Source organism: Siphateles boraxobius, unplaced genomic scaffold (genome assembly GCF_051911475.1).
Source record: "Siphateles boraxobius isolate OS27281-9 unplaced genomic scaffold, OSU_SipBor_1 54, whole genome shotgun sequence".
NCBI lineage: Eukaryota > Metazoa > Chordata > Actinopteri > Cypriniformes > Leuciscidae > Siphateles > Siphateles boraxobius.
The window spans coordinates 1,362,926-1,507,104 of record NW_027509180.1 but is presented as its reverse complement, the minus strand read 5'-3'; the positions used below and the strand labels follow the sequence as shown (position 1 = coordinate 1,507,104).

The 144,179-nt window shown below is 40.9% G+C and overlaps 4 protein-coding genes, 1 long non-coding RNA gene and 1 pseudogene across 15 annotated transcripts in view; 1 reads left to right on the top strand and 5 right to left on the bottom strand.

Moving 5' to 3' along the window:
- LOC143714402 (uncharacterized) overlaps positions 1-23,511 on the bottom strand; it is a 122,387-nt gene extending 98,876 nt beyond the window's left edge. Inside the window, exons 1-4 of one of the 10 annotated variants that reach the window (XM_077205519.1) lie at positions 23,230-23,511; positions 22,913-22,954; positions 20,475-20,586; positions 16,901-17,009 (exon numbers count right to left, since the gene is read on the bottom strand). Coding sequence is in view for 2 of the 10 variants with exons in the window: in XM_077205516.1 (XP_077061631.1) it covers positions 16,901-16,952 (52 nt within the window). In the remaining 8 variants the exon portion in view is untranslated. Of the gene's footprint in view, positions 1-16,900; positions 17,034-20,474; positions 21,446-22,912; positions 23,144-23,229 lie in introns of those variants that run through there. The other 9 variants (XM_077205514.1, XM_077205521.1, XM_077205513.1 and 6 more) reach the window with 9 other exon arrangements.
- Positions 23,512-24,382: 871 nt separating this feature from the next.
- On the top strand, positions 24,383-28,151 carry LOC143714356 (uncharacterized; annotated as a pseudogene). The gene is made up of 5 exons (XR_013195474.1): positions 24,383-24,389; positions 24,856-24,984; positions 25,166-25,193; positions 26,436-27,448; positions 27,873-28,151. The product of XR_013195474.1 is annotated as an uncharacterized LOC143714356 (transcript).
- Positions 28,152-38,682: 10,531 nt separating this feature from the next.
- LOC143714494 (uncharacterized) lies at positions 38,683-39,269 on the bottom strand. Its single transcript, XR_013195505.1, has 3 exons — positions 39,192-39,269; positions 38,975-39,043; positions 38,683-38,804 (listed from the first exon to the last, which is right to left on the bottom strand). It is a non-coding gene; the product is annotated as an uncharacterized LOC143714494 (long non-coding RNA).
- Positions 39,270-42,288: 3,019 nt separating this feature from the next.
- LOC143714457 (uncharacterized) lies at positions 42,289-49,476 on the bottom strand. Its single transcript, XM_077205675.1, has 3 exons — positions 49,415-49,476; positions 44,401-44,467; positions 42,289-44,310 (listed from the first exon to the last, which is right to left on the bottom strand). The coding sequence occupies exons 1-3, from the start codon at positions 49,420-49,422 to the stop codon at positions 43,255-43,257; spliced, it is 1,131 nt and encodes a 376-aa protein (XP_077061790.1). The 5' UTR covers positions 49,423-49,476; the 3' UTR covers positions 42,289-43,254.
- A 10,125-nt stretch (positions 49,477-59,601) lies between these two features.
- Positions 59,602-115,038, bottom strand: LOC143714503 (uncharacterized; the record flags this gene model as incomplete). Its single annotated transcript, XM_077205720.1, has 8 exons — positions 59,602-59,688; positions 60,106-60,156; positions 60,285-60,328; positions 85,377-85,418; positions 85,534-85,825; positions 86,440-86,447; positions 87,785-88,093; positions 114,807-115,038. Coding segments are annotated over 8 exons (1,065 nt in total), but the record flags the coding sequence as incomplete, so codon positions are not given.
- LOC143714355 (butyrophilin subfamily 1 member A1-like) lies at positions 90,640-96,866 on the bottom strand. Its single transcript, XM_077205473.1, has 3 exons — positions 96,803-96,866; positions 91,063-91,407; positions 90,640-90,989 (listed from the first exon to the last, which is right to left on the bottom strand). Exons 1-3 carry the CDS (start codon positions 96,852-96,854, stop codon positions 90,640-90,642), a joined length of 747 nt encoding a protein of 248 aa, XP_077061588.1. The 5' UTR covers positions 96,855-96,866.
- Positions 115,039-144,179: the final 29,141 nt, after the last annotated feature.

Here is a 144,179-nt window from a genome sequence, read left to right as displayed (position 1 = left end):
TGGTTATACTCTAGATCTAATATTATCACATGGAATCAATGTTGATGCTGTTGAAATTCTGCAGCAGAGCGACGACATCTCAGATCATTATCTAGTCTCGTGTACACTTAACTTAGCCAAGGCTGCAAAGCCGACTCCGTGTTATAAATATGTTAGACCTATCACTTCTGCCACTAAAGATTGCTTTATTAATAATCTTCCTGATCAGTTTCATCATCTCAGCATCCCAGATAGTTTAGAAGAACTTGATATTGCAACAGAAACTTTTAACTCTCTCTTTTCCAGCACTTTAGACACAGTTGCTCCGTTGCGCTTAAAGAAGATTAAGGAAAATAGTCCAACGCCGTGGTACAACGAGCACACACACACACACACACACACACACACACACACACACACACACACACACACACACACACACACACACACACACACACACACACACACACACACACACACACACACACACACACACACACACACACACACACACACACACACACACACACACACACAGGCCCTTAAGAGAGCAGCCAGAAAAATGGAGCGCAACTGGAAGAAAACAAAACTAGAGGTATTTCAGATTTCATGGAAGGAGAGCTCGATTGCTTACAGAGAGGCTTTAAAAACTGCTAGATCTGCTTATTTTTCAACCCTATTAGAAGAAAATAAACAAAACCCTAGGTATTTATTCTAAACAGTTGCTAAACTAACGAAAAATAAGATAACTAAAGAGAAAATTATAACTATGCAACCGTCTACTACAGCATCGCATCAGACAGTGCATTGTAGTCTCACTGATGAAACATTTGATTCATTCATTGCCATAGGAGTATGGAAGCTTATGTGTAGCAATATTCAATTTGAAATGTAATATGCAAAATGATAATGCAATATGTAAAATGGCAATGCATTTCTGTATTTAAAATAACATTTTCCATTACATTTGTGCAACGTTTGGTGCAAAATGAATATGATAATTCAATTATATAATTTACATTTGCCATTTCATACATATGTTTAAATATGTAAATTGAATACATATTTTAATGCTTTATAAGTTGAAAAATTAAAATTAAAATGTATTAAAGAAATTATTAGATCTGTTTAAAATGTTCAAGCAAAAACTGTAGCAAAATGATCATTTAAATGTTATTTTTCTTAATTGGATTTACATTCACAGTTAAGACACTTGCGATTGCATTTTCATTAAATGCCCCGCAATGAATGTAGCAAAATTCAATGTGCAAATTGAAAATGCATTCCGAGCCGATCACGCCCCTGCCCCGCCCCCTCCCTCCCGCTCTTGTCAATCACTGCGTGAAGTTGGCCCCGCCCCCAACCAACGCAAAACATCGGCGAAATAGGCTCAATCGTTTTTACTTCATTTGTGCTATTACTTCGCTTTATTGTTTGTGCTGCTTCGATATTTTAGATATTTAAAGAATATTTATAGGTCATTCTGAGGTCACCCAGCCCCCCACATCCTCCAAATAAAATAGTCTCGTTTGTTCGTTTGTGCCAGTTAAAGTTTTGTTTGTGCGGCTTCGGTTTTTAAAATATTAGACCAATCATAGACGATGGCATCAAAACCCGTCAGATTCCGTGATGACCCTATATATTTATAAATATCTAATCAATATGCTTTATAAAATAGAAAAGGGAGATGGTTAAACATCACATGAGTCACTTTATTGAACATTACAGTCAGTGAAGAAATAAAGAGGGTTAAATTTTTTGGTAGCTATGAATTTGACCCATCATATGCTGTGATCTCAGAGTAGGTGCATTTGTAAAGAAAACCTGTAGGATCTCCAACATTACTGGGTAATTATAGTTAATAGTAATAAGAATAAAGTTAAGCATATGTGTATCAGACAATGAGAATATTTAATACAAAACGAAACAATCATTAACAGAGTCCTGCATCAGACAACAACAGCGCAGCATAGTGTTGACATCAAACGGGTGATAAGGCAGAACTTTCTCCCAGACGGTCCAACAAAGCACTGGTTCTATCACCTGCAGAAGCCTAATAATCCTCGGAAACACTGTAATTTCTCTGTTCACGCTTCCCTTCATCTGCCAGTAAATTTACGCTCATATCGGCTCTGCCGCCGCCATGTTTCCTTCCAACACCTCAAAATGTTGCCGAGCCCCGCCTTGATGCAGTGATTGACAAGAGCGAGCGGGAGGGAGGGGGCGGGGCAGGGGCGTGATCGACTCGGAATGCATTTTCAATTTGCACATTGAATTTTGCTACATTCATTGCGGGACATTTAATGAAAATGCAATCGCAAGTGTCTTAACTGTGAGTGTAACATATTTTAACTTATAAATCGTTAAAATATGTATTCAATTTACATATTAAAACATATGTATGAAATGGCAAATGTAAATCATAATATTGAATTATCATATTCATTTGCACCAAACGTTGCACAAATGTAATGGAAAATGTAAATTTAAATACAGAAATGCATTGTCATTTTACATATTGCGTTGTCATTTTACATATTTCATTATCATTTTGCATATTACATTTCAAATTGAATATTGCTACACATAAGCTTCCATATTGGAGAGGAATAATTTTCTAAACTCGTTAATTCATCTAAATCGACAACATGTATGTTAGACCCCATACCAACTAAACTATTGAAAGAGATGCTTCCAGAGGTCATAGATCCTCTTCTCAATATCATTAATTCATCTTTGTCATTAGGATACGTACCAAAAACTTTTAAGCTGACTATGATTAAACCGCTTGTTAAAAAAACGCAAATTAGTCAACTATAGGCCGATCTCAAATCGACCTTTTCTGTCAAATATAAGAGGCAGTATCCTCACAACTGTGTTCCTTTTTAGAAAGAAATGATATCTGCGAGGATTTCCAGTCAGGATTTAGTCCGCACAATAGCACTGAGACAGCTCTCATTAGAGTCACAAATGATTTGCTCTTATCATCCGATCGTGGTTGTATCTCTCTATTAGTGTTACTTGATCTTTGTGCTGCATTTGACACTATCGACCACAACATTCTTTTAAATAGACTCGAAAATTATGTTGGCATTAGTGGAATTGCACTAGCATGGTTTAAATCATATGTATCTAACCGCTATCAGTTTGTAGCTGTAAAAGAAGAGATTTCTTATTGAACACAAGTTCAGTATGCACTGTAAAAAAATGTTTGTTGACTTATCTCATTATTTTGTGTTATCTTTTTGCATGGGTTTTTTTTAGTTTAACTAACTTATTTCGAAAAAAGTGTACCTGACAAATTTGGAAAGGTTTACCTGACAAATTATAAAATTATAAAGTACAATGAACTGATTTAATTTAGTTAAGTAAACTTTGAATCTAAGTTTGGCCAACTAAAGTTACGTTTTCTAAACTACATCCAATAAGTTCGGCCAACTAAAGTGGTGTTTTGAAAATCTAATTTTTAAACCATTATGGTGATCAGTATTTGCTTTAGTTGGGCTCGTGACCCTTAAACTGTTAACATTAGATTTTGTTTTGCAGTTTTATCTGAGTTATAACTGACAGATGATCAAAAAGAAAAGGTGATTATGATGGTGTTGGTTATGTTTCAACAATCATCACCTGAGAGTGTTTTAGTAATTCTATAGCAAACGATTTTCAGCATTTTCAATATAGTCCAAAATATATATTTTTAAAGTTTTTCTGATCAAAACACTCTGAAAAATGATTTTATTTTGACACACTGACATCAATAATCAGCCTGTGAATCTCAACAATGGTGACAATTATAAAGCATGTTGCAGTGCATTCTGGGTGCCACCAATCGGAAGTCATTCATGACTCCCATCATGCATTGCGGTATGAATAAATTATGATCTGAAATGTCTTAGTAATATCCTTTTCCTAATTGAATATTCTGTTTGTCACCATTGTTGAGATTCATACACTAATTCTTTATGTCTGTGCCTAAAAATTTAAGATTTTTTTTTTTTTATCAGAACAACTTTAAGAGAAATCCTTTGGATTATTGGACATCTTGTACTGTAGAATCACTGTGATGTTGTAATCAACACTATACATTTAAAGTCAGAGATTAGGCTCTAAATTAGTTTTGTGATGCAAGTCAAGTGATGATTATGTCAAAACATATAATTTGTGAGAAGGTAAAAATTTAAAATAACCACAGAATCGAAAATAGCCCTAGCTTGAGATAAATACTAAACTGAAACAACAGGAGAACTGGACATTAAGAAAAAATCTGCCTTGCACGCTCTTGTCGACTCCACAGACTGACCGTTTGTCCTGGCCTCGTCCTGAATCTCCTCGAGTTTACAGGTGCTGGTCATATAATTAGAATATCATCAAAAAGTTTATTTATTTCAGTTATTCCATTCAAAAAGTGAAATTTGGATATTATATTCATTCATTACACATAGACTGATATATTTCAAATGTTATTTCATTTAATTGTGATGATTAAAACTGACAACTAATGAAAATCCCAAATTCAGTATCTCCGAAAATTAGAATATTACTCAAGACCAATACAAAAAACTTTTTGTAGAAATGTTGTTTAGGACTTTTAGGAAATGTTTTAGAAATGTTGGCCAACTGAAAAGTATGAGCATGTACAGCACTCAATACTTAGTTGGGACTCCTTTTGCCTGAATTACTGCAGCAATGTGGCGTGGCATGGAGTCGATCAGTCTGTGGCACTGCTCAGGTGTTATGAGAGCCCAGGTTGCTCTGATAGTGGCCTTCAGCTCTTCTGCATTGTTGGGTCTGGCGTATCGCATCTTCCTCTTCACAATACCCCATATATTTTCTATTGGGTAAAGGTCAGGCGAGTTTACTGGCCAATTAAGAACAGGGATACCATGGTCCTTAAACCAGGTACTGGTTAGGGCTGGGCGATATATTGCACGATATTGTTATGCGCATCTCGTCAGTAAAGCTGGTTCCTTGATTAGAAGTAAATCACCTTCACCTGCTTTCAGATGGAGCGGCATTTACTACAAAGAGCCGTAGTTAACTGACAAGCTGAGCCATATCGCATCAATATCGCGGACGTATCGCCAGCGATAATTCATGCGATATGGCTCAGCTTGTCAGTTAACTACGGCTCTTTGTACACAGCAAAAACTCCAGTGTTAAATTAACACTCCTGGGAGTGTATATGAGTCCACACTCAAGAGTGTTAAAGTTAATGAGATAATTAAGTGATTAATTGAGTGATGATTGAGCATTATTGAAGACACCTGATGTTAACAAGCAGAATCACTGAAGGAGAAAAACTAAAGCAAACACTGATCGCCATAACGGTGGCTTACAATTTGTGATTTTCTCCTTCAGTGATTCTGCTTGTTAACATCAGGTGTCTTCAATAATGCTCAATCATCACTAAATTAATCACTTAATTATCTCATTAACTTTAACACTCTTGAGTGTTGATTTAACACTAGAGTTTGTGCTGTGTAGTAAATGCCGCTCCATCTGAAAGCAGGTGATGGTGATTTACTACTAATCAAGGAATCGGCTTTACTGACGAGATGCGCATAACAATATCGTGCGATATATCGCCCAGCCCTAGTACTGGTAGCTTTGGCACTGTGTGCAGGTGCCAAGTCCTGTTTGAAAAATGAAATCTGCATCTCCATAAAGTTGGTCAGCAGCAGGAAGCATGAAGTGCTCTAAAACTTCCTGGTAGACGGCTGCGTTGACCTTGGACCTAAGAAAACACAGTGGACCAACACCAGCAGATGACATGGCACCCCAAACCATCAAGGACTGTGGAAACTTTACACTGGACTTCAAGCAACGTGGATTCTGTGCCTCTCCTCTCTTCCTCCAGACTCTGGGACTTTGATTTCCAAAGGAAATGCAAAATTTACTTTCATCAGAGAACATAACTTTGGACCACTCAGCAGCAGTCCAGTCCTTTTTGTCTTTAGACGCTTCTGACGCTGTGTCTTGTTCAAGAGTGGCTTGACACAAGGAATGCGACAGCTGAAACCCATGTCTTGCATACGTCTGTGCGTGGTGGTTCTTGAAGCACTGACTCCAGCTGCAGTCACTCTTTGTGAATCTCCCCCACGTTTTTGAATGGGTTTTGTTTCACAATCCTCTCCAGGGTGCGGTTATCCCTATTGCTTGTACACTTTTTTCTACCACATATTTTCCTTCCCTTCGCCTATCTATTAATGTACTTGGACACAGAGCTCTGTGAACAGCCAGCCTCTTTAGCAATGACCTTTTGTGTCTTGCCCTCCTTGTGCAAGATGTCAATGGTCATCTTTTGGACAGCTGTCAAGTCAGCAGTCTTCCACATGATTGTGCAGCCTACAGAACTAGAGTGAGAGACCATTTAAAGGTCTTTGCAGGTGTTTTGAGTTAATTAGCTGATTAGAGTGTGGCACCAGGTGTCTTCAATTTTGAACCTTTTCACAATATTCTAATTTTCTGAGATACTGATTTATTTTTATTTTTATTAGTTGTCAGTTATAATCATCAAAACTAAAAGGAATGACACACTTGAAATATATCAGTCTGTGTGTAATGAATGAATATAATATCCAAATTTCACTTTTTGAATGGAATTACTGAAATAAATCAACTTTTTGATGATATTCTAATTATATGACCAGCACCTGTATATCTGTTTACAGTTACGGTCTCGGCCCAGCAATTAACACAACACCCTCGAATAATCCGAAAATGTGAGAAATCGAAACTAGCTGTTGGCCCAGTGACTCACTTAAGTGCTATGCAATTTAAACTGCAATAATATTCAGACGCGGTAGCGCGCTCTTGTCGACTTCACGGACTGACTGTTTGTCCTGGCCTTGTCCTGAATTTCCTCGAGTTTATCTGTTTACAGTTGCTGTCTCTGCCCAGCAATTAACACATCACCCTCGAATAATCCTAAAATGTGAGAAATCGAAACTAGCTGTTGGCCCAGTGACTCACTTAAGTGCTATGCAATTTAAACTGCAATAATATTCAAATGCGGTTGCGCACTCTTGTCGACTTCACAGACTGACTGTTTGCCCTGGCTTTGTCCTGAATCTCCTCGAGTTTATCTGTTTACAGTTGCTGTCTTGGCCCAGCAATTAACACAGCACCCTCGAATAATCCAAAAATGTGAGAAATCAAAACTAGCTGTTGGCCAGTGACTCACTTAAGTGCCATGCAAATTAAACTGCAATAATATTCAGACGCAGCTGTTATAAAAACTAGGAACGCGTCTAATTAAAATTCAGATTTGTGAGAAGGTAAAAATTTACAATAACCACAGAATCGAAAATAGCCCTAGCTTGAGATAAATACTAAACTGAAACAACAGGAGAACTGGATATTAAGAAAAAATCTACTTGCGCGCTCTTGTCGACTCCACAGACTGACCGTTATGTCCTGTTAAATGTTAAATCTTAAAACAGTTTAAGGGTCACCAGACCAACTAAAGCAAACACTAATCACCATAATGGTGGCTTAAAAAATTAGATTTTCTCCTTTGGTGATTCTGCTTTTTAACATCAGGTGTCTTCAATAATGGTCAATCATCACTCAATGAATCACTTATTTAGCTCTTTAACTTTAACACTCCAACTTTAACACTCCAAACAAGCCATATAAACTCCCAGGAGAGTTCATTTAACACTGGAGTTTTTGCTGTGAATAATTCTGAAAAAAATGCTTTTACTAATGTTCATTTGCACTTATGAATTTAATGTATGATTTATTATTATACTATTTGTTAACACAAGACTATAAAACGCTTATTACGAACTAAAAACTCGCAACAATCACTTTCACAATATAAAATGTCACACTTACTCTGTATCAGTCTATTTCTTCTGAAGACATGTGTAATGATATTTTTTGTTGTGTAATTTAATGAATATGCGCTCATAATTTACGTTTGAAGCGGTTTTGAAGCTTGAAGTTTAGGTTTTAAGACCATACAATCTACCAGACAGCAAGATAGCCCAGTGGGCACCTTGAAATCTATTTAACATCAATATGACATCAAACAATGTCAAAATGACGTCACAAAATAGGTCAAAAATATAAGTCATATTGACATCAAAGTGTCGATGTCAATTTGATGTCAAGATTTTGACCTCTGCTGGTGTCATTTTGATGTTATTTTGATGTCATGCTTTGTTGGCATTTTAATGCTATTTTGATAACCATTATTGAAGACACCTGATGTTAACAAGCAGACTCACCAAAGGAGAAAATAAAATTTTTAAGCCACCATTTTGGTGATCAGTGTTTGCTTTAGTTGGGCTCTTGACCCCTAAACTATAAATAATTCAATTTTGTTTGGCTGATGTAAATGTCACTACCAGATGAACACTGAGAAAAGGTGATCAGGTGGTGTTGGTTATGTTTTGATATAAGCATCACTTGACCTAAATCACTGAAATCATATAGAGTGTCTTCACCTTGTTAGTTACAGCAACACTTTGATTCTATAGCAAACAATTATAATTTTTTCAATATGATCCAAAATGTTTCTTAAAAGCTGTTCTGATCAGAAGACTTTGAAAAAATTATTTATTTAGACACACTTACATCAATAATCAGCCTGTGAATCTCAATAAGAAGTTGCAGTGCATTCTGGGTCCCACCAATCAAAACTCATTCATGGCACCCATCATGCATTGCGGTATGAATAAATTATGATTTGATTTGTTTTAGTAATTTCCTTTTCCTAATTGAATATTTTGTTTGTCACCATTTTTGAGATTCATATACTGATTCTAGATGTCTGTGTGTGCCTAAAATACTTTTTTTTTTATCAGAACAACTTTTAGGAAATATTTTCAGGATTAAATAAATTCAGGATCATATGCTGTAGAATACTGTAATGCTGTTACCAATATAAATCTAAGTCAGAGATTAGGCTCTAAATGAGTTCAGTGATTCAGGTCAAATGATGATTATGTAAAAACATAACCAACCCCATCAGATCATCTTTACTCTTTGTTCATCTGGCTGTTCACCACTCAGTTTCAGCAGCCAAACAAAATCTAAAGTTAAAAACTTTAGGGTCAAGAGCTCAAGTAAAACACACACTGATCACCAAATGGTGACTTAAAATTGTGATTTTCTCCTTCAGTGATTCTGCTTGTTAACATCAGGTGTCTTCAATATTGGTCAATCATCACTCTTGACATCAAATTGACATTGACACTTTGACGTTAATACGACTTTCATTTTTTACCTATTTCATGACGTCATTTTGACATAAAGTTTGATGTCATATTGATGTTAAATTGACATCATATGGCCACTGGGAAGGATCTGCGCCTGGACACGATGACAACGCAGTCCTGAAGTGTCACTAGTCTCTCCCTTGTGAAGGTCTCCTTCCCTCTACCTCTCTACTGATAAAACGTTGTCGGGATAATTCAGATTCATGTGGCTACGCGGAAGCGATAAAAAATTCTCAGAGCCACCAGGCACTGTTTTTTGCAAATTAGCGTCTGGATCACATTAAATAATTTTCTGTTAGAATAGTATCGTGTTAGCGGCCCCTAAGTTAATAACTAACGATCGTTGCGACGGAAGTGAATCAATCAAAAATAACTTTATCTGGACAATAACTTTATTCTAGAGCTGCTGCACTGAAAAAGTGAAACATCAGTGCAATTCATTAAAATTATATATTTATATTTTTTAACATTAGTTTTTCTCTGGCTGCTTAAACTGTGTTTTTGATACACATTTGTTATGGCAATAAATGCAAGAGTAAATATCAAATGATGTTGGTCATTTATTGATGATGTTATAGTCATCATATGGTGACCTGATTCACTGATATTACAGTCAAATCTCTGAATAAATTTGCTGAGATTTCATTATACATAGATGGACTTGTTTTATACAAAGTCTGTTATTAATGTCATAAACTTGACCTTTGAAATATCGTGGCATCAGTATTATAACAATCTAAAATTTTAAAAAAATGTTATTAAAAAAAATAGTTTTGAGCTGTTTTTTTTAGGAGTACAGAGACATCAATAATCAACATATGAATCTCAACAATGGTGACAATCAACAAAGCCTTTTTGTGACTTTATAGTAGTTCAGAGTTGATCAGATTTTTTTTCATTGTCACCATTGTTGCGATTCATACGCTGATTTTTGATGTCTGTATGATCCTGTCAAAACATTTTCTGTATTTCTGTACTTTCTGTACTTCATAAAATCTGAGTTTCACAGCACTGCAGGATCTTCTACAGCAGTATTGGCATGCAAAATTAACAACTAGTATTTAACGATTTAATCAGATATTAATAAAGCTAGCAACTACATGAATATTATCACTACTAAGTGACCAAGATCTTCGGATTTGTAGTTTCCTACAATAACAAACATGTATCAGAGACACACAGGTAAAGCAGCCAGGGAAAAAGTGATGTTAAAACCTAAAGGGTCAAGAGCCCAACCAAAGCAAACACTGATCTCCATCATGGTGACATCAAACTTTATTATTTTTTAGTAAAAAATTCAGGAAATATATGTAAAATAACTGTGTTTCTGTTAAAATTCTCTTAATGAAGATTTCTGTTATAGGCTTTTGCACTTATTTAAATTAGGATATGTTACATTCATTTTATGGTTTTTGTATGGCAACCATTGCTAACAGTCATTGACCATTTTTCAAAGATTGTATTTTTTTACAGTGTAGGTTGTATCAAAGCAAAAAAAAAAAATTGCACACGTTCTTTGTAACAAATGATATTATTACTTTAGGTTAAGGTAAAACGTTGTGTTGGAAAAAATTAAAATTTTGGTTTGACATTAAATCAAAATTTAGGGTTTTAACTAAATAATAAATACATTTTTAGACAATCTAAAAGAATTAGTTGTAACAAATTGCATATTATTTTTTTAAGTTAATCCAAAGTATAATTTTTTTCAGTGTGTAAAGCCAAAATAATCTCTGTTAGGGACTGTTCATTTTTTTGTTTAAGGGGCTACCGGAGGTTTTTTGAGATCTATAGTCAAAATAGACTTGACCCTCCCTTAGCCAGCAATAAATATTTCTATGACCCTCCAAAATGATTGTGAACAAAGGCATGACCCTCCCCGATAATTTATTGATTACTAATGTACTGGTCAGTGTTGTGTCTGAACGCGTTCATTGAACGATAGTTCATGAACTCGTTCATATTTTGGGCGAACGTGAACTGAACGTACTGTATTACTGCCTGATGAACGTTACTGTGCTTAATGTCACAGACACCAGAGTGAATGAGTTCAAAGTCATGTTGAAAATGACAAGCAAAGCATTAGAGTTCCCTTTCGAGGGAACTCTACACTGCGTCGAGAATCGACTCTTTGGGGACGCTCCCTTAGCGTGTGCCTCTGAAGTATGAATGAAACTATTCCAATCCTGATTGGTGTTGCGTCATGACGTAACATCTGACGGCATAACCGGATGCATAAAAGCGACGCCGGCACACACACACACTAGCTTTTCGCTCTTCAGCAAGCGCTCTATGTTGAAAACTGTCTGTCTTATTTGGTGTTGTTTGTCACAGAAAGTTTGATTAAATGGCCAGCGAACAATTTAAAGCTTGTGTGCACCCTTGCCCTCGTTTTATCACGGGTGGGGACACACATGCTTTATGTGTGAATTGTTTGGGAGCGCAGCATGCACGAGCAGCTCTCGAGGGGGCTGCTTGTGTAGACTGTGAAGCACTTCCCATTAGAGTGCTGCGCTCCCGGCTGGCGTGCTTTGATAAGCACGGTCAGGCTCGCGTTCCCCATGGTTCTGGTCCCGCGTCTGTTGAGGCGGCGCGGCGATTGAGATCGTGGGGTTCGCAGCGGGATCTTATAGATGAAATTGAGACTGCTGAGGCACCTTCTCATTCTTCATCTGAGGATCTCGTGGCCCCTGAGAGTGGTGCAGTAGCCCGCATCGCGGCTTCTCCTGCCCATGATCAGGTCCCAATGCTTGAGCTCTCTGCTTCCGAGGAAGTGGATGTGCTCAGTATAGAAGCGGATGACCGTGATCTAGGCGCGCCAGTTCACGGCCAAGGTTATGAGGAGCTGGTAGAGGTTGTGACTCGTGCTGTGGCCAGACTCAACATTAGCTGGCCAAATGATGAGCAGGGAACGCAAGTGAGAAGCAAGCTTGATGAGCGTTTCCTGCAGCACAGATCACAACCTCAGCGCCGGGGTTTGCCGTTTTTCCCCGATCTCCACAAAGAGATCTCGAGATCGTGGGATAAACCGCACTCATCCCGTGTCTCCAATCCCAGTGTGGTGGATTACAGCAATATAGTGGGGGCACGGGATTTGGGTTATGGGAAGATGCCTAAAGAGGAGGAGGCTCTAGCGGGTTATCTTTCCCCTGAGTCTGCATCTTCCCTAAAAACCCCGGCGCTGCCTAGTAAGCACTGCAGAGATACATCTGCAATAATAGGCAGGGCTTACATGGCGGCAGGTCGGGCTGGTTCATGTCTGCACTCTATGGCACTCTTGCAGGCATACCAGGCCGACCTCCTGAAAGATTTAGATGAGGGGGAGGGGCCAACTCCTGAGGATATTGAGGAGTTGAGAAGAGCCACAGATCTGTCTCTCCGGGCCACAAAAGAGACGGCCCGCGCCATTGGCCGCTCTATGGCAGCTATGGTGGCCACGGAGAGACATCTGTGGCTAAATCTATCTGGTATGAAGGAAAAAGATAGATCCTTTCTGCTGGATGCGCCGCTTTCGCCTTCTGGCCTGTTCGGTGACGCCGTTACATCGGTCGTCGACAGGTTTCAGGAGGCGAAGAAACAATCTGCGGCGTTCCAGCAGTACCTCCCCCGTAAGGCGAAGTCTAAATCTAGTAGGGTGGGGCCAAGAGATCAGCCCCAGCCATCAGCCAGCTCCTCACACCGAGCAGAGCAAAGAGAGAGCATTTCCTCTAGAGCCCCTCCTCCTGGAGCTTGGCAACAGAGGAAACACTCTCAGAAATCGAAGTCCTCCAGCCAGAAAGGCGACCTGAGGGACGTCATTCAGGCTAGGAGGGCTTCGGGAAAGAGGTCCTAACCGAAGTGGTAGGACCTCTGAGGGCTGTCCCCTCCGCTGTAGAGCAACCGAGGTTGTTCTCGCAGCGGAGCCCTCTAGGAAACGATGTAGGTTGCCCGCCGTCAACGACGCTTCGGGCCGCATCTCTTTCCAGCGAAAATATTATAACAAAGAAAGAGCATCAATTGTGGTCACAAAAACCGTCGAAAAACTGCTCGAAAAACACCAGAGGCCAGTCTCGAGAGGCTGGTACCCTTAGTAGATTTTGTAAAGGCATGGTATCATCTTCCCAACATATCTGTATGGGTCCTGCATATAATAAAATCAGGGTACAGACTGCAGTTCGCGCGCTGCCCCCCCAGGTTTTCGGGGGTGGTGCAGACTACAGTGGTTCCAGAGCAGGCTCAGGTGATGGAACAAGAAGTACAGACTCTGCTGCTAAAGGAAGCCATAGAACGTGTTCATCCTTTAGACAGGGAGTCCGGGTTTTACAGCCGGTACTTTATAGTTCCAAAGAAGGATGGGGGGTTAAGGCCAATTTTAGATCTCAGGGTTTTGAACCGGTCTCTGAGGAGGTTCAGGTTCAAAATGCTAACCATTCCTGCAATCGTGAGTCAGATCAGATCCGAGGACTGGTTTGTCACGATAGATCTAAAGGACGCTTATTTTCACATCTCCATCCTTCCATGTCACAGGAGATACCTGAGGTTCGCTTTCGGGGGCGAAGCTTACCAATATCGGGTTCTTCCGTTCGGCCTAGCACTCTCTCCCCGCACATTCACCAAATGTATGGATGTAGCCCTTGCTCCACTGAGACTTCAAGGCATCCATATATTGAATTATCTCGACGACTGGCTCATTCTGGCCCAGTCTCGGGAGGTGGCAGTTCGGCATCGAGATGTCGTCCTTGGCCACATTCAGAAATTGGGGTTAAGACTCAATACAAAGAAGAGTGTGCTAGAACCATCCCAGTGCACGATGTTTTTGGGAGTCGTGTGGAACTCGATTACGATGCAGGCACGAATGTCTCCCGCACGTATCGAGTCGATTCTGACGATGGTATCCAGGTTAAAGCTAGGCCAGGCCATCACTGTAAAGCAATTTCAAAGAATGCTGAGCCTCATGGCAGCGGCATCCAACATCATTCCTTTGGCCTTTCTACACATGAGGCCCCTTCAGTGGTGGTTAAAAACCAAGGGGTTTTCTCCCAAGGGGAATCTATTTCGTATAATCAGAGTAACGCGCAGATGCCTTCATTCTCTACAAATATGGAAGAAACCTTGGTTCCTATCCCAAGGGCCAGTGTTGGGAGTGTCAGGTCGCCGGAAAACCGTTTCGACAGACGCCTCCCTCACTGGCTGGGGCGCGGTCATGGACGGCCGCTTTGCCAGGGGTCTGTGGCAGGACCATCATCATTCGTGGCATATAAACTGCCTAGAGATGATGGCTGTGTTCAGGGCTTTGAGGAGCTTCCTCCCAGACATCAAAGGTTGCCATGTCTTAGTACGATCAGACAATACGTCTGTGGTAGCCTATCTGAACCGACAAGGGGGACTCAGATCGCGCCCTCTGTGCAGACTGGCGCATCAGATTATTCTTTGGTCCCAGGGGAAAATACTGTCTATCAGAGCAATGTATATTCCGGGGGTTCAGAATCAGGGAGCAGACATCCTGTCGAGGCAGGGGCTGAGGCCCGGGGAATGGAGACTTCACCCAGAGGTGGTGAAGCTAATATGGGAGAGGTTTGGACCGATGGAAGTGGATCTTTGGTTCTCCCTCTCGCATCCAGTTCCACTGGGGTTGGATGCCATGGTACAGGCCTGGCCGAGGCTTCGCCTGTACGCATTTCCCCCGATCGCTCTGCTTCCGGCAGTCCTGGAGAGGGTCCGTCAAGAGGGCATCAGTCTACTTCTGGTTGCCCCATTGTGGCCGACCCGAGTATGGTTTTCAGACATAATATCACTCCTGATAGCTCCGCCATGGCAGATTCCTCTGAGGAGGGATCTGTTGTCTCAAGCGGAGGGCACAGTCTTCCACCCTCACCCAGAGCTGTGGAAGCTGTGGGTCTGGCCTCTGAGGGGGTTCAGTACCTAGATGCTGGTCTATCAGCTGGAGTGGTTGAAACCATACTTAGCTCTAGGGCTCCGTCTACTAGGAGATTATATGGCCTCAAGTGGAATGTATTTTCCACTTGGTGTAGAGAACAGGAGTTAGATCCAGTTAACTGCCCAGTGGCTTCAGTTCTGGAGTTTCTTCAAAATCGTTTCTCTGCGGGTCTCTCCCCTTCCACACTTAAGGTGTACGTGGCTGCCATTGCGGCTTTCCATGCGCCATTGAGTGATGAGCCTCTGGGGAGGCACCAGTTGGTCATTCGTTTTCTCCGTGGTACTCGGAGGATGAGACCGGCAACCAGGTCCAGGGTTCCTGCCTGGGACCTGGCAATAGTTCTTGAAGGGTTATCCCTAGCCCCCTTCGAACCTTTGCAGTCGGCTTCGCCTAAGGACTTAACGCTAAAATTGGTATTTCTCTTGGCTATTACCTCACTTAAGAGGGTGGGAGATCTCCAAGCCCTGGCAGTGACACCAGCTTGCTTGGAGTTTGCCCCAGGCAGAGTAAAAGCTTTTTTGCACCCGAGTCCGGGCTATGTGCCTAAAGTTCCATCTAATGCGGCTCGGTCTACAGTCCTTCAGGCATTCCATCTTCCGCCTCATGTGTCGGCAGAAGAAGAGAAGCTTCATTTGCTCTGCCCCGTCAGAGCTTTGAGCATGTACCTTGAGAGGTCCTCTTCTTGGAGAAGGTCGGACCAATTATTAGTATGTTTTGGGTCACCTAAGAAGGGGCTCCCGGCATCCAAGCAGACTATTAGTAATTGGATTGTTCAGGCTATTACTGAGGCTTACAAGGTGCGCGACTTGCCTTCACCTTTAGCCGTGAGGGCCCATTCAACTAGAGGCATAGCTTCCTCTAGGGCCTTTCTTTCGGGAGTACCTCTACAGGAGATCTGTGAGGCAGCCGGTTGGGCTACTCCACATACTTTTATTAGGTTCTACAGTCTCAACCTTCCTTGTACGCCTGGTGCACACGTGCTCAGTCCTTGCTGAGTGCCTAAACAGTTTCACTCCGGGACAGGCCTATTTCGGTGCGTGGCCTAGTGGGCACTCGTTCCCCAAAGAGTCGATTCTCGACGCAGTGTAGAGTTCCCTCGAAAGGGAACGTCTCGGGTTATGACTATAACCCTTGTTCCCTGAGAAGGGAACGAGACACTGCGTCGACCTGCCACGCCCCTCGAGGCCTTAGAGCGTCTTGCTTCATCGCTAGGCTAGTGTGTGTGTGTGCCGCGTCGCTTTTATGCATCCGGTTATGCCGTCACATGTTACGTCATGACGCAACACCAATCAGGATTGGAATAGTTTCATTCATACTTCAGAGGCGCACGCTAAGGGAGCGTCCCCAAAGAGTCGATTCTCGACGCAGTGTCTCGTTCCCTTCTCAGGGAACAAGGGTTATAGTCATAACCCGAGACGTTTCATCTATGCTCTTAATATTCACTAATTATAACACATGCATTGATTTTACACACTATTGAAGGAGGACACATGATCATGTTTTTTCTTCACTATCAAGTACAAATAAAACATTTTATAAAGAAAATAAATTAAACATTTTGTAAAGAAATCCATATGTAGGCACAAACTCATTTCAAGCATTTTAGCAGAAGCCTCTACCAGCAAAAATGATTTTTAAGATCATGAACAACATACATTTAGTCAAATGTGTCTGAAACTTTAACTGATACTGTAAGTTTGCAGATATTTTAAATGGGACATAATTAACGATGTGTCTTGCCAGAATTAACTTGAAGAGAGAAAAACAATGCACATACCGTTGGATATAAGTGGAATCACAGTCACAGAAATGAACATAAGCAGGTCCATGTTCAGCTGAAGTTATGATCATATCTCTGGATCGTCAAAGTGAAATCTGTAAGTGATCTGGCACATGAAGACAGTGTGTGTTTAAACTTGTATGGCTTTCTTCCTTGTGTTTGACAAAGAAATAAAAAACGGCAGCTCATCCGGATAAACCGGTTCTGATTAAATGGAAAAAAATCACAAAGAGAGTGAAAATAAAAAATAGGGTTAGGCATCTGTAAAAAGCCCCTGTAAGGGAGTATAATCTGAAACTGCAAGTTTTTTTAAAAGATCAAGAAATGAGCAGAAGTTTTACCTTAAATTAAAAGTGTGTTATATTTGTTAGTTTAATGAGATAATGTTACATTATTCTGCTCACTGGATGCTTATTTGAAAGGTGCTGTTCTGTCTGCAAAGACGACTCGTAGCCTATTGAGCTTTACTTTACATTTTATTGTTCTTGTCAACTTCTTTCACATCACTGATGTACGTCAAAACATTCAAGTGTCAAACTTCCGGTTCCAAGCCCTTAAAGTAATTGCCATTCATTCTATCTTATTAATATAACAAACACATTACTTAAACAAAACATACAATTACTAGTCTACACTGTAAAATCGAATTAGTTGGACTTATATGATTTGATGCTCAAGAAACATTTATGATTATTATCAGTGTTGAAAACAGTTGTGTACCATTTTTATTTCAGGATTATTTGATGAATAGAAAGTTGAAAAGAACAGCATTTATCTGAAATATAATCTTTTGTAACATTAAACACTACCACTCAAAACTTTGGGGTCAGTCAGAATTTGTATTTTATTTTGAAGGGAAATAAATCAAATTAAAGCTGCAAGCAGCATTTAGTGGTGTTCAAGCAGTTACGATTTCTAACCACACAAGCATCAAAAGACATTAAGTTTTATGCAAGCATTTAACCACTGACATCATAGATGGAAAAGACCATGTTTTAGCATGATTTACCATGATATACCACATTTTAGTGTGATTTTTCATGATTTACCATGTTCCAGTATGATTTACCATGAATCTAGCATGATTTACCATAGTTTACCATGATATACCAAGTTCTAGTATGATTCACCATGATTTACCTGTTCTAGTATGGTTTACCACAATTGAACACACTCTAGTATGATTTAATGTGATTCGTGCATGATATACCATAGTTCACCATGATTTATCTTAGTTTACCTTGATTTACCATGTTGTAGGATGATTTACCATGATATGCCACATTTTATAATGATTTATGATGGTTTTGAACATTATGATATGAATATTATATGATCGTAGATGGAAAAGACCATTTACAGCCAATACAGGCAATTTACCATAGGAAATACATGGTTTTGAAGCTTTTTGACAGTTATATCGCCACCTATGGTCCGATCTCCATGAAACTTTGCATGCTTCTTCACCATGTTATGACACATATGCTCATCAATTTTTGTGATTTTTTGACTTTTCGTTTAGGATTTATAGGCTTTTGACCGTATTTTGCCCTGCCCCTTTTCTAAATGACCCTGTTACAGCCACCCAAATGCAAAATTTCTACTTTTTTTCGATAATTATTGATCTAGAGAGTCAAGAGAATAGGCCTAGACTGGTTTGGTTCCGATCGGGCAAAAAAAAACAGGGACTAGTTCGCAAAAGTAGGACAAAATTCGACATAACATTTTTTTGTGGCCTACCAACAATTGTGGCCTACCATCTGGCCGAGTTTCAAGTCTCTAGGCCTTACGGTTTGGGCTGCACGATGCGTTTTAGGGGAATTAAAAAAAAAAAAAATCCTTACAATTACAATAGGTTTTCGGCACTAAAGTGCTTGAACACCTAATAAATCAATACTTTTATTCATCAAGGAGGAATTAAATTGATCAAAAGTGACAGTAAAAACATTTATAATGTTACAAAAGATTCTATTTCAGATAAATGCTGTTGTTTTTAACTTTCTGTTCATCAAAGAATCCTAAAACATTGATAATAATCATAAATGTTTCTTGAGCATCAAATCATCATATTATACTGATTTCTGAAGGATCATGTGACACTGAAGACTGGATGAATGATGCTGAAAATTCAGCTTTGATCACAGGAATAAATTAAACTTTACTATATATTCAGATAGAAAACAGCTGATTTACATAAAAATAATATTTCACGATATTACTGGGTTGTATTTTTAATCAAATAAATGCAGCCTTGGTGAGCAGAAGAGACTTCTTTTAAAGTGCAGTGAATGCTTTTCTCTTTTTCTTTTGTTGTTTGATTAATATTAAGGGCACAGACGGCATTAGGTTTATTACGCACTGTCCCTTTAAGACCGAATGCACGGATCCAATGCACTGATGCACATCTGATATTCTCACAACTGTTTACGTTCTGTAAAGACATAACCGACTGTGTTTACGTGAGTACTCTACAAAACTTACATTTAGACATTATGCTGTGTGTATTTGTTCATTCAGAAGCGAAAGAGAGCTCAATTCAGTGTGTGTGTGTGTGTGTGTGTGCGTTCACAGAAAAACATACCGAATAAAGCTCTCTTTCGCGTCGTAACTCTTATTCAGATATATCCATATGTCTGCTCTTCTCTTTCTCCCAGACGTTCCCACTAAACACTGGACGTCGGATAGACGTGCAATTCATGTCTATATTGGGTCCGTCGGTCCATGACCAATTCTGGACATCTATTCGATGCCCAAACCATAACCCAACTTGGACGTCATTTTGACATTCAACATTTGACCTGAACTGGGTAATTTTTTTGGACGTTATTTGGACGTCTATTACAGGTGCAGTAAATGTACATGATTAATATGTAATATATATTTTGTTTTGTTTACATAGTTGTTTTGTATGGTTTCGCGGGCTATGTGACGTCAGAGCATGTAACTGGGAGTACATCGATCTAGAACGAGTTCACGGGTGGGAAGTTACAGGTTTGACTGCCGTTCCAGTTCACTTTCACGGGTGTAAGGTTGGAAAAACATGGGTTACAGGTTGCCTGGAACGCGGCATAAGTTCGTTCAGCCTAGTGAAATCTATGTCCATGTGTACGTGTTAGGTAGTTTAACGTTGGCGTTATTGTGTTAAACTTCACAAACCTGCTGTGGTTACAGCCGCGAATGGTCAAGGGGGTTAGCCGTAACGGCAGTCGGCAGTATTTTTCGTTTTGCTTGCTGCTCTTGGTTTATGTTCAGTTTCGATGGGTTTTTTTGCTGTCCACGAGAGAACATGGCAATTTGAACAATTTGGGACTTTAAACTGCACGTATAGCAATTCCATATTGCAAATTAGCAGCATGGCATGGAGTTCTGACTGACTTGTTGCTAACTAGCTAGCGTCTGTATACGGGGACATATAAAACATGTAAAAATATGTATCGGGGTCATACAAACTCAAAGCGAGTAATGTGCTTGTATGCTCTAGGATATCTTAGTTTGTAACATTGCAACTCTTAAAGGATTAACGTTAACGTTAGTTCACTTTCAAATAAAAATTTCCTGATAATTTACTCACCCACCGCTATGTCATCCAAGATGTCCATGTCTTTCTCCAGTCGAAAAGAAATTAAGGGTTTTTGAGGAAAACATTCCAGGATTTTTCTCCATATAATGGATTTCAATGGCAACTATTCAAATGTTCAAAGAAGGTTCAAATGTCAGTCTCAATGCAGCTTCAAAGTCTAACGTTACACGATCCCAGTCGAGAAATAAGGGTCTTATCCAGCGAAACGTTCGGTTTAAAGTATAAATTATTTACAGTAAATTATCAGGATTTTTTTTTAAAGTGAATTAATCATTTAACTGTTGTGTGATGGAGAATGAAAACGTTAAGGTGTTTAACACATTGTTTTTGTCTCTCAGGTGCTCTAAGGAGTGAGGTGTCCTTCCCTGTTAAGAGATAAAGCACCTAAACAAGGTACATGTGATCTCATCCTCTCTTCTTTTGTACAGGCCCGTCTAATAAACAGTAGAACTAAACTAATTTGGACATTTTGGATTTATTAATTCTCTTGTAATAAATCTGTTCAGTTTCATCATTTGATAACTTCTGAAACAGATTTTTGTTGTGGTGCAGATGCAGTGACTGAGACTGGGAGACGGGCCTTCCCATTGCCTTGGGCTGGTAAGTATTTTTATCAATTGGCAGTGGAGAAGACTCTTTTAATAGTACCACCTTCTCTCTTCCTGCACTGTTCTCTCTGTCCACAGAAACTGCTTTTCAGTTATAGCCGTGGCTTGGTTTCTATCATATCAGATGATTAAATTTCTATGGACTTTAGTTTCTTTCTCCAACACTGCTGTACTTCTAACAAACACTGAAGCTGATTACAGAAAACAATTGTGAGCTAGATAACCTTGCTATTCTTATTGGAGCATTGTAATCCTCAACAAATGTGTGTTCAGTGTTCCAGAAAAAGGTCCTGAGCCTACAGGTCGACATCCGCCATGGCCTGAAGGAAACACAGCCTGCCTCTTCCGCTGTCCCTATAGAGAGGATTGACACCATGGAGGACTGAGTTACAGGAGCAACACCTCTCTGATGCACAGGCCTTTGATACCCTGGTAGGTTTTACAAGTCTGGAAGTAATGGATAGCCTAGAATAAATAATACAGTGCACTCGCACACTGTTAGATTCCTCTGGGGAGTGTCAGTCAACTTTATTATGGACTTATTTCAACAGGACTTATTTCTCTTGCAAATTTCAAGAATTGGTGGGTAGAACACCAAGGACTGTGTCCACAAAGTGTTGGACCGGTATCTACAACATGTTTTGCATGTTCTCATTTGCCTTCTTTCTCAGCACGCCAGAATAGGTGACATTTAAAGGAAAACACAAGTTCATAAGCAAATGCATTGTGAGATAGACCAGCTGTGCTTGACAAGGAGATAAGCGGAGGGATAAAAGGAGGACAACCCTAGGGGACACAGATCAACTAGTCTAAAGGGTTTAGTGCATGTGGAATGTTGTTCCTACATATATCCTTCACTTTCATTTATTGAAATTTATTTTTCTTTAGGCTCTTCACCAACATACTGAACACCACATGTGCACCACATATCTTGCAATTTTGATATATATATATATATATATATATATATATATATATATATATATATATATATATATAGCAATATATATTCTCATTAAATCTATTACATTTTGTTTCGTATCCAGTGGTTTTATTCTGCCAAAATATTTTTTTTCCTGACAAGTTAATATTTGAGCATAGAGTTTCATTCTAAGTCATTTTATGAGGGAGACTTTATTTAGTGACGTCAGAAGGGCCTAACTTACACTTGTCTGTATATATTTAATGAACCCGGTCTGTTCCTAAATCGTTTAAAGATAGACAGGTAGTGGGCGCTACATATCCAACTAAAAGAATGCCATATGAAACATGTAATCTGATTTTGCCTTGATTACAATGGACAAAACTTTTCTGTAAATCGTAAATGTGTTATTCAACCATAAATGGAGGAAATAGTGTAAGCATTAGATTTCATGCTGACTGATAGTGGCATCTGGTGGCCGAGGTTAGAAAGTCTCAGGAAGGATCGAAGATTTTAATTATCCACCCTACTTTTTCTTCCGTATTGTTCTGTATTTGACTGCAGGACTTGTTCTACTGGTTTTCTGTGTTAATGCGTCATCGTGAACGTTGTGAATTTGCATTTCCTTCAATACAATTTGTGCTTTTGGTGTAAAATGATAATTCGTCTCAGATTAGTTTCTCCGTTTGATAGTAACATTTGGTGTGAAAGAACTTAAAGACTAAAACGCAATTATAAGAATATAACATGTCAATGAAGACAAACTTTTCATTAAAAAGAAAGAAATGTAGCACAAAAAAACCTCCAAACAACACCCCTGAAATAATCTCAAATAATCATGGAATAAAATCAATTTGGCAACAAGATATTGAGTCATTGAGTCCGTAAGATATTCTCACCTGTAGATGCAGAAATTCCCAGTGATGTTCCTGATTCACTCACTCCACAGCAAATAAAATAATACAAGAGCATGAAATATACAAATCAGTTCAAGTTCCAGGAGTTCTGGACTGTAGAAATATAAACGTCCATCAGAGCAGCAGAAGCGAGAACTATGTGTTATATCCTTGTGTGTGTGTGTGTGCCTGATTTGTTTACCACTTCTCTTGTTCACTTTCACTTTCTTAGGTGCATGTGATTGGTTCAGTATTTTTTTTTATCATAACAGAAGACACACAGAATGACAACAATATATTACATGCAAGGTATTACATACCTTTTAAAAAGATTCCCAGTCTTTATATCATAAATCAGAAAATGTTTTAAAAGAGCCGTATGTAAGAATGTGGCCAAAACTGGTACTGCAATCACTTTCAAATTACTGTAGAGCGGTGTATCCCCTCTCCCTCCTCCCTGACTCGAGGTTGCCAGATAGGCTGCAGGATACAGCAGGAACGTAGGCTGCTACAAGAAGCTTTTTCTGTTAATTATGTTTATGCTTCAAATGAGAGATGTTTTGCAAAGTAATTATATAACGCAAAAATTTACTAATGGCGATTAGCCAAATATAATCGTAAAGATTGTATTACATTTACATTTAGCTGACGCTTTTATCCAAAGCGACTTACAATTGCTATATATGTCAGAGGTTGCTCGCTTCTGGAGCAACTAGGGGTTAAGTGTCTTGCTCAGGGACACATTGGTGTCTCACAGTGGATTCTAACCCAGGTCTCTCACAACAAAGGCATGTGTCTTATCCACTGCGCCATCACCACCCCTTTTGTATGTGACACTACATTGTTAGAACACTAGCTGTTAGTCTAACTTGTAACATTGCAGATATGCTCAGTGAATATAAACCCAACAGATCACTCAGATCACTAGTGATCTCTGAGTTTATATAAATAAACTTGCCTTGCCTAAATACACAAATCAGGTCATCAGAATCTAGACGGTCAAATAAACTTTTAGATGAAAAAAAGAATAAAGTTTTAGTGCACAAAAACTAACGTAAATAAAATAAATAATATAGAATAAGTTATTCTTGTAGGTTTTTTTTATTCCTGCATGCTTGTAGGTTTAAAATTCTACATATGGAGCATTTATTGTTCAAAAAAAATATTTTAACAATATATATCTTTGTCAGTATTATTGCGCTCCTATTCTCGCGCTCATTCATGGAAATCTGTCAAGTTTAGTGGAGATTCACTCCTGACAGCAAAATGGAAATATTTGCATGAGTTTCTAACATTTCTAGATGAAGAATATGTAAGTTATGCACTGAGGAAAGCTCTACATCCCAAAAACACATTAAACAGGGCCAGTATATCTATCTGTCAGTCAGCACGTGTCTGTCGGGTACTTTCCAGTATCATGCGCTTCAATATTTAAATAGGCCAGGCTTAAAAAGTCCTCTTCAAAAAGTTAGCATGCAGAGTGGGACTGAAAAAATGCAGTGTCACATGTTCCACATCAACACTGAAGCCCTGACTATTAATCGGCCTAATTTACAGCTCATTCGGCCGATGCAGATTCATTCAAAAATCGACCCGATTAATCGGTCGACCTCAAGGCACTTTTTCATGAGCTAAAACATATTTTTAACCGAGTGAAAGTTAAATTATAGCAATGCATATTTCGAGCTAAAAATGTAGTTATAATTTGGGGGGAACATTCGTAACTTTTTTTTACACTATTTTACCCTATCTTTTGAAAGAAAGAAAAAGAAAAGAAAAAATCTGCTACACTCCTAAGCGTTTTTTTTTCCTACTAAATGGTGTAACTTAATGTGAATTAAAAAGAGAGCTTGTGTCGTTTCAGTGTGAGGTGGGCTGTAGCACTACAGACACCAGCATTAGTTAATATTAGTTATTACATGATGTATGTATTGTTAATCACATAGATGTTATAGAAAAGTTATTAAGGACAGTGAACTTCTTTCTAAAGATCCCACGCCGTCGCAGAAACTCTGAGTGCAGTGAAGCCAGCTTTACTTCATTTCACAGTCTTGATCCCCCTCCTTCTTTCAAACGTGAGTTTGTCAATTACATTATGAAGTTTTCATTATTTTTGTTCAGCAACATCATAAATATCAAATAATATAACATATAATATATATTAAAAAAATTATACTGTTATTTATTTTTATCAAGTATTAATATTGTTATTTATTTAATATTATCATTGTTGAAAATGCTTATTATCAAATACAGGTGATGGAAATAAACCGGTGGGGAATCGGTAAGTTTTTCTTCCTTAATCTCTGTTAGCCAGCTAAATAACATCATCTTTTTGTCAACCTTAGGCCCTGTTTACACGAGAACGCTCGCGGGTGAAAACGTAAAAATATTTACTTTATTTTGATAGTCCACTTTAGACATTCTAGTAACTATAAGTAACTTTGCATCTACATGTCAACTAACTGTCATTATAGTACTAGTAGACTGTCTGCTTAATATCTGCTAACACTTTATTTTGTTGGTCCCCCAAAAGATATTCTACTGAGTATAAGTAACTTAACAACTACAAGTCAACTTGTTCTCCTAACCCGAACGCTAACACCTAACCCTAACCTACCAGTCTACTGACAGTCTACTACAGTCTACTAATACTCTAATGACAGTTAGTTGACATGTAGTTGAAAAGTTACTTATAGTTAGTAGAATGTCCAAAGTGACTATCGAAATAAAGTGTAACCAAATATTTTATTAGATGTGTCTTTCGTTTACACGGTGACGGCGTTTTTGTTGTTTAAAAACACAAAAAAGTGAAACCACCCTCCAGAGTGGAAATCTTAAAAACGCTCAACCGTCGCGTTCCCGTCTAAAGGGTAAAAACGCGAATCAAAAAAAGAGTATTTTTGCTGTTCGCTTCGCCATGTTTTGATTTCGCGCTACTAGGGAGAGAAGTAGACGGAAGGTTGTACGCAGGCGCGCGGACTTGGTGTTGTTGTGTGGCAGTGCTTCACATCGCCACCTAGCCGCCTGGAGTGCATACTACATCGAATTTCACACACTTTTGCGTCACTATATGCACACACAGATTCCCCCCCATAACGCACGTCTAAACGCAGAATAAAAAGTGATAAGATATTGATTGATGAGGGGTATTGATGGCGCAGTGGATAAGACACATGCCTTTGGTGTGAGAGACCCGGGTTCGAATCCACTGTGAGACACCAATGTGTCCCTGAGCAAGACACTTAACCCCTAGTTGCTCCAGAGGCGTGCGACCTCTGACATATACAGCAATTGTAAGTCGCTTTGGATAAAAGCGTCAGCTAAATGAATAAATGTGATAACGCAACGCCACTTTTGCGTTTTCTCTTCAGATCGTTTCCGTGTAAACATAGCCTTAATGTCAACTTGCAACAACAGTACAGGATAAATGAATGTAAAATGAAGCTGTCCTATTCTGTCAATTCAACTCTCACTCCTCCAAAAGGCCCAAACCGATCCCCAAATGAACTCTCTCTCTTTGTAGATCACGTCATGATGCCACCCTCATTAATCCAGGTCCCCCAAGACTTTTCCAACTGAACACAGAAAGAAAACATATTGATGGGACTGATAGAAAGGTCAGACGATGGACATATGGACGAAGAGACAGAAACAAACAGAACAAAGTCATTCTGCTGGTGGGAGAAACCGGCTCTGGGAAAACCACCATGATCAACACCATTATCAACTACATACTGGGAGTGAAGTTTGAGGATCAGGAGTTTTATCAAATCACAGAAGAAGAAACACGAGAAGATCAATCCCAATCCCTGACATCTGAGATCACAGTTTATGAGGTGTTTGTTGAAGAAAACCCAACATCTCTGACCATCATTGACACTCCAGGATACGGAGACACTGAAGGATTCGATAGAGAAAGAGATATTTCTGATGATCTGGGCAGGTTATTTTCAGATGAGGATTTTCACGATATTGATGCCGTGTGTTTTGTGATGAAGGCGTCTCAGAATCGACTCTCTGGAAAAGAGCGTTACATATTTCAGTCAGTTCTGTCTCTGTTTGGCAAAGATATAGAGAACAATATAGTGTTCATCATAACACACTCAGATGGAGGACCTCCAACAGATGCTCTTCATGCCATTAACACAGCACAGATCCGCTACAGAAGACATGAAGACAATGAACCTGTTCACTTCTTATTCAACAAACAGCAGGAAGAAAAAAGAGCACGTTCACAAATCATCATGGGAAATGGGAGAGAAAAGCACGGAAAAGTTTTTGAAACTCCTGCTAGAAAACAACAGAGAACAAACTCTGATGACAGTAGAGGTTCAGAAACCGCGAAAACAACTTGAAGCTCGTATCTTTAATCTAATAGACAGTATCACTGAGAAAGAGTTAAAAATCAAAGCTATAAGACAGAATATTGAGAATTCTAAGAACTGTGAGTTTAGTGTGCAGAAAATTGTCAAAGAAAAAGTCTCAATTCACACTTTGCAGTCACGTGACTACCATGGATACCTGTGGCCACAAACTGTGACCAGCCAGGGGAATTGCAGCCTTGCAAATTTCCAATACTACAATCAGTTATATAGTGAGGCTATTTTGTTTCCATAGCAAAACGTTTAATGACACTAACAACACTAAAAACAATACAATAGTGTCTTTAGTTCACGAACAGCACAACCCTGCCATTTGTGAAAATCAAAAGCAGCTTCAAAAACTTGTTTAAAAAGAAATATTCTTCTAATTTTTTACTGTCATTAATGTAGGTCCACAAGAGAAATATTAAGCCAGTAAATTAAGATAGTCGCTATACCGTTATATCCATCGTCGTCTCTGAGAGAACGAGGCATTAATGCAGCGACAGATGCTGAAAGCTCAGTCTGTTTCTACTTTCACTTTCAGGGAATGAGCGCGTTTACATGCACGTTCTTAACCCGATTATGCTGAATAATAGTGCATCCAATCGCACAACAACTATCTGGCATGTCGTTTACACAAGGGTGTAACTTTGAACCTAATAACAAAAGACTGGTATTTCACTCCTGAACATCTGGATTGTTTCATTCCCAGACTGGAGGAGGAGAAGGGAAAAGATGAAAGGGTGCGGGACCTGGAGGATGTGAGGAAATCTTTAGAAAATAGGGTTAACACTGTGCAGAATTGGAAAGAGCAGGCGCAACACTATCAGTGTGATCGGCGAAACCCTAGCCAGAGCTTCAGACTGACTGACTGACATGCAACACAACCAATCACTGCTTGTTTTGTTCCGCGACATGTTTCGGAGAGTGACAATATGTGACCCTGGACCACAAAACTGTCACAAGGGTAATTTTTTTTTTAAATTGAGATGTATACATCATATTTAAGCTGGACAAATAAGCTTTCCATTGATGTATGGTTTGTTAGGATAAGACAATAGTTGGCCGAGATACAACTATTTGAAAATCTGGAATCTGAGGGTGAAAGACAATCGAAAATCACCTTTAAAGTTGTGCATTTATGTTCATGATTTTGCTGCATTCACTCACAAAAATAAATGTTTTATATATTTATGGTAGGAAATTTACAAAATATCTTCATGGAACAATAATTAAAATAATTACTTAATATGCTAATGATTTTTGGCATAAAAGAAAAATCGATAATTTTGACCCATAAAAATGTATTGTTGGCTATCGCCACAAATAAACCCGTGCGACTCGTGACTGGTTTGGTGATCCAGGGTCACATATAATGTCGATGTCCCCACAATAACAGACCTGTGTGCATCTAATAAATTATTCATTCAAAGAACATTGTGCAAGTTTACTCCAACTTTACATAGTTTTGCAAATCCAGTCAAAATGAATAAGTATTTTAACAGATCAATGAATAATTCTAGACAGGTAGAGGTGTCAAGTCCAGGTTCAGAAAGTAAAATTCCTCCACAGTATTTTGTTCCAATCACCTGGATTTGCTAATTAGCACAGTTCTTCAGCCAGGAGATAGAACTAATTAGTGAAATCAGCTGGCTGAGTTAATGGGTGGAATAAACATATGGCAGGACTTTTACTTTCTGACCCCTGGAATTGACACCTCTGTAGACAGGCCTACCTTTTTATTCAAGCTGTTTTGATTTTTAGAATGCACATTAGCTTTGTTTTCATTAACTGGCTAAAATTTACAACAGTGCATAAAATGTGGTCTGAGTTTCACAAACCAATATTATAAAGCTGCAGACTCGGAGCCTGCATCTACAGTCCCCCACCGAGAGTCCCGCATTCAGACCCCTCGCTTTTCGAACACAGCGCCTCCTGCTGCTCGAAAGATCGTATAACACCCGCACACAGAGTACAGCGCACGCTTATCCAAATGCAATTAAAAACAATAGGATGCAATATTACGGTCTCCAAATAAATGATCCAATAAATATTTGCGTTCCCTGCTTAATGCATGTGCCAAAAAAAGTCATTGCGATGGAAGGGATACAATTACAGATTGAACTATCTTCTGAAAAATAGTATGTGATATTATATTGCTACAATGTTTTTTTTATATATTTTTTATTCAAATTCCAATTTTTCTTTCAGTTCAACCTATAACGGTCTAATTAACATTACCATGCTAACATTACAAAATCTGTTTTTTGATATTTTGAATGCGAAGCAAAACAAATCAGAATAGACAAAACACCAAAAATAAACAATTCTGAACTTTATTTAATGATCACCTAAACATCATCTTGCTGTAAAGAAAAAAGGAAGAAAAAACTGTGTTCGTGACTTTACTTTTCGTCTTCAATTGCATTAAAAAAACTAATTTATAAGTCGCTTTGCATAATCATAAAATGATATGTTGCTGGGTTCGGCAGGGGCGACTCCATCGATGTATGGTGTACCCCGGAATAGCCTACAACAGTATAGGCCCGATAGCACATGTCTTATGATGTTTCAAAAAGAAAGAAAGAAAAAAGAAAAAAGATGTTTGCAAAGGTTACCTTCATGTTGCACTGCTCTGTTGAAGTGTCCCTTGAGATGTTTTTGAACTTTGGACAACTTTGTGGGTTTGATATGGGGGGGGGGGGGGGGGGGGGGGCACAAAATGGGCAGTGAAAATCACTGCAGCATTTATGACATATCTACAAAAAGTCCAAGGTTAAAGGCTAACGTTAGCTATCAAAATATTTTCGGGGGGAAGAGGGCGAAAAAACATACATTAACGGCTCAAATATTGTTACATACTATCTTTACAAATATTAAATGGACTATTCATATGTTGTATCGATGAGCTAAATTAGTTTTATTAAAAAATAAATCAAACGAGTAGGGTACTACGATTCGCCAAATAAAATTGAAGATAGCCTACTCACGTTTTGGCTTAAGTTCTTCACATGTTCTTCACATGTTTATCCGATACAATTTGATAGGAGGCGCTGTCTCGAAAAAGGAGGGGTCTGAGAATGCGGGACTCTGGGTGCAGGGGGACTGTAGATGCAGGTCTCCGAGTCTGCAGCTTCATTCTACTCTCACAAACACTAAACGCAGACAGACTGACTGTAAATGTAAATCCAGTGTCTGGGTCATTCTTCATTTGTGGTGGCAAGTGGTGTCCCTCTACTTTACAACAGTTGAAATGAACTTTAAATACCAATAAATTATAAAATGTTTTCATTTTTGTATTCTGTAGGATAAACACAATTTGTGCACTATTAATAAATAATTTTTAGTTTTAAAATACATATTTAATTGAGTTTGAGAGATTGCATTTATAACAAAATATGTATGTTCCCACCCTATCTCAGAGAGATATCATGGAATTTAATTACAACAATATAACATTTTTAACAAAAAAAAAATGGTTATATTATAAATATAGTTTTTATTTAACATGTACAATTTTATTAAATTGTTTTAAAAAATACATATTTTGCAATATTCACGAAAAAAGTAGTGTTCCCCAAATTCATGTCTGTGGTGTTACATCAATGGATGTCGCCCCTTTAAGAAAAGGGGGAAATCTGTTTGGACTACTTCCTGTGTGTAAAGGTCATTGCAGGTGCTGGTTGATCTGAGGGGTGCATGGTGAGTATATTCTTTCTTATTCATTTTCTTAAAGTTAGCTAAATTCCTGACAATTTCATGTGTCGCACTTTGTTAGTGTCTGTGGTGTTATGTTGATAACTTGCAGATTTTACATATTTTAATCAAAAATTTGATAAATGCATACTTATTAATATTTCTAGAATGTCCTCTGATCTTGAAATCATCATGATGGCAGCCTCCATTTTAGAAAAGTCTGGATTTAGGCTAATTTGTCTGTGGTGTTACTGTCTGTGGTGTTACTGTCTTTCCTGGTAACACCACAGACTCTATAGTAACTCCACAGACAATATACCAATAATGTTGTATTTTTAATACAACACACAGGACATCCGTAATCATATAATTACTTGTAATCCTACTCATGATTAATTTCATTATTTTGCTCAATAAACTTTTAATTGTTAAACCTTTTATGCAATATGTCTGTGGTGTTATATTACGTCTGTGGTGTTACTTCAAAACGTATCCGACATTTCTTTCCTACAGAGCCATTTAATCTTATAATTTAATGTTTTTAGACTGTAAAATGGTTTTAATATTTTAGAAGAAAGACTATAAATGTAGCACAGACCATTTTTCCTGCCTTTTTTATGTATATACAATTTAAAAAATAAAAAAAAAAACTTTTCTTTGGCAAAAATAGGGGAAGATGAACAATTAAACATTTATTTCAAAAAATTATATTTAAATTATCAATGAAACTGAGTCCTTAAAGTAATTTATTTATTTATTAATTATTACCTAAAGTTGCATATGCCTGTTTATTTAGAATTAATCAAAATGTTACTTAAAATATTGGTAACACCATAGACATAAGTGGTTGTTTCACTAGTGTTTGATTCAAATTATTTAAAAGTCTAAATGTTATTAAGCTTCAATTTTAATTGATATAGAATATTAAACTAATTTTAAATGCATAGCAATACATTTTATTAAAAGAAAACAAACAAGCATTTTTACAATTTCTGCCTCTCATTTGCCACCCCAATTGAAGAATGACCCGTCTGTCAGAAGGTGGCGCTTGTGAACATCAGAAATACAGCTGTTTCCTGGAGCCGAAGCAGCGCTGAGCTTAGAAACACTTCACGGAGGATGAACAGAAAATGCCATCAAAACTTCTCTCAAGGCAGTCAGTTCCCTTCAGAGACACATTCATAGAATTCATTCATACTTTAATTCATATAATTTCCCCAGCACTTGTAAAATTTGTAAAAATCTCTCTCACTTCTCTCCGCCGTTTTTCAAACAAAGCAAACCTACGCTGCATGCCTGTGTCTGCATGAGACCAGGGCTGGACTGGCCATCGGGCTTACTGGGCATTTTCCCGGTGGGCCGACGTGCTTTTTGGGCCATTACAGATCATTTTAATGTTTTTGTCTAAACGGCCCATAATACTCGTACATCGGCGGCCCGATTTTTGTGCCGGTGTAATGCATTGGACAAAAAAAGTCAGCGTAGGTTGTTTTTTTTTTTAACAGACCGGCCCATGAAACACGTAGATCAGCGGCCCATTGGTTATTTTCTTGATTGGCACTGGGCTGGTCCAATCACATCTTTAAACTCCTCCCCCTTTGGGCTCTGAGCGAGCGTGCAGTGTCAGTGTGTATCTGTCAAAATAGTCAGAGATGGAGAAGAAACGAATGTAGGAATGTGCAGAGAAATAGCCTGAAAAAAAGAAACGGGCCCTTCAAGTGTCTGATGAGGATATTGAGGAGGATCAGGAGAGAATGAGTGAGTGTAGAGAACTGTGGTAAGCACAACTATAGGCTACTTTCAGAACATTGAGGCGATGAGTGTAGGAACCCATTACCCAGTTACGCATTATTTACACATCTGCATATTTGACCATTATGCATTTTACTAGAATTGTAATGAGACGCGTTTGTAAACCATGTTTTCCGCCAAAATAAAAGATCATGTGTTTATCTCTTTCAAGCATAGAAATTAGTACAAAACTAATTATGAAAGTTGTTTTTACTTTTCAGTGCATTTGTTTTACAATATATGGCTATTACTGTCATGGAATTAATATTATAACTATTATTATGTAGTAGTGTAATGCAGACATTATATCACAGCTAAAAGAGTGTTGAGTTTTTCTTTGTTCAATTTGCACACTGATTATGGGTTGGAGCTCTTAATTTTTAACTCTCAAAGTGCACCAGATTGATGAATTTAACATTAAAAAGCACAATTTCTTCTTACGAGGGGCTCCCCCAAACACCCCTAAAACACTGGTATTGCTATGCCAATGCAGCTTCTAGCTTGTTTTAGGATTCATCATTGTGGAGTAGTTCAGATTGTATTTTACAATTAGTAGTTATTTCATCTATTAACTCTTACTCATTCCTACTCACTCATTAGGCTACATGCCATGGCATTAGTGGTTTTAATAGGAGTTAGTATACATATTCAGGGACGTGAAAAGCCCGGGCCGATTTTTAGTCCCAGTCCAGCCCTGCATGAGATTGATGCTTTCTTTGCATCATTGAATCAAATTCAGTTTTACTGATGATTAAAATATTAAACTGTAATATTAACCGCTGGAGATTGCATCGCGGTTTATCGTCAAACTGGTTATTGTTTTATCCCAAGCCCTCACACTAGAGTGAGCTTGACGACCCCTCGTAAATCTTCAGCGACCCCTAGTGCTACACTGCAAACAATTATACTGTAAATAACTGTAATCTACTGGCAGCTGCGGTTTACAGTAATGAACTGTAATAATGTACTGCTCGTGTGTAAAAGTATTTAGCAAACAGCTTATCACTGCATCAGTGTGATGGCTAAGGCCACACTTAATAAATATTTCATTTGAATGGTTCTAGTTTTCTCTTTTTATTGTATTTTTGCATGATAAATTAATATTCTTTTGCTTTAAGGGATTCATGTTTCTTTTTTCTAACTAATTTATACATTTCTATGCTTTTATTTTGTTTGTTTAATATTATTTACCCAGAACAGTGCTATGTTGTCTCTTTATGTACTAGAGTGCACCCTAGTGAGGGAATGAAACCACAACAAAGATATGGGTTTGACAATTTATTACATTTAATTTGAATTTGTGTGTCTTACTCGTGGTTCCTCCGGGATCACGACTGCAACATGGAACAACGGCTTGGCATTAAAAGGGCAAAGCATTTCCTGGTGTCCTTTATATTGTCTGTTGGGAATTGTGGAATTGTGGGAAATGTAGTTCCCTTTCGTTGTCACTCCGAGTTACGTCGGATGACGACGAATGGGGTTTCGCTTAGAAAGCCTATCAACTTCGAGTATTACAAAACGAGCCAATGGCAAGGAAATGCCATGGGTCTGCGGAATTTGCATGGCGTAACTCCGCCCCACCTCGTGGGTATAAAAGGAGGACGCCGGCAGCAAGCAGATATGTTTTTGCTTCGGAGCCAAGTGTATTCTTCTCTCCACAAGCCATCTCTGAATTGTCAGCTTTACAAACGAGTATCTCGAGTGTTGGTGTGACGGCGATCTACGGCGAGAGCGTGCTTCCTGCTGATCTGTTGCAGTGGTCTGCCAGTCGGTGCGTTTCTCCCCGGGTGCTTCAACACTTGAGTTTTCTCTCACTAAAAGAGCTTACACGTGGCACGTCTTTTTAAAGATGTCTCGCCCGTGTACTTCTGGTTGCGGCAGATTGGTATCGGACTCTGATGGGCACGAGCGTTGCATAGTATGTTTGGGCATTGATCATGCTAGAGCAGCGCTCGTGGATGACTCATGTTCTCTCTGTGGGAACATGACCATCGCGTCATTACGGTCGAGACTCCGTGAACTCGCAAGAGTGAGAGTCCCCTCATCCACCCCCCGTCCTGCGGCTGGTGGCCAGGGTGACCTGAGGGTTACGGTCTGGAACAAGGCGCCGACTATGTGTCCGCGACCCCAGCCCCCCTCTTCAATGACGGTGCCCGCTAGTGAACTGCTGATTCCCGCGGGTCTACCCTCTGGTGGCCCGCGTGCTTCAGTTGAAGCTACAGAGGAAGATGCCATGTCTGTTGCAGCATCACTAGGCGGGTTTGACTCTTCTGGAAGTGAGGGCTCGTCACAGCTGCCACCTTCCGGTGTGCATACGGCTGTGCTCGAGTCTGATCCGGAGATGACGGCCATGCTTTCCCGGGCAGCCGCGAGCATCAGACTTGAGTGGAGGCCTCCACCCTGTCCTGAGCGCTCGCGGCTGGACGATTGGTTTTTGGGTAAGGCCGCCGACCCTCGTCCTCGGCAAACCCCAATACCTTTCTTCCCGGATGTGCATGATGAGATCTCGAAGTCCTGGAAGACCCCCCTGTCTTCTCGGGACCGCTCGCTGGTCTCATCCGCCTTTCCTCCCCTCGATGAGGCAGCTGCCCGTGGGTACACTGGGCTTCCCCCGGTTGAACGCTCTGTTGCCATGCAACTATGTCCTCAGAGTGCTTCTTCTCGGGGCGAGCCTAAGCACCCATCCAAAGCCTGTAGATTTTAGTCGACCCTGGTGGCGAAGTCTTACAGAGCGGCGGGACAGGCGGCTGCTTCACTGCATGCTATGGCCACTCTGCAGGTCTACCAGGCCCAGATGCTCAGAGACATGCACGAGGGTAGTCAGAAACAATCCCCTCTTCCCTGAGCTCACAGAGTTCTCGGGCGACACAGAGCGCCGCCCACAAGCCGTGCTCTCCTCGCCCCCCTCTGTCCCAGAGGCGGTTGACACGGCGTGCCGTCCACGGACCGCTTCGCCCCTGTCCCCCTCTGTCGCCAGACCCCTGGCAGAGCAGGCCCCCGCGGGACGACCAGCTTGGTCCTCCCCTGGCCCCCTCTGCCAGGGCGCGGTTGCTAACTGTGCCCCCTCTCCGGGCCGCTATGCCGTCCACATCTGGGCCAGTTACTCCGCTTCGCTGCCCCTCCGGGGGGACGCCTGTGGCTCGCATGATCCCGTTGGTTCAGTTCCTGGGAGCCTGGCTAGAGCTTCCCCGTCTGTCCCACTGGATCGCGCGTACCGTCAGGCTCGGCTATGCGATTCAGTTCGCACGGCCTCCTCCCCGCTTCAGGGGAGTCCGCTCCACTTTGGTCGGTGGCAATGCCCTATCATGAGAGCAGAGATTGCCACCCTGCTGGTGAAGGGTGCAATCGAGACTGTCCCTCCAGCCGAGATGAGGTCTGGCTTCTACAGCCCCTACTTCATTGTCCCCAAGAAAACCGGGGGGTTACGGCCAATCCTGGACTTGCGCGTGCTGAACCGCTCCCTTCACAGGATGCCGTTCAAGATGCTCACCGCCAAACGCGTTTTCGAATGCATACGGCCCCAGGATTGGTTTGCAGCGATCGACCTGAAGGACGCCTACTTTCATGTCTCCATTCTTCCTCGACACAGACCGTTCCTCCGGTTTGCTTTCGAGGGGCAGGCATACCAGTATGCGGTTCTCCCTTTCGGGCTAGCCCTGTCTCCTCGCATCTTCACGAAGGTCGTCGAGGCGGCCCTTGTTCCCCTTCGAGAACAAGGGGTTCGCATCCTGAGTTATATCGACGACTGGCTGATCCTAGCTCACTCTCGAGATCAGGTTTGCGAACACAGGGACCTAGTGCTTCGGCACCTAGCCCGTCTGGGCCTTCGGGTCAACTGGGAGAAGAGCAAACTTTGCCCCGTGCAGAGGATCTCTTTTCTCGGTATGGACATCGACTCGGTCGCCATGTCCGCGCAGCTTACGAGCGAGCGCGCGCAGTCACTGCTGACTTGCCTAAGACAATTCGAGGGCAAGAGTGCGGTTCCACTGAAACTTTTTCAGAGGCTCCTGGGGCATATGGCATCTGCAGCCGCGGTCACGCCGCTCGGATTGCTTCATATGAGACCGCTTCAGCTTTGGCTTCGCAACCGAGTCCCGAGGTGGGCATGGCAACACGGCACGTTCCGAGTACCAGTTACTCCGACCTGCCGTCAGTTCTTCACCCCGTGGGCGAACCTCGGTTTTCTCAGGGCCGGTGTCCCCCTGGCACGAGCTTCCCGGCATGTTGTTGTCTCAACAGATGCCTCCACCACGGGCTGGGGCGCCATGTGCAATGGACATGCTGCTGCGGGCTCCTGGACAGCGGCTGCGGCTGCCGTGAACGCCCAGGCTAGTAAGCAGGACCACCGATGATGGTGGATTATAAACAGTTATGGAACATTCACTAATAGGGACGAAACATCAACAATATGCTTGAGTTGGAGCATGAAAAATCGTACAAACCCACAGCAGCGACACTCGAATCTGCTGTGGTACGGCAAGAGAAGAGGAACAAAATAGTATGTCTGCAGTACCATAAACAGCCACAGGAGGGAAGCCTTTGAACACTGAATACAACCAAATGCCTTATTTCATGGAATTCACACATCAAAACTCTTTAAATTAAAGCAGCAGTAGGGAGTTTTGAGAAAATGGTGACTTAGCCTGAACATTTGAACAAGCACAACTTACAGGTCCAACCCCCTTGCTCTCTGCTGCGCTACAGCCCTCCCTCCACAGCTCCTCCCTCCACAGCTCCTCCCCCACAGCTCCTCCCTCCACAGCTCCTCCCTCCGCATCTCCTCCCTCAACAGCTCCTCCCTCCACAGCTCCTCCCTCCACAGCTCCTCCCTCCACAGCTCCTCCCTCCACAGCCCTCCCTCCACAGCCCTCCCTCCACAGCTCCTCCCTCCACATCTCCTCCCTCAACAGCTCCTCCCTCCACAGCTCCTCCCTCCACAGCTCCTCCCTCCACATCTCCTCCCTCCACAGATCCTCCCTCCACAGACCTCCCTTCAAATTTACCTACGGGTATAAATAAAGTAAACAACAGCTCCTCCCTCCACAGCCCTCCCTCCACATCTCCTCCCTCCACAGCTCCTCCCTTCACAGCTCCTCCCCCACAGCTCCTCCCTCCACAGCCCTCCCTCCACATCTCCTCCCTCAACAGCTCCTCCCTCCACAGCTCCTCCCTCCACATCTCCTCCCTCCACAGCTCCTCCCTCCACAGCTCCTCCCTCCACAGCCCTCCCTCCACAGCTCCTCCCTCCACATCTCCTCCCTCCACAGCTCCTCCCCCACAGCTCCTCCCTCCACAGCCCTCCCTCCACATCTCCTCCCTCCACATCTCCTCCCTCCACAGCTCCTCCCTCCACAGCTCCTCCCTCCACAGCTCCTCCCCCACAGCTCCTCCCTCCACAGCTCCTCCCTCCACAGCTCCTCCCTCCACAGCTCCTCCCCCACAGCTCCTCCCCCACAGCTCCTCCCCCACAGCTCCTCCCTCCACAGCTCCTCCCTCCACAGCTCCTCCCCCCACAGCTCCTCCCCCACAACTCCTCCCCCACAGCTCCTCCCCCACAGCTCCTCCCTCCACAGCTCCTCCCTCCACAGCTCCTCCCCCCACAGCTCCTCCCCCACAGCGGAGCCTGCCGTGAACGCGCAGGCTAGTTAGCAGGACCACCGATGACGGCGGATTATAAACAGTTATGGAACATTCACTAATAGGGACGAAACATCAACAATATGCTTTACATTGACTATGGGCTTCCCATACTTTGACTACAAACTTGGTCCTCAAATCATTATGTATTTTGCAATACATGTAACTTTATAACGTTGCACTCTTTCTATAAGTTATAAATAGCTAGTAAGATAACGTTAAAGGATTACTTCACTTTTAAAAAAAAACTTTTGCTGATAATTTACTCACCCCCATGTCATCCAAGATGTCCATCATTAATGTTTATTTGTGAAGGTCTTGTTGTTGTTCACAGAGGCGTAAAGTTCATCCTGCGGTTCTTCTCTTCCTCTGACGGCAGCGTAAGTCACTGTATCATTATGATCCTGAAAGAACAGCACAGATTCTGTCCATCATTGTTTGAACCGCAGCGATTATTATTATTATTATTATTATTATTATTATTATTATTATTAGAGCATGAGCTTCATTTATCTGAGCGTCAGTGATGATGGACAGTGATGAAGAATAAGGGAATGCGCTGGTATCGACTCACATTGAGCGATTTTACTGGCTTTGTACTGGAAGAAGTGACCTCAGAATAAGTCACATCATCTGTCTGCTCCTAAACATCAATGCAAACATGCAGAGAGTCAAGTTTAACACACAGAACACACATATCTCTCACTATAATATGTAGAATAACACAAACGCTTTTAAATCACATGATTGAACAGACAGTGACTGTAATGTTTGATGATTTAGTGACTCACATCGGCTCTTGGATCAGGAGGAATGGACATGTTGATCGTCTCATACGTCCCTTCATGTTCATTCTCATCTTTGACCTTGTAATGCGTGTAATTGAGACAACTGTCTATTTCTGCTATTTTTGGCCATTAGTGGTGACACCCGATGTTAATAAGCAGGAGGAATCATTGAAGGAAAGAGAAACAATAAGAACGAAAAAAAGAGAAACACAAGAACTACTGACTTCGAGCCTTTACACATTATTGCACTTATTATTTCTAGTGTGACTTTATTTCTGTCATACATCTACAAAAGTTATTGAGATTCAACAGAAGTTTAGACGGTAATGTTTTATGGAATTTTTCATTTCAAGCCACCATTTTGGTGGTCAGTGTTTGCTTTAGTTGGGCTCTGGACCCTTTTCATTATTTATTGTTAGTTTTTTCTCTGGCTGCTGTGTGCTGCAGTCTGTTTATAAAGCACATTTGTTATTGCTCGAGAAAACCTTCTAACAATATGATGTGATGATGACATTATCATCATTTAGTGACCTGATTCACTGATGTCATTCAGAATCTAAATCTTTGACTATATGATTGATGTTGTGGTTTAGTATTGGTGATTGTAGCCCTGAGATTCTACAGTTTGAGATCCAACAGCAATATGAACAACTTTGAAAAATCTTTGTGCACTGGAACTCTTGTGCTTGGACACACAGACATCAAGAATCAGCATATGAATCACAACAATGGTGACAATAAACAAACTAGTGATACACAGATCAACTCTGAACATCACAAAACAAGCTATTAAAGTCATAACAAAACAATAGCAAAAAAAAAAACATGCAAACAGGAAAAACAATGAAAATTACAGGACAATTCAGCTGTATTATTTATTCATACTGCAATGCATGATGGGAGCCATGGATGCATTTTGATTGGTGGCTCCCATCATGCACTGCAACATGAATCTTTTGTGTGATTGTCACCATTGTTGAGATTCATATGTAGATTCTTGATATCTGTGTGGGATTTTAAAACCTTCAGATTATTAAAGCACTGCTGGAATTAGCTACTGTAATAAATATGAATAGAACCTTTGTATAATCAGTTTATAATGTTGGTTGAGTGAATCAGGGCACTACAGGATTGTTTTTTCATAATTTAAACATAACCATCATGACCTGGGCTGTGTTTCCCAAAAGCATTTGAAGCCTAACTTGATCGCAGAACGATTGCAACAAAAGGTCTGTACGATCAAATTAGGCTTACGATGCTTTCGGTAAATACAGCCCATGTCATGGCTTCTCTTGCAGTAACACATGTGCTTTATAAACACACAGTTGGAGCAGCCAGAGAAAAACTAATGTTAAAAAGCAAAGAGACCAGAGCCCAACTAAAGCAAACACTGATCACCATAATGGCGACATGAAACGAAACATTCCATAAAGCATTACCATCTAAACTTCTGTTCAATATAAATAAGAATGTGTGTAGATGTATGACAGAAATACACTGGTAATAATAAGTACAATAATGTGTAATGGCTCGAAGTCAGTATTTCTTGTGTTTCTCTTTCTTGTTTCAATGATTCTTCTTATTAAAATTAGGTGTCACCACTAATGGCCAATCATCACTTAATTAATCACTTAATTATCTCATTAACTTCAACACTGCTTCAGTGTTCATTTTTAACACCCTGTTGTTGGACCTATACTATGTACACCGAGAGTGTACATATGTACACTGGGGATTTTGCTGTGTTCATTTGTGTCTGTATTTAGGTTCCTTCTGTTCAGTTACTCCTGGTCGGTTCTTGTTAATGTTTCGGTGTTTCGTGAGTGATAACCTTCTGCCCATCTTCCTGTCTGTACCTGTTTGGATTATTAGTAAATGTTTGAATTGGAGCCTTTTGACTCTGACTCTGATTCCTCTTCTTCAACCCGCACCACACCTGTGACAGCCCTCTTCTTGAAAGGGCAATTTTAACATGCTGTAATTTTGAGTTAAAACGTCATATTCACACTCTGGGGACATCAGAGACATATTTTACATATTGTAAAAGGGGGCATAATAGGTGCCATTTAAGATTTTCAAATACAACTTAAATGACCTAGTGGTGCAACAACTAAATTATTATTATAAAATTGCTATACAAAACTAAATACAAAACACACACATACACATTCATTTAAAACATTTACAAGCTATGATAAAAAATAAAAAAAAAACACTCCCTAATAGTTTTATTAAATGCAGAGATTAAAATAAATTATTATAAAACATTCAACATTTAAAACATTAAAAAAATAAAGTTTATTCCCATTATTCCTCTGGCAAAGCAGCGCACACGCTTCATTAAGATCATGACTGACTGTGATTGTACAGGCGATCGCCTCGTTCAGATAATGTTGCACAATTACAAAGTTAAATGACACACACAGTATCATGTAAGTCTAAATAAACTGTTTTGAAGATTGACGTTTATTGTAAGGTTCAAATAAGTTTAATTTCTTGTCTAAACTGCATCCGGGCATTATTTTCTGACAGTCACGCGGGGAGACTGGGCGGGGGGGGGTTTATATGACGTCCACTTGTGAAAGCAGACAAGATGGCTGGTTAGCGTTTACATTACACTGAGATCCGATCACAATGCGTCCTCGACTCCCTCCGAACCGGGACACGCTGATCGGATAACATTCCCTTCAGAAGCGCGTTTACACTTGTCTTTTCAATGTATAGTGGACAACATCCGGATACAGGTCGCATGACAGGAGCTTCCAGTACAGACATTCATGGTCAAATATCTGCTTCAAAAATACAAAACTGGTGTGCACATCCCAAACACCCAGATTGGGCTCAGGCGCAGGACAACAAAGTAGCCTAGCAAACGGAAAAAAGAGGCGTGAAAGTTGACTTTACTCTACATTGGTATTGTGCCCGATGAAGACCTGATGGTGAAACATTGTGCTGTTAATACATTCATTTGGAGCAGCTATTTTCAGTGTGCATCAGCCTAATCCGTTGAATTACATCATGAACTAAAATTGGGGTCAGATTAAACTGTGAGAGTTTGTGTTTGTGAAGTGTTTTGAAAGAGGAGACAACAACAGATATAGAAGGTGTACATGAAAGTTTATTAAGCGATATTCACAAGGAACTTAAAAAACACAAAAAATTCAAGAAAACTGTCGTGGAAATTCTTTTATCAACACCTTATACAACAGTTGAAGAACAAATGAAGATCTCAAAAGTTATAAGTGTTAGTATTTATTTCTTGTAAGAAAGGCAGTTCACACACAGACAGAGTCTGACATGAGAAGGGCAAAGTCTTCTCTTTTCACAGAGTTTATATACCCAAAAGATCACCCCTCCTCTGAAGATCTTTGGACTTAGGCCCCTGCACGTGGACAGTTTTCAGTTCCCCTATTCTCTAACACCCCTTATCTATACATCTCCACAGTCAGCACATATGTCACTTTAAGAAACACCTAACCAAACATGTCTCGCTCTTGATGCACTCTAAGTTATCTATTGCTAAGAAAAACTAATCATTCTGTCCCCTTGCACTGTCCCTTTGACCTCTTTGCAAAGAAGACACTATTGAACTATTTGCAAAGAATATTAATGCATCCTGCAACTTCCTCAACACATCTATGTTTTGTAAAACACACAAGCAGATATAAGTTTCAAAAGATACATTCAAAAGAAATTACCATTACAAAACGAAGTCTGTTAAAAGCGTGGAGTCCGTTGCACCATACCATAAAACAGTCCAAAGAATCCTGGTGTATTGCTTGTCCCAAAGTGAATGTGAGTAATGTCCACTGGTGTGCTGTATATACCAAGTCCACAGAAGTGATAATCCAAAGTGTTGGAAAGAAAAGTCGATGAAAGAAAAGTCCACGAAGGAAAGTCCACAGTCCAGTTTGCTGGTGATCACCTGGTCGTATAGTGAGCAACGACCTCCTGTCTTGTTCCTGTTTCCTGTCATGTGATCATTTAAAGACATGCACGCATACACAAGATAAGAGGAACAAAATGGACTAAAATGACTAAGACAACATGTAAACCTATTAAAACTCTAATACACATAAAACTTCACGCTTCTTTTCCCCCGATCTATCATTTTCAAGGCACAAGTGTGAAGGAGTTTTTCTTCTCTTTCTCTAACCTTTACTGGGACCGAATTATTCTGATTCAGATTTTTACATGATCCCCCTGTTAACATGGGATGATTGTCTTTAAACTCTTGCCATGATTTAAAGGTCTCCATCATGAGGATGTTAAGGTAAAATACTTTAGGATACCTGATAACTTCTGAGAATAAAACAGCACACAGTGCAGTGGCGTCTCCAGAGACCTGTATAGAAAGATCAACTTTGCCATGATTACCCTTAATGTAATTCCAGAGTGTCTCAGAACATTTTTTTTTGAAATCTGGTGATGTTTGCATTGTTGTATAAGAAAGATCTCTGTTATTAACATGTATCTCTTTGTCACCTTCTTTGATTGGACAGCAGTACAGATCGTCTTGTCGCATCTGTACCGTGAATTTACCAACTAAGAAGTAGATATCCTGACTATCTGGGTTTTTATACCAAGTATCAATGAGAAAATAAATTAGTGCAGCATAGTGATTCAAACCTGCTATTCTGATCGGTGCTCCTGCTATGATGTTAATGTCTGAGTATTGAATTTGTCTAGGCCTACGATCGGAATCAGAATCGGAATCAAAATCAGAATCGGAATCAGAATCAGAATCATTTTCAGAATCGGAATCAAAATCATAATCATAATCATTTTCAGAATCGGAATCATAATCATAATCATTTTCAGAATCGGAATCATAATCATAATCATTTTCATAATCATTTTCAGAATTAGAATCAAAGTTACAATTAAAATTAAAATAATAATTAAAATAAAAATAAAAATTGAAAAACAAATGCAACATAAAATCAGAATCCGAGTCCAAATTGATGCGCTCTTCACAGGGTTGGTTGAGTGTTGCAGAGAGGTCGTGTTCACCCTCTACATCAAAAATCTTGATTGTGTCGTTCACAAACTGTTTCTCTGAGAGCTTCTCTAGATCGCAGCTGATACAGAGTACCGGCTTGTCATTCCCCTGGGAATTAGACTATAAACATAAAAAACAAGAGTTACACATAGAATACACTGATATTATTTATTTAATAAAACAAACAATTGTATGACAGATGTAACTTACGGTGTTCCCTCTCTCCTCCAAACACGAGCCGGCTTCAGGCTCCTGAGCAGAGTTCTGGTTGCTGTCACTAAAATGTAAAAAGTAAAAAATAAAATAAAAATACACTGTTCAAATATACAGTAATAATTAACCTGATCAAAATCTGAAAACCGTAACCTTAATCTTAGCAGTTTTCATAGATATAAACACTAGATGTCGCCTTGGGGTTCTAAACATGCGTCAAAACCGCCGCCATCTTGGAACAGGGGTCTTGTCATAGGAAGTAGCTGGGTAACGCTGAATTCATGGATGATGCCGGACTTTTGTGCTGCGTATGGATGTTTACATGAACGAAATCTAAAAACCAGACAGCAAGGGATTACATTTCACAAGATTGTGATTTTTTTTTAATTTTTTTAAATTTCTCTGGACTCTATAATAAATACATGTCTGACCGTTGGAACGAACCAAAAAAAACTAGAAAATCGCATTCATGACGATTTATGGTGATTTTATTTCCGTTAGCCCTTTTCCTACATTGACACTGATGAGCGGTTCCCCCGTTTCAAGATGGCGGCTCTATTGACGCATTCGTTCCAATGAACTGCCGTAGCCAAGGCGACATCTAGTGTATATATCTATGGACAGTTTTAAAGTTTGTGTTTTTTTTGGTACAGAAAAGTACAGGGGCCAGTTGCAGAAACCTCTAAGACTAGCCTTACAAGTTAGACATCAAATTTGTTTATTTTAGACCTTTCATAGTTTTTTTATATCAGTTACATAAAAACGTAGATTGGCCTAATTTTATACCGGAAAGTAAGACTGACTGCCCCTGACTAACTGCTAGTGGGTCATACTAGAACTTAAGACACTGTCTTAACGTAATGGCTGTGTTTATGCAACCGGCCCCAGAAGTGGGGAGAGTGCAAATTCAGCACTGTTGAAAATGCTGTTTGATTTTTGATAAAGTAGGGTGTACAGTGGTTTAGTATTTTTGTATTATTTGAAATGGTATGCCTGCTTTTTCTTGTTTGATTGTGATTTGGGTTTGGTCAGTACTGGACCTGATGAGCTATATGGCTTCTACAACGGGTTGACATTTTGATTGGTTTATTTTATTATTATATAATAACAAAGGAAACAATCAAAATATAATATATTCAAATATAATAATAATAATAATATATATATATATACATTTACTCGTTTCTATATCTTTAATTCGTTCAGATCACCATATTATAGTGATTTCTGAAGGATCATGTGACACTGAAGACTGGAGTAATGATGCTGAAAATTCAGCTTTGATCACAGGAATAAATTACACTTTACTATATATTCACATAGAAAACAGATGATTTACACTGGAATAATAGTTCACCGTATTACTGTTTTTACTGCATTTTTAATCATCATAAGAATGTGTACACTCTTTTCCACAATTGGAGCTCTATTCCATAAAACGACAGATGTCAAGCTGCTGAAAGGACAGAAAGGCACAACAGTCCACATTCTGAACTACCAGAGGTTCACACACTTTTCTGGCTAAAGTACCCCCTTTTCATGCTTTTTCAAGGCAAGTACCCCCTAACCAGACAACAAGATTTTGCTTTAAAATACAGTGCAATGACAGGGAGCCAGAGTCTGGAGAAAGACCATTTGAGTTCAACAATGAGAATAACAGTGAGACAGATATTTATTTCTTATGAACAGTTCTGTATGTGGCTTTACACAACTCCAGTTTTATGTAGGCCTACATCTCTTAAGTATTAGGCATAACAGTAAAAGGTAAATCAGTGTTTTTCAGTTAAATCAATAACAGTTCGCTGTGATACTCTCTTTTATTTTCAATGTGTTTCAGCTGTTTCAGTGTGTTTTAACTAACAGTTCAGTATTCATGTGTCTATATGCACATAATACGCACTTTATGGAATATTTTCTTTGAGTAGTCTGACACGCACGTGGGCGTGGCCATAGCTCCTCTGGTGAACTAAGCTGTGAGAAAACTTCAGGAAACTGGCAGTGTTTTTGAGGCTCTGGTTGGTTTTCTTTTTAGCACGAAAAGCAGAACATTCGTCATCAATTTATAGTCGAAAAGATTTCGCGCCGCGTACAGTCTCTAAATTACGACTAAACTAATAAAAACATAAGCTATCAACTACTACTAAACTAAATCTACTTGTATTGCCTTTATATTTTATTGACTTTACAAGTTGTATCGGACGCCGTAAGAATGAAATATATAACAAGAGTTATCATAGCGATCTCTATTCTATAAAGCGCTCAATAGGTTACTGATAATCTGGTGAAATAAACGCTTATTAACCGTCTGTTCTGATCTTTTTGTCAAGCCCTTGTAATAAAGTTATTCTCCTTCTGGGCACAGTATGCAATAGGCTATTGCTCTTCTTGCTCTCCTCTCTCATCTCCATCTCCTTCTCTCATTCTTCTTCTCTCTCTCTTTATCTTTAGGTTACCTGTAAATCACCCCTTCCCGAAGCTGAGCTTTGATTGATACAGTCTTTGCAAACTGATTATTTATTTCGGTCGTTTAAAACTTCTATCGTAAAACAGCTGTTTAGTTTAGTTCCACTTGCTAATCTCTTGAAGCGTCGCGTTGGGGCTCGCGCTTCTGTTAACATAAATCCCGCTTGCTTTAATCGGTCATCTCAAACATTTTGCCATTGCAGACGAGCGGTGTTGAGTAGCTACTGAAGCAGCTCAGATTATGAGGTCGGTTATCGTCGCGATATGCGAATCATTGCAGCACCAAATTAGAGTATTAGGCAATTATTTCACAAAGTTCATTATACACTCAGAAGAATGACCGAGGTCCGGACCTCGGAGACCACAATGCTGGGTACGGCCCTGAGGCTATTTGGCCGCTTGAGTTTCTAGAGATGTTTTATTATTCTGGCCTTTTCAGCGCCGCCTTTGCGCCTATTATCCATGTTTTGCATCTCTTATTCTTTGTTCGCACATCTCTAACAACTGACTTTTTTTGTGGGGCTGCGAGAAAATTATAATAAAAAATAGTGGTGCTACGCTGAGACTGGAGCATTCAACCCAGTGCCATGACAACACCGGCCCTCCTGGCCAATAAAACAGACCGGCCCACCTGGAATTCTCCCGGTGCTCCCGATTAGCCAATCCGGGCCTGCCCTAATATTTTCTTGTTTGATTGTGACTTGCCCATACAGAAATGTAATATATGTCAATATAAGTAAATTACATATATAATGTCAGTGCCCATGTATGTCTGCTGCCTATATGAGAATATATGCAAAATTCATATATAAAACACATAGACATATATGAAACATATATTTCAAAATATAGCAAAAATGGCCGTTTTCATGTAATATTTCCCCAAATATATGTAGGCTATGTCACATATTTATACTTAATGTTGTCCATATATGCGAGAAACCAATACTATACTGTAATATATGCAGATATATGGTAGGGGAGAGCCAGGACGGTTGAAACACTTTTCAGATAAACATCGTTTTCTAAGATAAGGTTACAGATAGATTTTTTTTTTGTGTGTGTGATCAACAACTCACATATGTGTTCTCTTAGTATCATGTGTTATTCGGTAGAAACATAGAATGATTTAAGTAAAAATTTACTTTGAACGGGAGTTGGGTTTTGTTTCAATCGTCCCTCCACAGCGGGACGATTTAAACACAGGGGTGGGACGGATGAAACATAACAGTAACGGTAACTATTCATCTAATTCTTGTTTTTATGAACAATACCTGACAAGTAACTTATGTACATATTGTTACAAATATATTTTGTCATTTATTTTCATTTTAAGGTTCATATTAACATTTTTGTTCTGTCGCCCAATAAACAATCGGCGATAAGCCTTTGCGCATTTTGCGTAATCTTTCTAACAGGCTATTTTGAAGAAGACAGACAAATCCGTTTACAATTAATTCTTACATTTATTCCTTGAGTCATATTGAGTGATTCAGTCATATTGAGTGTTTTCCAATGACCAGGTTTAACCTGCACGAGTCGCTGTTTCAACTGTCCCGACAGCGCCTCCAGCCATTTAAACCTGTTTTGTCCGTAAACTAAAAAACTCTGATATTATACACTTAAGGGTGTGATGCAGTACTGATACACCTGCCGTATTATTATTACAATGGCACATGAAACAATAAATACAACTTGCCAGTCAAAAAAAGTACCGCACAAAAGATTTCACTAACCACACTCAAAAACAGCTTTCCGGCTCTAACTTTAAAACGGCAAGACGTAAAGAAGAAATGTTTTCGCGGGTCTGATAGGCATTGCGTGCTGTACGTGCTGACGAAATTTGACGTACATAACGTGAGTGGTTTTCAAGGAAATCTCAATGTTTCATCCGTCCCGCGTTTCAATCGTCCCGGCTCTCCCCCTATCATATATGGATGAACTCAATATTTTCTTCACATGTTTGGACAAATAAATGTTCATATATGTTGCAGGCATATATTGTGTTCTCAGATAAGTCAAATATATGTATAGATATATGTCATGCTATTTAAAATATAAGTACATATATGGCCATATATTACATTTTTGTATGGGTGGTTATGACAGCTATTGTCTCGTGTTGATAGTGCTTCTCCCAGCAAACATTTGGGCGTGTAATGGCCATTGAAAAGACGTCCCTCCGACTCGTTGGAATAGTTGAATAAATATTTGGAAAATAAAAGTTGAACATGCGTCTTTGACGTCATCTGTTCGGCGTTACATATGTTTACCGATTTATGCCGTCCTATTCTGGCCAGGAACACGACGCTGCCGTCGGACCCATGTTTGTTGGATCGCTTTTCCAACGGGTTCAGTATTATGTTTACATTCTATAGCCTTATTCTATTTCATTTTCTACTTCTTCTATTTGTACTCGTTTGTATAGCTATTCTATTTATGTGTTCCTTTCTTCTTATAATAGTTTGAAATAAAGATTTATCATTCATTCATTCATTCATTAATTCATTCATTCATACATACAAGAAAATAGTTTTGTATGACCTACCTGTTCATGTTGTTCTTCCTTGCGTGTGAAGTCTCCGTTGTGTGAAAGTGTCTTTTATTCAGGTGTCTGTTTTTTTTTTTTTTTTTTTACGTGTTGTGCACGTCATGCAGAGGCTCATGGAACATTCTAGTTTAAACCCTAGTTAAAATGTGGTCATTGTGGACATATTTTCAACATAATTTATGGTCTCATTTAGATATAATTTGGTAACACTTTATAATAATAATTAATAATAATCATATAAAGTTAAATGCAGTTTATAAATACATCTATAAATGCTTTATTCTAGATTTATTTCCATACTTTATTCTGATCAATGTATCATTTCTAAATGAAGTATAGCATTTTTAAACCAGTTATTTAGGAGTTGTTAGTGGTTCATAAGATCACTTAGAAAAGTGTAAGTACATTATTAATATTAAAATGTTTAAGTGTACCTTCATACATCCTATTATATTCAACGGTTCAACCAAAGACTGGACTGGTTCGTGGTAGACTTGGCTTTAATAAGCAGATATTTTACTCTCTCTTGCTCTTTATTCAGCTTATTTACGCACACTCTCTCTTTATTCCTGAGGGTTAATACTATGTGTTACAACTTTAATGAGAGTGTATGCAGGTTCCCTAATTGTGAGTTTATTGATGCTTGCAGTTATTGTGGAGATGGGCATCTTAAGTCCTTGTGTCCCCTAAGGGTGCATGTATCGAAAAAGAAAAAATAAAGTCTTATGCCTGTAAATGTTCCTGAACTTGACAGAGCTTTAAGGAATCATCCAAATCACTGTTTTGTAAAGGATTTGTTAATAAACTCGTTTGACCAGTTCCAGGATTAGCTGGTTTGACACTCCTTCACATGAATGATTCAGTCAGCTCTTAAGAAACCTGAAGTAGTAGACAGTCTTCTGGCTAAAGAAGTCTAAAAAGGATACATGATCAGACTCTTTGAGCTCTTAACGCTTTATTATATCTTTTGTCTTTTTGGCTGCTGTGACAGCGTGTGTCTCAAACACGTTTTCAGTAGTAAAGGAAGCTAAAATGAACTGAGATCAGGTGATGATCCTGTTGATGGTTTTAAGATCAAGCATACACTGGGAATATTTCTTAAGTGACAATGACCACATCTACAATCTTCTCTCCAAACGCTTGTGCTGCGAACTCCTCCAACCTGTGATCAATCCTATTAATACATTCATTACAATACAGAGTACATGATTGTTTTACAGCTTGAAGTTTCTCAGTTATAATGTTGTCTGTTGAATGTCCAGCAGATGGCGCCAAATCTCCATTCAAACTGACGACGTTTGATGTTCCGCTAAAAAAAATTTAGACGCTTTCATTCATACATACGAGGCTTTATTAATCTGATCACAGCAGGGCTCGAGACTAACGGCGTCCTGGGGACGATAGAAAATGTGTTTAGGACGAACAGAAATATTCTCCACGTCTACAGGACGAAAGACATTTTTGTTTGCGTGTTTATTTATTACTAGCCTATTAGGCTAACTTACTTAGAAAATGCCAAAATTAACCGACCAAGCGCTGACTACAACGGAGCGCGTCTTCTCATGCTGTTACACTGGAGACTTGTTCCGCCGTACATCTATCAAATGGCTTAATGACATCGCAAATATGTTGCGCTGATTAAACAACGGTAAGGTAAAAACAGATTGAGCACCAAGAAGGCGGCCCTGCATCTAAAAACTAGACGAAAATGTTAGATGTTGACGCTTTGGGAAGCGATCCAGTCAGAACTGCTGTCCTGCGTTTGTGGTAGATGCGCACATTTGTACTGTAACGTGCTGATCTACCCAGCGGCACACGGGTTGACATGCGCTGCATGTCTCATAAAACGTAAAAAAAACGTAAAGGTCTGGGAGAATGAGTAGAGCAGACATATATATCTGAATAAGAGTGACGACGCAAAAAAAGAGCTCTATTCGGTATGGTTTTCTGTGCGCACACAGCCGACCCGAAGCGTGCAGCCATGCACATAGACAGCGCGCAAGGACTGAATTGAGCTCTCTTGTGTGTCTGAATGGACAAATACACACAACATCATGTCTAAATGTCCGCTTTGGAGAGTATTCATGTAAACTATGTTGGTTAAGTCTTAAACAGTTGTGAGTCTATCGGATGTGCATCGGTGCAATTGGATCCGCATGTCATGGATGTCTTAAAGTGACAGTGGGTAATAAACCTAATGCGGTCTGTGTCCTTAATATTGATCAAGCAACAAAAGAAAAAGAGAAAAGCATTCACTGCTCGTTAATAGCTTTAATAAGGATTCATTATATTTAATTCATACAAATATGTCTGCTGCTTGAACGAATAAAGAACGATGTATGCAAGTCGTTATAAAGAATGCATATATCATTCATTGAAAGAAGACTGTTCTACTTTAGGAAAAGTGGTTTCATTTAATTTTAAGATTTTTTTTAAGTCACAGTAGTTAAATCTGTATCTGTATTGCATGTTCAAACTTTAAAATCATTCATATTAACAGGTTAATAGATGTTTACTCCGGAAGTATGTGGGTTTGGAAATTTTAGAGAAATTCTAAATTAATGCATTACAATTGAACTAAACCCATTATATTTTAGTCATCTGAATTGTTTTAGTTTTAGTCTAGTTTTAGTCGACGAAATACGATAAGATTTTAGTCGACTAAATCTACAGTAGATAAACATTTTTATTTTGGGACGGTTGACATTCACTTTAGGACGGTTCAAATTGTTTTTCAGAACGGTTCCAGGACGGAGGTAAAATAAGTTAGTCTGGAGCCCTGCACTACCATAACCAAGTTTCACAGACTGTGCTTTTTGAAATTGCTGGTAGTCTTGAAGAATTTCTTCGTGACACGTCATGTGCTTTGAAGCTCCAGAATCGATCAACCATTCGACCTGTTGTGTCATCTTATCCTGATTTTCACCTCTAGCGATAAAGGCACTCTCAGACGAATCTTCATCATGGTCACATGTTACATTTTTTGCTTTGTGAATTTTAGTCTGTTTTTTCTTACTTGGACAGTCACGCTTGATATGTCCTTCTTTTCCACATTTGTAACATCTCCACGAACCAGATCTGTCAGTTAATTCCTTCATTCGTTTCAAATGTTCAGTTACATTTTCTCCTTCTTTCATTTCACATCTAAAGTATTTTTTCTTCAGAAACAGCTTGTTTGCTAGAGTGTCTCTTTCAAAATGTCCTTTTAGTGTGTCCCAAGCTTCCTTAGGGGTCTTACAGCTTGTTATCAGATACAACTGAGGCGTACTTACATTCAGCACCAACACAGAAAATGCTTTTTCCTTCCGTTTTTCAAATTCTGCCCTTGCCTTTGACAGATGGAGAAGTTCACTTATCACTATTAACTCTCACTGAATGAGTCTTAATTCCTGACAACAGGGATGAGATCCCGACTCCAGAAGCTCATGCCGTCTTAAAGCTGTAGATGACCAGACTCCATCGCTTCAACATCACTCGTGTTCATGAGGGACGAGGTCAGTCGATGCTCTTCACACTGAACCCTTCGCTCAACGTCTGGACTTAGTTGGTGACGTCTGACTCGTTTATTGTGTGTGTGAATCGAAACATTCAGACTTTCACATCAGAACTATGAGGGTAAATTTCAGCTTACAAACATGAATATTTTGTTCTCAAATTCAAATCTACAAGCTCTCAAATGTTGCTACTCTTTTACCTTCATACAAGTATTCATTTAAAACGTGAATTCTAACTTTGTTAGCAAGTTTAGTTATGTCTGTTTTTACAGGAATGGAAGAGACAAAAACTGTTGTGTAACCACATGAAAATAAATGAGAGCACACGAATAGCGAACAGGTCTCTTTACTTTTCATCCTCTTCTCTTACAACCACTTCCTCTCCACCTTCCTACTTCCATATCTAGAGCAATATCTCCATCTAGTGGACATTTATCAATTAGCAACGTAATAAGAGAACACAACAAAAAGTTCCCTTACGAAGGGAACTCAACGATGCGTCCATCGACGCCATGGGAACGCCCCCAGCGTGACTGCGTCTGAAGCATCTATGTCAACTAGTCCAATGGAAAGAATGAGCGTCACGGGCGGGTGACGTCATGACCAGGATATGATAAAAGCACATCCGGTGCAAACCGGCATTAGCTTCTGTTGCCTCAGCAAGCGATCTGTGTCAAACTGTCTGTTATATTTACTGTTGTCTGTCTGATATATATATATTTATGGAAACTAAACAATTGCACAACTCTGTGTTCTCCCTGCTCGCGCTATTTAACGAGTAGGGACACACACGAGCTTTGTGTGATGGGTTTGGGAGTAGAGCATGCGGTATCAGCCTCCGAGGGGGCTGATTGCCAACATTGTGAGAAGCTTTCGCTTCGCATGCTCCGCTCCCGCCTGTCACTTTCCGAGGAAAGTGGCCGGGCTCGCAATTCTCAGGGTGACAGGTCCCGCGTCTGCCGAGGCAGCGCGGAGAATGCATTCCTGTGGATCGCGAATAGGATCTCTTTACGGGGTTGGAGACGGGTCCGCGGATCTTATCTCCTCCCTTTCCACGAGGGATCCAGTGCTCTCTCGCCGGTCTCGGAAGCCCGCGCTGCGGTCTCTTCCGCCCGGGGAGAGAGAGAAATCAATGCTTCAGTGCTCTACCTCCGAGGAGGTAGATGTGCTGGGCATTGAAAGTGACACAATCATGGGGGAAGTGAATTTGCCATCTCTTTCCCCAGCGTATGAGAAATATATATAGCCTATATATATATATATGATAGTTTATATATTATATATAAAATAAAGTGAATATATATAAAAAATATATATAAAAAATAATAAGCTGGTGGAAGTGTTTACTAAGGCTGTAGATAAATTAAATATTTATGGCCAGCAGAAATAAGGGGGCACTCGTCCTAAAAATAAAATAAATTTAACGAGTTTCCTTCCCTCTATTTTTCCACCTCCATCACGGGGCCTTCCATTTTTCCCGATCTGCACAGCGAGCTGTCTAGATCATGGAAAAAGCCTTACTCCTCTTGTCTTTTAGCCCCCACATTCATGTATATTCAGATATTTGGGGGTTAAGAGGGTATGGCTATGGGGCAATACCCCGGGTAGAACAGACGCTTGCGAGCTATCTGTCTCCCGGTTCAGTATTGTACCTGAAGGCGTCGGCTTCTCTCACTAAACCATTAAAGAAAACTATTTTTTAATCTAGTGGGAAAAGCATATATGGCAGTGGGTCTAGCATGGGCCTGCTTGCACACCATAGCAGTGCTACAAGCATATCAGGCTGACCTGCTGCGGTATTTGGACAGAAGTGAGGGAGTTTGGCCCGATGGGGTTTGAGAACTCCGTCGGGCCACAGATATATCTCTCAGGGATGGCAGCCCTTGTGGTCACTGAGAGACACCTCTGGCTCAATTTGATGGGAATCATAGAGAAAGATACAAGATAATCTCTCCCTCGCTATGTCCAACCCCCTGGGGCTGCTGGGCGTGAGCAGCTCCAGCCGTCTAGTTTCTCATACACAACACAGCAGCCAAAGCCTTCAAAGCAGAAGCCGGATCCGAGGACCGTTCTTCACGCTGAGAAGGCTGCGGCTCAAAAGAAAAAAAGGTCCTGATGTTCACGCATCAGGCCTGTGAGGACAGCCCCGACCGAAGTGGAGCGGTGTACACCTCATTTTACGGTGCCCGTTCCATTTCGGGGTCCTCACGAGACCGTTCTGCCAACCCTGCCACCCTCGGTGCTTCAGGGCGCAGCGGTCTCCAGCGAGTCGCTGATGCTATGCTGCGGCACAGCATCGGTTTCGCGCCCTCTGAGGGGGGCCTTAGAGCGGCCAGTTCAGGTAGTTCCTGCCATTATGTTTCAGGCTCCGGAATTGGCTGTCTCGATAACACCAGAGACCAGCCTCGAGAGGCTGGTTCCCTTAGTAAATTTTCTGGCAGCGTGGAAGCTTCTGCCGAATATTTCTCATTGGGTCCTGCAGATTGTAGAGAAAGGATACAGAATCCAGTTTGGTTCTCGTCCTCCTCGTTACAACGGGGTGCTGCCCACAGTGGTGCATCCCGAGCAGGCTCTGGTAATGGAGCAAGAGGTAAAGGCCCTGTTAGCAAAGGAAGCTATAGAGCAGGTGTACTCACCCGACATTGCGTCGGGTCTTTACAGTCGTTATCTCATTGTTCCAAAAAAGGATGGAGAGCTGCGTCACATACTAGATCTTCGTCTGTTGGAGTGTTTGGTGCTGGAACTCAATTCCAAAATGCTGACACTCAAACAGATCGTGACTCAAATCAGATCCGAGGACTGGTTTGTCACGATAGATCTAAAAGACGCATACTTCCATATCTCCATCCTCCCTCAGCACAGGAGGTTCCTGAGGTTTTCTTTGGGGCAAAGAACACCAGTATCAGGCACTTCCTTTCGGTCTAGCTCTATCACCCCGCACATTCACGAAGCGTGTAGACGCAGCTCTGGCCCCGCCAGGCTGCAGTGCATATGCATTCTGAATTGCATAGATGAACAGTTAGCGGTTCGGCACCGAGGTGTCGTTCTCGCTCCTATGCAGATGTTGGGGTTGAGGCTCAATGCCAAGAAGAGTGTGCTTTCTCCAGTACAGAGAACCACTTTCCTTGGTGTGGTATGGGATTCAGTGACGATGCGGGCCACTCTGTCGCCCGTTCGTGTAGCTGCTATCCTAACAGCCACGAAAGAGCTGAGGCTAGGCCAGTCACGCACTGTAAAACAGTTAGAGAGACTGTTGGGTCTTGTGACAGCAGCGTTCAACGGGATAACTTTTGGCCTGCTGTACATGAGACCTTTACAGTGGTGGCTCAGGACCAGAGGGTTCTCCCCGAGGGGAAACCCACTTCGTATGATCAAGATCACGCGGCGGTGTCTCCGCACCTTGGTTATATGGAGGAAACACTGGTTCTTAACCCAGGGTCCGGTGTTGGGAGCTCTTTGCCATCGAGTTGTGATATCGACAGATGCTTCCCTCACCGGCTGGGGAGCGGTATTGGAAGGCCGCTCAGCTCAGGGCTTGTGGAGGAGTCATCATCTCTCTTGGCACATGAATTGCCTAGAGATGATGGTCGTCTTCAATGCGTTGAGACATCTCCTCCCAGACCTGAGGGGCCATCATGTGTTGTTCTGGAACAGTGACTGTTAGGCCTCAGGGCAGCAGCGTCCAATGTGATACCCTTTGACCTGCTGTACGTGAGACCTTTACAGAGGTGGCTCAGGACCAGAGGGTTCTCCCTGAGGGGAAACCCACTCCTTACGATCAAGATCACGCGGCAGTATCCCCGCGCCTTGGTTATATGGAGGAAACTCTGGTTCTTGACCCACAGACAACACGTTGGTGGCCTCTTATTTTGGTCCCTCAAGAAATTACGCTGTCTGAGGGCAGTGTATATTCCGGGGGGGGCCAGAATATTGGAGCAGACACCCTGTCGAGGCAGGGGCTGAGGCCAGGGGACTCCACCCCGAGGCGGTGGAGCAAATATGGGAGTTTTACGGCCAGGCAGAAGTGGATTTGTTCTCGTCTCAGCATACGACGCACTGTCCACTCTGGTTATCCCTCACTCAACCAGTCCCCTCGGGGCTGGATGCTATGGTGCAGACGTGGTCGAGGCTACGTCTGTACGCATTTCCCTCCGTTGCTCTGCTCCCAGGAGTTCTGGAGTGAATCCGCCAGGATGGAATAAGCCTATTTAGTAGCACCACCCTGGCCGAGCTGAATTTGGTTTGCGGACCTAATTTTTCTCCTCGACGGACCTCCCTTGGAGGTCCCGATCAGGAGAGACCTTCTGTCTCAGGCAGGGGATGCAATATTGCACCCCCGGCAGGGGATTTGGGAACTGTGGGTTTGGCCTCTGAGGGGGCCCAACTCATAGAGAGTGGTCTCTCAACCGAGGTTGTTTAGACCATTCTAAGCTCCAGAGCTCCCGCTACGAGGAAACTATATTCACTATTTCGAGAGTTTTTCACTTCTTGGTGTTACCAGCGTCAGTGGGATCCGGTTAACTGTTCAGTAAACACAGTATTCGAGTTTCTGCAAGAACGCTTTGTATCAGGTCTATGTCCTTCCACGCTTAAGGTATAATATGTGTGGCGGCCATTGCGGCTTTCCACGCCCTGGTGGGTAGTACATTTTTGGGTCGAGACCCCCTGATCACTCGTTTCCTTCGTGGCACTTTGAGGCTGAGGCATGCAACTTGCACTAAGGTGCTGGCTTGGGACCTTGCAATAGTTCTAGAAGGCCTATCTGGGGCTCCCTTCGAGCCCTTAGATTTGGTCTCAGAGAAGTTCCTTTCTTTTAAGACTATTTTCTGCTAGCTATTTCGTCCCTATAAGAGTCAGACCTTCAGGCCCTTTCGGTCCCCACCTGCCTTGAGTGCACCGGGATGGCCAAGGCAATCTTACCCGAAACATGGATATGTTCCAAAGGTGCCTACCATTATTCCGAGGCCTATTGTGCTGCAGGTTTCTGTCCTCCCCCATTGTTCGGACCAGGAAAAGCTGAACCTCTTGTGCCAGTGCGAGCACTGGACACTTATGTTCATCGAACTTCTCTGTCGAGAAAATCCAACCTATTGAGCATATAGATAGTCGAGACTATTCTTCTTGCTTGTGAGTCTTCTGGCCAACCATTTGGTGGTCAGGGCTCATTCCACTAGGAGTATGGCTTCTAAGCGTATTATCTGGAGTTCTCTCCAAGACGTTTGTGATGCGGCGGGCTGGTCCTCACCGCTCACATTCATGAGGTTTTACAGCTTGGACCTGGATGCTGCCCCAGGTTCTCAGGTGCTTAGTGCTTAGTTACAACAGACTGACACTCAGGTACTTGGAATTCTGGCGCTTTGGGTATTCTCGTTCCCATGGCGTCGATGGACGCATCGTTGAGTTCCCTTCGTAAGGGAACGTCTCAGGTTACTATTGTAACCATAGTTCCCTGAGAACAGGGAACGAGACGATGCGTCACCCTGCCATACTTCCTGCATCCCTGTGATCGGCTTGCTTCGGCAATTTTCGAAGCTAATGCCGGTTTGCACCGGATGTGCTTTTATCATATCCTGGTCATGACGTCACCCGCCCGTGACGCTCATTCTTTCCATTGGACTAGTTGACATAGATGCTTCAGACGCAGTCACGCTGGGGGCGTTCCCATGGCGTCGATGGACGCATCGTCTCGTTCCCTGTTCTCAGGGAACTATGGTTACAATAGTAACCTGAGACGATTTCTTTTAACCCATGATTTTTCATGCTCTTTATTGTCACATGTGGATTCCATTCCATTCCACTCTTCCATTCAGAAAGAAATAACTGACATTTAATTTCGTAACATATACACTGCACAGTCAAACTTCTGAATATTTTATGCCAGTATAATGTGAGCCGACACTGATGTGATTCTCAGACGGACGTCTCTCTGTAGAAGAAACAGCTGATATACAAGCTGAAAGCAAGAGATCATTTCAGCATGAGCTTCTGCATGAAGATGAATGTTTTCAGACAGAAATCCAGCGGATAATCTCTATCTTTACTGAAGCTGTGATGATATAGATGAGATTCTGTGCTCTGACCAACAGACCAGATGATGATTCACAATCAATCTCATTCATATTCACAGAACATCCAACAAATATCTGCTCGTTCACACACAAATATACATTTCCCCCAAACACCAGATATCCTGATATGATGAGCTCATGATCTGTATCATTAATGTTTATTTGTGAAGGTCTTGTTCTTGTTCACAGAGGCGTAAAGTTCATCCTGCGATTCTTCTCTTCCTCTGACGGCAGCGTAAGTCACTGTATCATTATGATCCTGAAAGAACAGCACAGATTCTGTCCATCAATGTTTGAACCACAGCGATTATTATTATTATTATTATTATTATTAGAGCATGAGCTTCATTTATCTGAGCGTCAGTGATGATGGACAGTGATGAAGAATAAGGGAATGCGCTGGTATCGACTCACATTGAGTGATTTTACTGTTTTTGTACTGGAAGAAGTGACCTCAGAATAAGTCACATGATCATCTGTCTGCTCCTAAACATCAATGCAAACATGCAGAGAGTCAAGTTTAACACACAGAACACACATATCTCTCACTATAATATGTAGAATAACACAAAAGCTTTTAAATCACATGATTGAACAGACAGTGACTGTAATGTTTGATGATTTAGTGACTCACATCGGCTCTTGGATCAGGATGAATGGACATGTTGATCGTCTCATACGTCCCTTCATGTTCATTCTCATCTTTGACCTTCAGACAACAAACAGTTAAACTGCACGAATCACACTTTATTGAGCTTTAAAGACATTAATCAAATCTAAATCACTGCATTACTGAACTCACCGCAGAGTCACCAGTCCCTCTTTTATTATCTGAAAACCAGTGCCTCGTGAAATATGAGTTTTTATGGAAAAACATAATGTTAAGTATTAATATTTTTTCAACAATCAGACTTTGTTGAAGCATAAAATTAATAATAAAAATGATTGTTGACTTGATAAGTCGTTGAGATTGACATTACAGGATTTCTCAGCAGGAATAAACTTCTGTTTGAGGATTTCATATAATCCACATGTTTCTGTGATACTTACAGTCTGAACATGATGTGTGTGTTTGCTCATCTGAACAGTTTTTAAGTGTTATAAAGGAGTAAATGTGAAAACTCACCAGCTGTTTTTCTGCAGATCCGCCAGAGAAGAGCAAGAAGGAGAACAGCGACTGCAGCGATAGAAATCACTATGACTGAAGAAGAGATCGAGCACAGAGTCAGAGACGGACAGGACAGATCGGGGACAATTATAGACAAAGACAAAACACTGTGATTATGAATATTGTGTGTTTGTAACTGAATGATGAGAGTTTGTGTCTGGTGTTGTTGTATCAGCTTGAGCTGAAAGGATGATTGAGGATAGTTATAGACAAAGACAAAAGCCATCGACACCGAATGAGATTTCAAACCATTCTGATCTTCCTCTGACTGTAGATTAATGCCCTGTCATTTATTTATTGGTTATTGCTTCTATGGTAATTAAATCATATTTTCTATAGAATTATGTTAGACAAAGCTGTTCTGTGAATAACATCATCAATGTCTTAAAGGGACACCATGCAGGAATTCTGTTTTTGTCAAACAGCGACCCCTAGAGTCGCTGTGGAATACTTGCACTGTCGCAACAGGTACAGATAGACTCCGAAGATATTGACCAGGTAATGTATAATGTATAATTTCATTTGTGTTTTTTGATTGTAATGTAAACATTACAAAATGCCAGGTGACATCAATAAAGTTAAATGTACGTCACATTATTTCATAACATTCGCCGTTATGATGTCATTATTAGACATGATTATTTTAATTTATCATAATAGTTTGCAAATTGTGCTCGTTTACACTATTTACAACCTCTAGGATCATTTGTGTCCTGATAATTATGTGAGATATTGACAACTGTTCTCATGATAATCAACAATCGATGAATGAACGGCATCGTAAAAAATGACGTACTACAAGCACGCGCAACAATATAGAACGCAAACAAGTTTACAAATAAGATATTTACTTACTAACTTAGTCCATCAACAAGATGCTGTTGCATCCAGTGCTGCTTTTTAGCTCGCGCTAACGAGTAAATGCCTGAGCGAGTGGGACTCTTCCTCACGTGGTCAGATTCTCTTTTCCTTTTCCTAGTCTCTTCCGACCGCATTTTCTTTACTTTTTCCATCTTTCGACTCGAGTATCACGTCTGAAATGTGCGCAAGTGTCTTCATGCTTCATGTTGTTGTTGATGTGTGTGACGTCGTTGCCGTAAAGCATTTCGTGATTCTCGCGAGATTTGTGGGGGGTGCTCCTCTCAAACTTGCATTGCTGGTTTTTCCAGCGCCGTCCCCCCCCCCCCCAAGCTTTACTACCAGCATGATTCGCCCTAATATGAGTTTGTTTACCACCGAAATGACTTTGAAGCCGTTATATTAAGGTAAAATTCTTGCATAGTGTGCCTTTAAAGCATCATCATCATCATGTACCTGTTGTAGAAGGACTCGCTGCTGTTGCTGGATCAGCTTGAGCTGTGAAGATAAATGTTACTTCAGATGATTAATATTGTATAATATGACCATCATAGTTTAACTTTGATAATCAAACTACATAAAAAGTTCATATTTTTGCTGTCAAGTTTCAATTCCTGTATTATTTCCAGCATCACTTTTTGGACTGTAACTTCACTGCAGTTCATTAGTTTGAAGCAAAGCTTTGAGTTTCTCTTCTGTGAGAGTCAAAGAAGCTTTTGTTCCTCAGTTTGTTCTGGTTCAGTGATACTGATAGACCTCAGTGTTACTGACATTATGAGGCTCTTCTAACACTGTTTCTCACCTGAATACTTGACAGTGTATGTGACTGAGGTCTGGAGTTGATTTCTGTGAGTAAGCTGACATCTCCACTCTCTGTTGTTATCTTCATTCAGGAGTGTTGTAGTCAGAGTGATGATACAGTGATGATGATCTGATGATGATGATAATATCTGATATCTGGAGTCTGTCTTCAGATCAACACCAGCCTGATTCACCCACAACAGCTCAACTCCCCAATAACTGACCCAATCATCACAGAAGAATCCAGTATATGAATACAACTGACAGGAGAGAGTCACAGAGCGGCCTGGACTGATCTCAGTCTGTGAGGATGAAGATGATGATGATGATGATGATGATGAAGAAGATGATGATGATGATGAAGATGAAGATGATGATGATGTAGACACTGAAACTGAACACAAGACACAAATCACAGACTCTTCAATCATCATCTGAGTTTAAAGGGAGAATCTGCCCTTTTTAAATTGACCACATAATCATAAACTTACCATGAAGAACATGCAGATAAACATAATAATCAGTTCCTTGTCGTCTGTAATTCACATATTGTCTGCAGGTGTAAGATCCATAATCTTCTTCTGTGACGTTCTTGATGTTCAGAGAGCAGTCAGACTCCAGACTCAGTCTCTCATGTCTCTCTGTGTCTTTATTCTTTATCCCTCCAGTAATCAGTTCAACTCTCCATGAATCACTGAAGCTGTTATAGTAGATCCATGTAGTTGATTTTCAGTCAGAAAGAGTTTTATTACAGGACAGAGAGACATTTACACCAGAACTGATGAAATTATTCACTCCACTGGTGCCTGAAACACAGTATATCTCAGTGATCATTATGATATATATTAATTTAAAAAAAAACATAAAACATACCAGCATAAAAAGCAGAAGTTTTAAATTGAAGGCTAAAATACAGTAAAAATTTACTGTTTAATGTTTTTTTTAATGATTTTTCTTTATTCATTTTCATAATAATTTCCTAATGTATTTTGTGAAGTCAGAGTATGTTGTACATGTGTGATGATCAGAGAGCTGGTAGAGTTATATTTTGCTTAGACGTATGTTTGCAATGCCACGTTCACTGAGAGAGATGTTCCACTGATGATGATGATGCATTAAATGTTCTTTACAAGAAAAGGAATGTTTCAACTGATGTAAATGTACCACTAATGCATACACAGAGGGAAAGTGGATTATACCATGTGTAAGCATGAGGTATACATTTCATTTTAAACATAAGCAACATGTTTTTCTACCTTACAAGGCAGCTGAAAGTCACTCAGTGGTGTATATAAGCTCAATCCTTACTGTTACTGACTCAGAGAAACATAAAGGCATGATGGAGTGAGAGGAAGGAGAAGCCCAGAGAAACTTGTATCCTGTAGCCTTATTCTAATATGCCTGTTTCTCTCTGTCTGACACACGATACATGTATACAAATAATACATAGAAAATCTTTGGCAAAGTAACTGGTACTTCTGTTCTCTCACCACACAACAGCACTGAACTGAGCTCAATACTCACTGTGTGTTTGATAGGAAGTTTATGATCAATCATGAGCTGAGTTTGGTAAGTAGTTATCAGGGAATTGTATTATGATTAGGGCCCTCTCAAGTTAAGTCATGACAAAATAATGCATTGACAAATCATTTAATAAAATATGATTAAACATGCAGAATATTTGTATTCCTTTACACCACCAGCACAACAAAACAAACACACAAAAGATAAAGGTTATTTTATTATTTTTTGAAATCATTAAACATAGACTCAGCAGTCAACATATATTACATTAAAATGCCAGCATTACCGTAGCAACACAACAAACACACGAGAGCACCCATAGTGCGCCACTAATAAGTGTCACCAGAAACAAACCCTACATACTGTAGTTCCAGGAAGAAAAGTTTATTTTTTATTTTTATTCATAGATTCGTGGAACATAATGGCCAATAGCTCACATTTTGACATATTTAGCATTAAACCTGAAGCTTCTGATAAAAAACTTGATTAACTGAAGTGCTAGGGATATTTGCCGTTCATTTCTTTAAAAAAATGAGTAGTGTCGTCAGCAAATTGATTGACAATTAAATGATTCCCTTCTTGATCAATGCCAGATATGGTTCCCATTTTGAGTAAAATAGACATCATTTCTGCTACCATAATAAATAATGAAGGTGAACATCCACATCCTTGCCTGATGTCTCTTCTAATCTCGAATCTTGGACATGAATCTTGAGTAAGAGCTACAGAGCTGTTTATGTCTTTATAAAGCATCCCAACAATACTAATACATTTAGAGCCAAAACCAAGTGTTTAAGAGTTTGAGAAATAAAAGAATGATCCACCATTTCTTATAGAATTCTCTCCATACTTGATCACGCACCAGTCTGCGGTTCTCTCCATACTTGATCACGCACCAGTATGCGGTTCTCTCCATACTTGATCACGCACCAGTCTGTGGTTCTCTCCATACTTGATCACGCACCAGTCTGTGGTTCTCTCCATACTTCATCACGCACCAGTCTGCGGTTCTCTCCATACTTGATCACGCACCAGTCTGCGGTTCTCTCCATACTTGATCACGCACCAGTCTGCGGTTCTCTCCATACTTGATCACGCACCAGTCTGTGGTTCTCTCCATACTTAATCACGCACCAGTCTGCGGTTCTCTCCATACTTGATCACGCACCAGTCTGTGGTTCTCTCCATACTTGATCACGCACCAGTCTGCGGTTCTCTCCATACTTGATCACGCACCAGTCTGCGGTTCTCTCCATACTTGATCACGCACCAGTCTGTGGTTCTCTCCATACTTGATCACGCACCAGTCTGCGGTTCTCTCCATACTTGATCACGCACCAGTCTGCGGTTCTCTCCATACTTGATCACGCACCAGTCTGCGGTTCTCTCCATACTTGATCACGCACCAGTCTGCGGTTATCTCCATACTTGATCACGCACCAGTCTGCGGTTCTCACCATACTTGATCACGCAACAGTCTGCGGTTCTCTCCATACTTCATCACGCACCAGTCTGCGGTTCTCTCCATACTTCATCACGCACCAGTCTGCGGTTCTCTCCATACTTCATCACGCACCAGTCTGCGGTTCTCTCCATACTTGATCACGCACCAGTCTGCGGTTCTCTCCATACTTGATCACGCACCAGTCTGCGGTACTCTCCATACTTGAACACGCACCAGTCTGCGGTTCTCTCCATACTTGATCACTCACCAGTCTGCGGTTCTCTCCATACTTCATCACGCACCAGTCTGCGGTTCTCTCCATACTTGATCACGCACCAGTCTGCGGTTCTCTCCATACTTCATCACGCACCAGTCTGCGGTTCTCTCCATACTTGATCACGCACCAGTAAGCGGTTCTCTCCATACTTGATCACGCACCAGTCTGCGGTTCTCTCCATACTTGATCACGCACCAGTCTGCGGTACTCTCCATACTTGAACACGCACCAGTCTGCGGTTCTCTCCATACTTGATCACGCACCAGTCTGCGGTTCTCTCCATACTTCATCACGCACCAGTCTGCGGTTCTCTCCATACTTGATCACGCACCAGTCTGCGGTACTCTCCATACTTGAACACGCACCAGTCTGCGGTTCTCTCCATACTTCATCACGCACCAGTCTGTGGTTCTCTCCATACTTGATCACGCACCAGTCTGCGGTTCTCTCCATACTTCATCACGCACCAGTCTGCGGTTCTCTCCATACTTGATCAGGCACCAGTCTGAGGTTCTCTCCATACTTGATCACGCACCAGTCTGCGGTTCTCTCCATACTTGATCACGCACCAGTCTGCGGTTCTCTCCATACTTGATCACGCACCAGTCTGCGGTTCTCTCCATACTTGATCACGCACCAGTCTGTGGTTCTCTCCATACTTGATCACGCACCAGTCTGCGGTTCTCTCCATACTTGATCACGCACCAGTCTGCGGTTCTCTCCATACTTGATCACGCACCAGTCTGCGGTACTCTCCATACTTGATCACGCACCAGTCTGCGGTTCTCTCCATACTTCATAACGCACCAGTCTGTGGTTCTCTCCATACTTGATCACGCACCAGTCTGTGGTTCTCTCCATACTTGATCACGCACCAGTCTGCGGTACTCTCCATACTTGATCACGCACCAGTCTGCGGTACTCTCCATACTTCATCACGCACCAGTCTGTGGTTCTCTCCATACTTGATCACGCACCAGTCTGCGGTTCTCTCCATACTTGATCACGCACCAGTCTGCGGTTCTCTCCATACTTGATCACGCACCAGTCTGCGGTTCTCTCCATACTTGATCACGCACCAGTCTGCGGTTCTCTCCATACTTGATCACGCACCAGTCTGCGGTTCTCTCCATACTTGATCACGCACCAGTCTGCGGTACTCTCCATACTTGATCACGCACCAGTCTGCGGTTCTCTCCATACTTCATCACGCACCAGTCTGTGGTTCTCTCCATACTTGATCACGCACCAGTCTGTGGTTCTCTCCATACTTGATCACGCACCAGTCTGCGGTACTCTCCATACTTGATCACGCACCAGTCTGCGGTACTCTCCATACTTCATCACGCACCAGTCTGTGGTTCTCTCCATACTTGATCACGCACCAGTATGCGGTTCTCTCCATACTTCATCACGCACCAGTCTGCGGTACTCTCCATACTTCATCACGCACCAGTCTGTGGTTCTCTCCATACTTGATCACGCACCAGTCTGCGGTTCTCTCCATACTTCATCACGCACCAGTCTGCAGTTCTCTCCATACTTAATCACGCACCAGTCTGCGGATCTCTCCATACTTGATCACGCACCAGTCTGCGGTACTCTCCATACTTGATCACGCACCAGTCTGCGGTTCTCTCCATACTTCATCACGCACCAGTCTGCGGTTCTCTCCATACTTGATCACGCACCAGTCTGCGGTTCTCTCATTACTTGATCACGCACCAGTCTGCGGTTTTCTCCATAATGATCACGCACCAGTCTGTGGTTCTCTCCATACTTCATCACGCACCAGTCTGCGGTTCTCTCCATACTTGATCACGCACCAGTCTGCGGTTCTCTCCATACTTCATCACGCACCAGTCTGCGGTTCTCTCCATACTTGATCACGCACCAGTAAGCGGTTCTCTCCATACTTGATCACGCACCAGTCTGCGGTTCTCTCCATACTTGATCACGCACCAGTCTGCGGTACTCTCCATACTTGAACATGCACCAGTCTGCGGTTCTCTCCATACTTCATCACGCACCAGTCTGCGGTTCTCTCCATACTTCATCATGCACCAGTCTGCGGTTCTCTCCATACTTGATCACGCACCAGTCTGCGGTACTCTCCATACTTGAACACGCACCAGTCTGCGGTTCTCTCCATACTTCATCACGCACCAGTCTGTGGTTCTCTCCATACTTGATCACGCACCAGTCTGCGGTTCTCTCCATACTTCATCACGCACCAGTCTGCGGTTCTCTCCATACTTGATCAGGCACCAGTCTGCGGTTCTCTCCATACTTGATCACGCACCAGTCTGCGGTACTCTCCATACTTCATCACGCACCAGTCTGTGGTTCTCTCCATACTTGATCACGCACCAGTCTGCGGTTCTCTCCATACTTCATCACGCACCAGTCTGCAGTTCTCTCCATACTTAATCACGTTCCAGTCTGCGGTTCTCTCCATACTTGATCACGCACCAGTCTGCGGTACTCTCCATACTTCATCACGCACCAGTCTGTGGTTCTCTCCATACTTGATCACGCACCAGTCTGCGGTTCTCTCCATACTTCATCACGCACCAGTCTGCAGTTCCCTCCATACTTAATCACGCACCAGTCTGCGGATCTCTCCATACTTGATCACGCACCAGTCTGCAGTTCTCTCCATACTTGATCACGCACCAGTCTGTGGTTCTCTCCATACTTGATCACGTACCAGTCTACGGGTGAAGTGAATGATCAGCTCTCTCGGACGGCTGGTCTCCTTCTTCCCTCTCGATGCTCCACATCTACAGCTCCCCCATGGTAGAAGCAGATTCAGGAGTTATCTTGCCCAGAAGTTGAATCACATCCTCTCTTAAGCGCTCAGTTGAGTTCTCCTTGAGACCTTTTATGCGAAGACACCATCTTCTTTTGTACCTGTCCTCTTCCAACACATCAACTTTCAGATCATTGTTGACCTCAGTCAGATTTTCAATTTAATTTTGTCTTTGCATTCTCGTAACTCTGCACATTTATTTGGACGGACTTGGCAATGCTTGCAATCATCGCACTGTGTTGCTTCATTTGCATGCTTACTTCTTCGTGCTGCACATCTAACTTAGTTCCAAGGGCTTTAATTGCTTCCAGTATAGCAGAATTGGGCACTTCATTTTCCTCACTCTCGGTCGTTTTTTTAGACTTTTCCTCCTTTTGTGGTTTACTCTGTGTGTGTGGATCAGAATCAGCTCCTCGACTCTTTTGCTCAAACCTACAGCTATTTCCATTTCGTAACAGTGGTCTTCCATATCGATCATATCTACACCACAGCTTGGATATTTATATTAGCACGTGGAGGTGGAATAAAACTTGTCAAACTAAACAAACTTGAGAAATTATGTGAGAGCACGAAACAGCTTGACTACTCAGTCCGCCATCTTGCCAGACCCCCCCAGGAAGAAAAGTAGTTATGACTAAATATTTATGAATAATAAAAAATAATAAAACGGTTTAGATCAAATTCAATTTATTAGAGGTAGTTATTAGTATATTTTCCACGTTTAATTAGAGTAGAGATCTATGCAATTAATGGTGCTCTCGGTGTGTTAGTTGTGTTGCTATACAGTAATGCTGGCATTTTAATCTAATATATGTTGACTGATTTGGTAAACCGAATTGATAATTAAACTTATGTTTGCATGAGTTTTATATTGGGAATATTCCAGGAAGTGATGGACAGTAATTAACTGTATTGTTTTGTCTTTTAATTATATATGCTTCGATTAGCTTGTGTATGTGTCATATTTGATTGTAAACGTGCCTCATGTATGTGTGGGCTTCCTTTTGACTCTGTAAATAAATTTATAAAAGAACTACAAATAACCTTTATCTTTTTTTTTCAGGTGGTGTGTCACAAAGGGCTGCCCTTGGGACTGTCTTAAGGCAGGTGCTGTAGTCCGAGGGTTAGAGAGGAGTTAGGAAGGTATGGTATGACAAGATGATTGCCGGTGCAAAAATAGATCATTTATTAATAATCCCAAAACAATCCGTGCAAAGTACAAATTAATAATAAAAAAAGAAAAAAGAATACAGGATGAATGCTAATGAAGCAGCACTGTAACCTCTACCACGAACCCTCCCTAATAGCCGGAACACTCTGGTTAAAGGGGCATTCGGCAACTATTTCAGCTTAATAAAACGGTTTAGAAATCATTTAGATGGTTTAATAACCTGTTCTGGTGAGAATGGTGACTTTCCCCGCTCCCCCCAACGTTCCCAGGTGGAAAACCAACCTTGCAACATGAGGATTAACGTCCCTGTATATTAGAAATAGGAAGTCTCGTGAGAAGTGAGAACGAGCGAGAAACACAAACTGCTTTATGGCAATTCAACATAAACACACACGCCGCCCTCAGTGTGTATGATGTATTACTCACCTCGGTAGTCATAGCTCCACACGATAAAGTTGGCCGGCTCCGACAATAACAAATGCACATGAGCAGCGGTAGAAAGGCGGAGGAGGGGCCGCAAGTGAGTTTTTTTCACGACATTGTTGTGAAATATACGCCTCACAGCTGTAGGGGGCGCTCACTGAGAAAACATGCGACAACAAAAGTGAAAATCAGCGAAGAAATAACTAGAATGCCCCTTTAAATACACAAACTTCCCGCCAAACGAATAGGAAGTACCTTTTATACAGGGAAACCTTTGTCTTAATAATGTTCATTATAACAATGACATTAAAACAAACTCATCTTTTACAAAGACGAATAAATATCATTAGTGTAGCTTAAACAAAGTAATGTTACCATAATAAACATACCTTAAACAGAACTAACATTTCCCTCCACACCTATACTGCCTCCCCCCAGTTGTGAAAAATGGTATGACCAATGCTATGATAAGCGCGTTCTGGGTTACGCGCACTACCGGAACGAGCAGAGCAGAGATCAACAGGTAAGCATATACAATACCACAGAGCTGTATCATGTAAAATTACAAATAAACAGTCTGTAAAAAACATTAGATTTCTTGTGATTTATTAAACTTTAGCAAGTGCTAACGGTAATCAAAGAATTTGGACTTGGATGATGTTACTGAATGTAGCAATATATGTGGATAAAACTCTGAACTTTAAGGTGCTGGAAAATATGACAGCTGTGGTTGATAACCTATTATAATGTATAACAATTGAAATATATGTGGAAAAATCTAAAAATGTCATCTTAAGTTGTATATATAGAGCACCAGGATCGAATAGAACAATTCAATGACTGGATGGAGTGTATGTTTACAAAAAAAGCTATAAAAACATCTTTATATGTGGGGATTTCAATATTGACCTGTTGAATCCTAATAAACATAAAATTACTGATGAATTTATTAATGCATAGTATGAGTCTATTTCCGATAATAACCAAACCCAGTAGAATTACATCTTATTGTGCCACCCTAATTGACAATATTTTTACTAATAATATCGAGAACAACACAGTGAATGGTTTATTAATTCATGATATCAGTGACCACCTGCCAGTTTTTACAGTTTATGATTGTAAATATAGGATTAATAAGCCTGACAAGCAAACCGAATTTAGAAGAGTGAGGTCAGAGGAATCTATTAACAAACTGAAAAAATATCTTCTGACACAGAACTGGGATATAATATATCAGAAAAAAGACATTAACAATGCATATGAGATATTCTTAGAACTTTTTATCTATCTATATAACAAAAATTGTCCAATAAAAGAATATAGTAGAAAATTAAGATATACAAATTGCCCATGGATCACAAAGGGAATACAGAATGCATGTAAAAAGAAAAACACACTGTATAGGGAATTCATAAGATGGAGAACTATAGAGACAGAAAATAAATAAGTTAACTCAAATTATAAGGGCCTGCAACAAGGAGTATTATAAGAACAAAATAAATAATACTCCAAATAATATTAAAGGAATATAGGATACAATGAATAGTATTATTAGAAATAGTCCTAAAAAGATAGGTTTTCCTAAGTATTTTATTGTTAAGGATAAGCATAATTACCATATGGAGGATGTGGCTAACAGTTTCAACCAGTTCTTTGTAAATGTGGGACCTGACCTAGCTGGAAAAATCCCTGATCCTGGGCCATCGAAAGATCAAGGTAATACATTTATAGAGAGAAATCAGAGTTCAATGTTTCTTAGGCCAGTGGATGAGAATGAAATATTGGAAATTGTGAGCAAATGTAAGAACAAACTGTCTACCGATTACAATGACATTGACATGACTATAGTGAGAAAAATCATTGAGGAGATCTCAAAACCATTAACATAGCCTACATATGTAATTTATCATTTCAAACAGGCTCATTTCCAAACAAAATGAAAATAGCCAAATTCATACCTGTATAAAAATGGGAGCAAACACCACATCACAAACTATAGACCTGTCTCCTTACTTCCACAATTCTCCAAAATTCTTGAAAAAGTCTTTAACAACAGATTAGAAACATTCATCATAAACATCAATTACTCACTGACAGTCAATATGGATTCAGATCAAACAGATCTACATCAATGGCAATAATAGAATCAATTGAGGAAATCACAAATGCTATAGATCATAAAAATTATGTAATGGGGGTATTTGTTAGGGCTGGGCGATATATCGCATCACATTGTTATGCGCATCTCGTCAGTAAAGCCGGTTCCTTGATTAGTAGTAAATCACCTTCACCTGCTTTCAGATGGAGCGGCATTTACTACACAGCACAAACTCTAGTGTTAAATTAACACTCAAGAGTGTTAAAGTTAATGAGATAATTAAGTGATTAATTTAGTGATGTTTGAGCATTATTGAAGACAATAATGTTAACAAGCAGAATCACTGAAGGAGAAAATCTCAAATTGTAAGCCACCGTTATGGCGATCAGTGTTTGCTTTAGTTGGGCTCTTGATCCTTATATTATTAACTGGAGATTTTGTTTGGCTGATGTATCTGAGTTATAACTGCCAGATGAACAAAGCAAAAAAGTGATCTGATGGTGTTGGTTATATTATGACAATCATCATTTTAACTTTATGTTTTTGATTTATGTTTTTGGTTACAGCATAACTGTGATTCTGCATAAATATCCAGAATTTTAGCTATAATATAAAGGATTTATTAAAAGATGTTTTCTAAAAAAAAAAAAAACCTTTCTTTTAGGCACACGCAGACGTCAAGATTCAGTATATGCATCTCAACAATGGTGACGAGCAGAATATTCAATTAGGAAAAGTAAATTACATAGAAAATTCAGATCATAATTTATTCATATCGCAATGCATGATGGGAGCCATTAATGAGTTGTGATTGGTGGCAGCCACTGCAACATGCATTATTATTGTCACCATTGTTGAGATTCACAGACTGATTATTGATATCTGTGTTTCTAAATAAATTCATTTGGAAGTGTTTTGATCAGAACAATGTTTATTAAATATTTTGGATTATAAGAAAAATACTGATAATCATATATGCTCTAAAATCACAAAGTTGTTGCCAATAAGTTAAACCAAACTAATTTTGTTTGGCTGTTGTATTTGAGTTATAACTGCCAGATCTGATGGTGTTGGTTATATTAATTGATTGGTGGCACCCAGAATGCACTGCAACATGCTTTATTATTGTCACCATTGTTGAGATTCATAGGCTGATTCTTGATGTCTATGTGTCTAAAAACTAGATGAAATCAAAATTATAGTTTTTTTTGTATATGAGATGAAAAAAATTCATTTGGATAGCACTGTAAAAGGTGAAAATATTACGCTGTACAATGACAGTGCTGCTATAATTAATAAAGTAAATCTGAATTGAGCTCTATATGAGATTAGTGATTCAGGTAAAATTATTGTGAAATAATGATTATGTTAAAACACAACCAACACCATCAGATCACCTTTTCTATTTGTTCATCTGGCTGTTATAACTCACATACAGCAGCCAAACTAAATCTAAAGTTAATGATTTAAGGGTCAAGAGCCCAACTAAAGCACACACTGATCTCCATAACGGTGACTTAAAAATTATGGTTTTCTCCTTCAGTGATTCTGCTTGTTAACATCAGGTGTCTTCAATAATGCTCAATCATTACTCAATTATTCACTTAATTATCTCATTAACTTTAACACTGCTTCAGTGTTACTTTAACACTCTGTAGATTGTGGACTCATATAAACACTGAGCAGTGTTAATTTAACACTGGGGATTTTGCTGTGCACCATGAATTCACACACTCACACAAAATGTATTTCATACTGTATGTTCTATACAGATAAAACTGAAACATGACAAGTAATGCAGTTTTTGTAATGCCACCAACTATTAGTATTTTGACAGTCGCTATGGTTGACTATGTGTTCATGTTGGATAGAAAACGGGTGCTAAAGTTTTGACCGAATGATTCGATTTTGAAACGGGTTTGCAGTGTTTTGATAGAGTTAGTGTATATTGAAAACACTTTTTTTTGTATTTTGAAATAGAGAGTTTGTATTAATTTAAGAGAATGTGGTTTTGGGCAGAAAATTTACTATTTGGCTAATTGTGTGATTTAGGTGTGTTGCTGTGTTAAGAGCTTAGAAAAAGTTTTTTAAGAATTGGCAAACGCTTCTTAACAATTGAAAAAAACTAAATCATCACAAACATAATCAACTGAAGGTTTTGGGATCTGCCGACAGGAGGAGGAATCCGGAGCTCTTCACGCCACCAGGCCAACGCCAGAATGAGCTCCACATCTTCGGTTAGCGCCGTACTGTTTGGCTTCTTTAATATACAAAAAGCTAAATTTAATGAGTATTTTATTATTAATCTATTATTGTTCCTTGCAAAATTTCACATTCACCGTAGTAAATTCACTCTGCAGAATCCCTTATTCATTGTTTTTAGAAGAGAGGTCCAACAATACATCCAAAGCATTTCATCATCTAAGAATCTTAAAACTCTTAAGACCATAAACTTGTTTCAACTTTTTAATTTATTTTATTAAAGCATTCTGTTCTGTTTTTATTTTATTTATTTTTTATTTTTTACATGAGTATACATACAGGCTATGTATATGTGCTGTATTGCTTTCATTATTTTGTTGTATGTGTAACCCGTCTTGTCTTTCTGCGTTGTGTTCTGGGTTGTTCTCAAGTAGACATGGAGGCACGGGCAGTCACAATGCAGTTTATTATCTGCGGTCATAAACAATATGGCAATGAGTGTTGCGTGACATCAGGTTAGCATCTCAGTCAAATCCCGCATTGCTCTGACTCTATTCACATTAATCACATTTAACCTCTTTTCATTCATAAAAACTACATACATTTGTAATCAAAACAAATACAAAGAAAATATCCGAGATATTCCAAATAGAAAAACACATTGTAAATTCCCCTTAGTCATACATTAGTCATACATTAATTACATTATATAAACTACACATATATTAATTGAGTCATCTCAAACAAATATGCACAAACACAAAAAAAACATACCTGCGGTCATAAACAATATGGCAATGAGTGTTGCGTGACATCAGGTTAGCGTAGGGCTGGGCGATAAAACGTATGACATTGTTATGCGCATCTCGTCAGTAATGCCGGTTCCTTGATTAGTAGTATTACTAATATTTGGCAGCCAACGAGCCGGTAATGCAATCCGCTCGCCTGCACACATCCGTCGTTCTCGCGGCGACCCAGAGAAATCTCAAGTGAGTATAATGTCTGGTTATCCGGCTCACGCCGTTGGTGTCTTGAGTGTAGAAGAGGTGCCCACATCTCGGTGTTCACCCTTACACACAAACAAGATACCCCCCGTGTCTCCCGCAGAGCCAACTCTCATAAAGCTGGCAAATGCCGCTCGAGTGCTAGATGTAGAAAACGTGCCCACAACTCTGTGTTCACGCCTATTTTCTGCCCGCTCTGTCACACGGCCAGAAACTGCCTCATACATGTCAGGTTAAGAATGTAAGTTACGTGCCCGCTCATGAGCGCTCACGCTTACTAACAGACACATCGCCTCCGAAAAGACGCGCGTGTCCCGCTGCGGGCGGACCGCCGTCAAAGTTTATTTCCCTGTCAGTCCCCTTCAAACAGGCTACTGCAGTGGTTCATTTAACAGCCAACGAGCCGTTTTGTTCTGCCTCTCGCCTGCACACAAACGCCGTTTTCACGGCGACCCAGAGAAATCTCAAAAAGAGTATAATGTCTGGTCCGGCTCACGCCGTTGGTGTTTTAAGTGTAGTGAAAGTGCCCACGCCCCAGTGTTCACCCCTACACACAAGCACATCAAATCTCGTGTCACTCACAGAGCACACTCTCATAAAGCGCAGAAAAGCCGCTCGAGTGTTCAATGTAAGAAATGTGTCCACAGGTCTGTGCCCACTATCTGCCCGCTCTGTTACACGATCAAAAAGCAGGTTATGAATGTAAGTCTCGTGCCCGCCAGAGAGCGTTCACGCTTACTAACACAAACCTTCCCCCGGGCGCCGCCCGCGCGTTTAAGTGTTATCACAAAACGCAGGGCATTAATAAGACGCTCCCCATCCATTACGATCGCGGCGTCAAATACACTTGTAAGTCTCTTGCCCCGCTCACGCTTACAGGAAGCTTTTCCGCCCAGAGCGCTGCTCGCGCGTCAAAAAGTGAAAAGAAAATGTTCCCCATCCCTTATGATTGGGACATCTCACATAAATCAGCCGGTTTCGGCTTTCAGCGAGCAGCCATTGCCCAGAACTGAGAGCGCGCGCGCCGCGCTTTCGGCTCCGGTTCAGTTTCACAAGCCCGCAATGGCGGCGATCTGAACCCGGAGGCCATTCGCCCCCTAGCGGCTCACATAGCTGCGTGGGAAACTATCCCAGGGATTTCAGAATGGGTGCTGAGCACAATAATTCGCCGTCCCCCGCACTTTCGAGCCCGGACCGCGACGATAGTGAATGCGGAAGTAGCACACCTACTTCACGCAGAAATAGCAAAGCTGCTGTGCAAAGGGGCTATAGAAAAGGTACCGCCTTCTCTGAGCGAGTCAGGCTTTTACAGCCGATATTTTTTCGTACCCAAGAAGGACGGAGCCTTCAGACCTATCCTAGATCTGAGACATTTGAACAAAGTGCTTGCGAAAAGACCGTTCAAAATGCTTACGACCAGGAAAACCCTCGCGCACGTTCGCCCGAGGGACTGGTTTATTTCTCTAGATCTGAAGGATGCCTATTTTCAGATTCAGATAATACCCTGTCACAGGCAAATTTTTGAGATTCGCCTTCGACGGTCATGTATATCAATACACCGCCCTGCCGTTCGGCCTGTCCCTGGCACCCCGTACATTTACGAACTGCATGGACGCGGCGCTCGCCCCCCTGAGAAGTCAGGGGCTGCGAATAATGAACTATCTGGACGATTGGCTGATATTGGCACAGTCAGAGACAGAACTGCTATCTCACAGAACAGTGCTTCTCAGTCACCTGGAAAGCTTGGGTCTCACGGTCAACTGGACCAAGAGCTCATTACTGCCCAGACAGTCAATTTCCTTTTTAGGAATAGAACTGGATTCGGTGACCATGACGGCTCGTTTATCGACACAGCGTGTGCGCCGTGTTCGCCACTTAGCCGCATCTTTCCAGAAGGGCAGCTTTCTCCCTTTGAAAACATTTCAAAGGATGTTGGGCTGTATGGCATCGGCTGCAGCGGTGCTTCAGCTGGGCCTACTGCGCATGCGCCCGCTCCAACGCTGGCTGAATGCTCGCGCGTCCCGCCGAGCTTGGGTTTCTGGCGGCCAGAAAATCAGAGTGACTCAGACCTGCATAGCGGCTCTGCAGCCCTGGTTAGTAGCCGACTGGTACCAGCAGGGGGTGATGATGGGAACCATCTCTTATCGGAAATCATTTCGACAGACGCGTCCAACTCGGGTTGGGGCGCGCTGTTCGAGGGCAGACCGGTCTTCGGCCAGTGGTCAGACCAAGAGAAGTGTTTTCACATAAACTGTCTGGAAATGATAGCAGTCGAGAACGCGCTGAAGCGCTTCCTCCCGTTCATACAGGACCAACATGTTCTTGTCCGCTCGGACAACATGTCTGTTATCCTATGTCAACCGGCAGGGCGGTGTCAGATCCAGAAATCTCTGCAATCTGACGGAATGCCTCCTTATTTGGTCTCAGATGCACCTGCGCTCGCTGAGGGCGGCGCATGTGCCTGGCCATTTGAACGACAGCCCAGACAAACTGTCCAGGGACAATGTTCCCCCAGGGGAATGGTCCCTGCACCCCCAAACGGTCCAGAAACTGTGGCGCCTATTCGGCAGAGCGGAAGTCGACCTATTTGCGTCAAAAGACAACGCTCAATGCCCGATGTTCTTCTCGAAGGACGAGGACGCGCTGGCCCAGGTTTGGCCCAGCCTCCCGCTATATGCTTTCCCTCCGGTCTCTCTGTTACCACAGGTGATCAAGAGAATCAGGGAAACGCGCCACTCGGTGCTCCTCATAGCCCCGCGTTGGGAGAATCAGATTTGGTTCCCGGAACTAGCACGACTGTCACATACAGCTCCGTGGCCGATTCCGGTGAGGGCAGATCTCCTCTCTCAGGCTCGCGGCGCGATCAGGCATCCCCATCCAGAGCGCTGGTCTCTGCACGCATGGTTGATCAACGGATACTCGTTGCCCTGCCAGAAGGAGTGATGAACACGATCACGCAGTCTAGAGCTCCTTCCACGAGAAGGCTCTACGCGTCTAAATGGTCGGTGTTCTCCGGATGGTGCACCGACAGAGGTCTGGACCCACGGACATGCGGGGTGGCGCATCTGCTCACCTTCCTACAAGAGCTGTTGGATAAGGGGAGGTCCCCATCCACGCTCAAAGTATACGTGGCAGCCGTGGCAGCGTTCGCAGAATCGACGCACGGCCAGTCACTGGGAAGACATGAGTTGGACATCCGCTTCCTTAGAGGGGCTAGAAGGATGAACCCGCCGCGCCCCCCGCGCCCTCATTGGTCCTCGAGGCCCTGAAAGCCTTTCCATTTGAACCACTAGACTCCGTGGGGTTGAAATATCTATCACTGAAAACTGTCTTTCTGACTGCACTGTCGTCAGTAAAACGTGTGGGGGACCTGCACACGCTGTCTGTCAGCGCGTCGTGTCTTGAGCTCGGGCCGAATGACTCTAAAGTCATCCTCAGACCTAGACATGGCTATGTTCCTAAAGTGATGGGCACTCCATTCAGAGCGCAAGTTATTTCGCTGACAGCTCTGCCAGCATCTGACATTGAAAGTGATGTGAATCTCCTCTGCCCTGTCAGGGCGCTGAGATTTTACATTACGCGCTCCGCCTCCTTCAGGCGTTCAGAACAGCTTTTTGTTTCGTTTGGTGTGCGCACCAAGGGTCTCGCCTCCTCGAAACAGAGCCTGTCCAGATGGACAGTGGACGCTATAGCAGCTGCTTACGAGAGGGTTCCCCTGAAAGTTCGGGGTCTCATGGTGGATGCTTGGCGCACACGCCGTTGACAAAGTGTTCCCGTAGCGTAAGCTAAACTTACGCAATACGAGAGAACCTCTCATAAGAGAACGATACTCGGTTACTAACGTAACCTCGGTTCTCTCTAGAGAGGGAACGAGTATTGCGTAACCGGCCGTGCTCGCGCCACGGGCGACTTAGCTTCAGTCGACGAAAAACCAGGGAAGTCAGCCTACAGCCCCTACTTTATACGCTAAGCCACGCCCATTCTGGCGGGCTGTGACGCTATGAAGGCGCGGGCGCCCTTCATTGGGCGTGACGTCATGCCGGGCTCACTGGTAGGCTGCAGCAGTTGCCCGCAGGGCAGCCAATGAGCACGCGAGATGGCCTGCTCTAGGTCTGCTAGCTGCTGCACTGCGTTGACAATGAATACAAAATTAAGGATAATTTTTTGGCTTCAATATCTCGAGAAGATGAATCTTTCCCGTAGCGTAAGCAAAACTTACGCAATACTCGTTCCCTCTCTAGAGAGAACCGAGGTTACGTTAGTAACCGAGTATCGTTTTTGCTGTGTACAAAGAGCCGTAGTTAACTGACAAGCTGAGCCATATCGCATTAATTATTGCTGGCGATACGTCCCCGATATTAATGTGATATGGCTCAGCTTGTCAGTGAACTACGGCTCTTTGTAGTAAATGCCGCTCCATCTGAAAGCAGGTGAAGGCGATTTACTACTAATCAAGGAACCGGCTTTACTGACGAGATGCACATAACAATGTGATGCGATATATCGCCCAGCCCTAGGTTAGCATCTAAAAAAAATAGCATCACGTCAATACAATGTTAATGGCCTGCCGAACAGCTAGCTCACCACGTGCTGCAGCGGCTACCGAACTGCATTTAACATATAAAAACACAATATCGCGGCTCGTAGTTCATTAAGACTACTGCAAGATTCACTCATCATCATATACACTCTTACACGGTGATAAGTCAACAAATAAGTGATAATAACAACTTATATATCCGTTTTATTATCGGAGAAACCTAACGTGAACTCACCTCAGTCAAATCCAGCATTACTCTGACTGAGGTCAACCTTGCACGGCGCAAGTCCCCGGTCTGATGACGTCACACGCACGCACTGCACTAACCCGACGCGCAGGCAGAATGAACCCAAAACGAAACTCCCAGTAATACAAAAAGAAATATTTATTGGTGGAATTCATAAGTATACAAATAAACCTGCTGCATATGTAATTTGTACATTGTTGTAGGCTACTTGTATTTTTGATACCTTGGCATTAAAAAAAAAAAAAAATCTTCGGTTAGCGCCGCCCTTTTAAAGCGGAGCATCAGTAGATCCACCAATCAGGCTCCTCCAACGGCAGCCAATCCATGCACACATATACAAAACAACAACTCCACACAAAACATATACCGAGGATCGTAAGTAAGTTATGTTTGCCTTTTTCACAATGACTTGCTTGCTGTGTTCCTCATTTGTAAGTCGCTTTGGATAAAGACGTCTGCTAAATGACTAACTGTAAATGGAAACAATGTAATTTTTAATGTAAAAATGTAAATATGTATTAATAGACAAATGGTCAATGCATATTTTGCAATATATTAAAAAATATGAACACTAGTTTCTCATATATGGAAATGTATTATGGAATATATCGCATTATATTTTGCAGTACATTCCCATATATTGTTGTTCCGTAAGGGCATGATCTGCATCATTAATGTTTATTTGTGAAGGTCTTGTTCTTGTTCACAGAGGCGTAAAGTTGATCCTGCGGTTCTTCTCTTCCTCTGATGGCAGCATAAGTCACTGTATCATTATGATCCTGAAATAACAGCACAGATTCTGTCCATCAATGTTTGAACGTTTGATTATTATTATTAGAGCATGAGGTTCATTTATCTGAGAGTCAAACTTACATACACTGTTAGACCTCACCAGGCTTTTTTACAGTAAAATTCTGGCAACATACACTAAATTAAAACTTGAGTTAACTAATTTCAATTGCAGAAACCGACTGCTTTAAATTGACCAACTGACCAACTGTACAACAGTGTTGCCAGTATATACCTGTTTTATAACTTACAGTTTATTGCTGTTAAAATACATTTCGTGGGTGTGTATTTTTATCGTACACTGTTCACCCTTTCAATGCCACAGGTAAATTCACACTACAAAGAGTAAAGAGTAAAAAGTAACATTGACGCAGTGTTGCAGTGAGATAATTAAGTGAATAATATGTAAGTGATTGTTGAGCATTAGTGATGAACACCTGCTGTTAACAAGCAGAATCACTGAAGGAAAGAGGAACACAAGAACAGAAAATAGAGAAACACAAGACCTACAACTGACTTCCAGCCATCACACATTATTACACTTATTATTAACCAGTATTACTTTATTTCTTTCATACGTATACAGAAGTTGTTATTGAGATGTTTCATTTAAAATGTTTGGTTTGAAGTTACCATTATAGAGATCAGTGTTTGCTTTAGTTGAGATGCTGACCCTTGACATTTCAACATTAGTTTTTCTCTTGCTGTTTGAACTAAGTTTTTGCCAACCACCCATGTTCATACAGACATGTTTTGTGAATGCAGTTTGTAATATTGACTATGATGACAAAAACATCATATAGCATGATCATTCACTAATCACTGTGAAACTAAAGCAATGAGTTCCAATGATGTACTTAACACATCATGCACAACCAAAGAAAAAGAGCAACGCTGTCTTATAGAAACACAGAGATGTCAAAAATTAGCATATGAATCTCAACAATGGTGGCAATAATTCATTTATTTATTCATGCTGCAATGCATGCTGGGAGTTTTATACTATCCTGGAACCCAACATGCATTGCGACATGAAACTTTTGATTGTCACCATTGTTGAGATTCATATGCTGATTTTTGATGTCTGTGTGTGTAAGAGTTAAGCAAGAGTTAAAAATGTTGAAATGCACTATATGAGTTCACTGTTATTTAATAAAGTTGATTACAGAAACATTGCTGAATTTCATGAAAGCAGGTGAAGGCGATTTACTACTAATCAAGGAACTGGCTTTACTGACGAGATGCGCATAACAATGTGATGCGATATATCGCCCAGTACCATATCAAGAGACAGAATCTGCTAAGCCAAAAAAAATGTATGTAAAAGTTGTTGATTAAAGGTTTTAATGAAACTTTAATTATTTAAAATAACCTTAAAATAAAGGAAATAAAAAGGTTTGGCGCAAGGGTACAAATATGTACCCTATGCCAAGGGTACAAAATCTGTACCCTTGAGGGTACAGTCCCAGTGACAAGCCATGGTACCCCTAAAGGTACAATTATGTACTTCATTTTCTGAAAGTGTACTTAATAAAACATCAACAACTAAATAATAACTTTTGTAGATGTATGAAAGAAATAATGTTAAACAGGTTTGTAAACTTTTTTCACACTCAGCGTGGCTGGAAGTCAGTTGTAGTTGTTTCTCTTTTTCAGTTCTTGTTTCTCTGTCTTACAGTGATTCTGCTTATAAGGTGTTCATCAGTGTCTCTATTCACTCTCTTCTTTTCACTCAAGTGGACTATATTAGTGAACTAATGTAGGAAATAGTGAATGAGGGTGTGATTTTGAACAGCCTCTGAGTGTCGACTTTGAACGCTTTTAATTCCCAGTATATTCCTGTAGGCTATTTTTTCCTGTAGGCCGTGACCTGAGTCCACCTTGGTGGTTTATTTAGGACACTACCACCATGTTGTCCGACCGGACTAAGACATGGTGTCCAATTAGGTCTGGTAGGAAGCTTTTGAGGGCCAGAAAAAACGTCATTATTTCCATGCAGTTGATTTGCAGCCACTTTTCCATGCTCGACCAGATCCTTCTCGAGATCAACCCCACACTCAAAAAAATATGTTGGCTTTAATTAACTTTTTATGTCAACAGGTCCCACATAACTGGGTTACGTTAAACAAACATAATTTGTTCATGTAACTTCAACATCATGGAATTAAGTCATTTTAATTGACCCAGTTAAACTCTGAGCAGAGTGTTAAATGAACACTGAAGCAGTTTTAAAGTTAACGAGATAATTAAGTGAATAATTGAGTGATGATTGAGCATTAGTGAAGACACCTGATGTTAACAAGCAGAATCACTAGCTGCGTTTACATGGACACTTATAATCGGATTGACGGCTCAATCGGACTAAAAAACCTTCATGTAAACACCTTAATCGATCCGATTGAGCTCGATCCTATTGAAATTTCGATCGGATTGAAAGGGGTGGTTTACTCCTTTTGTAATCCGATCGAGATAACATGTAAACACTTGATCGAATTGAAAACCGAAACTAAAAGGACTGCGCATGTGCAATGACGTTGAAATAGCGTAATGACGAATGACGCGCGGAACAAGCTGTTCTTCCTCTTGAATAAAGTGAATATAAATGAGTGTTCCGTCATTAAAAAATTCTCATTTCACTCAGCGTCTGTGAAGTGGAGCAGGACAACATACCCACCAGTGCTTGTTTCAGATTATCATCCATGGACGACTGGTTTTGGGCGCGTGGTTTTACTATGTGATCAATAGCATCACGGCAAAACGGTTCATGCTCATCGTCTCCAAATCATGACCAGAGACGGATAAATATTAAGTCTGCTGTTTAAAAAAAATAAAGAACAATAAAGGAGAATAGTTATGCGCGAACAGCGGCATATTCGTGCAGTGTGCGCATGTCAAAAAATCAATTCCGATTTGAATCTTGTGACATATAAACGCGCACATCAACCCGATTACTTTATTTATAGTTCATGTAAACACCGTGTTCGGATTCATCAATCGGATTGATTTCATTCCGATTGAACCATGTAAACGCAGCCACTGAAGGAGAAAACCCGGAATGTTTATCAGTGATCAGTGTGTGTTTTAGTTGGGCTCTTGACCCTCACATCATTACCTTTAGATGGTGTTTGGCTGCTGTACATGAGTTATAACAGCCAGATGAATTAATAGAAAAGGTGATCTGATAGAGTTGGTTGTGTTTTAACAAAATCATTATTTCACAATAATTTGACCTGAATCACAGAACTGGCATTATAGAGCTTACCATTTTCAGTCTTTTCAATGAAATCCAAATGATCAAATTAATAATAAAAATAATCAAGAATCAGCCTGTGAATCTCAACAATGGTGACAATAATAAAGCATGTTGCAGTGCATTCTGGGTGCCACCAATCAAAACTCATTCATGGCTCCCATCATGCATTGCTGCATGCATAAATAATGAGCTTATGTTCAGAGGTGATCTGTTTGTCACCATTGCTGAGATTCATACGCTAAGTATTGATGTCTGTGTGTGCCTACACACAAATTTCGTATTTTTTTTATTCATTTGAATTTCATTGAAAAAGAAAAAAAATCAGAGATTGATTTCTATATGAATTCAGATCAAATGATTGTGAAATAATGATTTTGTTAAAACACACCCATCTCCATCAGATCACAGTTTCAACTTGTTCATCTGGCTGTTATAACTCATGTACAACAGCCGAACACCATCTAAAGTGAATGATGTGAGGGTCAAGAGCCCAACTCAAGCAATTACTTATCTCCATAATGGTGACTTAACCATTCCGGTTTTCTCCTTCAGTGATTCTGCTTGTTAACATCAGGTGTCTTCAATGATGCTCAATCATCACTCAATTAATCACTTAATTATCTCATTAACTTTAACACTGCTTCAGTGTTCATTTAACACTCTGCTCAGAGTTTAATTGGGTCGCTTAAAATAACTTAATTCCATGATGTTGAAGTTACATGAACAAATTATGTTTGTTTAAAGTAACCCAGTTATGTGGGACCTGTTGACATAAAAAAGTTAATTAAAGTCAACATATCATTTTTTTGACTGCATGCATACTTCAATCTGATAACGATTGGGGTCTTTCCAAGGGGCCAGGACTCTGATGCAGCCGTGGTCCACTTTGACGTGGAGGTGACCTGATCGCCATGTGCAAGCTAGTACTGGAGGGGACGCATGTGTAACAGGCCCAGCGGAAGTACTGGTGATGTAGAGGTCATGATACCTAGCGTCCTACGAAGTTCTGAGAGAAGAAAAGGCCCCTGCTTTATACAAATTGGCAAGCCGCTGAACAGTGTGAGTGCGCTCATGGGTTAGTCTAGAACCGCTCCCAGGAAAGAGATTCTCTGTGAGGGAGACAGTAAGATCTTGGCTGAATTGAGTCTGATTCCTAGGAATGTCAAACAGGTGAGGAGCACAGATCAGTGTGAAAATAATTATTCCTCCGACTGGGCCAAGATGAGCCAGTCGTCGAGGTAATTCAGGATGCGCATCCTCTTTTATCTCAGGGGGAAAAGTGCTGCATCCATGCGCTTTGTAAAAGTGCGTTTGTAAAAGTGTGTTTTTTTGCTCATCTGAACTGTTTTAATTGTTATAAAGGAGTAAATCTGAAAACTCACCAGCTGTTTTTCTGCAGATCAGCCAGAGAAGAGCAGCGACAGAAATCACTATAACTGAAGAAGAGATCGAGCACAGAGTCAGAGACGGACAGGCCAGATTCGGGACAATTACAGACAAAGACAAAAGTCATCGGCACCGAATGAGATTTCAAATGATTCTGATCTTCCTCTGACTGCAGATTAATGTCCTGTCATTTATTTATTGTTTATTGCTCTTCTACCAAGAAACAAAAGGAAAAAGACTGACATATTTCATCAACTCTATATATTTTATTGTATTATATATAATGTGGTAGAGTGTCTATATGGTAACATTCAAATTCTCTATATAATTATGATAGACAAAGTTGTTCTGTGAATAACATCATCAATGTCTTAAAAGCATCATCATCATCATGTACCTGTTGTAGAAGGACTCACTGCTGTCGCTGAATCAGCTTGAGCTGTCAAGATGAATGTTTGTTCAGATTATTCATAATGTACAATATTACCATTATATTTTAACTAGTTAACACACAGGATAACTTCTAATAGTGATTCATGAGACTGATTTCTCACCTGAATACTTGACAGTGTATGTGACTGAGGTCTTGAGTTGATTTCTGAGAGTAAGCTGACATCTCCACTCTCTGTTGTTATCTTCATTCAGGAGTGTTGTATTCAGAGTGATATTACAGTGATATTGATCTGATGATAATAATATCTGATATCTGGAGTCTGTCTTCAGATCAACACCAGTCTGATTCACCCACAACAGCTCAACTCCATCATAATGAACCAAATCATCACAGGAGAATACAGAATACAACTGACAGGAGAGAGTCACAGAGCGGCCTGGACTGATCTCAGTCTGTGAGGATGAAGATGATGAAGATGATGATGAAGATGAAGATGATGATGATGATGATGGTGATGAAAATGATGATGATGATAATGATGAAGATGGAGACACTGAAATTGAACACAAGACACAAATCACAGACTCTTCAATCATCATCTGAGTTTAAAGGGACCCAGATAGCAACATTGTTTCGGCCCAGATCCGGCCCACATCTGGCACTTCTGGGATGCGGATCTGGCCCACATGCAGCATGGAATGACGGCCCTTGGGCGGGCCGCTCCTGTTTGCCAGATCTGGGCCACAAGCAGGCCATAGCAATGCCACATGTCAGCCAAGAGCAAAGAAATAAACCAGAACTGGACTTTATCTGAGCCACAAAGTCTTTGTATATTAAATATGGCGTCATCTCAGCCTTAATAAGCCTGTTAACAAGCAGAATCAATGAAGAGAAGAAGAGAACAGAAAAAGAGACGAGCAGAAACACAAGAACTACAACTGACTTCAGACACAGTCTTAGATGAAATCAACTGAAGAGAAAAGAAGACATTAAATCTGTGAAGATCTCAGCAGAGGAGGATTAAACAACTCCACAAACAGCATTACCAGCTTCACTTATTACTAACCAGACTCACTTTATTTCTGTCAGACGTCTACAAAAGTTTTATTGAGAATTAACTGAGGTTTAACTCTAACGTGTGTCACCATAACAGTGATTCGTGTTTCCATTAGTTGGGCTCTTAACTCTTATTTGAACTTTTGTCTGTCTTGGCTGCTGTGACAGTGTGTTTATAAAACATATTTGCAGCAGCATAGAAAGCTTAAGTGAAATGAGATCAGGTGATGATGGGTACCTGTGTAAGGATTTATAATCATCATGAAATAACCTGATTTTCTGATGTCATTTGAATCAAACCGACAGAATGTATTGATCCATTTATACACTTTTGATACAAACCCTGTATTCCAGCAATAAAATTCTAACAACCATGAGTACATTAAATTGGTGTACAGTGAAAAACACAGACATCAACGATCATCGTATGAATCTCAACAATGGTGACAATAAAAAGGGCCATGCTGCAATGCATGCTGGGTACCAGCTTAGTACAAAACTACCAGCATGCATTGCAACATTAATAAATTATGCAGCTGAATTGTCCTATTATGTTTTACCCTAAACATTTTCTGTTAGATTCAATTGATATTGATTGAGGTTACTTCATGATGATTACAAAACCATCAACAGGTGGCAATCATCACCTGACCTGATCTCATATCACTTTAGCTTTCTATGCTGCTGCAAATGAGTTTTACAAAAACACTGTCACAGCAGTCAAGAAGGACAAATAATCAAATAAGAGTTAAGAGCCCAACTAATGGAAACACAAATCACTGTTATGGTGACACACGTTAGAGTTAAACCTCAGTTAATTCTCAATAAAACTTGTGTAGACGTCTGACAGAAATAAAGTCAGTCTGGTTAGTAATAAGTGAAGCTGGTAAAACTGTTTGTGGAGTTGTTTAATCCTCCTCTGCTGAGATCTTCACAGATTTATTGTCTTCTTTTCTCTTCAGTTGATTTCATTTAAGACTGTGTTTGAAGTCAGTTGTAGTTCTTGTGTTTCTGTTTGTCTCTTTTTCTGTTCTGTTCTCTTCTTTCCTTCAATGATTCTGCTTGTTAACAGGCTTATTAAGGTTGAGATGACGCCATATTTAATATACAAAGACTTTGTGGCTCAGATAAAGTCCAGTTCTGGTTTATTTCTTTACTCTTGGCTGACATGTGGCATTGCTATGGCCTGCTTGTGGCCCAGATCTGGCAAACAGGAGCCAAGGGCTGTCATTCCACGCTGCATGTGGGCCAGATCTGTATTCCACAAGTGCCAGATGTGGGCCGTATCTGGGCCGAAACAATGTTGCTATGTGGGGAGAATCTGCCCTTTTTAAATTGAATAATCATAAACTTACCATGAAGAACATGCAGATAAACAAGTGCATCAGTTCCTTGTTGTCTGTCATTCACATATTGTCTGCAGATGTATAATCCATGATCTTCTTCTGTGACGTTCTTGATGTTCAGAGAGCAGTCAGACTCCAGACTCAGTCTCTCATGACTCTCTGTGTCTTTATTCTTTATCCCTCCAGTAATCAGTGCAACTGCTGCTGAGTGTCTGCTGAAGGACCATGTAGTTGATTTGCAGTCAGAAAGAGCATTATTACAGGACAGACGCACATTTTCACCAGAACTGATGAACACATGATGCACTCCACTGGTGCCTGAAACACAGTATACCTCAGTGATCATCATGATATTAATAATTGCAAAAACATAAAACATAACAGCATACAAAGCAGAAGATTCGAATTGAAGACTAACATTTTACTGTTTAATGTTTTTTTGTATTATTTTTCTTCATTCATTTTTATAATATTTTCATAATGTATTTTAATGTATTAAGTCAGAGTATGTTGAGAGTTGTTTAATCCTCCTCTGCTGAGATCTTCACAGATGGAATGTCTTTTATATTCAGTTGATTTCATCAAAAGCTGTGTCTGAATAGGGCTGGGCGATATATCGCATAACATTGTTATGTGCATCTCGTCAGTAAAGCTGGTTCCTTGATTAGTAGTAAATCACCTTCACCTGCTTTCAGATGGAGCGGCATTTACTACACAGCACTTACTCCAGTGTTAAATTAACACTCAAGAGTGTTAAAGTTAATGAGATAATTAAGTGATTAATTTAGTGATGATTGAGCATTATTGAAGACACCTGATGTTAACAAGCAGAATCACTGAAGGAGAAAATCACAAATTGTAAGCCACCGTTATGGTGATCAGTGTTTGCTTTAGTTGGGCTCTTGACCCTTATATTTTCAACTTAAATCTTGTTTGTAGTGATGGGATTTATGGCTCTTTGAGGGGATCCGGATCTTGGCGATCCGTTCCTTACAAAGAGCCGTTCAAAAGAACGGCTCTTTTGGCTCTTTTTAAATATTTAATCAGTTTTAAGAAGCCAGCTTGAGGGCATCTCAGTTTATCCTGGAAATAATCACTGGGAGGAATGATGAGGTGAGATTTGTAGTCAAATAATTTAAACTCAGATATCACACACCAATATCTGAGTTTGAATTTTTCTGAAATATAGATTATTACCTCATTTGTCATGTGTGGACTATATACCATAGGGTTGCACAACATCCCTCTGTTTAGAAAGTGACATCACTATTTTGGATTCACCTTTAGTACAAAGTGTGTGTATGTGTAAAGCTATGTTGACTTATGTTATTCATACAATACCTACTCACAAATAAACATAAAAAACAAAGCCGGCTGCAATGAATTTCTGTGCAAAACAGCTTTTACTACAAACAGTAACACTTCCACACAAGAACATTGTTATCACACAAGAACATTTTGATTAAAAAATCTCTTTTGGCTCTTTTTAAATATTTAGTCAGTTTTAAGAAGCCAGCTTGACGGCAGCGCGCACAAGTCATTGGCTCCGCTCCTACCCAATGACAAAGGCACGTAGGTTTTTTTTTCCATTGGAGTACTCACGTAAAGGATGGGCGCGCATGCACAACTACTATCATCATGCTGTTAGGCAGTAGTACCCCTGCGCTGGGTGCGCCCCTTCCCCTATAACTGAGGAGCTAATTTGTGTGCATCTGTGTGAAACACGCATAGGAAAAAAAGAACGACAGAAAGAACGGCTCCCCTCCAGCCGTGACTCGGCTCCCATCGTTCATGTTTATGAGCCGTTCAAAAGAATCGGTTCGTTCACGAACGTCACAACTCTACTTGTTTGTCTGCTGTTATTGGTTTATAACAGTCTAATGAACAAAGAAAAGTGTGATCTGATAGTGTGGTCATGTTTTGGCATAATCATGCTATGATCTGAAAAATGAAACTTATTGAGATAGTTTTGTTTAACTTGTTAGCAACAACTCTGTGATTTTACATCATATGATTATCAGTATTTTTCTTATAATCCAAAATATTTAATAAACATTGTTCTGATCAAAACACTTTCAAAATAATTTATTTAGAAACACAGACATTAATAATCAGCCTGTGAATCTCAACAATGGTGACAATAATAATGCATGTTACAGTGGCTGCCACCAATCACAACTCATTAATGGCTCCCATCATGCATTGCGGTATGAATAAATTATAAACTGAATTGTCTATGTAATTTACTTTTCCTAATTGAATATTCTGCTCGTCACCATTGTTGAGATGCATAGACTGAATCTTGACGTCTGTGTGTGCCTAAAAGAAAGTTGTTGTTTTTTACAGAAATTTTAAGAAATCCTTTATATTAAATCTAAAATTCTGGATATTTATGCAGAATCAGTTATGCTGTAACCAACAACATAAATCACAAACATAAAGTTCAAATGATGATTGTCATAATATAACCATTAGATCACTTTTTTCTTTGTTCATCTGGCAGTTATAACGGTAACACTTTATTTCGATAGTCCACTTTAGACAGTGGAGTGTTAATTTAACACTGGAGTTTTTGCTGTGTACAAAGAGTCGTAGTTAACTGACAAGCTGAGCCATATCGCATTAATTATTGCTGGCGATACGTCCGCGATATTGATGCGATGTGCCTCAGCTTGTCAGTGAACTACGGCTCTTTGTAGTAAATGCCGCTCCATCTGAAAGCAGGTGAAGCCGATTTACTACTTATCAAGGAACCGGCTTTACTGACGAGATGCGCATAACAATGTGAGGCGATATATCGCCCAGCCCTAGAGACACTTTATATAAAACTGAATGTAAATGTATAACTAAATTACAGTTGTGTGTTAGTTATTGGACTCACCCTCTTGCTCCAGCACTACAATTTCAATGGCTGAAGCTCCACCAGCAAAGTCTTCACACATGTAAATCCCTTTATCGAAGTTTCCTTTGGGGATTTCAGCAGTGAAGGACTCAGCTCGGTCTCGGTAGCGCTCATCTGATGAATCTGGAAAAGCCTTGTTGTTTTGGTAAAGCAGGACCATGTCTTCATCTTCATCATCTTCATGGGTTTTCTTCCAGGAAACCTCTTCAAAGTCTTCAGGTGTGATGTGAGAGTCTACAGAGCAGTTCAGAGTGACATCTTCACCCACAGACGCAGATATGGACCAATCTGATCCTGAGACTAGCAAACGCTCTGAAAGAACAAACAGTGTAAATATCACATACAGTCAAAGTATTTCTGTAGATCCATTTCAGTTCAGACTCACCAACATCTTTTATTTGAACCTCAGTTTCTCCAGACTCCTGCTGACTCTGAACTGTACATGTGTATTCTCCTTCATCTTCAGCTCTCAGATCATCCAGACGGAGGGAGAAGTTTCCATGTTTAATCTCCTCAGTGAAGAAATGAGCTCTATCCTGATAATCCTGCGGCTGTGCCTCTGCTCGACTCACACCACCTTCATACAGATGAACTAAAGTATCTGAGTCTTTTCTTCTCCATTCCACCTTCAGATCCTCCATTAGTAAAGGTTCATCAACATAACAGGGCAGAACCAGTGAAGATCCCAGAGGAGCAACCAGAGGACCAGAGGGACCGCGCACAGTCAACCCTGAAAACAATGTTTTTCCCATAGACAGGGGAAAGAGAAAAGTGAAATAAAGCTAGTTTTGTAGTCAAAACTCGATAATGATATTTTTAGCTGTTGAAATTTGCATCCCTATTTTTATCTTGTGTATTTTAAAATGTAAGCGTAGTGTCAGTTCTGGCAGGTCTCCTTAGTCAAGCTCACATCAGTGACTCTCAGCTGATCCTGATAGGAATACAACTCCGATCACTGTATACATACAGTAAGTGAAGTCAAGTCACCTTTATTTATGTAGCGCTTTTTACAATACAGATTGTTTCAAAGCAGCTTTACAGAAATAGCAGGAAAATAATGTTGTAAAAATATTGTTAAATATAAAATTAAATGTAAATGTCCCCAACTAATAAGCTCCTTCAGTATTATCAGCAGCTATGGCGTTTCTCAGGAGCTGATTACCCTCCTCTAGGGCTGGGCGATATATCGCATGACATTGTTATGCGCATCTCGTCAGTAAAGCCGGTTCCTTGATTAGTATAGTAAATCGCCATCACCTGCTTTCAGATGGAGCGGCATTTACTACAAAGAGCCGTAGTTAACTGACAAGCTGAGCCATATCGCATCAATATCGCGGACGTATCGCCAGCGACAATTAATGCCATATGGCTCAGCCTGTCAGTTAACTACGACTCTTTGTACACAGCAAAAACTCCAGTGTTAAATTAACACTCCTGCGAGTGTATATGAGTCCACACTCAAGAGTGCTAAAGCTAATGAGATAATTAAGTGATTAATTTAGTGATGCTTGAGCATTATTGAAGACACCTGATGTTAACAAGCAGAATCACTGAAGGAGAAAATCTAAAATTGTAAGCAACCGTTATGGCGATCAGTGTTTGCTTTAGTTGGGCTCTTGACCCTTATATTATTAAATTTAGATTTTGTTTGGCTGTTGTATCTGAGTTATAATTGACAGGTGAACAAAGAAAAAAGTGATTTGATGGTGTTGGTTATATTATGACAATCATCATTTGAACTTTATGTTTTTGATTTATGTTTTTGGTTACAGCATAACTGTGATTCTGCATAAATATCCAGAATTTTAGCTATAATATAAAGGATTTATTAAAAGTTGTTTTCTAAAAAAAAAAATCTTCCCGTTAGGCACACACAGACGTCAAGATTCAGTCAATGCATCTCAACAATGGTGACGAGCAGAATATTCAATTAGGAAAAGTAAATTACATAGAAAATTCAGATCATAATTTATTCATATCGCAATGCATGATGGGAGCCATTAATGAGTTGTGATTGGTGGCAGTGACTGCAACATCCTTTATTATTGTCACCATTGTTGAGATTCACAGGCTGATTATATATGTGTGTGTTTCTAAATAAATTTATTTGAAAGTGTTTTGATCAGAACAATGTTTATTAAATATTTTGGATTATAAGAAACATACCTATACTCATATATGCTCTAAAATCACAAAGTTGTTACCAACAAGTTAAACCAAACTATCTCAATAAGATTCATTTTCAGATCACAGCATGATTATGCCAGGACATAACCGTTCATTTGATTGTTATAATTTAACAAAAGCAGACAAACAAATTTAAAGAGCATGTATAAGGGTCAAGAGCCCAACTAAAGCAAACACTGATCACCATAACGGTGGCTTACAATTTGTGATTTTCTCCTTCAGTGATTCTGCTTGTTAACATCAGGTGTCTTCAATAATGCTCAAACATCACTAAATTAATCACTTAATTATCTCATTCACTTTAACACTCTTGAGTGTTAATTTAACACTGGAGTTTAGGGCTGGGCGATATATCGCACGATATTGTTATGCGCATCTGGTCAGTAAAGCCGGTTCCTTGATTAGTAGTAAATCGCCTTCACCTGCTTTCAGATTGAGAGGCATTTACTCTACAGCACAAACTCCAGTGTTAAAGGAGAACTCCGGGTAATTTTTAAGTTAATCTTGATCGTTAGACCTTTGTGAGTACTGACTATAGAAAAAAAAATGAACCGGATTGGTGCTTGCTACTCGGAGCTGCGACCGCAAATGCCCAGAGCTCCCACCCAGCTAAAACAGCAGTTATGGGGGCATGGACATAAAGAGCGTTTTTGAGCCTCTAAACAGACACATCATGCAATTAAAATGTCTGTCCAACATGAACAGGGACCCTACATGTAAACAAGATACGTTTAGCAACTTAGCCATTGTTTCAACTCACCTAAAAAGTCTTTTAGACGGCAAGCTGTAGTCTCGCGCTGCAGTCCCGTGCTGTAGCCGGAAAAGGTAAACAATGTCCAGGTGGGAGGAGCGTTGATCATGTGCGACGAGTTAAGATCAGAGTTGCTTACAAGTGAAGAAGAAATGGTTCGTGTTTGTGCCTTTCCGAATTGTGGCAACAGAATGCGAAAATATAAGAGCTTAAATTTTCATCGTCTTCCTTTTCATGACCTCGAGATTCTGCAGTTGTGGCTAGTTGTACTTCAACTTGATGTGCAAACTCCCGTAGAAGTACTACGCGCTAAAGATTACCGCATTTGCAGCGAACACTTTGACAAGGATGACACACACTCAACACAGCGGGGCCGTTTGAAGAAAAATGCCATTCCATGTACAAAGACGGGTGCAACCACTGTGGAGGTAATGCAAACTTTATTTATCCTTCCATTTGGGCGCACACGGCATGAGGAGAGATGTGCATGAATGTTTTTGTAGTCTTATTTACAAAGCTTTAATTATTTCACTAGCTTCTTCGACTTGAATTGTAATTGTATTGTAATTGTATTCGCTGCAAATGCGGTAATCTTTAGCGCGTAGTACTTCTACGGGAGTTTGCACATCAAGTTGAAGTACAACTAGCCACAACTGCAGAATCTCGAGGTCATGGAAAGGAAGACGATGAAAATTTAAGCTCTTATATTTTCGCATTCTGTTGCCACAATTCGGAAAGGCACAAACACGAACCATTTCTTCTTCACTTGTAAGCAACTCTGATCTTAACTCGTCGCACATGATCAACGCTCCTCCCACCTGGACATTGTTTACCTTTTCCGGCTACAGCACGGGACTGCAGCGCGAGACTACAGCTTGCCGTCTAAAAGACTATTTAGGTGAGTTGAAACAATGGCTAAGTTGCTAAACGTTTCTTGTTCACATGTAGGGTCCCTGTTCATGTTGGACAGACATTTTAATTGCATGATGTGTCTGTTAAGAGGCTCATAAACGCTCTTTATGTCCATGCCCCCATAACTGCTGTTTTAGCTGGGTGGGAGCTCTGGGCATTCGCGGTCGCAGCTCCGAGTAGCAAGCACCAATCCGGTTCATTTTTTTTTCTATAGTCAGTACTCACAAAGGTCTAACGATCAAGATTAACTTAAAAATTGCCCGGAGTTCTCCTTTAAATTAACACTCAAGAGTGTTAAAGTTAATGAGATAATTAAGTGATTAATTTAGTGATGGTTGAGCATTATTGAAGATACCTGATGTTAACAAGCAGAATCATTGAAGGCGAAAATCACAAATTGTAAGCAACCGTTATGGCGATAAGTGTTTGCTTTAGTTGGGCTCTTAACCTTTATACATTCACTTTAAATTTGTTTGTCTGCTGTTATTTAATTATAACAGTCAAATGAACAAAGAAAAGTGTGATCTGATAGTATTGGATGTGTTCTGGCATAATCATGCTGTGATCTGAAAATGAATCTTATTGAGATAGTTTGGGTTAACTTATTGCCAACAACTTTGTGATTTAAGAGCATATGAGTATAGGTATGTTTCTTGTAATCCAAAATATTTAATAAACTTTGTTCTGATCAAAACACTTTCAAATGAATTTATTTAGAAACAGACATCAATAATCAGCCTGTGAATCTCAACAATGGTGACAATAATAAAGCATGTTGCAGTGGCTGCCACCAATCACAACTCATTAATGGCTCTCATCATGCATTGCGATATGAATAAATTATGATATGAATTTTCTATGTAATTTACTTTCCTAATTGAATATTCTGCTCGTCACCATTGTTGAGATGCATTGACTGAATCTTGAAGTCTGCATGTGCCTAAAAGAAAGATTTTTTCTTTTAGAAAACAACTTTTAAGAAATCCTTTAAATTATAGCTAAAATTCTGGATATTCATGCAGAATCTCAGTTATGCGGTAACAAACAACATACATCAAAAACATAAAGTTCAAATGATGATTGTCATAATATAACCAACACCATCAGATCACTTTTTTTCTTTGTTCACCTGGCAGTTATAACTCAGATAAAGTAGCCAAACAAAATCTAAAGTTAATAATATAAGGATCAAGAGTCCAACTAAAGCAAACAATGATCGCCAAAACGGTGGCTTACAATTTGAGTTTTTCTCCTTCAGTGATTCTTCAGGTGTCTTCAATAATGCTCAATCATCACTAAATTAATCACTTAATTATCTCATTAACTTTAACACTCTTGAGTGTGGACTCATATACACTCCCAGGAGTGTTAATTTAACACTGGAGTTTTTGCTGTGTACAAAGAGCCGTAGTTAACTGACAAGCTGAGCCATATCGCATTAATTATTGCTGGCGATACGTCCGCGATATTGATGCGATATGGCTCAGCTTGTCAGTTAACTACGGCTCTTTGTAGTAAATGCCGTTGCATCTGAAAGCAGGTGAAGGTGATTTACTACTAATCAAGGAACCGGCTTTACTGACGAGATGCGCATAACAATATCGTGCGATATATCGCCCAGCCCTACCCTCCTCCATTCCCAGCTCCACCTCTCGTCACTCAGGATCTGGCATTCTGACTCCCCTCGAATCAGAATAAATTCTTGAATTATGTTTTACTTTAAAATCTTGAATTAATGTGTTTTACTTTAAAATCTTGAAATGATAATATCTGCATGCATACATTCATGTTGATTCTGTTGTGTTCCCCCTAAGCGGGGTTATTGCTGCTCTTATTCACGCTAGGCTGACTGGAAGTGCAAGGAGTTCTCGCCCAGAACAGAACCATACCATCAATCCTAACTGTATGCTAATATTCAATTGTATTTAACGATAGTGGTCTTGACAGAAATGATGTACTTTAGTTTAAGAGTAAGCACTGAGGTCCTCACTATTTTTCTCCTTTTACCCAATGCCAAGCACATACTCCACGATTTTAGCCCAGCTCATAAAAAGACATTGAGCAAAATCCAAAATCGTGTTAAAAATGACAAGTAAAACAGGAGAGATTCATCTATGCTCTTAATTTTTACTAATTATAACACATGCATTGATTTTACAGAAGGAGGAAATATGTATTTTCTTCACTATTCAGGTACAAATAAAACATTTTATAAAGAAAATAAATTAAATATTTTGTAAAGAAATCCATATGTCACCCATAATCCAGTGCATACCGTTCGATATAACTGGAATCACGGTCACAGAAATGAACATAAGCAAGTCCATGTTCAGCTGAAGTTATGATCATCTCTCTCCCTCAAAGTGAAATCTGTAAGTGATCTGCACATGAAGTGTGTTTAAACTTGTATTGCTTTCTTCCTTGTGTTTCACAAAGAAATTAAAAACTGCAGCTCATCCAGATAAACCAGTTCTGGTTAAATGGATAACATCACAAAGAGAGTGAAAATAAAAAATAGGGTTAGGCATCTGTAAAACACCTCTGTAAAGAGAGTATAATCTGAAACAGCAGTTTTTTTTAAAAGATCAAGAAATGAGCAGAAATTTTACCCTAAATTAAAAATGTGTTATATGAGTCAGTTTGATGAGATAATGTTGCATTATTCTGCTTACTTTGCAAAGACGACTCGTACTTGAGCTTTACTTTACATTTTATTGTTCTCCTCGACTTCTTTCACATCACTGATGTACGTCAAAACATTCACGTGTAAACTTAACTTGAAGTACTGATGTAATTGCCATTCATTTTATCTTATTAATATAATAAACACATTACTTTAACTAAACATAAAACAAAAATGAAAAAAAGGACGCCGGCTCTCTCTTGCATTGGCAATCATGACATCGAGTTTTCTACAGTGAAAAACAAAACATGGAGATATTGCAGGTACAACAATAATTGATTGTCATTTATTAACAACATAAATGTATTTAAACAAGTCGTATGTGTGGTTGCGAAAAGCGTACTCGGTTACTAACGTAACCTCGGTTCTCTCTAGAGAGGGAACGAGTACTGCGTAATATCTTACGCTATGGGGAAAACCTCTTTTCCACGAGATATTGAAACCAAAAATTATCCTTTAATTTTGATTAATGTAAAACGCTGTGCGGCAGCGTGCAGACATAGGCAAGACGGCTCGCGCGCCTATTGGCTGCCCTGCGGCAACAGCAGCAAGCCTATCGAGAGAGGCCCTGCGTGACGTGACATCCAATGGGGGTGCTTCGCGCCCATTTCGTCGCGTCCCGCCAGAATAGGCGTGGCCTTGGCCTATAAATACGCTCGACAGGCTGATACAAACTGGTTTTCATCGCTGAAGCGAACCAGCACTGTTGTATGCACGGCAAGATACGCAGTACTCGTTCCCTCTCTAGAGAGAACCGAGGTTACGTTAGTAACCGAGTACGTTCTCTTACGAGAGTATCTCTCGTACTGCGTAATATCTTACGCTATGGGGAACACAATGTAAGACGCCGTGCGTACTGGGATCCGACATCAAAGTCCCAAGGGCAGTAGCCCGGGGCTCATATAGTGCATAATCACCGAAGACTCACAGAGAGTCGGAGAAGAGAGGCTACCAGCATCATTCCCCACGAAATAGCATCCCATAGGAGCTAGTTATGTCAACAGTATATCCCGCAGACAGGGTGAACGCGTTCAGCCTGAACTGGGCAAAAATACGGGCTATTCAACACCCATGGAGCTGTTCCATCGATCAGTGAGCGATACTCAATCAAAACTCAGCATTCTGCGCCGGCGCAGCTGGACAGATAGTACTGAATTCTAGACCGACAGCAGCTTGGCCTGTAAGGCGGGAACTTCTAGGTTATAGAACCTTATAAATGTAGACGGCGAGGCCCAGCCCGCCGCCATACAGATATCATGCAAGGAAATCCCACTAGACCACGCCCACGAAGAGGCCACGCCTCTCGTGGAGTGCGCTCTGACACCCAAAGGACACTGCAGGCCCTTAGAAGTGTAAGCCAGCGCTATGGCATCGACTATCCATCTGGATAGGCTCTGTTTTGATGCGGCCAGTCCCTTGGAGCGTCCGCCAAACAAAACAAAGAGCTGCTCGGTCTGCCTGAAGACAGACGAGCGGGACACATAAGCCCTCAGCGGCCTGACGGGGCAAAGGAGATTAGCATCCGCCTCCTCATTGTTCACCGGGAGGGCGCACAGGAAAATAACCTGGGCCCTGAACGGTGTGTTGAGGGATTTTGGCACGTACCCGTGCCTTGGTTTGAGTATGACTTTTGAGTCATTAGGCCCAAACTCAATACAGGACGCGCTTACTGAAAGCGCTTGCAACTCCCCCACTTGCTTCATTGAAGCAAGAGCCACAAGAAATACCGTTTTGAAAGACAGGTGCTTCATGTCTGACAAATGGATTGGCTCGAATGGGGCACCTTTCAGGGCTTCCAGAACCGTAGAAAGGTCCCACATAGGGACTGAGGGAGGTCTGGAAGGATTCAGCCTCCGAACTCCCCTGAGGAATCGCACGACGAGGTCGTTCTTCCCCAGTGACTGGCCAGACGTCGGTTTTGCAAACGCTGCTATGGCCGCCACGTATACTTTGAGCGTGGACGGGGTTCTACCCTTATCCAGCAGCTCCTGAAGGAAGGAGAGCACTTCCGTAACCCCGCAGTCTACGGGTGAAAAGCCCTGAGCTTGACACCAGGTAGAGAACACTGACCATTTCGAGGAGTAGAGCCGTCTAGTAGACGGGGCCCTAGCCTGCGTGATCGTGTTTAACACTCCCTCCGGGAGGTTAGCGGGTACCCGTTGATGGCCCACACATGTAGGGACCATAACTCCGGGCGAGGATGCCAAATTGAGCCCTTTGCCTGAGAGAGGAGGTCTCTCCTCACCGGTATCGGCCACGGGGCAGTGCTGGCCAGCTGCATCAGGACTGGGAACCAGGTTTGGTTCGTCCATAGCGGAGCAACGAGCAGCACTGGGCATCCATTTTCCCTGATTCGTTCCAGCACTTGAGGCAGGAGCGAGACGGGGGGGAAAAGCATAGAGGGGGCGTCGGGGCCATACGTGGGCCAGCGCGTCCCTGCTCTTGGAGAAAAAGTTCGGACAGTGAGCGTTTTCCTGGGACGCGAACAGGTCCACCTGCGCTCTGCCGAATGTCTCCCACAGCAGTTGGATCGTCTGCGGGTGCAGCGACCATTCCCCTGCTGGGACATTGTTTCTGGACAGTCTGTCTGGTCCCAGATTCAGGTGACCAGGCACATGCGCTGCTTTCAGTGAAAGCAGGTTGTGCTGAGCCCAGCCCAGGGAAGCGTTTCGTCAGCCTGTAAAGGCTTCGGGACCTGACGCCGCCCTGGTGATTTATGTACGCCACCACTGACATGTTGTCCGACCGGACTAAGACGTGGCGGCCTTTTATCTGGGGACAAAAACGCCTTAGCGCGTTGTCTACTGCCAGCATTTCTAGACAGTTTATGTGTAGGAGCTTCTCCCGTTCTGACCACTGGCCCAAGAACGGTCTGCCCTCGAGCAGCGCTCCCCACCCCGAGGTGGAGGCGTCCGTGGACACCACCATCACACTCGAGGGAGTCCCCAGACTCACGCCTGACTGGTACCAGTCGGCTTTTTTCAAGGTTTCAGAGCCGAGACGCATTTCCTGTCGACCCTGAGGCGAAACAGACCAGCGGCCCAAGCCCCGGGCGGAACTCGTGATTTCAGCCATAACTGCAGTGGGCGCATGCGAAGCAGGCCCAGCTGAAGTACTGAAGATGCTGAGGCCATGAGGCCCAGCATTTTCTGAAACCGTTTGAGCTGGACTATAGAGCCGCGGCGGAAGGATTTCACGGCGCGCTGAATGTTCAGTCCTCGCTCCGGCGACAGACGTGCTGTCATAGACAGCAAGTCCATCACTGTTCCCAGGAAGGAGATTTTCTGGCTGGGAGACAGCGAACTCTTCGCCCAATTGACTGTGAGACCCAAATTCTCGAGATGCTCGAGTAATGCGGTCTTGTGTTCTATGAGCTCTGATCGTGATCGAGCTAGAATCAACCAGTCGTCCAAGTAGTTCAAAATTCGCATGCCCTGAAGTCTCAGGGGTGCGAGAGCCGCGTCCATGCACTTCGTGAATATACAGGGTGCTGGAGACAGGCCGAACGGTAGGACTGTGTATTGATATACCTGGCCCTCGAAGGCGAATCTCAAGAATCGCCTGTGACGTGACGCAATCTGTATTTGGAAATAGGCGTCTTTCAGATCTATTGACATGAACCAGTCTCCCTGGCGCACGTGCGTGAGGATTTTGCTGGTTGTCAGCATTTTGAACTTGCGTTTCAGAAACGCTTTGTTCAATTGTCGCAGATCTAGAATGGGTCTGAGACCCCCGTCTTTTTTCGGTACCAGAAAATATCTGCTGTATACACCCCCTTCGCTCTGAGCCTGAGATAAAGGTTCTATGGCCCCTTTGCTCAGTAGTTTCGCTATTTCGGTTCGGAGTAGATGAGATACTTCATTGTCCACCGTGGTTTCGACACGCGCCGTGCAACGGCGGGGACGTCGAGCGAACTGTAGCGAATAGCCTCTCTTTATAGTGTTCAACACCCATTCTGATACCCCGGGAAGCATTGCCCATGCATTCGCGTGGATAGCTAGAGGCAGAATGATATCCGGGCTCTGGCTGCGGCACAGCGGCGGCTGCAGAGCTTCGGTGTGCTGAGACATGAACACTGTGTTTAAAGTGCGCGAGGCGGGGGGCGCGCCCGATCACGGCGGGCAGCCTGTTCGCACTCGCTTTCTCTGACAAATTGTGGAGAGAGAACGAGCGGGACAAACCCCGTAGGGTTCAGCGTGTCTGTGAGTGAATGTGGGCGCGGGACAGCGGGCACATTTACTGCACTGAAAACACCGTTGGCTTGCGCTGACTGAATATGTGTTGGTTTCGTTTTTACAGAAACCGTGGGACACGCACTGTGTAGTGTTTGTGGGCACTGTGTCGTGGGCACATTCACTACGTTTGCGAGTCGATTTTATTTGTGCTAGCCCTGAACTGTGGCGGGCTGTGTCTGTGTGTGGGAATGGGCACTGTGACGTGGGCATTCTTACAACACTCATAACACCATCGGCTATGGCCGGGACACCAGAAAATACACTCTTTATTGGATTTATCTGGGTCGCCGTAAAAATGGCGTTAATGTGCAGGCAAGCGGGCTGTGGTACCGGCTTGTTTACTGCGAAATACACTGGAACAGTCACATTGTTTGGAACTGAACGAGCGAGAGGTTTCGGTGGAGTCTGGCCGCGGCGAGACTTAAACACCGTGGGTCTTAGCTGACTGTATGTGTGTTGGTTTCGTTTTACAGAAAACGTGGCACATGCAGTGTGTAGTGTTTGTGGGCACTGGGTTGTGGGCACGTTCACCACATTTAATGCACAATTGACATGAGTCGATTTCATATGTGCGAGCCCTGCACTGTGTTTGTGTGTAGAAATGAACACTGGGCTGTGGGCATTTTTATTACACTCAAAACACCATCGGCTGTGGCCGGAATACCAGACAATACATTGCTTATATGATTTTTCTGGGTCGCCGTGGAAACAGCATTTGTGTGCAGGCAAGCGGGCCATGGTACCGGCTTGTTTACTGCAAAATACACTGGAACAGTCACATTTTCTTGGAACTGAACGAGCGAAAAGTATCAGTGCAAGTCTGGCCGCGGCGAGACTAAATTTTATCTGCTGCGAGAGCTGGGACCGAACACGGGTCTCCCGTGCGATGGCTGTAGGTTTCGCCACTGAACCACAGGGGGAAACAACAAAAGCTTAAAATAGCTCGAGCACATAATAGAGCGTCATCACAGTTTTGTGTGTGTTGGCGTTTGTTTGCATGCGTGCGTGTTATACAACAGGCTCATTGCTGCAATATTGACATTTTCAGCCGCTCAAACTAAGAGGAACTGAGAAATGTTTGAGAAATGGAGATTGGTCCGGCCTCGGCGGGACTAAAAATACACTCTATCCTCATTTCGCCGATGACGCATGCCCACGGGGGGCGGGGTAGCTTTCTTATAACGTAAAGAAAGCTAGCCGCGGTTTAATGCTGGCCCGTTTCCCTGACGACTCGCGGGCAGAAGGGGGAGATCCACAGAGCTCGCCCAATACTCACTGTCCGACGCGGGGATATAGCAGCTGGCCTCCTCTACAGATGCAGCTATCTCGTCGTCATTAATGGCGGAAGCGGCGGCGCGCGGCGGCCGTTGTCCGTCAGTGAGCGACTCGATTGAAGCTGGTGAAGCTGGCGGGCGAACCGGCGAGCTTTCACGGCTGGAGAAGGATCGGGGACCCGCTGAGCACGGCGCTTTGCGGCGCGGCACTACAGCGGGCGGGAGTCTCACTCACCATGGCAATAGCTGGCCTCCTCTACCGATGCAGCTATCTTGTCATCACTAATGGCGGAAGCGGCGGCGCGCGGCGGCCGTTGTCCGTCAGTGAGCGACTCGATTGAAGCTGGTGAAGCTGGCGGGCGAACCGGCGAGCTTTCACGGGCTGGAGAAGGCTCGAGGACCCGCTGAATACGGCGCTTTGCGGCGCGGCACTACAGCGGGCGGGAGTGCAGACTCGGAGAGAAAATGCCAGGCAAGTCCTCAGAGTCACCATGGCAATAGTTCCACAGGAACGAAGCGTCTTCAAAAAGACGCTTGCTCTTTTAGAACAGATACAAAACAGAGATAGAGTGTGAGTCGCAGCGGCGAACACACTCAGCAGTGAAAAGGATATGAACGCCGGAAAGCGTAGCAGGTACGGCGGCTGAAGGCGGCGAGGTGTAGGCCAGCGACTTCAGGCTCGAAGGCTCGTCCCGCAGAAGGCTTACAATCAGACGGCGCGGCTTCTCACTCCGGATCCAGCGATGCAGTAGTGCTTCGCTGAGGAGTTGAAAATCAGTTTGTATCAGCCTGTCGAGCATATTTATAGGCCAAGGCCACGCCTATTCTGGCGGGACGCGACGAAATGGGCGCGAAGCACCCCCATTGGATGTCACGTCACGCAGGGCCTCTCTCGATAGGCTTGCTGCTGTTGCCGCAGGGCAGCCAATAGGCGCGCGAGCCGTCTTGCCTATGTCTGCACGCTGCCGCACAGCGTTTTACATTAATCAAAATTAAAGGATAATTTTTGGCTTCAATATCTCGTGGAAAAGAGGTTATCCCCATAGCGTAAGATATTACGCAGTACGAGAGATACTCTCGTAAGAGAACTGTTGATGTGTCTGGCTCTAGCACACGCGTTCTTTTAGTACCTTTCTGAAGCCAGACTAACATAACGACTTACAAACTTACAAAATATTGACAATAAACAAACTAGTGACAAACAGATCAACCCTGAACATCACAAAACCAGCTACTAAAGTCATAGCAAAACCATAGCAAAATAAGAGCAAAAAGGAAAAAACAATGAAAATTACAGGAAAATTCAGCTGCTTAATTTATTCATACTGCAATGCATGATGGGAGCCATGGATGTGTTTTGATTGGTGGCTCCCATCATGCACTGCAACATGAAGCATTTGTGTCATTGTCACCATTGTTGAGATTCATATGTTGATTCTTGATGTATGTGTGTGATATGAAAGCTTTCTGGTATAACAAACTGGTAATAATAAAAGCAATAATGTTTAATGGTTTGAAGTAGGGCTGCAAGATTAATCGCACAATGTTGTTATGCGCATCTAATCAGTAAAGCCGGTTCCTTGATTAGTAGTAAATCACCTTCACCTGCTTTCAGATGGAGCGGCATTTACTACAAAGAGCCGTAGTTCACTGACAAGCTGAGCCATATCGCATCAATATCGCGGACGTATCGCCAACGATATTTAATGCGATATGGCTCAGCTTGTCAGTTAACTACGGCTCTTTGTACACAGCAAAAACTCAGTGTTAAATTAACACACCTGGGAGTGTATATGAGTCCACACTCAAGAGTGTTAAAGTTTATGAGATATTTAAGTGATTAATTAAGTGATCATTGAGCATTATTGAAGACACCTGAAGAATCACTGAAGGAGAAAACCGGAATTTCAGGTCACCATTATGGAGATGAGTGGTTGCTTTAGTTGGGCTCTTGATCCTTATATTTTCATTTTAGATTTTGTTCAGCTGTTGTATCTGAGTTATACCTGCCAGATGAACAAAGAAAAAAGTTGATCTAATGGTGTTGGTTATATTATGACATTTATCATTTCAACTAAACGTTTGTGATTTATGTTGTTGGTTACAGCATAACTGAGATTCTGCATAAATATCCAGAATTTGAGATATAATATAAATGAGTTCTTAAAAGTTTTTAAAAAAAAAAGGCACACACAGATATAAAGATTCAGTCAATGCATCTCAACAATGGTGACGAGCAGAATATTCAATTAGGAAAAGTAAATTACATAGACAATTCAGATCATAATTTATAATTAAAATGCATGATGGGAGCCATTAATGAGTTGTGATTGGTGGCAACAAGGATTATTATTGTCACCACGGTTGAGATTCACAGGCTGATTATTGATGTCTGTGTTTCTAAATAAATGCATTTGAAAGTGATTTGATCAGGACATTTTTTATTAAACGTTTTGGATTATAAGAAAAATACAATTATCATATACTGTAAAATCACTAAACTGTTGCTATCAAGTTAAACCAGATCATCTGAATGAGTTTCATTTTTCAGATCACAGCATGATTATGCCAAAACATAACCAACACTATCAGATCACACTTGTCTTTGTTCGTTTGACTGTAATTAATCAATAACAGCCGACAAACAAAATTTAAACTTAAAGTATAAGGATCAAGAGCCCAACTAAAGCAAACACTGATCGCCATAACGGTGGCTTACAATTTTAGATTTTCTCCTTCAGTGATTCTGCTTGTTATCATCAGGTGTCTTCAATAATGCTCAATGATCACTAAATTAATCACTTAATTATCTCATTAACTTTAACACTCTTGAGTGTTAATTTAACACTCATATCTGCATCATATCGTCCATCTGAAAGCAGGTGAGGGCGATTTACTACTAATCAAGGAACCGGCTTTACTGATTAGATGCGCATAACAACATCGTGCGATTAATCGTGCAGCCCTAGTTTGAAGTCAGATGTTCTTGTTGTTTCTCTTTCCTTCAGTGAATCTTTTTAGTAACATTAGGTGCCCCCACTTATGGCAATCATCCCTTAATGAATCACTTAATTATCTCATTAACTTTAACACTGCTTCAATGTTCATTTTTAACACCCTGTTGTTGGACCTATATGTACACCGAGGAGTGTTAATTTAACACTGGGGATTTTGCTGTCTATGTATGGTAAAATGTGGTACTGTTTTGTGAGGTCCAATGAGGCCTGTCTATGTATGGCCTAATGTGACACTGTTATGTGAGGTCCAATGAGGCCTGTCTATGTATGGCCTAATGTGACACTGTTCTGTGAGGTCCAATGAGGCCTGTCTATGTATGGCCTAATGTGGCACTGTTATGTGAGGTCCAATGAGGCCTGTCTATGTATGGCCTAATGTGGCACTGTTATGTGAGGTCCAATGAGGCCTGTCTATGTATGACCTAATGTGACACTGTTATGTGAGGTCCAATGAGGCCTGTCTATGTATGGCCTAATGTGACACTGTTATGTGAGGTCCAATGAGGCCTGTCTATGTATGACCTAATGTGACACTGTTATGTGAGGTCCAATAAGGCCTGTCTATGTATGGCCTAATGTGGCACTGTTATGTGAGGTCCAATGAGGCCTGTCTATGTATGGCCTAATGTGGCACTGTTATGTGAGGTCCAATGAGGCCTGTCTATGTATGGCCTAATGTGACACTGTTATGTGAGGTCCAATGAGGCCTGTCTATGTATGGCCTAATGTGGCACTGTTATGTGAGGTCCAATGAGGCCTGTCTATGTATGGCCTAATGTGACACTGTTATGTGTGGTCCAATGAGGCCTGTCTATGTATGGCCTAATGTGACACTGTTATGTGAGGTCCAATGAGGCCTGTCTATGTATGACCTAATGTGACACTGTTATGTGAGGTCCAATAAGGCCTGTCTATGTATGGCCTAATGTGACACTGTTATGTGAGGTCCAATAAGGCCTGTCTATGTATGACCTAATGTGGCACTGTTATGTGAGGTCCAATGAGGCCTGTCTATTTATGGCCTAATGTGGCACTGTTATGTGAGGTCCAATGAGGCCTGTCTATGTATGGCCTAATGTGACACTGTTATGTGAGGTCCAATGAGGCCTGTCTATGTATGGCCTAATGTGGCACTGTTATGTGAGGTCCAATGAGGCCTGTCTATGTATGACCTAATGTGACACTGTTATGTGAGGTCCAATGAGGCCTGTCTATGTATGGCCTAATGTGACACTGTTATGTGAGGTCCAATGAGGCCTGTCTATGTATGGCCTAATGTGACACTGTTATGTGAGGTCCAATGAGGCCTGTCTATGTATGGCCTAATGTGACACTGTTATGTGAGGTCCAATGAGGCCTGTCTATGTATGGCCTAATGTGGCACTGTTATGTGAGGTCCAATGAGGCCTGTCTATGTATGACCTGATGTGGCACTGTTATGTGAGGTCCAATGAGGCCTGTCTATGTATGGCCTAATGTGGCACTGTTATGTGAGGTCCAATAAGGCCTGTCTATGTATGGCCTAATGTGGCACTGTTATGTGAGGTCCAATGAGGCCTGTCTATGTATGACCTAATGTGACACTGTTATGTGAGGTCCAATGAGGCCTGTCTATGTATGGCCTAATGTGGCACTGTTATGTGAGGTCCAATGAGGCCTGTCTATCTATGGTCTAATGTGACACTGTTATGTGAGGTCCAATGAGGCCTGTCTATGTATGGCCTAATGTGGCACTGTTATGTGAGGTCCAATGAGGCCTGTCTATGTATGGCCTAATGTGACACTGTTATGTGAGGTCCAATGAGGCCTGTCTATGTATGGCCTAATGTGACACTGTTATGTGAGGTCCAATGAGGCCTGTCTATGTATGGCCTAATGTGGCACTGTTATGTGAGGTCCAATGAGGCCTGTCTATGTATGACCTGATGTGGCACTGTTATGTGAGGTCCAATGAGGCCTGTCTATGTATGGCCTAATGTGGCACTGTTATGTGAGGTCCAATAAGGCCTGTCTATGTATGGCCTAATGTGGCACTGTTATGTGAGGTCCAATGAGGCCTGTCTATGTATGACCTAATGTGACACTGTTATGTGAGGTCCAATGAGGCCTGTCTATGTATGGCCTAATGTGGCACTGTTATGTGAGGTCCAATGAGGCCTGTCTATGTATGGCCTAATGTGGCACTGTTATGTGAGGTCCAATAAGGCCTGTCTATGTATGGCCTAATGTGGCACTGTTATGTGAGGTCCAATGAGGCCTGTCTATGTATGGCCTAATGTGGCACTGTTATGTGAGGTCCAATGAGGCCTGTCTATGTATGGCCTAATGTGGCACTGTTATGTGAGGTCCAATGAGGCCTGTCTATCTATGGTCTAATTTGGCACTGTTATGTGAGGTCCAATGAGGCCTGTCTATGTATGGCCTAATGTGGCACTGTTATGTGAGGTCCAATGAGGCCTGTCTATGTATTGTCTAATGTGACACTGTTATGTGAGGTCCAATGAGGCCTGTCTATGTATGGCCTAATGTGGCACTGTTATGTGAGGTCCAATGAGGCCTGTCTATCTATGGTCTAATTTGGCACTGTTCTGTGAGGTCCAATGAGGCCTGTCTATCTATGGTCTAATTTGGCACTGTTATGTGAGGTCCAATGAGGCCTGTCTATCTATGGTCTAATTTGGCACTGTTATGTGAGGTCCAATGAGGCCTGTCTATGTATTGTCTAATGTGGCACTGTTATGTGAGGTCCAATGAGGCCTCTGTATGTCCTTAGGAGTGGAACTGGTAATCATGTAAAAAGTACATTGCATTGTACGTAAGTCATTTTGGATAAAAGCCCTGCTAAAAGCATGAATTAAAAAAAGTAATAAAATATATAAATAAATAAATAAATAAAAATGATTCCATGGCTCCACGTAGTACCTTACAGGTCAAAGTTTTTACAAAAACTAAAGTGGATTTCTTGTCTAATTCAGCTATAGGCCTACGATGTGTCCACAACCCACATTTTTCGCCACGATAGAACTACCAAGGGAGGCGGAGTTGTAATCTATTGCAGAGATAACTTACAGAGTTCTGTCATATTGTCCAAGTCTGTGCCCAAACAGTTTGAGCTTCTACTCTTAAAAATCCATCTCTCAAGAAATAAGTCGCTCACTGTTGCTGCCTGTTACAGACCTCCCTCAGCTCCCAGCCATGCTCTGGATGCTATATGTGAATTGATCGCCCCTCATCTTTCTTCAGAGTTTGTGTTGTTAGGTGATTTAAACTGGGATATGCTTAACGCACCGTCTGCTCTTCAATCCAGGATAGATGCTCTCAATCTTATACAAATCATTAATGAACCTACAAGGTACAAACCTAAATCCGTAAATGCGGGTACTATCATTGATATAATTCTGACTAACATGCCCCACAATTATACCTCCTCTGTCTTCGACCAGGATCTGAGCGATCATTGCTTAATTGCCTGTGTTCGAAATGGGTTTACGGTCAAACGATCACCCCTTTTCATTGTCAAACGTTCCTTAAAATATTTCTGTGAACAGGCTTTTTTATTCGAGTTGTCTCGGTTGTCCTGGAAGGATATTGATCTTATCCCGTCAGTAGATGATGGCTGATTTTTCTTAAAGAGCACTTTTCTCACCATATTAAATAAGCATGCTCCTTTTAAAAAACTGAGAAATAAGAATAGATTTAGCCCTTGGTTCACCCCAGATTTAGCTGCTCTTAATCAACATAAAAATATCTTGTGGCACACTGCACTAGCATCAAAAAGTCCCCGCGATATGCAACTTTTTAGGGAAACAAGGAACAAATATACACAATCAGTTACCCAGCGGGCACTAGGGCTGGGCGATATATCGCACGATATTGTTATGCGCATCTCGTCAGTAAAGCCGGTTCCTTGATTAGTAGTAAATCACCTTCACCTGCTTTCAGATGGAGCGGCATTTACTACACAGCACTTACTCCAGTGTTAAATTAACACTCAAGTGTGTTAAAGTTAATGAGATAATTAAGTGATTAATTTAGTGATGTTTGAGCATTATTGAAGACACCTGATGTGAACAAGCAGAATCACTGAAGGAGAAAATCTCAAATTGTAAGCAACCGTTATGGTGATCAGTGTTTGCTTTAGATGGGCTATTAACCTTTACACATTAGTGATGGGATTTATGGCTCTTTGAGGGGATCCGGATCTTGGCGATCCGTTCCTTACAAAGAGCCGTTCAAAAGAACGGCTCTTTTGGCTCTTTTTAAATATTTAATCAGTTTTAAGAAGCCAGCTTGAGGGCATCTCAGTTTATCCTGGAAATAATCACTGGGAGGAATGATGAGGTGAGATTTGTAGGCAAATAATTTAAACTCAGATATCACACACCAATATCTGAGTTTGAATTTTTCTGAAATATAGATTATTACCTCATTTGTCATGTGTGGACTATATACCATAGGGTTGCACAACATCCCTCTGTTTAGAAAGTGACATCACTATTTTGGATTCACCTTTAGTACAAAGTGTGTGTATGTGTAAAGCTATGTTGACTTATGTTATTCATACAATACCTACTCACAAATAAACATAAAAAACAAAGCCGGCTGCAATGAATTTCTGTGCAAAACAGCTTTTACTACAAACAGTAACACTTCCACACAAGAACATTGTTATCACACAAGAACATTTTGATTAAAAAATCTCTTTTGGCTCTTTTTAAATATTTAGTCAGTTTTAAGAAGCCAGCTTGACGGCAGCGCGCACAAGTCATTGGCTCCGCTCCTACCCAATGACAAAGGCACGTAGGTTTTTTTTTCCATTGGAGTACTCACGTAAAGGATGGGCGCGCATGCACAACTACTATCATCATGCTGTTAGGCAGTAGTACCCCTGCGCTGGGTGCGCCCCTTCCCCTATAACTGAGGAGCTAATTTGTGTGCATCTGTGTGAAACACGCATAGGAAAAAAAGAACGACAGAAAGAACGGCTCCCCTCCAGCCGTGACTCGGCTCCCATCGTTCATGTTTATGAGCCGTTCAAAAGAATCGGTTCGTTCACGAACGTCACAACTCTATTACACATTCACTTTAAATATGCTTGTCTGCTGTTATTCAATTATAACAGTCAAATGAACGGTTATGTTCTGGCATAATCATGCTGTGATCTGAAAATGAATCTTATTGAGATAGTTTGGTTTAACTTATTGGCAACAACTTTGTGATTTTAGAGCACATATGAGTATATGTATGCTTCTTATTATCCAAAATATTTAATAAACATTGTTCTGATCAAAACACTTTCAAATTAATTTATTTAGAAACACAGACATCAATAATCAGCCTGTGAATCTCAACAATGGTGACAATAATAAAGCATGTTGCAGTGGCTGCCACCAATCACAACTCATTAATGGCTCCCATCATGCATTGGGATATGAATAAATTATGACCTGAATTTTCTATGTAATTTACTTTTCCTAATTGAATATTCTGCTCGTCACCATTGTTGAGATGCATAGACTGAATCTTGACTTCTGTGTGTGCCTAATGAGAAATTTTTTTTTAGAAAACAACTTTTTATAAATCCTTTATATTATAGCTAAAATTCTGGATATTTATGCAGAATCACAGTTATGCTGTAACCAACAATATAAATCAAAAACATAAAGTTCAAATGATGATTGTCATAATATCACACTATCAGATCACTTTTTTTCTTTGTTCATCTGGCAGTTATAACTCAGATACAACAGCCAAACAAAATCTAAAGTTAATAATATAAGGGTCAAGAGCCCAAGTAAAGCAAACACTGATCGCCACAACGGTGGCTTACAATTTTAGATTTTCTCCTTCAGTGATTCTTCAGGTGTCTTCAATAATGCTCAATCATCACTAAATTAATCACTTAATTATCTCCTTAACTTTAACACTCTTGAGTGGACTCATATACACTCCCAGGAGTGTTAATTTAACACTGGAGTTTTTGCTGTGTACAAAGAGCCGTAGTTAACTGACAGGCTGAGCCATATCGCATTAATTATCGCTGGCGATACGTCCGCGATATTGATGCGATATGGCTCAGCTTGTCAGTTAACTACGGCTCTTTGTAGTAAATGCCGCTCCATCTGAAAACAGGTGAAGGCGATTTACTACTAATCAAGGAACCAGCTTTACTGACGAGATGCGCATAACAATGTCATGCGATATATCGCCCAGCCCTAGCAGGCACCTTGACGTCAATTTAACATCAATATGACATCAAACATTGTCAAAATGACGTCATGAAATATGTCAAAATGAAAGTCATATTGATGTCAAAGTGTCGATGTCAATTTGATGTCAAGATTTTTACCTCTGCTGATATCATTTTGATGTTATTTTGATGTCATGCTTTCTTTGTATTTGATGTCAATTCAGCATTTATTTGACGTCATGATGTTGATGTCATTTTAATCCATTATTGAAGACACCTGATGTTAACAAGCAGAATCACCAAAGGAGAAAATAAAAATTAAGCCACCATTTTGGTTATCAATGTTTGCTTTAGTTGGGCTCTTGACCCTTAAACTATTAATATTTAAATTTTGTTTGGCTGATGTAATTGAGTTATTACTGTCAGACGAACATTGAGAAAATGTGATTAGGTGGGGTTGGTTATGTTTTGACATAATCATCACTTGATCTGAATTACTGAAGTCATTTAGAGTGTCTTTAACTTGTTAAATACAGTAACACTGTGAATATGTAGCAAACAAGCATCTGCATTGTGAATATGTAGCAAACAAGCATCTGCATTTTTAATATAATCCAAAATATTTCTTAAAACTTGTTCTGACCAGAAGACTTTGAAAAATTATTTTATATAGACATTAATACCTGAAATAAATATTTATCTATCTATCAGAACAACTTATAGGAAATCCTTTTGATTAAATAAAACATTTATGATCATGTGCTGTAGAATACTGTAATTTCAGATAAAAATCTAAGTCAGAAATTAGTCTCTAAATGAGTTTAGTGATTTAGGTCAAATGATGGTTATGTCAAAACATAACCAACTCCATCAGATCACCTTTACTCTTTGTTCATCTGACTGTTCACCACTCAGTTTCAGCAGCCAAACAAAATCTAAAGTTAAAAACTTTAGGGTCAAGAGCCCAACTAAAGCAAACATTGATCACCAAAATGGTGGCTTAAAATTATTATTTTCTCCTGTGGTGATTCTGCTTGTTAACATCAGGTGTCTTCAATAATGGATTAAAATGACATCAACATCATGACACCCTGACATCAAATAGATGTAGAATTGACATCAAATACAAAACAAAGCATGACATCAAAATAACATCAAAATGACATCAGCAGAGGTAAAAATTTTGACATCAAATTGACATTGACACTTTGACGTCAATATGACTTTCATTTTTGACCTATTTTGTGACGTCATTTTGACATAATGTTTGATGTCATATTGATGTTAAATTGACGTCAAGGTGCCCGCTGGGTAGAAAAGCAAAGGCTATTTTTTTTTAAACAGAAACTTTAATCCTGTGGTACAAATTCCAAAAAGTTCTGGGACACTTTAAAGGTTATGGAGAATAAGAGTATCTCCTCCCAGTTGCCCACTGCATTAAAGCTTGGAAATACTGTTAGCTAGGGCTGGGCGATATATCGCATGACATTAGGCTTGTTTGAGATGCGCCTTGCCTTGCCTGAAGTGTAGTCGAGAGTAGGCGGCTGCAGTGAGAGGAGGAGTGAAAAAAGCGCAGGCAATCCGGACAGTTCTCTCTTCTCGCAGTGGATCTGACACCTGCGAGATCAATGATGGATATCGCAGGATTCACGCTCGTGCACAGTGTTGCTAATAAACTGGATGTAATTTACATTTACATTTAGTCATTTAGCAGACGCTTTTATCCAAAGCGACTTACATTTGAGGATTAAACCAAGCGAGTCATCGTGGAGAGGCAAAAACAACGCAAGAAGTGCTCAGAATACAAAGTTCAAACATTGCTCAGAGTAGCATAAACCAGACAAGCGAAGATTTCAAGAGAAAGGTTTTTTTTTATTTTATTTTTTTATGTTAAGTGCTCACGGAAGAGATGAGTTTTCAGTTGTCTTTTGAATGCTGTCAGGGATTCTGCATTACGGACGAGGGTGGGTAGGTCATTCCACCAGTATGGTACCGTGAATGAGAATGTTCTGGACAGTGATTTTGTGCCTCGCTGTGCAGGCACCACGAGCCGTCGCTCCTTGGCCGATCGTAGGCTTCTGGTAGGGATGTAGACCCGTAGGAGCGAGTGAAAGTAGGAGGGGGCTGAGCCGGTGGACAATCTGTAAGCAAATGTCAGCGCCTTGAACTTGATTCGAGCAGCGAGTGGTAGCCAATGCAGGGAGATGAACAGCGGAGTGACGTGGGCCCTTTTGGGCTCGTTGAATACAAGACGAGCAGCAGCATTCTGGATCAATTGTAAGGGTTTAGTTGCACATGATGGAAGACCAGCTCGAAGAGCATTGCAGTAATCAAGCCTAGAAATAACCAGGGCCTGTACAAGAAGTTGTGTTGCATGCTCAGTTAGGAAAGGCCTGATCTTCCTGATGTTGTGCATTGCAAACCTGCATGATCGAGCTGTCTTTGAAATGTGGTCTGTGAAGGTTAGCTGGTCATCAAAGATTACTCCAAGATTTCTGACTGACCTTGATGGGGTGATTGAGGATGAGTCTAACTGGATAGTCAAGTCGTGCTGTAGAGACGGATTGGCAGGGAGAACGAGAAGCTCAGTCTTTGCCAGATTGAGCTGCAGGTGATGTTCCTTCATCCATGCCGAGATGTCCGCCAGACAGCTAGAGATACGTGCAGCTACTGTGGGATCGTCTGGTTGAAATGAGAGGTAGAGCTGAGTGTCATCAGCATAGCAATGGTAAGAGAAACCATGTGCCTGTATGATGGGTCCCAGTGATGTGGTGTAAATGGAGAAGAGGAGGGGTCCAAGGACTGACCCCTGGGGAACCCCTGTGGTCAGTCGATGTACTTTGGATACCTCGCCTCTCCATGCGACCCTGAAGGACCTACCTGTGAGATAGGACTCAAACCAGTGGAGGGAAGATCCAGTGATGCCCAGTGATGAGAGGGTGCACAGAAGGATCTGATGATTCACAGTGTCGAAGGCAGCAGACAGGTCTAGGAGAATGAGAACTGATGATTTGGAAGCAGCTTTGGCGATCCGCAGGGCTTCTGTGACTGAAAGTAATGCGGTCTCGGTCGAATGCCCTTTCTTGAAGCCAGATTGGTTAACATCCAGCTGGTTATTCAGAGACAGGAAAGATGATACTTGGTTGAAAACAACTCTTTCAAGTGTTTTTGCAATGAAAGGTAGGAGAGAGACAGGTCTGTAATTCTCTAGAAGTGATGTGTTTAAAGTTGGTTTTTTAAGCAGTGGGGTTACCAGAGCCTGCTTAAATACTGTAGGAAAAATGCCAGTATGGAGGGATGAGTTGATGATGTGTGTGAGTGCTGGTAGAAGTGTGGGAGAGATGGCTTGAAGAAGGTGTGAGGGGATGGGGTCTAGAGGGCAGGTGGTAGGATGACTGGAGAGGAGAAGTTTAGATACTTCTTCCTCGTTTAGAGGAGAGAAGGAGGAGAGAAGGTTATTGGTTGTGGGAGAGGTTGAACTAGGTTCCTGTGTGTGTGGAGGAGAGAACTGACTGCTAATGGTTGTTGTTTTGTTAGTGAAGAAGTTAGCAAAATCATCAGCAGTTGGCGAGGAGGTGGGTGGTGGTGGAGGTGGACAGAGGAGAGAGTTGAATGTCTTGAAAAGTGTTCGTGTGTTAGAGGCGGAGTTGATCTTGTTGTGGAAATATGAAGATTTTGCGGCATGAACATTCAATTCAATTCAATTCAATTCAAATTTATTTGTATAGCGCTTTTCACAATACACATTGTCTCAAAGCAGCTTTACAGAAATTGCATTTCGGAAATGTACATAGAAAAATACAGTTAGTTAATCAAGTATTAATTTATGGCATAACATATCGCCGGCTTTGAGTCGTCTCTTCACAGGCGTCGAGTCGTCTCTTCACAGGCGTTGGGGCATCTGAAGTCTCCGTGAGAGGCTGGATACAAACTGGAGCTGACGAACGCTATTTACCTCGGGACTAGCGTCCCGAGATAACAGCAGAAAGGCAGATGGGAAATAATTAGCATAGCTGATGTTCATAATGTTAATGCATTCGAACCGATTCAGCAGTATCAAAGGTTAAGCATTAAGTGAATGCTTGGTTAAAGAGATGCGTCTTTAATCTAGTTTTAAACTGGGACAGCGAGTCTGAGGCTCGTACAATATCAGGAAGGCTATTCCAGAGTTTAGGAGCTAAATGCGAGAACGCCCTCCCTCCTTTAGTGGACTTAGATATCCTAGGAATGACCAGAAGCCTCGAATTTAGTGATCTTAAAGAGCGCGATGGATTGTATGGCGATAGAAGGTCTGTTAAATACACAGGAGCTAAACCATTTAGGGCTTTATAGGTCAGTAGGAATACTTTGTAATTGATACGTAACTTAATAGGTAACCAGTGTAACATCAGCAGAAAAGGAAGAGAGCAGAGATTGGTACATACTCAGGTCAGATGTATCTTTTGATTTGCGCCATTTCCTCTCCATTGCCCTGAGTTTAGTCCGATGTTCCCGAAGAACTTCAGATAACCAGGGGTTAGAGGGGGTAGCGCGTGCTGGCCTGGAGGAGAGAGGGCAGATAGTGTCTAAAGAAGAAGTTAATGTGGAGCATAAAGTATCCGTTGCGGTATTCACATCTAGAGATGAGAATTGTGAGGGTGAGGGAAGAGAAGATGACACAGCAGAGGAAAGACGGGAGGGAGAAAGTGAGCGCAGGTTTCGTCTGAAAGTAACTGGTAGGGGAGTTGGTGGAGTGTGGATAGTGAGTTGTAGATTGAAAGTAATGAGGAAATGATCTGAAACATGGAGAGGTTTCACCAAAATGTTGTCTGTGATGCAGTTGCGTGTGTAGACCAGGTCCAGTTGGTTGCCTGACTTGTGAGTACCTGTGGTGATGAGCCGATTGAGATCGAATGAGGCTAGGAGAGAGATGAAATCTGTAGCATACGGCTTCTCTAGATGAATGTTGAAATCGCCAAAGACTACAAGTGGAGTGCCGTCCTCAGGGAAAGAGGACAGCAGCACATCCAGCTCCTCAACAAAGCTTCCCAGTTGACCTGGGGGGCGATAAATGACTACAATCTCGATCTTAAAGGGAGTTGTAAGTGTAATAGCGTGATATTCAAATGAGTTGTTGTTGCATAGAGAAGAGAGAGTTGAGTATTTCCAATTGTTAGAAATGAGAATACCAGTCCCCCCACCCCTACCAGACTGGCGAGGGGTGTGAGAGAAAGAGAAGTTGTTGGAGAGAGCAGCAGGGGTTGCTGAGTCTTCTGGACGGATCCAGGTCTCAGTCAAGCCCAAGATATTAAGAGTTGAAAGAGATGCAAAGGAAGGAATGAAGTCAGCTTTATTGACTGCTGACTGACAATTCCATAGACCCATAGAAAGAGAGAGAGGTGTGTGTGTGGATGAGAGAACGGGACGCAGATTAGCAGTATTGCGCTGCCTTCTGTGCGTGATGAGAGTGCGTTGTCGGGAGACAACAGGAATGTATTGAAAGCACATGTTGATTAAGGGAAATAGAGTACAAGTAGGAAAGGAAAGGGAAAAGAAGATACTTAAGTGCGTAGCTGGTGTCGTTGCTCGGTGGAGTCGCACAGGTAGAGTCGATGGTCTTTACCCGAGTCGGTCTTCACACGAGGAGGCTGAACGCTTCCGCTGGTGCTTCCGCGACAGCGCGCGCACTACATAGATATAATGCGTACCAACGCCTGAGTGAGGACAGCTGTTTCTGCCCAGCAATTAACACAGCAAACGCAAATCACCCGAATAATGGGAGAGGAATCGAAACTAGCTGTTGGACAGCGCTCACTTAAGTGCTATACAATTTAAACTGCAATATTATTCAGAGCGGCTGTTATATAAAGTGGGAACGCGTCTAATTAAAATACAAATTTGTGAGAAAGCAAAACAAGAAAATAACCAGAGAATCGAAAACAACCTTACCTGCTGGTAGATACTACACTGAAACAACAGGAGAACTGGATATTCAGAAAAAAACGACTTGCGCGCTCTTGTCTCGTTCACGGACTGACCGCTTGTCCTGGCCTTGTTCAGGATCTCTTCGACTTTATATCTGTTTTACAGTTGCTGTTTCTGCCCAGCAATTAACACAGCAAACGCAAATCACCCGAATAATGGGAGAGGAATCGAAACTAGCTGTTGGACAGCGCTCACTTAAGTGCTATACAATTTAAACTGCTGGTAGATACTACACTGAAACAACAGGAGAACTGGATATTCAGAAAAAAACGACTTGCGCGCTCTTGTCTCGTTCACGGACTGACCGCTTGACCGCTTGTAATTTAAGCTCTGTTGGTTTTATATGAAAATAAATATAATGAACAAGACTTGTTATTTAATTCTATTCCAAATAAGTGTTTATCAATCATTTTTTCTTTAATACATGTGGCCTTTGGGAGTACTAACCCAAAATAGTATACCCCAAATATGGTCTAACTACGCCACTCCCATTTATTGGACTGGGATGGGAGACCCAACTAGAACCCCTGGATAAAGATATACCCCACGCTAATGATATTCAAATGAATGAACCACTTGAAGGCTGATATACAAAAGCAATATAACATTATTTATTTGTAATCTTCAGTTAGAATGGTTAAAATATTTCTTTGTATAAAAAAACAAACAAACAAACATTAATGACAGCAATACATCAGAGGCACTTACATGAATTCTCATAGGCAAATATTCATATGACAAACTATACTAAATGAAGTTGGGCGGACCACAGTGCTCAATGTTAACAGGGATCCACATTTAATTCACTATGAGTACAAGGCTCCAAAAGGATTCAACACACCAAAAACAGCAACAAAGGTTCTACTACATCAACCATAAAGTGTTTTGTTAGTACACACCAATTCTAATCACACCACACGAGTGGTCACCTTAATACATTGAGCATTGAGCCCTGCCCACTAACTATGAGAACATAAGCAATGCCCGCTTCAGTCTGAGAACGAGTAAAGTGCAAAAAGCGCTACTATGATCGGCTATACAGGAAGCTATCCAAATTTCACATACCACTGGTACTTCCCCACCCCAATCTTTGCTATTGGACACTGCCCAAATACAACAATTTATCTCAATGGTAAAACATCAATAATCAGAAGAACAAGACCTTAATCATAGAAGTGCACAGGCATTATATAAATTAATGAGAAGAGCATACAAAAATTTCATACATGAGAAAACAGTGGCTGGATGTCCAAACAAAGTACACAAACTGCAAAGACGAGAGACGGTGTTCATTCACAAAAGGCTCCTAATAACCCTGTGTGCACTGAAGCACACAAACGCCGGATTGCGCCCAAGCCAGTGCACACGGATGAAGGAACGCACAGGACCTGGTATAATGACGGGTTTGGGCTAAACCGCCCGCTCCAGCACACGGTAGCAATTACGCAAACACCCTGTAACACCAGCACAGTCTGGACACGAGAGAGAGAGAGCATTCCCAGCGAATATCAAACTCCGTTCTGTTTACCCGCCCATTCGGCGTTAAACTCCTAAACACGCGGGACGCCAACACCTGGCCGCCTACGCTCACCTATGATCGCGGTTCCGCTCCCCTCAGTTTCCTGTCTAAGCGGCCAACAAAACGCAAGACCCGCCCGTACGGACACCTCTACATTTAAGCCCTTGCTACTTGCTCCTGGGTTCTAAAGTCCCACTGGCTACATACAGACATAGGCTATGTGTTTTTTTTTATATATAATAAAATGACATTGCATAACCCAGAGATCGCACTGTCCAAGAGTTTGGGAATTCACACATAACATATACACATAAAACATGATATCCGAGTTTTAAAATCAAACATTTTAAAAGAGAACAATACATCACGGTTGTTTAAACCAATCAACATTAAGCTGTGTCGTCACCAAGTCGTTTCCCATCATGCTTTTGATCAGCGCAGTCGGTGGAGAGCAACTGCGCGCGACTGCAGAATCCGACACATGCGCCTTGCGCTCGCGAGAGTTTTTTGACACACGTCAGCATGACATCAGCGCAAGGCGGACCGCACTCGGACACATTTCTAACCGGCATGCATTACGCGCTGATCACCGGTGATCGGTTCTGCGCAGATTTTGCTCATCTCAAACAAGCCTATTGTTATGCGCATCTCGTCAGTAAAGCCGGTTCCTTGATTAGTAGTAAATCGCCTTCACCTGCTTTCAGATGGAGCGGCATTTACTACAAAGAGCCGTAGTTAACTGACAAGCTGAGCCATATCGCATCAATATCGAGGACGTATCGCCAGCGATAATTAATGCGATATGGCTCAGCTTGTCAGTTAACTACGGCTCTTTGTACACAGCAAAAACTCCAGTGTTAAATTAACACTCCTGGGAGTGTATATGAGTCCACACTCAAGAGTGTTAAAGTTAATGAGATAATTAAGTGATTAATTGAGTGATGATTGAGCATTATTGAAGACACCTGAAGCAGAATCACTGAAGGAGAAAATCTAAAATTGTAAGCCACCATTATGGCGATCATTGTTTGCTTTAGTTGGGCTCTTGACCCTTATATTATTAACTTTAGATTTTGTTTGGCTGTTGTATCTGAGTTATAACTGCCAGATGAACAAAGAAATTTAGTTTTTGGTTATATTATGACAATCATCATTTGAACTTTATGTTAGTGATTTATGATGTTGGTTATAGCATAACTGTGATTCTGCATTAATATCCAGAATTTTAGATATAATATAAAGTATTTCTTAAGTTATTTTTTTTTTAAATCTTTCTTTTAGGCACACACAGACTTCAAGACTCAGTCAATGTATCTCAACAATGGTGACGAGCAGAATATTCAATTAGGAAAAGTAAATTACATAGACAATTCAGATCATAATTTATTCATACCGCAATGCATGTTGGTAGCCATTAATGAGTTGTGATTGGTGGCAGCCACTGCAACATGCTTTATTATTGTCACCATTGTTGAGATTCACAGGCTGATTATTGATGTCTGTGTTTCTAAATAAATTTATTTGAAAGTGTTTTGATCAGAACAATGTTTATTAAATATTTTGGATTATAAGAAAAATACCGATAAACGTATTATGTACAATGACAAAGCTGTTGCTAACAAGTTAAACAAAACTATCTCAATAAGATTCATTTTTCAGATCACTGCATGATTCTGCCAAAACATAACCAACACTATCAGATCACACTTTTTTTGTTTATTTGACTGTAATAAATCAATAACAGCAGACAAACAAAATTTAAATTGAAAGTATAAGGGTCAAGAGCGCAACTAAAGCAAACACTGATCACCATAACGGTGGCTTACAAATTGTGATTTTCTCCTTCGATGATTCTGCTTGTTAACATCAGGTGTCTTCAATAATGCTCAATCATCACTAAATTAATCGGTAACACTTTACGGTAAGGGTACATGAATTGTCATGAATTCATGTATAAATTCATGCATGAATTCTGCATTCATTCATGCATTAATATCTCATGAATCATCAGGAACTAACACGAGTTCAACGTTTTTCATTCATGATTTCATGGATGAACAACACCTTAATTAAAACATTAACTAAGATGAGCACATCATCATGAGTTATGATTCATTACACATGATTATTATGTTTTCTTTGTTCTTTGTCTAGGTCAGTGACCTAGTCACCACTTTAGTTGAGGGGCCACACACATGATGAAGTCATTGGTAGATAATGCTTAGTTAATGATGACTACTGTATTGGACAGACCCCAAAATAGACCAATCGCAACTCATAGCACACAAATTCTGTTGACATTCAAATACAGTCATCATTAACTAAGCATTATCTATCAAGAACTTCATCATGTGTGTGGCCCCTCAACTAAAGTGGTGACTAGTCCTTTGAAACACTGATGAACAATGTGCTATTAAAGGTGGCATAACTGTGAACAAAGAAAACATCATGATCATGCGTAATAAATCATAACTCATGATGATGTGCTCATCTTAGTTAATGTTTTAATTAAGGTGTTGTTCATCCATGAAGTCATGAATGAAAAATGTTGAACTTGTATTAGTTCCTGATGATTCATGAGATATTAATGCATGAATGAATGCAGAATTCATGCATGAATTTATGATAATTCATGTACCCTTACCTTAAAGTGTTACCAATTAATCACTTAATTATCTCATTAACTTTAACACTCTTGAGTGTTAATTTAACACTCAAATCTGCATCATATATGTTCCATCTGAAAGCAGGTGAAGGTGATTTACTACTAATCAAGGAACCGGCTTTACTGATGAGATGCGCATAACAATGTCATGCGATATATCGCCCAGCCCTACTGTTACCACAGATAAATTCATGATAATCCAAAATTTTAATAAGCATTTTGCTGTGGCTGGTCATGCTTTTCATTTGGCTACTCCTATCTCGGCCAAGAGCTTTGTACCTCCCACAGCAGCTTGTTCAAGCCTTCCTAATTTTTCCTTTACACAAATCCGGACAGCTGATGTTTTGAAAGAGCTGTTAAATCTGGATCCTTACAAATCTGCTGGTCTTGACAATCTGGACCCGTTCTTTTAAAACTATCAGCTAAAATTATTGCAACTCCGATTACCAGCCTATTCAACCTTTCTTTTGTTTCGTGTGAGATCCCTAGAGACTGGAAAGCTGCTGCGGTCATCCCCCTCTTCAAAGGGGGAGACACTCTAGATCCAAATTGTTATAGACCTATATCTATCCTGCCATGTCTTGCTAAAATCTTCGAATGCCAAGTTAATAAACAGATTAATGAATATTTTGAATCCCATCGTATTTCCTCTGCTATGCAATCTGGTTTTCGAGTTGGTCACAGATGCACTTCAGCTACGCTTAAGGTACTTAACGATATCATAACCTCTATTGATAGGAGACATTATTGTGCTGCCATCTTCATAGATCTTGCCAAGGCGTTCGACTCTGTCAACCATCGTATTCTTATTGGCAGACTCAATAGCCTTGGTTTCTCAAGTGACTGCCTTGCTTGGTTCTCCAACTATTTCCTAGATAGACTTCAGTGTGTAAAATCGGAGGGTCTGCTGTCCAGTCCACTCGCAGTCTCTATGGGGGTGCCCCAGGGTTCAATTCTTGGGCCGACCCTATTTTCTATATACATTAATGATGTTGCTAGTGCTGCTGGTGATTCGCTGATACATTTGTATGCAGACGACACCATTTTATATACATCCGGCCCCTCTTTGGATTGTGTGTTAATTAATCTTCAAACTAGTTTCAATGCTATACAATACGCTTTTCAAGATCTCCATCTGTTTTTAAATGCTAGTAAGACTAAATGCATGCTTTTTAATCGAACAATGCCTATAGCTGACAACCAGACTACCATCTCTTGGCAGGGCTGATTTAGAATATGTGGACTCTTACAAATATCTAGGAGTGTGGTTAGACTGTAAACTTAATTTTCAGACTCACATTAACTATCTCCAATCCAAAATGTAATCTAGAATCGGCTTTCTATTTCGTCACAAAGCATCTTTCACCTATACTGCCAAATATGCCCTTGTAAACTTACTATCCTACCAATCTTTGATTTTGGCGATGTTATTTACAGAATAGCCTCCAAAACTCTGCTTAGTAAACTGGATGTAATTTATCATAGTGGTATCCGTTTTGTTACCAAAGCTCCATACACTGCTCATCACTGTAATCTTTATTCTCTTATTGGCTGGCCCTCACTATATACACAGCAAAATCCCCAGTGTACATATGTACACTCTTGGTGTACATATAGGTCCAACTACAGGGTGTTAAAAATGAACACTGAAGCAGTGTTGAAGTTAATGACATAATTAAGTGATGATTGGCCATTAGTGGTGACACCTGATGTTAATAAGAAGAATCATTGAAGGAAAGAGAAACAACAAGAACAGAAAAAAGAGAAACACAAGAAATACTGACTTCGAGCCATTACACATTATTGTACTTATTATTACCAGTGTATTTCTGTCATACATCTACACACATTCTTATTTATATTGAACAGAAGTTTAGATGGTAATGCTTTATGGAATGTTTTGTTTCATGTCACCATTATGGCAATCAGTGTTTGCTTTAGTTGGGCTCTGGACTCTTTGCATTTTAACATTAGTTTTTCTCTGGCTGCTCCAACTCTGTGTTTGTAAAGCACATGAGTTACTGCAAGAGAAACCATGACATGGGCTGTGTATCCCAAAATCATCGTAAGCTTAATTTGATCGTACAGACCTTTTGTTGATATCGTTCTACGATCAAGTTAGGCTTAAAACGCTTTTGGGAAACACATCCCAGGTCATGATGGTTATTTTTAAATGATGAAATTACAAATATGTCGTGTCCTGATTCACTCATCCAGCATTATAAACTGATTATACAAAGGTTCTATTCTTTACAGTAGCTAATTCCAGCAGTTAATAATCTGAAGGTTTTAAAATCCCTCACAGATATCAAGAATCTACATATGAATCTCAACAATGGTGACAATCACACGAAAGATTCATATTGCAGTGCATGATGGGAGCCACCAATCAAAATGCATCCATGGTTCCCATCATGCATTGCAGTATGAATAAATTATACAGCTGAAATGTCCTCTAATTTTCATTGTTTTTTCTGTTTGCATGTTTTTTCCCTATTGTTTTGTTATGACTTTAATAGCTTGTTTTGTGATGTTCAGAGTTGATCTGTGTGTCAGTAGTTTGTATATTGTCACCATTGTTGTGATTCATATGCTGATTCTTGATTTTTGTGTGTCTAAACACAAGAGCTCCAGTGCACAAAGATTGTTCAAAATTTTTCATATTGCTGTTGGATCTCAAACTGTAGAATCTCAGGGCTACAATCACCAATACTAAAACGCAAGATAAATCATATAGTAAAAGATTTAGACTCTGAATGACATCAGTGAATCAGGTCACCACGTGATGAAAAAGTCATCATCACACCATATTGTTAGCAGGTTTTCTCGTGCAATAACAAATGTGGCTTATAAACACAATGCTGTAGCAGCCAGAGAAAAACTAACAATAAAAAATTAAAAGGTTCAAGAGTCCAACTAAAACAAACACTGACCACCATAATGGTGGCTTGAAATGAAAAATTCCATAAAACATTGCCGTCTAAACTTCTGTTGATTCTCAATAACTTTTGTAGATGTATGACAGAAATAAAGTCACACTGGTAATAATAAGTACAATAATGTGTAAAGGCTCGAAGTCAGTACTTCTTGTGTTTATCTTTTTTTCCATTCTTATTGTTTCTCTTTCCTTCAATGATTCTGCTTATTAACATCAGGTGTCACCACTAATGGCCAATCATCACTTAATTATGTCATTAACTTCAACACTGCTTCAGTGTTCATTTTTAACACCCTGTAGTTGGACCTATATGTACACCAGGAGTGTTAATTTAACACTGGGGATTTTGCTGTGTACTCGCCGCCGAATCCAATTGGCTCCAAGTCACCTATAAGTCCTTATTAGGCATATCCCCACCCTATCTCAGCTCCCTGGTAACCATAGCAACATCCACCCGTAGTATGCGCTCTAGAAGGTATATTTTACTGGCTGTCCCCAAAGCTTATACTTATTTTGGTCGCCATTCCTTCCAGTTCTCTGCTGCCTATGACTGGAATCAGTGCTTGAAGTGGGGAAAAAAAGGTGCCGGTACTCTCTTGCATTGGCAAATCATGACATTTGAGATTTCTGCTGTGAAAAACATAACTTGGAGATATTGCCGGTACAACAACAATTTATTGTTATTTATTAACAACATAAATGTATTTAAACAAGTCGTGTGTGTGTGTGTGTGTGTGTGTGTGTGTGTGTGTGTGTGTGTGTGTGTGTGTGTGTGTGTGTGTGTGTGTGTGTGTGTGTGTGTGTGTGAAAACGGAACTCCTCCAAGTGTGCAAGTCCAAAAATACATTTATGGTGAGATTACTACATTTTATTTAATGAAATGCATTTATGGTAAGATTATTATATTTTCATGTCAATCTGTGTTCATTTTGACCACGAACCATGCGCTGTATCTTTAATTCAGCACGTGCAGCGCAGCAGAAATAGACTCTGTGTGGAAACGATCGGTGCACTGCTGTATACACACCGCTCCTGGAACGGAGCGCATCCGCGTGCAGTGTGAAAGCTCTAACTTGTTAACACGGGTGCGGAAAAAATACGCACCACATACGCACTATAAATGGAGTAGGCCTATATGTGAAACGGGCTTGCCACTGACGCTTTTTCTGTCAGTGGTAGAGTACCGGCTACATGCGAGAAGTAGCGGTACGCAAGAAAAAGTGCAGGTACGCTTAAGAGTAAAATGTAGAAGTGCCGGTACTGCGTACCGGTGAGTACCGCCCCACTTCGAGCACTGACTGGAATGAATTGCAAAAATCCTTAAAACTAGAGGTTCCTATTTCCCTTACCAATTTTAAACATCAGCTGTCAAAGCTGTTTATTGATCACTGCACTTGTTTATAGTGTATAATTTTTAAACTATATTTTGCTTTTGTATATGGATTGGTTTATTGATTGCATGTGTGTTTATACATTTATACAATTAACTGTATTTTGTATTATATTGTGTTTTTCTATATGGATTGGTTTTTTGATTGTATGTTTATTTATTTCTATGTTTATCTCTGTGTTGTTGTTTTCGTCGCACTGTTTCGCTTTGTCTTGGCCAGGTTGCAGTTGTAAATGAGAACTTGTTCTCAACTGATTTTACCTGGTTAAACAAAGGTTAAAAAAAAAAAACATTCATCATGCTATTTAATGGTAACTCCCTTTCCTGTTTTTCAGGAACCACAGGATTCACGACTGGTGAGTAAACCTTATTTGGGCCTACGCCAAATAACTTTATAAATAATTGCTTGCTGGGCTGTCAATAAATGAATGCTTGTTACATCATTATATCTCCTGAGTTTTCTGGTAGAACTGGATGTGACGGGTGCGACCTCTGGCCACTTGGAGTCCAGATCATAAACTACTATACACTCTTAAAAATAAAGGTTCCAAAATAGGGGTCATAGAAGAACCATTTTGGTTCCCAAAAAACCTTTTAATGAATCATTCTAAAAAGAACCATTTTTTTAACATAATTAATAATCTAAAGAACCCTTTTCCACTATAAATAAACTTTTGTGGAACACATTACATTTAACAGAATGATTATTTATCTTACACTGTCAGAAATAGGGGTACAGTAGGAGTCCATTTCTGTCCCCCAAGGTACATATATGTACCTTTTTGAGGGTCAAAAGGTACATATATGTCCCCAAGCATTAAAAGGTACATATATATACCGTTTCTTTTAAAGGTTAAGGTACAATATCAAAAGACAGCCTCTGCCAAGTATATTTTTTTTTAGGTTTTAAGGATACCTTAATCATTTAAGGTAGATTTTAACTTATCACTATATTTAAGTAGCCTTGAAATAAAGGAAATAAAAGTTTTGTAAGTCAATTTACTGATATTAAATCATTATAACACAGCAAAAACTCCAGTGTTAAATGAACTCTCCTGGGAGTCTATTTGGGTCCAGACTCAAGAGTGTTAAAGTGTTCAACTATGAATGTTAAATTAGCAATCAAGACTGTTAAAGTTAATGAGCTCATTAAGTGATTCATTGAGTGATGATTGACCATTATTGAAGACACCTGATGTTAACAAGCAGAATCACTGAAGGAGTTTTTGCTGTTGGATCTCAAGGACACAAAGGTCTCACCCTCAAAAAGGTACATGTATGTACCTTGAGATCCAACAGCAAAAACTCCAGTGTTAATTGAACTCTCCTGGGAGTTTATATGACTCCAGACTCAAGAGTGTCAAAGTGTTAAAATATGAGTGTTCAATTAACACTCAAGAGTGTTAAAGTTAATGATCTAATTAAGTGATTCATTGAGGGATGATTTACCATTATTGAAGACACCTGATGTTAACAAGCAGAATCACTGAAGGAGAAAATATAATTGTTTATGACACCGTTATGGTGATCAGTGTGTGCTTTAGTTGGGCTCTTGACCCTGAAATCATTAACTTTAGATTTTGTTTGGCTGTTATATCTGAGCTATAACTGCCAGATGAACAAATAGAAAAGGTGATCAGGTTGTGTTGATTATTTTTTGACAATCATAATTTACCTGAATCATTAAACTCATTTGGAATCTAATCTCAGACTTAAATGTATATTGTTGATTTCAGCAGCCTGTGATTCTACAGCAAATGATTTCCAGCCTTTTCAATATAAACCAAAATATTTCTTGAAAGTTGTTCTGATCAAAATACTTTTTTAAGAATTATTTTATGTAGACACACTGACATCAATAATCAGCCTGTGAATCTCAACAATGGTGACAATAATAAAGCATGTTGCAGGGCATTCTGGGTGCTACCAATCAAAACTCATTCATGGCTCCCATCATGCATTGCCGTATGAATAAATTATGATCCGAATTGTTTTACTAATGTCGTTTCCCTAATTGAGTATTCTGTTGGTCACCATTGTTGAGATTCATACACTGATTCTTGATGTCTGTGTGTGCCTAAGAGAAAGATTTGTTTTATCAGAAAAACTTTTAAGAAATCCTTACGATTACAAATTTCTGGATTTTATTCTATAGAATCACAGGCTGCTGTAATCAACAATATACATTTAAATCAACAATTAGACTTTAAATGAGTTATTATGATTATGTCGAAACATTACCAACACCACCTGCTCAACTATTCTCTTTGTTCATCTGGCAGTTTTAACTCAGATACAACAGAGAAACATAATCTAATATTAACAGTTTAACCCTTCGGAGTCTTGGGCTATTTTGGCCGTTTTTGAGTACTTTTATTTTTTTTAAATTTTGCAACATAAAAAAATGTTTACCATACCAATGTTTGGTATAATTTTTTTCAGCACAACATCACCTATATGATCAGACAATTAGTTTTTCACTTTGATGTACTCTATCAACATACTGGACCCAAAATCACACAAAAAACACAAAATCCGAATAGAAAAATTATAGCTTTTCTACTACAAAAAACACAAACATGCTCAATGAAGCATTTTAAAAGGTTTAAAATGTAAACACAAGTTGTAAATGTCAACATATACAGGTACAATTCAGATATAATCAACCTATATACAAAAAAAATATGATTTACAAAAAAAAGCGTGTGTAGCCATAGGCTTTTTTTCTTTCTTTTTAGCTCAGCCACTTTTTAAAAAATGTTGTGCACACAATTATTCAGAGAGCTATATTTAAGGCCTTGCATTCCCAGAGTATGAGGGTTCGCAAATAGTGCAAATACAACATAAAAAATTTAAAATTGAGATAAAATTAAACTATATGCAGCAAAAAGCAGGTGTGGCAATAGGCGTTTTTTCTTTTCTTTTTTGCTTAGAAACTCTACAAAACAATTCATGTACAATTACACAGATATCTACATTACAGGGATTTCATTCCTTGAGTAAGAGGGGTTCCTCAATAGTGCAAATATACCATACAATAGGTAAAATGAACACAAAATCAAATTATACATACAACTATTTACAGCAAATATCAGGTGTTTTTTATTTTTATTTTTTATCTGTGCCTCTCCTCAAAACAGTTTAGCTAAATCTACTCCTAAACTACCTAAACTACTCCTAAACTACCTAAACTATCTACACTACTCCTAAACTACTCTCAAAATCTACTCAAACTCTTCCAAAAACTAGCAATAATCTCTCTCTATATATATAACGTATATATGTCTATCTTTATCAACTCCGTAAATCCTCTGCCTTTCAATTTTGCGTCTTAGCTCAGTTGGCTCCTCCTCCATTCCCTAAAATGTGCAGCCTGAATAGCAGAGTCAGCAGATTCACACATTTTTCTCCGTTTTGTTTTATGACAAAAACCGACGAAGTTATTAGAATAAATGCAACGCCTGTCGCATCCCATCTTGCGTTCTTTTACGAACGCGTCAGTATTTTTTTATATAAAGTTTAAATGATCATATCTCCGTTTTACTTGGTCTATCAACACAAAACAAAAAGTAAAATAGAATTTCAAGCCAGCACTTTCGACAGAAGTGGACGGCAGCGCTCAACGTGACTTTGTTTTTATGCTTCGACGTCTTAAACTGGTCATGTAACTTGATCGCGCCGGCGTGATCGGCGACCCCGAAGAGTTAAGGGTCAAGAGCCCAACTAAAGCAAACACTGATCACCATAATGGTGTCTTATTTTTTTTTTATTTTCTCCTTCAGTGATTCTGCTTGTTAACATCAGGTGTCTTCAATAATGGTCAATCATCACTCAATGAATCACTTAATAAGCTCATTAACTTTAACAGTCTTGATTGCTAATTTAACATTCATATTTGAACACTTTAACACTCTTGAGACTGGACCCAAATAGACTCCCAGGAGAGTTCATTTAACACTGGAGTTTTTGCTGTGTTATAATGATTTAATATCAGTAAATTGACTTACAAAACTTTTATTTCCTTTATTTCAAGGCTACTTAAATATAGTGATAAGTTAAAATCTACCTTAAATGATTAAGTTATCCTTAAAACCTAAAAAAATATATACTTGGCAGAGGCTGTCTTTTGATATTGTACCTTAACCTTTAAAAGAAACGGTATATATATGTACCTTTTAATGCTTGGGGACATATATGTACCTTTTGACCCTCAAAAAGGTACATATATGTACCTTGGGGGACAGAAATGGACTCCTACTGTACCCCTATTTCTGACAGTGTAAGATAAATAATCATTCTGTTAAATGTAATGTGTTCCACAAAAGTTTATTTATAGTGGAAAAGGGTTCTTTAGATTATTAATTATGTTAAAAAAAATGGTTCTTTTTAGAATGATTCACTAAAAGGTTTTTTGGGAACCAAAATGGTTCTTCTATGACCCCTATTTTGGAACCTTTATTTTTAAGAGTGTATAGTAGTTTATGATCTGGACTCAAAGTGGCCAGAGGTCGCACCCGTCACATCCAGTTCTACCAGAAAACTCAGGAGATATAATGATGTAACAAGCATTCATTTATTGACAGCCCAGCAAGCAATTATTTATAAAGTTATTTGGCGTAGGCCCAAATAAGGTTTACTCACCAGTAGTGAATCCTGTGGTTCCTGAAAAACAGGAAAGGGAGTTACCATTAAATAGCATGATGAATGTTTTTTTTTTTAACCTTTGTTTAACCAGGTAAAATCAGTTGAGAACAAGTTTCATTTACAACTGCAACCTGGCCAAGACAAAGCGAAACAATGCGACGAAAACAATAACACAGAGATAAACATAGAAATAAGTAAACATACAATCAAAAAACCAATCCATATAGAAAAACACAATATAATACAAAATACAGTTAATTGTATAAATGTATAAACACACATGCAATCAATAAACCAATCCATATACAAAAGCAAAATATAGTTTAAAAATTATACACTATAAACAAGTGCAGTGATCAATAAACAGCTTTGACAGCTGATGTTCAAAATTGGTAAGGGAAATAGGAACCTCTAGTTTCAAGGATTTTTGCAATTCATTCCAGTCAGTGCTCGACGTGGGGCGGTACTCACCGGTACGCAGTACCGGCACTTCTACATTTTACTCTTAAGCGTACCTGCACTTTTTCTTGCGTACCGCTACTTCTCGCATGTAGCCGGTACTCTACCACTGACAGAAAAAGCGTCAGTGGCAAGCCCGTTTCACATATAGGCCTACTCCATTTGCAGTGCGTATGTGGTGCGTATTTTTTCCGCACCCGTGTTAACAGGTTAGAGCTTTCACACTGCACGCGGATGCGCTCCGTTCCAGGAGCGGTGTGTATACAGCAGTGCACCGATCGTTTCCACACAGAGTCTATTTCTGCTGCGCTGCACGTGCTGAAACTAAAGATACAGCGCATGGTTCGTGGTCAAAATGAACACAGATTGACATGAAAATATAATAATCTTACCATAAATGCATTTAATTAAATAAAATGTAGTAATCTCACCATAAATGTATTTTTGGACTTGCACACTTGGAGGAGTTCCGTTTTCACACACACACACACACACACACACACACACACACACACACACACACACACACACACACACACACACACACACACACACACACACACACACACACACACACGCACACACACACACACACACACACACACACACACACACACACACACACACACACACACACACACACAAACACAAATACACATACACACACCACTTGTTTAAATACATTTATGTTGTTAATAAATAACAATAAATTGTTGTTGTACCGGCAATATCTCCAAGTTATGTTTTTCACAGCAGAAATCTCAAATGTCATGATTTGCCAATGCAAGAGAGTACCGGCACCTTTTTTTCCCCACTTCAAGCACTGCCCCAAAGGAGTTTAATAAATCTGTAAACGCAGCCCCTAACGCATAATTTGTGTTATCTACGTGTATGTTAAAATCTCCAACAATTATTGCTTTATCGACATATCGAGAGAAAGTCTGCAAACTCTTTTAGGAAATCAGCATAGGGCCCTGGAGGTCTATATACAGTAGCCAAGGCTAGAGATAATAGGGATTTCTTTCTTACATCTAAGAGCGTAACATTTAGCACAAGTACTTCAAACGAATTAAACCTGTGACCTGTTTTCTGAGTAACATTTAGAATATCTCTATAGATTGTTCCAACACCGATCAGACGGGGCTCATTCTTATAACAGTATCCTGGTGGAGTAGACTCATTTAGACCGAAATAATCATTTGGTTTAAGCCAGGTTTCAGTAAGGCAAAATACATCGAAACTATTATCTGTGACCATTTCATTTACAATAACCGCCTTAGGTGTGAGCGATCTAATGTTTAGAAGACCTAGCTTTAGAAATTGTTTTTGTTCACTGATATTGAGATTTTCTGGTTTAATTACAATAAGATTTTTCCTAGATCCTACAGTAGATTTATTGTTTGGCCTCACTAAACGAGGAATAGACACAGTTTCTATATAATGTTCTACACTACTTATATGAATTAAGTTGGGACAGCAAAGACTGTGATTTGGACTTTGACTTACTAGTCATATGGTGTGTAACGTCTTGGAGATGTTGTCCGACAGAACAGCTGCTCCGATTCTGCTGGGGTGCAGGCCATCAGCACGGTAGAGCCTAGGTCGCTCCCAGAACAGATTCCAATTATTTACAAAGAGCAGTTTCTGTTCATTACACAATGACATTAACCATTCATTTAGTGCAAATAATCTACTGAACCTTTCCTGTCCTTGTCGGTACGTGGGAAGCGGTCCAGACACGATGATCGTTGCTTCAGGCGATGTGCAGCGTACTAGAGGGCTGCATTGGGATTGAGTCCCGCCGGGTCCCGCGGGACCCAACGCAAATCTTGCGGGAGCGGGCGGTTTGAACTTTGCTGCGGGCGGGAATGGGCGGCTAAAAAAGACCCTGCGGGATCGGGAGGTAGCCTAGCGAGTCGACATGATGGAGAGATGTCAATAAATGATGTGGAAAAGAACCTCAAACAGGTATTTACAGCACAAAACCTAAGCAAGGCTGACATTTGGACTACTATTCATCTTCCTGATCAGTGCGTCAGAATACATGCAGGCCAGGGAAACGAAACAAACAACCCCATGAATCTCTTTAATAATAGCAATACAAATACGTGTTTTTTCCTTCGGGACGGGAGAAGACACGAAATCAATGCATCTCTATTATTGTGCGGGAATAAATTCTCAAAGTTTTGCGGGTGCGGGCGGGAGTGGACATACATATTGCGGGAGCGGGCGGGAGTGTAACACATACGTTGCGGGAGCGGGCGGTAATGGTCAGAAATTTGGCAGGCGCGGGATGAAGAAAACAGTCCCGCGCAGGACTCTACTGCGTACCGTCTCGATCAGGCTCCTGTAGTCCTTCTTCATAACCACCGTCTGCCGCAGCCTGATGTCGTTCACTCCCGCGTGCAGCACAACAGCTCCGACGCGCTCGTCACCGTTCAGGATCTCGGGAACATGTGCAGCGACATCTAGAACACGAGCACCAGGAAAGCAGTGAGTGCGCACCTTACCCTTACCTGAGGTAGCACGGACATGACGGACGATGGAACTGCCGATGATCACGGCGTCGTCGCGTTCCGACTCGCGAAGAGGGGAGAAGCGGTTCCGGGTGGAGATCTCGAAGACCGGGAGAGGCGGAGAAGTTCTTGGTCTGGTCCTGCCTCGTGTCTTCCGCTGAGGAATCACCCAGGGCCCATGGTGTTGTGTCAGTGCCGGAGTGAATGAAGCCAGGGATGATCGCGTCCTGGGTGCTTGCGTCCTGTGCAGAGAAGCACACGGAGTAGACGAGGTGGGAGTCAAAAAGTTACTAACCACTGACTTGTGAGCATCGGCGCGTGATGTTTCAAGCGCTGATCGCCGATCTCGCAGCTCGGCTTGCCTCTCTAGCAGACCACGGATCTGCTTCTCCACGGACTCCAGCTCCAACAGCACCGAATGCAGCTCGAATGTGTCCTCACCTGCACTCAGAGGTAACGTTAGACACACATCCGATATATTCGCCATTATAACAGATGAACAGTAAATTAGTAGTGATACTACCAATATCACTACTAATTTAGGACTGGAATCCTGGATATAACCCGTATCCTTTCAGTGAAATGGGTGTAAATGAGACGATCAATAGGCGAGAGGCCACGCGTGCGATGCTAGCGGGCTAAAGGCTAGTAGCGGAGATTCGGAAAGTTGGATCTAAGTAGCGAAATCAAAGCAATCCGATTGTTTTTTATAAGGAAAAGTATCGAAGATAAGTTCACATGCTATAAAAATAGAAAGTGCTTGTTTATAAATGAGTGGTAAAGAAGAAAATCAAGGATTTATGAAACAATTCGACGGAGCTCCAAACACAAACACAAACCGCACGCGCATGCGCAAATACAAATAATAAAGGAACTTCCTCTGTATGCACAACATCAATAACAAACACATCTTTGGTAATAAGTGAAGCTGGTAATGCTGAAATTCCCAGAGTTAAATTAACACTCCTGGTGTACATATAGGTCCAACTACAGGGTGTTAAAAATGAACACTGAAGCAGTGTTGAAGTTAATGAGATAATTAAGTGATTCATTAAGTGATGATTGGCTATTAGTGGTGACACCTAATGTTAATAAGAAGAATTGAAGGAAAGAGAAACAACAAGAACGAAAAAAAGAGAAACACAAGAACTACTGACTTCGAGCCTTTACACATTATTGCACTTATTATTTCTAGTGTGACTTTATTTCTGTCATACATCTACAAAAGTTATTGAGATTCAACAGAAGTTTAGACGGCAATGTTTTATGGAATTTTTTATTCCAAGCCACCATTATGGTGGTCAGTGCTTGCTTTAGTTGGGCTCTGGAACCTTTTCATTCTTTATTGTTAGTTTTTCTCTGGCTGCGCCAACATTGTGTTTATAAAGCACATTTGTTATTGCTTGAGAAAACCTTCTAACAATATGTTGTGATGATGACAGTATCATCATGTAGTGACTTTATTCACTGATGTCATTCAGAGTCTAAATCTTTGACTATATGATTGATGTTGTGGTTTAGTATTGGTGATTGTAGCCCTGAGATTCTACAGTTTGAGATCCAACAGCAATATGAACAATTTTGAAAAATCTTTGTGTACTGCAGCTCATGTGTTTAGACACACAAACATCAAGAATCCGCATAGGAATCACAACAATGGTGACAATAAACAAACTAGTGACACACAGATCAACTCTTAACATCACATAACAAGCTATTAAAGTCATAACAAAACAATAGCAAAATAAAAACAAACAGGAAAAACAATGAAAATTACAGGACAATTCAGCTGCATAATTTATTCATACTGCAATGCATGATGGGAGCCATAGGTGCATTTTGATTGGTGGCTCCCATCATGCACTGCAACATGAATCTTTTGTGTGATTGGCTGTGTTTCCCAAAAGCATTTTAAGCCTAACCTGATCATAGAACGCTTGTAACAAAATATCTGTACGTTAAATTTAGGATTATGATGCTTTCAGGAAACACAGCCCATATAATGGTTTCTCTTGCAGTAACACATGTGCTTTATAAACACACAGTTGGAACAGTCAGAGATAAACTAATGTTAAAAAGCAAAGGGTCAAGAGCCCAACTAAAGCAAACACTGATCGCCATAATGGTGACATGAAACGAAACATTCCATAAAGCATTACCATCTAAACTGCTGTTCAATATAAAAGTATGTGTGTAGATGTATGACAGAAATAAAGTCACACTGGTAATAATAAGTACAATAATGTGTAACGGCTCGAAGTCAGTAGTTCTTGTGTTTCTCTTTTTTTCTGTTCTTGTTGTTTCTCTTTCCTTCAATGATTCTTCTTATTAACATTAGGTTTCACCACTAATGGCCAATCATCACTTAATTAATCACTTAATTATCTCATTAACTTCAACACTGCTTCAGTGTTCATTTTCAACACCCTGTAGTTGGACCTATATGTACACCGAGAGTGTACATATGTACACTGGGGATTTTGCTGTGTGTGGAGATGTTTAATCCTCCTCTGCTGAGATCTTTTGCTAAGATTTAATGTATTTTATCTTGATTTCGTCTTTTTTTTCGGTTCTTCTTGTTCCTATTTCCTTCAGTGCTTCTGATTGTTAACAGCAGGTGTTTATCAGGGTCTCAATTAACTTAGAAAATTAACTGAATTATTCACTCAGTCAAGTGGACTATATTGGTGAACTAATGTAGGGAATAGTGAATGAGGGTATAGGATATGATTTTGAACACAGCCTCTGAGTGTCGACTTTGAGCGCTGTTAGTTCACAGTATATTCCTTTAGGCTACTTTCTCGAAAACGACAAATATCACCCCAAATGCATTTTTTCTACGGTGTATTGCTTTTTTAATGGAAAATAGCATGATACTGTAAGATTTGGCTGTTTTTTTACAGCAATTTTTTACAGTGTTGGTAATGTGCAGTTGTCTAATGTCTCTCCATCTCAAATTATCCGTCAACATAACCTGTGAAGAATATTTCATGTTTGTTCGTTTTTTGGAAATACGTTAGCATGTAGCGCTAGCTGGCTAGCGCCGCCGGAGCGTCAGTGTTAAGTTTGACTGGCCAATTCTCAATTCTCATGTAGATTCTTTGTAGATATTAGTTTGCTTAAATTTTTGAAATCTAGCAATTTCTGTAAACTCGAGTAACTTGGCGATAGAGCATGAGAAAATAATAATAATGTTGCCCTAACTTGATAAAATCTGAGGGGCAGTGGCTCAGTAAAAAGACTGTATGATTTGAATCTTCTGCTTGTTATGCTGGTTTATGTAGGTTGTCTACAAACCGGAAGGTTGGTTGTTCAATCCCCGGTTCCACCTGACCAAGTGTTGAGGTGTCCATGAGCAAGACACCTAACCCCAGCTGCTCCCGACGAGCTGGATGGCGCCTTGCATGGCTGACACCACCGTCAGTGAATGAATGGGTGAATGCGAGGCAATGTGTGAATCGCTTTGGTGGCCATGGGTCTGTTTAAAGCACTCTTTTAAATGCAGTCCATTAACCAACATCTTTTTTTTAGTTCTTTTAAGTAATGTTTTCCAGTCCACATTACTTGATACAGGAAGTTGAGTCAACTCGTGTTTTGAAGTGTAATAAACTTGACACTATAAGTTGACTCAAATTAACTCAGTCAAAGCAACAAGATGACTTGACTTAGTTAAGTTGAGTCAACTAATCTTTTTTTACAGTGTAGTAGAGGGAACGAGTATTGCGTAAGTTAGCTTACGCTATGGGAAAGATTCATCTTCTCGAGATATTGAAGCCAAAAAATTATCCTTAATTTTGTATTCATTGTCAACGCAGTGCAGCAGCCAGCAGACCTAGAGCAGGCTGTCTAGCGCGCTCATTGGCTGCCCTGCGGGCAAACTGCTGCAGCCTACCAGTGAGCCCGACGTGACATCACGTCCAATGAAGGGCGCTCGCGCCCTCACCGCTTCTAGCCCGCCAGAATAGGCGTGGCTAGCGTATATAAGCAGGGCTCGTAATGCCGGGCTATGAGGAGCACTGAATGGCGCGTTTCCCTTATTCTCTTGATCACCTGTGGCAACAGAGAGACCGGAGGGAAAGCATATAGTGGGCGGCTGGGCCAGGTTTGGGCCAGTGCGTCCTCGTTCTTCGAAAAAAATGTAGAGTATGAATGAAGAATCACGATTTCATTAATTCTGAACGCCAGGCTCACATTCCTGCGAACGGTTTCTAAAGCCCACAACCTGACTCACCCAATGTAAATCATTAGTAGCGCCAGCCAGTCTGAAGTTTAAATGGAGTCATGACACCTTTACAGCGCAATGATCCTCTCCAGAGATCCCGATCTATTCGTTAGGCAACATCAAAGCAGATCGTTATCTCCAAACCCCTCCCCGGCGAGGGAGGCATTGTCAGATGCTCACATGAAGACACACACACTCAAACACACACACAGATGCATTCTTGACATTAAAACCCAGAAATTAGTGATTCTGAAATTTATATATAATGTATTTCTGTATGTTTGAGTTTTATACTTTTGTATCAAGCCAAGCTAGGATTGTTAGTTGTGTAGTTGAATTCTAAGGGTTTCTATAAAGAATCTAAGAGTATATATCCTTGTATGCATGCCAAACATGAACTTATTTGGTATCAAACGAAACAGCATGACTTGCCTGAGCCAAATATATGTACAAGGTTATTGAAAAAAACAGTCCACTATGTTTTTCCATCTTTGAATTGAAATAACCAGACTGGCGATCTCGTAAAACACGCAAATGAGGTCATCAAGGGAAGACAAATGAACTCTTGCGCGCTCAAAATCTGTGAGGTGCGATTGGGTTGTTTCCCTGAAGAAGGGGGCTTGAACTTTCACTTAAAAAGATCGGGACACTGGTCCCTCGCTCTCTTCTCTTCTTCGTGTCATTTTTCTGTTAGTGTTACCTTAGGCCTTGTCTTGTTGTTTTAGTCTCTCGTCTTATGTTGTCTTTTGTTTTACTTTGCGTCTAGCTCCGTAATTTTTCTTAGTGCTCAGTTCTCGTCTCCGGACCGAACCACGTACTTTACACCTTCATCAGTCCTCTGACCTCCGGGCAAAAAGGACTCCCTTCCATAGCGTATCTTTAGGGCGTTTTTGAACTTCCCGCGAGCAAAACGCGCTCTGGAAGAACCGAAAGGACTGCCTCCATCTCACGAGCAGAAAGGACATCCACACACGCGCCTTCTTGTCCAGCGACACAAAGGTCCATTGTGCAAGTATTGTTCCATTTAAATTGAAATGCGTTTAAAGTGTGTATCTTCCTTGTTGGCTCTTAAGGTTCAGCTGTGGTAGCAATTGTGTTTCCTGTGTTTCCATTTCTCTTTCTTCCTGTTTTTACTTTCATTATTCTATACCTTCGTTGTTGAATGTAGTTGTATATCCTAGTTCATTTTATTAAACTGCATTATACGCTTGATTGTTTCTGTTTGTTGATCATAGAACAAAGCCTCTTTAGTGTGATCTTAAGCTACGAGCTGATATTGTTAAGTAAACTAATTTGATTAGTAAACTTATACTAAGAAGAAACCTTCTTGAGAATTGATAAAAGGGTGATTGATAAAAGAATTTGGACAGTGAGCGTTGTCCTGCGACGCAAAGAGGTCGACTTCCACTTTGCCGAAAAGGCGCCATAGCAACTGGACTGTTTGGGGGTGGAGGGACCATTCCCACGGAGGAACATTGTCTCTTAACAGTCTGTCTGGGCCGTCGTTCAGGTGGCCTGGCACATGCGCAGCTCTCAGCGAGCGCAGATGATGCTGAGACCAAACGAGGAGGCGTTCTGCCAGATTGCAGAGATTTCTGGATCTGACACCGCCCTGGCGGTTCACGTAGGACACTACTGACATGTTGTCCGAGCGGACTAGAACATGGTGGTCCTGTATGAACGGGAGGAAACGCTTCAGCGCGTTCTCGACCGCTATCATTTCCAGACAGTTTATATGGAGGAGTTTTCCCTGGTCTGACCACAGGCCAAAGACTGGTCTGCCCTCGAAGAGAGCGCCCCAACCCAAGTTGGACGCGTCTGTCGAGATGACCTTTCGGTATGAGACAGTTACCATAATCACTCCCCGCTGGTACCATTCGGCTGCTAACCAGGGCTGCAGAGCTGTAATGCAGCTCTGAGTCACTCTGATTCGTTCGCAGCCGGCAGCCCAAGCCCGGCGAGACACACGAGGGTTCAGCCAGCGCTGTAGCGGGCGCATGCGCAGCAAACCCAGCTGAAGTACCGTAGCCATATAGCCCAGCATCCTCTGGAATGTCTTCAGAGGGGTGGTGCTGCCGCAACGGGCCATCATAGCCACAGAGTCCAGTTCTATTCCTAAAAAGGAAATCGACTGACTTGGCAATAATGAGCTCTTGGTCCAGTTGACCGTGAGACCCAGGCTTTCCAGGTGACTGAGGAGCGCAGCTCTGTGAGATAATATTTCTGTCTCTGACTGTGCCAGAATCAGCCAATCGTCCAGATTCGCATGCCCCAATTTCTCAAGGGGGTGAGAGCTGGTCCATGCACTTTGTGAATGTACGGGTAGCTAAAGACAGACCGAATGGCAGGACGGTGTACTCATAAACCTGACCGTCGAAGGCGAATCTCAAGAATGGCCTGTGACGGGGTATTGTCTGAATCTGAAAATAGGCATCTTTCAGATCGAGAGATATAAACCAGTCCCTCAGGCGAACGTGCGCGAGGAGTTGTCTGGTTGTAAGCATTTTGAACGGTCTTTTCATGAAAGCTTTGTTCAAATGCCTCAGATCTAGTATGGGTCTGAGAGACCCGTCCTTCTTGGGCACGAGAAAATAATGACTGTAAAAGCCTGACTCGCTCAGAGAAGGCGGTACCGGTTCTATGGCCCCTTTGCACAGCAGTTTTGCTATTTCTGCGCGAAGTAGTTGTTCTACTGGGGCCCCCTTCTTCAGGGAAACAACCCAATCGCACCTCACAGATTTTGAGCGCGCAAGAGTTCATTTGTCTTCCCTTGATGACCTCATTTGCGTGTTTTACGAGATCGCCAGTCTGGTTATTTCAATTCAAAGATGGAAAAACATAGTGGACTGTTTTTTTCAATAACCTTGTACATATATTTGGCTCAGGCAAGTCATGCTGTTTCGTTTGATACCAAATAAGTTCATGTTTGGCATGCATACAAGGATATATACTCTTAGATTCTTTATAGAAACCCTTAGAATTCAACTACACAACTAACAATCCTAGCTTGGCTTGATACAAAAGTATAAAACTCAAACATACAGAAATACATTATATATAAATTTCAGAATCACTAATTTCTGGGTTTTAATGTCAAGAATGCATCTGTGTGTGTGTTTGAGTGTGTGTGTCTTCATGTGAGCATCTGACAATGCCTTCCTCGCCGGGGAGGGGTTTGGAGATAACGATCTGCTTTGATGTTGCCTAACGAATAGATCGGGATCTCTGGAGAGGATCATTGCGCTGTAAAGGTGTCATGACTCCATTTAAACTTCAGACTGGCTGGCGCTACTAATGATTTACATTGGGTGAGTCAGGTTGTGGGCTTTAGAAACCGTTCGCAGGAATGTGAGCCTGGCGTTCAGAATTAATGAAATCGTGATTCTTCATTCATACTCTACATTTTTTTCGAAGAACGAGGACGCACTGGCCCAAACCTGGCCCAGCCGCCCACTATATGCTTTCCCTCCGGTCTCTCTGTTGCCACAGGTGATCAAGAGAATAAGGGAAACGCGCCATTCAGTGCTCCTCATAGCCCGGCATTACGAGCCCTGCTTATATACGCTAGCCACGCCTATTCTGGCGGGCTAGAAGCGGTGAGGGCGCGAGCGCCCTTCATTGGACGTGATGTCACGTCGGGCTCACTGGTAGGCTGCAGCAGTTTGCCCGCAGGGCAGCCAATGAGCGCGCTAGACAGCCTGCTCTAGGTCTGCTGGCTGCTGCACTGCGTTGACAATGAATACAAAATTAAGGATAATTTTTTGGCTTCAATATCTCGAGAAGATGAATCTTTCCCATAGCGTAAGCTAACTTACGCAATACTCGTTCCCTCTACTACACTGTAAAAAAAGATTAGTTGACTCAACTTAACTAAGTCAAGTCATCTTGTTGCTTTGACTGAGTTAATTTGAGTCAACTTATAGTGTCAAGTTTATTACACTTCAAAACACGAGTTGACTCAACTTCCTGTATCAAGTAATGTGGACTGGAAAACATTACTTAAGAGAACTAAAAAAAAGATGTTGGTTAATGGACTGCATTTAAAAGAGTGCTTTAAACAGACCCATGGCCACCAAAGCGATTCACACATTGCCTCGCATTCACCCATTCATTCACTGACGGTGGTGTCAGCCATGCAAGGCGCCATCCAGCTCGTCGGGAGCAGCTGGGGTTAGGTGTCTTGCTCATGGACACCTCAACACTTGGTCAGGTGGAACCGGGGATTGAACAACCAACCTTCCGGTTTGTAGACAACCTACATAAACCAGCATAACAAGCAGAAGATTCAAATCATACAGTCTTTTTACTGAGCCACTGCCCCTCAGATTTTATCAAGTTAGGGCAACATTATTATTATTTTCTCATGCTCTATCGCCAAGTTACTCGAGTTTACAGAAATTGCTAGATTTCAAAAATTTAAGCAAACTAATATCTACAAAGAATCTACATGAGAATTGAGAATTGGCCAGTCAAACTTAACACTGACGCTCCGGCGGCGCTAGCCAGCTAGCGCTACATGCTAACGTATTTCCAAAAAACGAACAAACATGAAATATTCATCACAGGTTATGTTGACGGATAATTTGAGATGGAGAGACATTAGACAACTGCACATTACCAACACTGTAAAAAATTGCTGTAAAAAAACAGCCAAATCTTACAGTATCATGCTATTTTCCATTAAAAAAGCAATATACCGTAGAAAAAATGCATTTGGGGTGATATTTGTCGTTCTCGAGAAAGTAGCCTAAAGGAATATACTGTGAACTAACAGCGCTCAAAGTCGACACTCAGAGGCTGTGTTCAAAATCATATCCTATACCCTCATTCACTATTCCCTACATTAGTTCACCAATATAGTCCACTTGACTGAGTGAATAATTCAGTTAATTTTCTAAGTTAATTGAGACCCTGATAAACACCTGCTGTTAACAATCAGAAGCACTGAAGGAAATAGGAACAAGAAGAACCGAAAAAAAAGACGAAATCAAGATAAAATACATTAAATCTTAGCAAAAGATCTCAGCAGAGGAGGATTAAACATCTCCACACACAGCAAAATCCCCAGTGTACATATGTACACTCTCGGTGTACATATAGGTCCAACTACAGGGTGTTGAAAATGAACACTGAAGCAGTGTTGAAGTTAATGAGATAATTAAGTGATTAATTAAGTGATGATTGGCCATTAGTGGTGAAACCTAATGTTAATAAGAAGAATCATTGAAGGAAAGAGAAACAACAAGAACAGAAAAAAAGAGAAACACAAGAACTACTGACTTCGAGCCGTTACACATTATTGTACTTATTATTACCAGTGTGACTTTATTTCTGTCATACATCTACACACATACTTTTATATTGAACAGCAGTTTAGATGGTAATGCTTTATGGAATGTTTCGTTTCATGTCACCATTATGGCGATCAGTGTTTGCTTTAGTTGGGCTCTTGACCCTTTGCTTTTTAACATTAGTTTATCTCTGACTGTTCCAACTGTGTGTTTATAAAGCACATGTGTTACTGCAAGAGAAACCATTATATGGGCTGTGTTTCCTGAAAGCATCATAATCCTAAATTTAACGTACAGATATTTTGTTACAAGCGTTCTATGATCAGGTTAGGCTTAAAATGCTTTTGGGAAACACAGCCAATCACACAAAAGATTCATGTTGCAGTGCATGATGGGAGCCACCAATCAAAATGCACCTATGGCTCCCATCATGCATTGCAGTATGAATAAATTATGCAGCTGAATTGTCCTGTAATTTTCATTGTTTTTCCTGTTTGTTTTTATTTTGCTATTGTTTTGTTATGACTTTAATAGCTTGTTATGTGATGTTAAGAGTTGATCTGTGTGTCACTAGTTTGTTTATTGTCACCATTGTTGTGATTCCTATGCGGATTCTTGATGTTTGTGTGTCTAAACACATGAGCT

Coding starts and splice junctions, on each gene's coding strand:
- LOC143714457 (XM_077205675.1), bottom strand. Junction 44,311..44,400: donor TGGAGGAGAGAGGGAACACC/GTAAGTTACATC, acceptor TTATGTTTATAG/TCTAATTCCCAGGGGAATGA.
- LOC143714355 (XM_077205473.1), bottom strand. CDS start 96,854: ATGGACTTGCTTATGTTCATTTCTGTGACCGTGATTCCAGTTATATCG. Junction 91,408..96,802: donor GATTCCAGTTATATCGAACG/GTATGCACTGGA, acceptor CATTGTTTTCAG/GGTTGACTGTGCGCGGTCCC. Junction 90,990..91,062: donor GGTTCAAATAAAAGATGTTG/GTGAGTCTGAAC, acceptor TTGTTCTTTCAG/AGCGTTTGCTAGTCTCAGGA.